General features: G+C 35.2%; 10 protein-coding genes and 1 long non-coding RNA gene across 16 annotated transcripts in view; 7 read left to right on the top strand and 4 right to left on the bottom strand.

The window, feature by feature from the left end:
* The first annotated feature begins 5931 nt into the window (after positions 1-5931).
* Positions 5932-18354, top strand: LOC138315760 (b(0,+)-type amino acid transporter 1-like). The gene is made up of 12 exons (XM_069257009.1): positions 5932-6264; positions 11375-11527; positions 12055-12156; positions 13312-13551; positions 13911-14036; positions 14256-14355; positions 15400-15444; positions 15806-15929; positions 16479-16582; positions 17031-17127; positions 17440-17589; positions 17948-18354. Exons 1-12 carry the CDS (start codon positions 6243-6245, stop codon positions 18164-18166), a joined length of 1482 nt encoding a protein of 493 aa, XP_069113110.1. The 5' UTR covers positions 5932-6242; the 3' UTR covers positions 18167-18354.
* A 4286-nt stretch (positions 18355-22640) lies between these two features.
* On the top strand, positions 22641-29419 carry LOC138315761 (DNA ligase-like). Its single transcript, XM_069257010.1, has 11 exons — positions 22641-22791; positions 23904-24030; positions 24316-24724; positions 24898-25092; positions 25352-25420; positions 25730-25784; positions 26080-26199; positions 26544-26623; positions 26904-27084; positions 27432-27535; positions 27723-29419. Exons 2-11 carry the CDS (start codon positions 23931-23933, stop codon positions 27892-27894), a joined length of 1485 nt encoding a protein of 494 aa, XP_069113111.1. The 5' UTR covers positions 22641-22791; positions 23904-23930; the 3' UTR covers positions 27895-29419.
* A 1311-nt stretch (positions 29420-30730) lies between these two features.
* LOC138315766 (guanine nucleotide exchange factor MSS4-like) lies at positions 30731-35123 on the bottom strand. Its single transcript, XM_069257015.1, has 2 exons — positions 34915-35123; positions 30731-32346 (listed from the first exon to the last, which is right to left on the bottom strand). Exons 1-2 carry the CDS (start codon positions 35059-35061, stop codon positions 32107-32109), a joined length of 387 nt encoding a protein of 128 aa, XP_069113116.1. The 5' UTR covers positions 35062-35123; the 3' UTR covers positions 30731-32106.
* Positions 35124-35213: 90 nt separating this feature from the next.
* LOC138315763 (PSME3-interacting protein-like) lies at positions 35214-60047 on the top strand. Of its 3 annotated transcripts, XM_069257013.1 has the most exons (8): positions 35288-35369; positions 39578-39712; positions 41622-41776; positions 44396-44494; positions 53949-54070; positions 54608-54741; positions 55798-55847; positions 59782-60047. In XM_069257013.1, exons 3-8 carry the CDS (start codon positions 41641-41643, stop codon positions 59964-59966), a joined length of 726 nt encoding a protein of 241 aa, XP_069113114.1. In that variant the 5' UTR covers positions 35288-35369; positions 39578-39712; positions 41622-41640; the 3' UTR covers positions 59967-60047. The 3 variants fall into 3 exon arrangements, with proteins under 3 accessions (XP_069113113.1, XP_069113114.1, XP_069113112.1); XM_069257012.1 differs by lacking the exon at positions 39578-39712 and having other exon boundaries at positions 35214-35369; XM_069257011.1 differs by lacking the exons at positions 35288-35369; positions 39578-39712 and adding an exon at positions 38163-38270.
* Positions 46855-50092, top strand: LOC138315762 (uncharacterized). The gene is made up of 5 exons (XR_011207522.1): positions 46855-47015; positions 48012-48103; positions 48318-48410; positions 49503-49897; positions 50078-50092. It is a non-coding gene; the product is annotated as an uncharacterized lncRNA (long non-coding RNA).
* Positions 60048-62765: 2718 nt separating the features above from the next.
* On the bottom strand, positions 62766-69381 carry LOC138315765 (NADH dehydrogenase [ubiquinone] 1 beta subcomplex subunit 9-like). The gene is made up of 4 exons (XM_069257014.1): positions 69222-69381; positions 64695-64834; positions 63928-63983; positions 62766-63123 (listed from the first exon to the last, which is right to left on the bottom strand). Exons 1-4 carry the CDS (start codon positions 69317-69319, stop codon positions 62989-62991), a joined length of 429 nt encoding a protein of 142 aa, XP_069113115.1. The 5' UTR covers positions 69320-69381; the 3' UTR covers positions 62766-62988.
* Positions 69382-69548: 167 nt separating this feature from the next.
* Positions 69549-103082, top strand: LOC138315767 (Fanconi anemia group A protein-like). 2 transcript variants are annotated; one of them, XM_069257016.1, is made up of 41 exons: positions 69549-69672; positions 72739-72854; positions 74411-74453; positions 75147-75292; positions 75853-75945; positions 76356-76429; positions 76859-76947; positions 77492-77565; positions 78092-78125; positions 78510-78650; positions 78883-78959; positions 79282-79420; positions 79760-79893; positions 80392-80502; positions 84065-84160; positions 84686-84733; positions 85701-85789; positions 87170-87230; positions 87604-87653; positions 87974-88050; positions 88355-88489; positions 88790-88920; positions 89250-89414; positions 89803-89993; positions 91012-91111; positions 91358-91489; positions 91732-91805; positions 92116-92265; positions 92444-92540; positions 95502-95635; positions 96545-96647; positions 97143-97202; positions 97893-97970; positions 98828-98922; positions 99073-99159; positions 99590-99653; positions 100066-100137; positions 100415-100554; positions 100876-101014; positions 101259-101354; positions 102936-103082. In XM_069257016.1, the coding sequence occupies exons 1-41, from the start codon at positions 69615-69617 to the stop codon at positions 103002-103004; spliced, it is 4062 nt and encodes a 1353-aa protein (XP_069113117.1). In that variant the 5' UTR covers positions 69549-69614; the 3' UTR covers positions 103005-103082. The 2 variants fall into 2 exon arrangements, with proteins under 2 accessions (XP_069113117.1, XP_069113118.1); XM_069257017.1 differs by lacking the exons at positions 69549-69672; positions 72739-72854; positions 74411-74453; ... (1 more) ...; positions 75853-75945; positions 77492-77565 and having other exon boundaries at positions 76359-76429.
* Positions 81764-83105, bottom strand: LOC138315769 (uncharacterized). The gene is made up of 2 exons (XM_069257020.1): positions 82628-83105; positions 81764-82071 (listed from the first exon to the last, which is right to left on the bottom strand). Exons 1-2 carry the CDS (start codon positions 82716-82718, stop codon positions 81764-81766), a joined length of 399 nt encoding a protein of 132 aa, XP_069113121.1. The 5' UTR covers positions 82719-83105.
* A 5580-nt stretch (positions 103083-108662) lies between the features above and the next one.
* On the top strand, positions 108663-111145 carry LOC138315768 (uncharacterized). Its single transcript, XM_069257019.1, has one exon. The coding sequence runs from the start codon at positions 108810-108812 to the stop codon at positions 110430-110432; it is 1623 nt and encodes a 540-aa protein (XP_069113120.1). The 5' UTR covers positions 108663-108809; the 3' UTR covers positions 110433-111145.
* Positions 111146-118804: 7659 nt separating this feature from the next.
* Positions 118805-119437, bottom strand: LOC138316679 (putative uncharacterized protein DDB_G0294196). Its single transcript, XM_069258346.1, has one exon. The coding sequence runs from the start codon at positions 119435-119437 to the stop codon at positions 118805-118807; it is 633 nt and encodes a 210-aa protein (XP_069114447.1).
* Positions 119438-137551: 18114 nt separating this feature from the next.
* Positions 137552-144179, top strand: part of LOC138315770 (A disintegrin and metalloproteinase with thrombospondin motifs 18-like) — an 82114-nt gene continuing 75486 nt past the window's right edge. For 2 of the 3 annotated variants that reach the window (XR_011207523.1, XM_069257021.1), the window contains exon 1: positions 137552-138514. Coding sequence is in view for 1 of the 3 variants with exons in the window: in XM_069257021.1 (XP_069113122.1) it covers positions 138464-138514 (51 nt within the window). In the remaining 2 variants the exon portion in view is untranslated. Of the gene's footprint in view, positions 138515-141280; positions 141399-144179 lie in introns of those variants that run through there. The other variant, XM_069257022.1, reaches the window with a different exon arrangement.

Consider the following 144179-nt stretch of genomic DNA (forward strand, 5'->3'; position numbering starts at 1 on the left):
GGGTGGCATTCTTATTATATATAAAGAAGAGCTGAAAACTCATTTACAATTCCACCAAACTCCATCTGATTTTATACAGTGGATGAGATTGCCTAAAACATTAACTAATAAGGATTTTGATATACTTTTAGGTTGTGTTTACATTCCTCCTGAAAACTCGAAATATTCATCAGCCGATTGTTTTGAAGAAATTGAAAACGAAATTATTGATATTGCTGACGGTAATTGTAAATTTGCTTTTGTTGGTAACTTTAATGCCAAAACACAATGTAATAATGATTATATACAGCCTGATGATACTCTTATTGATGTTTTAGATATCAATTCTAATGATGAACTCTATAAATACTTTTATGATCTACAAAAGCTAAGTGATGCTGGTATTTCGTTACAGAGAACAAGTCAGTGTAAAGGAAGAATTAATAGTTTTGGATATAAACTTCTAGAGTTTTGTAAAAATAATAATATATTCATTGCTAATGGTCGGATTGGGAAAGACAGATTTATTGGAAAAGTTACATGTAACGAAACTAGCGTGATTGACTATCTACTACTTTCATCTGATTGTTTCAAGCACATATCTAACTTCGAAGTATTTGATTTTGACCCCTTATTTTCGGATGTTCACTGTAGACTTGAATTTTGCGTCTCAAAAAAATGGATATAGCTAGAACAAACAGAGAAGATATAGAGAACACTTCAGCAAATAATTATATAAAATGGAATAATGAAAAATTAATGGCTTATGTTAACCATATCGAAGAAGATGCGTTTGGTAGTCTTCAAGATATTATGGGAAAATTGGACAGGTTAGTAGTTAAGCCGAATGAGCTAGTCACCGCTTCTGAAATAGACAATGTTGTAAATGATTTAGGTATATTATTCAAAAATTCGGCGAAGCATATTTTTGGCGAAAAGAAAAGATCCCACCATTCATTTAGATGTAAAAAAAAGAAATAAACCTTGGTTCACTAATGAATGTCATCTTAAAAGAATTTTATTTCACCAGGCTAAAAGATGTTATAATCAAGATAAAACTTCTACAAACAAGACTACCCTTAAGAATACTTGTAAAGAATACAGAAAAACTCTGAATAAATTTTATAGAATTCACCAAGAAAAAATGGAGAGGGAATTACGAAACGTATCCAGATCAGAGCCCAGAACATTTTGGAATATCCTCAATAAAATTGACGGAAACTAGTAAACAAAATATTATTGATAAATCCATAGAAGATTTGTATGATTATTTCAAAAATTTAAACAAGGGAGATAACTCTAATAATAGCTTTGATGGCGAAATTGTTGATGGGGTATTTGATGATTTATTAAATAACGAAATTACTGAGGATGAAATAACTTGTTCTATTGCTGGTTTAAGTAATAATAAGGCTCCAGGTCATGATGGAATTCTAAATGAATACTTAAAACCACCGCAGAAATTCTTATGCCATTATATTGTAAGATATTTAATGTCATATTTGATACGGGCTTCATTCCAAGCTCATGGAAAGTAGGGGTTATAAAACCTGTATATAAACGTAAAGGGGATCCTAACAATTTAGATAATTATAGAGCAATAAGTCTTGTTTCTTGTCTCGGTAAAGTTTTTACATCCATATTAAATTGTAGACTAAACAAAATGGCTGATGAAATCAACTTGATAACTTCTGCCCAGGCAGGATTCAGGAAAAACCATTCTACAACTGATAATATTTTTATTCTACATGTTCTAACTTCTATCTATTTCTCACTTGGTAAAAAACTGTTCTGTTCGTTTGTTGATTTTAGAAAAGCTTTTGATTCAGTTTGGAGACTCGGTTTATGGCAAAAAGTTCAAAGAAGCAATATAACTGGGAAAATGTTTAAAGCAATAATTAATCTATATGAAAATACAAAATCCTGTGTCAAAAATGGAAATGATGTATCTGATATGTTTACTTGCAACGTCGGTGTAAAGCAAGGAGAAAATTTGTCACCCTTCTTATTTGCTATTTTTCTTAATGATATTGAAAGTTTTTTTGAAGAGCATGGTGTCAATTGTTTGAAGAATATAAAAGATTTAGGTAATACTATTGGAATGTATATAAAACTATTTGTAATTCTTTATGCAGATGATACAGTTATAATGGCTGAATCAGCTAACGATCTACAGTCAGCCTTAAATAAATTTGAAATTTATTGTGAAAATTGGAAACTTGAAGTAAACACAAATAAGACAAAAATTGTTATTTTTTCAAAGAGGAAGTCTCGAACCCGTCCTCATTTCACATTATTTAACAAAGAGATTGAAATTGTAGATTCGTTTTCTTATTTAGGAATATTGATGAATTATAATGGGAGTTTTCAGAAAACGAAATTGAAACTGTTGGAACAGTCAAGAAAGGCTATGTTTGCTGTTTACAAGAAAATAAGAAACATCCCTCTTCCTATTGATCTCCAGTTAAAAGTATATGATTCCCTTGTTTTACCAATATTGATGTACTCAGTAGAAGTATGGGGCCACGAAAATATTACAGCTATAGAAAAGCTTCATTTACAGTTTTGTAAACGTATACTTGGCGTTAGGAAAAGTACGTGTAATTACATGGTATATGGTGAATTAGGGAGATTCCCTCACTATATAGAGGTTAAAAACAGAATTATTATGTTCTGGCACAAATTGATTACTACTGATAATCTTTCAAGTAATATATATAAGTTGATGTTAAACTTGCAAACAAATAATATCATGGAATTCAAATGGATGCATAATGTTAAAAATATTTTTGAAGAAACTGGTTTGAATTATATATGGGACTTCCAGAATGTATGTACATATAATAGAGAATATTTAAAATCTATCGTAAAACAAAGATTACAAGATCAATTTGTACAAAAATGGTTTAATGACATAGAGAATTCATCAAGAGGTCGTACTTATTCTATTTTTAAAAGTAATTTTGAATTTGAAAAGTATCTTGTGAAACTAAAGCCAATAGATAGACAAATCATCATAAAATTCAGAACCTCGAACATGCACTTACCTATAGAAACTGGAAGATGGACTGGGACCCCTGAAGTAAATATAGAAACTTGTAATCTATGTTTTACTGATATTGGAAACGAATATCATTACTTGTTTCAATGCAGTAATGAAATGGTGAAACGTTTACGAGAAATGTATATACCAAGTTACTATTATAGAAACCATAGTGTTATCAAAATGAAAGGCCTGTTTACTATATGTAACATTACTGTTCTGACAAATATATGTAAGTTTTTGAAAAAATTTGAAAAACTATTGATTGAGCATGTACATCACTAATACATATTGTAATAGTTGCACTGTTGCGCTATGGGCCCAATATACTTGTATGTTTATATTATGTATAGTGACCTCCTGTTACATACTTGTATGTCTGAGAGTGAAATAAAATCTGAATCTGAAATCTGAATCTGTTGACATGAAGCTTAAAAATACTAGTTAAAACCGTTAGGTATTCAACAATATTTAATATTTTGCTTATAGAGCTACTGGAATCCTGGATAATGGTTCGTGTGTCTAACATACTATCAGACGTCCCTTATATCTTAATTGCAGATTTGTGTAGACTATGTCTAAAAATGTATTTGATATCAGAAGTGTAATAAAATTAATTTCATTTGCATTAATATGCATTTGCAAAAAAACTAAATTATCTAACTTGTTCAACTCGAGTATCTATATTGATTCTTTAGGCCCAACAGCTATGCTGATATTCCGCGTAAAAATTTAATTACACGGCTGCTGGCGAGAATAGAATAATGAAATCAATGAAAATTTGGCCCTAAATGAACTAGGTGTCGTTGACTCAACCAGACAAACAATGTATGTAGAACCAACGCAGTGTTTTGAACCGATTCCACGGTAAACAACATGCTCATATTCATGATTTACTATATTTATCATAACTTACTTAACAATAAAAGAAAATAAATGTTAATTTACGTAATACGGGTTGTCTTATGTATACCGACGTCATCCTAATTACTTATCGCGCAGTAGTTGACTGTAAATGCGTTATTCAGTAAACAGTAAAACGAACTTTCATTATTTACATAGATTCATACAGATAGTTTATTTGGTGTTGTCAGGTCATAGATATAGATGTCGTTAAAATTCCGTTTTACCTTTTTTTTTTTTTTTTTAAATTCTGGAACAAATAGTGAAATATCAGAAGGAAAGGAATGAACAAAGTGAAGGAAAACCATGGAAGGAGATATGATGAACATTGATAAGCCGAAATTTGTGCGTAGTGGATTGTGTACTTGTGCCATCTGGGTCGAGAAAGATCATTCACGCAGTCTTAAACAATGCTTCTTTTTTAGTGAAAATGTCTTAACTATAATTTATGATAATATAAACGAAGGCCTTTCACATTCTTTTCATATACCTGCACCTTCTTACATCCTATCTTTACCCTTCCCTTATCCACACTTCCACAAAAATACTATTTTATTGTTAATGTCATCTTGTATAATTTTGTGTGTGTTACCTAATATTGTATGGCAAGGGCTTAATATAAGTTGGAAAACTTGTGCCCAATCCTATAGTACATATTTGATACAATAAAATATGTTTAAACTAATAGTAGACCTTTAATTAAAGACTCTAAAATTACACTAAAACCCACCATCTTTGTATGGTAAGTCCGAAAAAAAAGCTAGAAATCGTTGCCTCGTCGCCTACGTGACAGAAAACAACTTACACCCGTTACAAGACCTTTAACAAGTTTTGTTTTAATGTTTATCATGTCTTCGCATATTTTGATAATTTATAGATGTACGGAATTGACTAGAACTTACGTATTATTCTACTACATCAATAAATAATCTGTTACCGGTGAGAATTCCTAATTAGCATTTATACAACATTATGTTCTTGTTCAATTGATTTAAGTGATACACCAGGTTACAAACGAGACTGATTACGGCCCAATATTTACACTTACTATATACAATGTTTACAAATTGGGGATTTGAAGTAGGTTTGTACTTGCAGTTTACCTACTGCTGATTTAACATAGATGCATAATAAACTAAAATTATGTATAATTGATATATCTTTCACCATGTGCCGATAATGTCATTTTTACGTCTAAAGTTTAAAAACAAATACATAATACGTGTGTTTGACTTTTCGACTATTACCAGAGATTTACTATATAAATCTCTGCTATTACTCAATAGAAATTATCGTATCAATTAAAATCTTTCTAATGAATGAAAGATAAAGTTCGGAATAATTCAGGTAAAAATGGCAGTAATCTGAAGTGAATTCTGGTATTTTGTTGTGATCGTGATTTTATATAAGAGTTTTTCATTTCAACTGATATAATGGTCTCTATATTATAAATCTTCTTCAGTTATCAAGTTGATGGTTCACTTTGCTATTATTTATTTATGTGTTGATATGTTTCGTTTTATCAATTACGTAACAAGTGATTTGGAAATATAGGATAAGATATGTTTACATTTTAAATCTACAATAATTGTCAAGTTGGTGGTTCAAATCGCTATTTGTTTTTACATGTTTGGTTTTATTAATTACATTGCAAGTGGAAATTTGTTTCTATGTAATAAGATATGATTATGTATTTGATAAGCTGGTACAATTTTGTCGTGGGTTATCATACCTGTATCGGAGTCCCCTGTGATAAATCTATGTTATCATCTATCAACATGTTTGTATCACGACTAGATCAGCATTTTGCACCAATATTTCAGATGCAAATCAATAATTGATGATACAGAAATGAACCAAATTTTTGCCATGTGCAAAGACTAAGCACGTGTGCAATCCCATTGCAAAATCTTCTATTTGTCATGCACGTGAGGAATTTACTCATCAGTTGATAAGGTCACAGAGGTGAATAGATTTTGATTGGCACACGCCACATTATTATTAGGCTATCTACCTGCATAGTTCGCTTCAGGTAAGAGGTGACTGACAAATGGAATCATACGAATACCGCGGTAACCACATTCTCTTTGTACTGAAAAGACATTCGCCTCATCTGACCCACTTCGAGCTAGTTAAGTCTGTTTGATTCGTCCTAGACAAAATAGCAATATCATGTCAATGACAACAGCCGGATAGCTACACAGTATAATGCAGTGGACGTAAAGGAGGGCTTTGACTTCGGCGGCATATACCTTGTTGAAGATTTTACACTTTCCTGTGGGCAGAACTTGGATAAGGATTTAAAGTGTGGCTCAAAATGGAGAATCCTGTTTTTGTTGGTAAGTTTATAAAATGTTTGAAATAAGTACAATGCGTATCATGGTTGACATGATCATGTATCTATCGCTACTGTATATATTGACATTGTGTGTCCATTTACAATAATACCCCACGGCATTTCAGACTTTAAACTCTCTTACCACATGTTTGCTCACCATGCTAGTTATCACATGAAGTATTTTCTTGATTTATGCTTTATACATGCAGGTATGTAATCTGTTAAGATACATGTGTGTTACAAGGTGTATTTACGCTTTAAATGAAGACCATTGTGACTTAAGCCTTGACATATCACCAAGTATAAACCATTTATGGATTATTGCATTAGATAAGACAGTGGATAATTAATACATAAACAAAACAAAATTAAACCACTAGGGTTCTAAAAGTATCATTCTTGCTGCTCGCGTGAAGAAATTTGTATTTTATTTATTTTATGAAGTTAAGACGTATACAAGGACGGCATTGTGACTGATTGAATGTTTACGTTGTTAACTTAAAATGCATCATTTCGTCATAAAACAACAGGCATCATTTTTGTTTTGTTTGATTCTACATTTATTTAACGCCTGATTATAAAACTTGATCTCCTCAAATGTGCGAGATGTATAAATATGTATATGAATTAGGAGTTTACAGCTTTTGTTTGTTTATATATTGATATACTTTGGTACATAATTTCAATATTGAAGAAGACACAAAACATGATATCCTACTTGGTTACACGGTACTTTGAAAGGCCAAACTAGTCATCCCACTCTTATAGTGATATGGCCGTTGTCAAGCAGGAAACGCAACCACAATATGTATCAATGGTAGTCTCTAGAAGAGTCCACGTTATCAAACTGGAGTGGACTTATCTGCGGATGAATGACAAAATAAACAAAATGAAATGATGTACATATATATAATCAGGCTTGCGATCTTATGACACCTCTTTTGAACGCTGATTACATGATTTGACCGTATTCACCATCTCTTATCCGGAGACAAAAGACCCGTTACATCACTGTCTGAACTTCTTTGTTTGTACCGTCTGTCCTTTATATGTATCTTATCCTTCCCAATTTTCGACGGCTATTAAATTCTGGCTGATAAAGCTTTATGGAGGAACACTATCCAGTACTATATGATAGTATATTGATTTTGTCAATAACATAGTAAAATACCGTGTTGACGTTCCCAGTAAACGATGACAACAATTACACCGAACCAAGCAGTAGGTCTCCCATATCTAATTATAGAAAAGGACTCGATGTGCTTTAGACACTAGAAAACGTAATTTGGTTTCCGAACCTTGTATAATTTATTCCGGATATATACAATTTTCCGCAAATATTATAAGCTATACAACTAACGGGTCAACAGTTACCTATGGTTGGTCATGATACATACGCAATTTAGATCACCTTAGGCATGTTCAAGTGCATCATATCGACATTAGGGGATAATCTTTTAAAGATTTTATGAGTAGCAACAATAAGTAAATGTTTAATTTATTCTTATCAAATACTTTATTGCTAAATATGCTATATACATCGTTCTCTCGGTTGCCAATATCTAAAAGATACGTTGACCAATATTCTAGCCATTCGTGGAATTCAGAAATCAAGGGACACAGGAAACAGTTAAGTCATATACTCAAATAATTTGACTTAAATCTATACTAACAAATTTGTTTTATAAAATGGGTTAGAAAACACAACATGAACCGTACATCAGTCTCCCGAACGATAATCACAATCATCATACACAAAACATTGCATATAATTATACAGCCGTCCTTAAATGACCATTTGATAGGACTTTAAACATGATCATCCAATGACTTTTGGTATTAAATGTATTGATATCAATTAGTGACCCGGTTCATAATGAAATCACGTGCTTAATTGAGAAATGATTGCAATCGTCCAAGACTAGCATCATATGATGTTGTCCGAAATTTTCTGAAATGAAATTAATTCACCCAGGTTAAGTCACAAACTTAAGTAAGAAGAGGAAATTGTGTTGATTTGTATTGCTCTGTCAGTAGCTTCATCTGTTGAAGAATTATGTATAGAATTTAGTTGTAGAACATCAAACACAATTCTAATTGCCAAGCGTTAGAGATACGGATGTTACTGTTAAGAAATCATTATTTCCAAAACATATAGCAGTGCAAAATAATCTGGTTATAACTTGGTACACATGACTTCCCATGGGGGTTGCTACATCATTCAACAGATTGAAAATTACAGACATCAGTTTGCTTATAAAGCACCATTCGTTACACCGAGATTCAAATCTAATTACGCTTTATCATACTCGAGTAAACAATAGTCTGTAGATAAGGCCTTATCGCTCGACATTCTTTCTTTTATAGACCACAACATTATAGTATACCCACTAGTATAAAGTCGGGGTTAAAACGACAAGACTTCGACTAGAATTGGTATATGTTGTGAAATAACACTTGTACAACGTTTCTATATCAAACTGATCCTATACTAATGCTATGTAGGGGATACACGGTACTAAACGTAGGTTGGTGTTTTTATGGGTAAACCAATTCCTCTAAGTGATATCGTCCCATATCCAAAATGGAATTGACTGGAGAACAAAAGTTAGCAAAAGACAACTTGCAAACACATATCATTAAAGATATTTCAAATATTGCTAAGCACAAAATAATAGCCATGATGTTTTAATTTCTATACTGTATTAATTAGAGATATTCCAAGTCGTATCGAAAATCATTAGGCTACCATATACCTGGAGAATTACCCACTTTACAACCGGTGCACATAATACCTCCTACCTAAAAAGTTATTAGAAAAAACAAGTCGTATTTTATGTAATTTTATATGACCAGATGTATGCTAGTTGTAGATGTCGTAACAACGTTATGGTATCAACACAATCAATATTCTTACTAAACTTTGACTTGGATTATATAACAAGTGATAAAAGCTAAACCTAGAGGAGTCTATATCCACGTATCTATGCACACCGGCAATATTTCTTCACGTGAATTTTACGTGAGCTGGGGCGAATAGAAAAGTGAATTTCACATGAAAGGGCGTTCAAATGAAATTCACGTTAAGAAATATTGCCTGTGTATAGCTCTATATTGGAGTTATGCATTTTGCACATTACACTGATTTAGACGAATTCATGGTCATTTCACGCAACAAATGTATAATTACCGTGCTTGATTTTGTGGGAAAGGTTTAGTCTGGCCGGAGTTTTTCTCAAGGAGACCAAACACTATGTCAATATTTCACGCACGGGATAGTTCGTTAAGAAATTTAGGCATATATACTTTTATGTCGTGAGGGAAATCCTAGTAATTATTTTCTTGTTATCCCCCGCCCAACGAAGTTGGCGGGGGATATACAAATGGGTTCCGTCCGTCCGTCCGTCTGTCCGTCCGTCCGTACGAATGGTTTCCGGAGCATAGCTCTAAAACCAGTAGAGATATTTCCACGAAACTTCATACACACATTGGTCTTATGGTCTAGTAGTGCCTTTTGCTATTTTTAGGTTTTCATTTTTTTTCATTTTTTCCGGAACCATGGAAACATTGCTGAAAATATCATATTTTTGTACCAGGTTCGTTTCCAGAGAATAACTCTAAAAACAAAAGAGATATTTCCACGAAACTTCATAGACAAATTGGTCTTATGGTCTAGTGGTGCCTTTTGCTATTTTAAGGTTTTCACTTTTTGTACTTTTTTCTGTAACCATGGAAACATTGCTAAAAATGACAGATTTTTGTGTAAGAATCGTTTCCGGAGCACAACTCTAAAACCAGCAGAGATATTTCCATGAAACTTCATACACACATTGTTCTTATGGTCTAGTAGTGCCTTTTGCTATTTTTAGGTTTTCACTTTTTGTGCTTTTTTCTGTAACCATAGAAACATTGCTGAAAATATCATATTTTTGTAGCAGGTTCATTTCCGGAGTATAACTCTAAAACCAGCAGAGATATTTCCACTTCATAGACACATTCATTTTATGGTCTAGTAGTACCTTTTGCTATTTTTTTGGTTTTCATTTTTTGCACTTGTTCCTAGTTTTTTTCATACACATAAGTCTCCACAATCAAACTTACTTCAGCTTTGATATCTCCATTGGCGGGGGATCTGAATGACTATGTCCTTGTTTGATATATATTATGTATGTGTTGCTGGTATTGTAATTGTCATAATCTATGATATCATATCGGAAGTGTATTAAAATTTGAGGGACGTGGATTGCGAAACATATACTTTTAACAAATTGTTTTTTCCGGAAAATCCTTAACACTGACTATGCAGCTTAAGCTTATTACAGTTAAGGCTAAAACTATTTGTTCTATATATTAACCTGTTTAATACGACGTCCTTTATTTCACATCTAAATAGAGTCATAAACAGAACTCTGCGACACACATCAATCCAAAGCAGTTTTGAGCAAAGGTTTATCGTCAATGTTGCTTTTGTTCATTAATGCTGTCCTTCGCGAATATATCGAAACAAAGGCCTTACAAATACTGATATTTTTTAATGCACTAACATAAATATATTTAGTCTGTAGCATGCTGTGAAGAACGAGTACAAAACCATTGTCATTTGGAAAGTTGATTATATGTACTGTCTTAAGTAATTCACGGTAATCGACTTCTTTATTCTGCCATGTGTTGGTATAAGATTCTATTGAATTGTTTTTAAAGTTGATCACCTCTATATCGATATGTGAATGTTACATGTGTCAAATATGCTTAAACCTTTAAAAGATAACATTTTTAGTTGAACTTCGCATTTCTTTGGAAGCTCGTGTTTTCTTGTATAGTACATTTATTTAACTGTAGACCTACACACACGTGTTTTTTGTGTTTTTTTTGAGGTGATGTGTTTTGTACATTGTAAATATTTTCTTTTAAGAAAATATTTATATACGATTGTATGTGAGGATTAAAGATACATAATCGATTCTGATTTATTTTGTTAAGCCTTTTTTCTAATGCTAAATTATAATGAAGCTTTAAACACGTACATACTAATAGAATTAACAACTGTGGTAGAAATGGATAATTAACCAATATATTAACGATATACCATAGTTAATGGATATCTGTTTCAGATGACTCGGACGGCAAAAATAACGATATCCGAAAGAGAATAAAAGAGTTCCCGGAAGATGAAAAAGATGGAACTACCAAACCTACCACCGTGAAGCTCAAAAAGCAGGTTGGGCTCATCAGCGGGACTTCATTTATTGTCGGGACAGTCATTGGTAAGACTATATTAGCTCAGGACGACACTCCGTATGTTGGCTGTTAACATCACGTTTACATACAATCTTAAACTTTAATTAAGAAATATGTAAATGCAATAGCAACAGCAGTAGCTACATTAAGCATACGATTCCGTTTTATGTTTTGATCATAATTCCTGCAGCAGACACCATCGTCTTGATCTAAAATGGCAATAACGGTTAATGAATTTCATTAGTTCCCTTAATTGTTTTCATTTTTATAATATATCTTTTAACATTAACTCTCTGGTGTGTTGGTCTACGTTGGCTCTGTTGAAACCTTCTTATCTAGCTTTACGGCGTTAAACATAACAACGCAAGTCTGATGATTATAAAGTTATTTATTTATACGATTTTTTTCTCTATCAATGGTCCTTTTTGTCGTTGATCGAATTAAGAAAGAGAAAACAAATTGTATGATATAAACTCACTTCTTTTTTTCCAATGAGGTAGATATACAAAATGAAAAACAAACAACATTTGAATTAAATATTTTATCGTTGCAGGGTCCGGGATCTTTATCTCTCCGAAAGGTGTACTTGAAGAGACCGGGTCGGTAGCGCTGAGTCTAATCGTCTGGGCAGGAGCTGGTCTATTGGCACTGATGGGTATGTATATGTGGATGATTTTTGGTGTTACTTAAGAGGTTATTCCATTGTATACATCTAATTGCTACCGTTCGGTTTATTAAATTTAATGTCATATAAACAATCTGGGTCATATTAACGGTGGAAGAGGGGGTTCCATTCGAAGACACAGTTTAATCTTCAACTTGAAAAATAGTACAAAATAAAAAAATCAAACGATTGTACGAATTTGCACGCAAAATCTTTCAGAAGAGCCAGGTGTTTCAATAGAGAAGGAGATCTATGCTCCATCAGTGGCACCAGACTAAAAAACTATCCTTTCACATTATAACGAGATTTGGGTGATATTTCACTAATTCCGAAAGTAGATATATTTAAGTCCATACTGTATTCAAGGGAAAGCAATAGATTGCCTATACAATTATTATGTCGAACTTGAAATTCCCTTAGTATTTAATGATCACATGTAGCGAGTCTATGTACATAATTTATAACAAGATACGACTGCAATAAAACACGTCTTTCACGTCGTCAGAACCAAAATATATGTGGATTATTGTAATAAATCGTGTCATGATTTCTAGTGTTATAGTATAAAATGGACCTCTTGACTCACTTACCTTGTCCGAGGAGTGTTTACTAAGCAGTTAATCAAATCATGTGAAGAGTCTAAAACTTTGTTTCATAACAATCGAACACCGGTTTTGCATCTGTAAAACAGTTTCTATCGAGTGTTTTATTACTCCTAATATCAACAAGGACGCTTTAAAGACGCATAAACACGGAACTATAGCAATATTAGACACGTTTGTATGTACATAAGTCGGATTAAGTGAAATATTTTTTCATGGAAATATTTGCTGATATTTTTTATTCTTTGTTAATTTCGGCTTCCAAAACTAAAATTCTACCTATATGTTTCTCATAAATACAGTCATATATTAAATACATCTAAAATAGATAAAATGCCAACTCCTGAAATACTGCGATCTTTAATCTGAATTGTGCTATCAAGTAAGCATAGTTATTATCTGTTAGCAAATTAATACCGAGGTACATCTGTAATATATGGATAGGAACTGTTTACAATTCAAACTTCAGGTAATATATCGGGACCATGGATGGTGTTTAATTGTGTTACATTTTTAAATTGTGTTACACTTTCTTTTCACAAAGGGTCTTTATGTTATGCGGAACTAGGAACACTAATCAGAAAATCTGGGGGAGAGTATCAGTACATCAAACAAGCGTACGGAAACATCCCCGCGTTCTTGTACGCATGGACGTCCGTCATTGTCATCCGAACATCCTCTATGGCCATCATATGCCTGACGTTCGGGGAATATGTTGCCACATTCTTCCCCTATTGCGGCAGTCCGGAACTCCCGACGAAATTGGTGGCAGCACTAGCCATTTGTAAGTTTTCATATTTAGGGTGGTACAACCGATAACACTTATTTCAAAAAATAACTAAAGAAAGTGCTAAACAAAGCCAAGTTATCTGTGTATATGTAACCTATTCATTAACTCTATAGTTAGATCATGGGATGATTTGAACTGGGTAAAAAACGGACAACAGAGATTTAATTTGCCGTCATTTAAAAACTTTTAACCTTAACATAATGGGAAAATCACATGAACGTCAATCTGAACATCTACTCTTCATTCTATAGATGTTCCTGTCATTTTACATATATCTTTATATTGTTACACATAGAATTATCCTGATAAGAGTATGGTGATACATGAAGTAACTATATTTAAATTAATTTCAGTGACACTGGCCATCATCAATTGTATCGACACTCGCCTAGCTACTCAGGTCCAAGTGTTCTTCACCATCGCCAAGCTGGTGGCTCTGCTCATCATCTCCGTTGGAGGCGTAGTCCGTATGGCACAAGGTTGGGTTTAGTATTGCTCATCGTCCTGATACAAATGTTATATTTTTGTTTTTAAAATGTCTTCTCTAAATAAGTACCTATGTAAGCATATGTTCTGTAAAATATTTTAACGTTCGCTTTGCCATTGTTGAGTAGAAGCGTTGTTAACGTAGGCCTTTGCATAGCAGTGTGCCAATGCAAAGCGAACTGTTTAGGGTAAAACTTATTATCTCTGTTTAGGAAATATAAAAGAATTACAGCGTGGATTTGAGGGGACAACAAATTCGCCGTCTACAATAGCGCTGGCTTTCTACGATGCTTTGTGGTCATATGACGGATGGTGAGTACGGTTGGTCTGTCACATACCATCTGGATGGTGAGTACAATTGGTCTGTCACATATCGTCCGGATGGTGAGTACGATTTGTATGTCACATATCGTACGGATGGTGAGTACGATTTGTATGTCACATACCGTACGGATGGTGAGTACGATTTGTATGTCACATATCGTGCAGATGGTGTGTACGATTTGTATGTCACATACCGTGCGGATGGTGAGTACGATAGTTATGTCACATACAGTACGGATGGTGAGTACGATAGTTATGTCACATACCGTACGGATGGTGAGTACGATTGGTTTGTCACATATCGTACGGATGGTGAGTACGATTTGTATGTCACATATCGTGCAGATGGTGAGTACGATTTGTATGTCACATACCGTGCGGATGGTGAGTACGATAGTTATGTCACATACCGTACGGATGGTGAGTACGATGGGTGTATCACAAACCTTAATCTTTGACAAGAAAAAACTTATTAAAAGACATGTTTGATGATACTACTTGTAAGGAGATTTGGTAGCTTATATGAACGTGTTTTCCATTCCAATTTCAACAAGATGTTCAGACATATTTTGCACTTTATTGATTACGACCAATCTATCTCAGTGAACTCAAATCTGTATTATTGAACTATTGTATCATGTCGTTATATGTATGTTTTCTCTCTTTTGTAAATGTTTGTGGATATGAGCATTTTCCCTGTACAATTTAGTAATCAGCCTTTTGTGGGGGGGTTTTCAGACAAACTGTTCTGTTATGTACTCTTTCTTAAAGTGCTAGTTTCTGCTTATGTTGTTTAGCGCTCGGCATAAAGAGCGCTTGCGTTGCCTTATCGTTTTGCACATTCGTTACCGCAAAAACAGTGTTGACATACGCCAGTGTATTTTGTAACCTAGGCCAGCTACTGTACTATGCAGTTGAAACGCCCATATCCATGAACCTTCACATTTTGGCTGACAGTTTTTTTCTGATTATTGATATTGAACATGATGTTTTAAATATGATAATGAAAATTCTCTTCCAATATTTTTATAGGAACAATCTGAACTATTTAACAGAAGAAATGAAAAATCCTAAAAAGTAAGTATTTCATTACTATGGCACATCAAATATTGGATTTTATTAAACTTTTAAAGTCTTTTCCATTTCATTCATTCAAGCTTTGTCAAGCAAAAGTTAACAGTTATTTGTATGAAATAAATACATGTTTTAATCATTTAACTATATGAGCTTTATTTAGATAAATTTAAAAGTAAAAATGCTGGCCAACAATCAAGCGATGTCTCCTTTCATTACACCAATTTTTCATGTAAATGCTTTCGGTTTCGCACAAATCAGTTTACACGAATGCGTATCTTGAATCTGGTGGTGTTCACATGAAAAGAAATTAATAGGATATGAAAATCTATTTACGCAAGCCTTCCTTTCTCATATCATACAGGAATCTGCCTCGTGCTAATGTATTCGGCATCCTCCTCGTGACCTTTATATACCTGTTGACCAACGTATCTTACTTGACCGCCATGACGTCAGCAGAACTTTTAGCCTCAAATGCAGTGGCAGTGGTAGGTATAGTACTGTGATTTCAGACTAAGAGTATATATGCTGTAATAGTGATATGATTGCGTGTTTTACTAAAGGTCCAATAGCTTAGACACAAGACAAATCAAGATGAGAGATGAGTCAACTCAATTCAGAGATATTTATATTTTCTATTTAATCAATAATTAAACGTGTAGTAACAGGTTTACTTAGCTGATAATAGGACGTTAAGCAAATATCAACCAACCAAAATCATTATTAAAGTTATTTATATGATATCGACTTGGTTCCCCTTTTCAAAAAACAACTATTTGTTTCTATTGAACTGATATTTCGAATTTTTAATTCACTATCACGATAGAGGCCGCGGTGGATGTGTAGTTAAGGTGTCTCAATATATTACCACAAGCCCTCCACCTCTGGATCGCGAGTTCGAATCCCATGTTAGGCAGTTGCCGGGTAGTCCAGTTTTCCTCCGCCATCAAACCTGGCACATTTTTTCATGACCTTGGCTGTTAATAGGACGTAAGACTTACCAACCCAAACTATGAGGGTGTTGCTTTCTTTGCTAGACTTGGGGTGACCGTATCCTAGGCGGGGCAGCCATCTTAATGCCGCTTTCTGTCCTCTTTTCTACATTCGGAGCAGCTAATGGAACACTGTTCTCGGGTGGCAGGTATACATCATGTGTTATTGGTATCAATTGCTTAGCAGTGTCTGTTTTATTAATTATAAATCATTATAAAGTGAACCAGATAGTGTTGATTAATTATAATTTGTATTGAAATTGAAATGATGTAACTAACGTTATCGCTACTCGTTTCTCAGGATTTGATTTTAAAAAGGACTGTGCCACCCTTTCCTGTTTTCATGTACAATTTGGTCTTGGCTGGCACATTACAAATGAGGTTTTTGATGAAACATTTGTTTTCATTTCCGCGATATACTAGTATCTGATGTACCCATGTTATAGATATTCATAAACATTGAGTTTGTGTGTCAGTTCCTTTACTGTCGCCTTTTTAAAATCCATTTTGAGTATGTTTTCTGTATATCCAATGAGTTTAGCTGCACATATTCATGGATAATCGGCTGTTCAGTTAGTATCCACATCTGTTCTGTAGGGTTGTCTATGTAGCTGGTAGGGATGGAATGCTTCCTGAACTGTTGTCATATGTAAACTGTAAACGCTCAACACCAGTGCCATCAATTATATTCACAGTGAGTATGTTTCATAATCTTTAATATTCAAACAATATATTAAAGAAATAACATTAATAAGTACATTGTGTTGGTCATTCAACAATCTGGCATAACGTTGGATGTATCGATTTGATACCAATTATTACAAGACTCGATACGTTGGTGTATCTTCTTTTTAAACATTCGTCTCATGACTGTGACTTTGGAGCTGCGGATTTCCCCACATATGACCATAACATAATGAAGGAACGTGTGAGCTCGTAAAGCATATGAAAAACATTGAGAAGAAAAATACGACTACGTTAAACCTGAATTTGAATCTATCTTCAGACGATCATTTCCATCGCCATGGTTATTCCCGGTAACCTGTCGGAGCTGATAGACTTCTTTAGCTTTACCGCTTGGATCTTCTATGGCGTGACAGTCAGTACCCTGATAGTGTGTCGATACACCATGAAGGACGTGGAGAGGCCGTTCAAGGTAAAGTAGTCTTCTAACTGGACAATGGTAGTTAGTAATTCTATAATGGCTATGAAAATCTAGTAATTTAATCACTTGCTACCTGCTCACTAAATGTGAAGACTTTTAAAGAGTCACAACAAAAACATACCGCAGGCTCCCATTCACTCACGCACTCACACATGCAATGCACCGCATATACATAAGAACATCTTTAAATGTCTCTGGCTGTTATTGAATATGACATTAATCTAACCAACCAAACAAAAGTGAAAACCTATCGGATTAAATTGAAATCGATATTTTTTGCCAAAAAATCATTTTTTTTCTCTTTTGATCAATTTTGTACATTCTATTATGTTTGTTTTCATTTGTTAAGGTGGCCTTACCGATTCCCATCCTATTTGTACTTATGTCGATCTATCTGGTGATCGGCCCCATCATCCAGAGTCCCCAGATAGAATTCCTGTACGCCTTCTTGTTCATCGTAGGGGGACTCATATTCTACATCCCCCTCGTCCACTTCAAACTCACCATCCCTTTAAGTAGCTGGGGTAAGTATGTGTTAAAGGTAGGATTATTGCCGGATGTCTATTGAGATCAGATTATTGGAGTTGATTGTTTTCTGACATCTTTTTGAAATAACATGTTTTAATACATGAATGTTATTTTTATTTTAACAAATTGCTATTTGCCATAAATAAATAAATGAACCATTGAAATGCACTACAGTAATTTCTGTAATGATATCCGTGGATAACAGGGGTCAATATAGGTCAATAATCATTAGTGCATCAAATGGTTAATTAACTCATCGTTAACGATGAACTACTAATATTCATGTGTATTCTTCTGGTTGAAAACCTTGATTAACATGCTGAATCAAGGTTCCTGTAATAGAGTTTGGTTAAGTTTATAATGTGTCAACAAACCTTGTAAGGTGCATAATTGCTGCGTGAATTGACACCAGAATAAAAAGATAATCATCTACAAAGTTATTTTAAAATTGTTTATTAATTTTCATATTTCTCTTTCAGGAAAAATATCTACATTTTCTCAGCTGTTTTTCGAGGCTGTACCGAGTCCGTTTATCCCTGACGAGTAACTAGTGTAGTTAGTATCAATAATAAGGTATAGGAGTTAGTTTATTATGTATTTAAAGCTATTGAAAATGTAGCCCAAACATTGCTAAATCAAAACGGTATCAAAGACCATGCCAGCAAGCATTACCGGTACTACCGCGAGTATTTATCTGAAATCCGAATGTCTATTTTAGGAAAAGTAGACGATTTTTAGATAAGTTATCAAGTATTTGGTGGTAAAACTGTTTCAGTGTCAAGATTTGCACAAAGGCACTTGTTGAGAATAGTAAACTGCATGTTGCTTTTTTTTAATTCCATAAACATTAAACAAAATTGAATATCTTATAAAGCTGTTTATCCAAGCAAGTGTGATTCAATATTATGTCATATTGATATGCAATATTCTAAGAGGAGTTCCAGACGACAACTCTGGCGCATGATTTCTCTGTTTAAATGTGGACGTCGTGTCACGTTAACCCAGTCTGGTTCTTGTGTGGCATGCTTCAATATTATTGACTTCACATCTAATTCAGATTAGACTTGTAAATTTGCTCCATTGTGATTCTCCTCTCTACATGCGCATCGCAGTGAAGCAGAATTACAATATAAACTTATTTAGATTGAATCATATTTTGTTTTGCTTTTCCAGACCTTTGGTTGCATTCATATGTTAAACAAGAAAACATTATTCACAATCTCGGTGTAGTTGATTGAGTTTATCTGCCACAATTTCTTAACACGCAATATTGTACGTGTGCAATTCCCTAGGCATAAATTGTGTAAAACTTTATCATATCATTTTTCTTTTCATTTTAAATTATTATTTCCACATAGTGGGTATTAAGCATTTCATATTCATTATAGAAATTAAGATATGTAACACAACCAATATCATAGTAATACCAAAGATTGACGTGCATTCAATGCATATGTATAAAATCCCGGTCATAAAACTACGTTTCTTTGTATTGTTTTTCGTTATTACACCCTTTATTCGTTAGTGTGGGTGACAATGATGGTATGTTGCATTTCGTACATTGATGCTTATAACAGTATTTGTGCACGGTCTGTAGTTATGGTTGGGCTCTCACGAGTTGGATATCCCATGTTGGGCTCTCACGAGTTGGATCTCCCATGTTGGGCTCTCACGAGTTGGATATCCCATGTTGGGCTCTCACGAGTTGGATATCCCATGTTGGGCTCTCACGAGTTGGATATCCCATGTTGGGCTCTCACGAGTTGGATATCCCATCCTCTGTGGATTGTTCCTTCTAACATCTACAAAATCGGCCATTATAACCATGAATTTCATTCGCTCAAAATTGCAACTAACAAAGGAAGAATGACGTCTGAGACTCGTGTTATAACGTAATCATGGGTCCCCGACGATTAGGAAGGGTGTGGTATATGCACGAATATCTCCGAAGTAGTTGCTGGACTTTTTCCCGAACGGGACTTCTACAGACTTACCGCAGACATGTCTCTGTATAAATTCATGTAAGCTTTAGGAGATACATTCCTACTATGTGCTGGCTGCTATGTTTTAAATATGATCAAAAACTATTTCCCACTTGGCACATACAAAATTATATTGTTGAAAATGTTATCGAAAGAGTTTCATATCATGTTTACTCATTTACTTATAATGATAAACAAATGATGAGCTGGGAATCACAATCATCATCAATTAAAGATGCTCCACCGCCTACAGAGCATAAATGATATTCCTCATTTGAACAATAATTGGTGTTTAATCGTATATATATATTCGTTTATATATATATGTCTAATTAACAAAAAAATGATATTAAATAATTTATTTCGCCATTGGTGCATGTGCAATCAGTACTTCATTCCATATAGGATATAGTGACACGGAATTTTTTCGGGAAGCAATTAATTATTTTTCATATTTTTAACTCAAAGTAAAATTAGAAGCTCAAATTTTTCAATGGTGGTAATGGTGTAAAGTAAGTAACTTTTGCAACTGAAGAAAATACTTAATCGTCTGCTCCTGTTTTTGATAGCGAAAAAATACCATTTGACAGCGGTGGAGCATCTTTAATGATATGTTTATTAGACACATCATTCAGTAATTTCCAAATAAAATGGTCAGCCTATTACTATAAATAAACTTATTTTATAATACTATATCTAAATATTACTGTGAATTGAGCTAAGTTTTACAACTTGTAATTAGAGCATTACCTACAATACATAAAGTTACATTTTCCTAGGTAATTATTGTTTTGTCAATTATCTGATGGTCTATGATGTTACAATGATGAGTTGTAACGTTGTTTTATGAGTACTGTAAATGCTATTTCAGCCTTCGAGTATGTTGTAACAGTTGGATTGTTTTGTTTTCCTTTGTTCAATGTTCAATAGCTTAGACACGAGGCAGAACCAGATGAAAGTCAACAAAATAAAACGCGTAGATATTTCTATATCCCATTTAACCAGTAATAATAGTATTATGTAATAGACCATAGATTGAATAACTTTATTTCGTTTATTCAATTGTGGAATGGCACCTGGCATAAACAGTGCCGTTTTCTAATATCAATGCAAGGTAAAAAATGAATAACTCTTTAAATATGGCAACATTATATAACGTCAATATGTAACAACGGGTTTGTGAATCCAGAATAAAGATGTTGAAGTACATTGTTATAACAATATATTTTGTAAAGGATTATAATAGTACTAATTATCACTGTGATATATATGTATACATATGTATTCTGTAAACCAACTTATTTTCGTGACGATTTCATTTCATGATTTACAATTAAAGCTAATTTCCCGCTAATTCTAATGGCTCTCTAGTTTCGCGAATTTAAATGACCAACGAGTTTCGCGAATTTAAATGGCCTACTAGTTTCGCGAATTTCAATGGCCTACGAGTTTCCCGAATTTTAATGGCCAATGAGTTTCGCGAATTTTAATGGCCAACGAGTTTCGCGAATTATATATATCTCGCGCGATAATACGTTGGATTACTGTAGAATGTTTGTTTTTGTTTGATAAAGCATACTAGTTAATTGGTTGGAAAATAAAATTGATACAAGGAAAATCTATGTGTCTATTATAAATGTCTGAACGACAGACACTGCATCATAACAGACAATACATGCTTATCAAGTTATTATATTTACAAAGTCTCATTCAGTTCGGTAATTCCTCATCTTTCTTTCATATTTAGTAAATTAAGTCATGAATCATCACATGCACATGTTGGAGATGATATTTTACAAATGAAAATATAGCTTTAAATTTGCATCTGTTTTCCCGGGAATTTATTAATTGCTTTTGAAGGGCCACATTGGACTCGACTTACGCAGGAGAATGTTTTTTGGACATGGTGATGCTTGATAGCCTTTTTGTTCAAAACAATAGAGGAAATGTTCGTCGTCTCAATCTTATAACATTATACATTGTATATATATATATATCTACAGGCATCCAATACATGTAATACTTTTCAAGTTAAAAGTATCATTTAGACGCACTCTTCATGTGCATGTAAATATACCGGTACTAAAAATACGATACAATGCACTTATTTCTGAGGTTGCCCGATTTCATTCCTTTCTTTTATACATATATCATAACCAATTAATATTTTATCATCTAATGCCAAGGAATGTATACAAATGATTTACACATTAAAACTTCCAAAATTGATTTTATATCATTTGTTGATATTCGTTGAAAACTCAAATTACCGTGAACCATTCCACGAACTGCAAATTCATCAAGTTAGACATGTTATTTATTTATATTTAGAGCTCTAATCATTATTGATACACATTATTAATAGAATCGCATACTCCGTCTATTTTTAGAACATTACGACAATAATGCCACTGATTGGCTCACATTGTGTGACGTACAAAGTTAGATCATAAGACCAGTATATTCCTGTCTAGGTAAAAATAGAAATGCTGTCATATGCCATTCGTGACTCCTCGGATTTAACCCTTATCACAATATGAAACCGAAACTAGAGGGGGCGTGGCATGTTTGTAAACCAGGCAGAAAGCAAGTATGAACACGTCAAACCCGACATATATAAGGCCAGTGGATTGCCAGTACGGGTAGATCTCTAGATCAATCACCGACCTGACAGCCACAAACAGTAAGTCAGTAAAATAGCAATAAAATGTAGTTAATTCAGATGATAGTACATGTATGAACTACATATATACCAAAACGAAACGTCTTACTTGTCGTCAGATGGTTAATATGATCTAATTTACAACAATTAAATGTTTTAACTGATTTGCTGACTATGCATATTATATTAGTAGATCGGAAACTTGTATGATATATATTGCTATGTAAAAATTATGACAATGTAAATGATTGCTGCAGTTTAATAGTTTGCTGTCATGCAGTTACTGCATGGATACTGAGTAATAAAGATCGAGCAACCAAATTAATTAGTGGTGGCCATAGGGTATTTAGCAACCAAATACTGCAACCCAATAAGTGGTGACTGGATAGTGGGTCAACCCAATTAGTGGTGACTGGATAGTGGGACAACCAGATGAGTGGTGACTTAATAGTGGGGCAACCAGGTTAGTGGTGACTGGATAGTGGGGCAACCAGATTAGTGGTGACTGGATATTGGGCAACCCAATTAGTGATGACTGGATAGTGGGGCCACCCAATTAGTGATGACTGGATAGTGGGGCCACCCAATTAGTGATGACTGGATAGTGGGGCCACCCATTTAGTGATGACTGGATAGTGGGGCAACCAGATTAGTGGTGACTGGATAGTGGGGCAACCCAATTAGTGATGACTGGATAGTGGGGCCACCCATTTAGTGGTGACTGGATAGTGGGGCAACCAGATTATTGGTGACTGGATAGTGGGGCAACCCAATTAGTGATGAATGGATAGTGGGGCCAGCCAATTAGTGGTGACTGGATAGTGGGGCAACCAGATTAGTGTTGGCTGGATAGTGGGGCAACCCAATCAGTGATGAATGGATAGTGGGGCCACCCAATTAGTGGTGACTGGATAGTGGGGCCACCCAATTAGTGGTGACTGGATAGTGGGGCAACCAAAATTGTGGTGACTGGACAGTGGGACAATCCAATTAATGGTGACTAGATAGTATAGGGCAATCATGACAAATAGATCAGATCACACCAAAAAACCAACATAAACATGTGTATACTGGATGATTATGATTTACACAGGTGCTGTGATTATTAGATGTTTGTTGACATCCTTTTCTAGGTAAACAATACAACCAGTGTCATCAGCATGGTCAAAGATAAGTGTAAATTCTGGGAGACATGTTACAGGAAGGACCCAACACACAAGAAAAACTTTCTCCATCCTGGAGACAAAGTAGAAAAGGATGGTATGTATATAAATCAATTATCATACATGATATTATTTCATATCAGGTCACTCTTAACTATCAGTATAGAAATGCAAATCTGAAGTAAAAATTTCAAATGATCCGGTTTTAGTTTCAAAGATTCAGCAAAGTTCTATAATACTCCTAGATTATCTAGCCCTATCAATAAGGGAATACTGTTGCTTTTATGGCATAAATTTCATATTCAACCACAGATAGCTAATGAAATTATGTTCTTATTTATGTAAACACCTGATTATATTTAACTGTTGTGTTTTGATACAGAGGAGGAAGATATGGAAGTAGAAGATACTATCTCCAAACCTGTTCCTCTGAGGAGGAGAAAAACACATGAGCTTAGCCAGAGTGATGGTGAAGATGATGAAGATGTAACACCACAAAAGACTCTAAAGAAATCTGACTCTAAAAAAGCTAAAAGCTCAGAGGACGAAGAAAAGCCTGGCCCATCAGGGGGAAGCAACTCTAGTGATGAGGACACTAGTAAACCTAAACCAAAGTGTGAATATTGGATAAAGTGTTATAGGAAAGATCCTAAACACCTCAAAGACTATCGTCATCCAAAACAAAGAATAAGTTCGCGGCCAAAACCTACGCGGAAGTTAGAAGATGGAGATATTGTGAGTGTGGAGGGAGGATTTAAACTGAAGAGGATCGGGAGTGATTTCACCTGCACGTAAGTTAATCTCATTGTCTATTTTTCAAGAGGCTTTGATCATTTTTACTGTTATCATTGAAAGAAAAAGTCAGAAAAAGTGTTTAATTGTAGGATTTTCAAACTAGCAGTGGCATAATTTTAAATGAATGATCTGATTAATTTTAACACATGTTTTACTGTTGTCATTTCAGTTGTATTGGATGGAAGACACAAAAGAATGCTACAAACAAGCGTACTTGTAAGCACCTGAGAGAACACTTGGGCGATGTTTATGAATCAGCAAGAATCGGACAACTTCCTGTTGCCAAGAGGAAGGCCCCAGAACCAACGCAACATTTCAAACATCTTAATGTCAGCCTGTTACTGGCTCACAAGTATGACGAAAAGTAAGTTACAACATCACATGGTATTTTACTAAACATCACAATACCTTGTTTACATGTATAACTTGCCCAAACCAGTCCATGTCTAATCCAGAAACCTGTCCATCCCGACATAATTGAATGGCATTTTCCTACATAATCCAGACTATATTGTTACATAAAAATTACATTCTTTTCTTATGATGTAAATTTCCTGGTCCATACAAACTAACATTTGAGGAATATTTTGGTATCTAACACAGTATTCCTTTTTCTATTGAAGAGCTACAAATCCGGTTGGGTGGTGGGTGAGCGAGAAGTTGGATGGTGTTCGGGCGTTCTGGAATGGAAAGTAAGTTACAGTAATCAGATTGGTGTTTGGTATGAAATATTTACTTCTGGTGTACTAGTATTTATTAAGCATTAAAGATGTCTAGTATACATTAAACAGTAATACATTGATGTTGATGTCCACTATCCTGTGCCAGGAGGATTACTTAAACAAATCAATATAAACAAGCTGAGTGTCATTTACCTTGTCATGGGCCCAGTTTAATAATATTATGCTATTTATTTTTTTATTTTATTGAATTTATGTTATATAAAAATACTTGATAAACAATAAAGAGAAACATTTTAACAATATACGCTTGATTTACAGGTGTTTCTACTCTCGACTGGGAAATCCTTTCTACGCTCCTAAGTGGTTTACCAAAGTAAGCCTTTCTTTGTTAACTAAAGACTAGACATCATTTCACTGATTTCATTTGATATTTACTCATATAAAATTTAGTATGAACATGTGTCAATCATTTTGGATAGCCAACTGAATTATAATGTTTTTAAAGCTTGGAAAAAACCTAGAAACATACATCATTACGATAATACTTTAACATTACAAGTCTTAGGTTGATAAAGATAAACTTCCTAATAAAAATATTAACTAAAACTAAATGTAGTTACCAAAAACGTTTCATACTATTTCAGTAATTTTAAATGTTTGTGTCCTAGGATCTGCCAAAAGACATGCATCTAGATGGTGAATTGTTTGGAGGAAGAAAGAAGTTTCAGTCCACTGTCAGCATTGTTAAGACTCCAGAGTGTGACAACTGGAAAAAGATTATATACTCTGTAAGTTAAGTGGTCAAATTAGCAGAGATAAAATCGCTTGAAAATATCTTATGTCTGTTGATACCAATGCATTTAATAATTATTTTCATAATTTAGCCTTTATCATGATAAAAGTAATTGAGGTGATTCAAAATTTTGATTATTTTGCAATATCAATTTTTTATAGTCAATATCTGTACACTTCCAAAAAATTTAAAATTTGAAAAAAATGTTCAAAACAAGTGAATATTCTCTACCTAAGATTACATTAAATAGAACGCCCAAAATTTTGTTCTGAATCTTCATTGTATGATTCCCCAGGATACACAAACCTAATCATCTTTTGTTATTTCTTGTGTATTTAGGTGTTTGATGCTCCACACATGGAGAAGGAAACATTTGAAAAGCGACAGGAAGCACTTCAAGAGTACTTTGATGAGAATGAGTAAGTACATTTACCAGGCACCACATTTAAAACCAAAATATTGATATCACACTAGGAAAAGGGCATCCAGATACTTTTTTTTTATATATTCATTGCATAGACATTCCAGAATAAATTGGGCGTTTATTTTATATTGGAATAATTAAGTTTTTGCACCCTACCTGCCCCACCTCAGAAAAATCTTGTGAGCTTACAGAGGCTTTTTGAAAACATCCTGTTATTGATTCATTTAATAGTGCTGAAATAAAATTCATAATGTATTGTAAATGTATTATTACAGACCCCAGTATGCAGAACTTGTGAAACAGTCCAAATGTACAAGTAAACAACAGTTGGATGAAGATCTGAAAAAAATCATCGCCCTTGGTGGGGAGGGACTCATGATTCGGGAACCAAAATCTAAATATGAAAGACGGAGGTCAAAAACACTGCTCAAGTTAAAGAAGTTCTATGATGCTGAGGTGAGTCAGAGAACATACCTGTATATGGTGCCATAATTTAGGACAAATGCTTTTCCAGATTAATAAGCAGGGTTCAGGTTGTTTCGACAATTGACTGAAGTCTTGAAACAGCTTCTTTTCAATAAATAAGAGGCCCAGAGATGTAATATTGAAATAGAATATCATTCTAGTAGCTGGTGGCTACCTCATTTGATGACACTCTGAGGTCAGTTAATCTGATACAACGTTTCTCATGACAGATTACTGGACAAAACTATTGTAATCAAATCAAAAGGATAATGAAATTAAACTAAATTATTAAGATTTTATCTGAGAAGGCTTCACATTATTGATTTTGTTTTCTTTAGGCTGTTGTCATTGGTTACGACCCTGGCAAAGGTCGTTTTACTGGAGCTGTGGGAGCCTTAAGGTGCAAGATGGAGTGTGGCAAAATCTTTTCTGTTGGGTCTGGGTAAGTACATTAAATCCAGATATCTATTTAGATATTTAAATTGTAACAAATTGTCCATAAATATCACCTTTTAGTTATTTACAATATTTTTTCGTTAAAATTGTTGAAATGTTCATTTTTCGTATACTTCATAGATTGTTTTTAAATTATTAGAAATTGAAAAAGACTTTTTTTCCCTTTCTTACAGACTGACAGACAAAGACCACAGAAGACCACCTAAGATCGGGTCTATAATAACATACAAATTCCAGGAGTATACTAACTCGGGTAGTCCACGTTTCCCCACGTTTTTGGGTGTAAGAATTGACGCCACAAAACCAAAGGATGCAGAGGTACCAGTGACTGCGGCTGATGAATGAAATGTTTTACTCAGTGACAGAGAATTTAATACGATGTACCTATGATTGACTACCAGGCTTTAAAAAGGCATAAACTTTTAAAGGCAGCTCGTTTTCATGACCATGACAGTTCTGTGATATCATTTCCATTTTTAGTAGAGATTTTCATTTTACCATTTAAAATTGTGTTAATAATTTATATTTTATTATTTTACTGATATACATTAAAACATAATTTTATTAGAATTCTTCATATATCATAAATATGTTTTAACCGTGTACATTGATATACATTTTGAAATTTAATTTATTTAATTTGTCCTTGATAGGTAGGATTTATTTATTCGTATTAGTCATTTAAACACGGACACTAATTATTCATCTTCAAAATGGAGTACCCGGTATATTGTATAATACTATTTACTTTATTTATTCCTTTGCTAATTACAATAGTCTAATTTCAGAAACACTAATTTATTATGACTCCTTATATTCAAATACTGTGATACAATTTTAATTTAAATATCAAATATTGTTGATGGTAAATGTTTTTGTTTTGATAAATTCTTCAACATTTTGTAATGTTATGTATCTTCAACAGAATTAGGATATTATCACAGTCGGCAAAGGGACGTAAATACCTATGTGGTAATTCAGTTGTGATATTCACGAAAAAGTCTACAAAAAAACATCCCATTGATCTTATGTTTCATTGGGCAGAGTTCTATTGGTTCTCTTCTTATTAGTAATAATTTCAATGCAGGTTTTTCATTATTCATGTGAAATTTATATTATTCTTAAACAGTTTTTTTATATAATATCATTTAATTTTCTTTTAATGTACAATCATTAAAAATCTAAAATAGAGAAAAAATACTTTTACTTCATTGCGATGAAAAGTTTTGAAACCATGTTGTGCAATGTTTTGTAAATCAGTCTGTGATAAAAGAGTAAGACATATTATATTTCACAGTTGACTGAATGATTGTGATGAATCTATTAGTGATCTGCTGTGTATGTAGACAAAGCGATGTTATATCTTTATATTTACAGTATGTGTATAGAGCGATGTTATATCTTTATATTTACAGTATGTGTATAGAGCGATGTTATATCTTTATATTTACAGTATGTGTATAGAGTGATGTTATATCTTTATATTTACTGTATGTGTATAGAGTGATGTTATATCTTTATATTTACGGTATGTGTATAGAGAGTGATGTTATATCTTTATATTTACTGTATGTGTATAGAGTTGTTATATTCTTTATATTTACGGTATGTGTATAGAGTGATGTTATATCTTTATATTTACGGTATGTGTATAGAGTGATGTTATATCTTTATATTTACGTATGTGTATAGAGTTGTTATATCTTTATATTTACAGTATGTGTATAGAGATGTTATATCTTTATATTTACAGTATGTGTATAGAGATGTTATATCTTTATATTTACAGTATGTGTATAGAGTGATGTTATATCTTTATATTTACAGTATGTGTATAGAGTGATGTTATATCTTTATATTTACTGTATGTGTAGATGTTATTTTTATTTAGTATGTGTATGATGTTATATCTTTATATTTACAGTATTGTATAGAGATGTTATATCTTTATATTTACAGTATGTGTATAGAGTGATGTTATATCTTTATATTTACTGTATGTGTATAGAGTGATGTTATTCTTTATATTTACAGTATGTGTATAGAGATGTTATATCTTTATATTTACAGTATGTGTATAGAGTGATGTTATATCTTTATATTTACTGTATGTGTATAGAGTGATGTTATATTCTTTATATTTACGTATGTGTATAGAGAGATGTTATATCTTTATATTTACTGTATGTGTATAGAGGTGTTATATCTTTATATTTACTGTATGTGTATAGAGTTGTTATATCTTTATATTTACTGTATGTGTATAGAGTTGTTATATTCTTTATATTTACGGTATGTGCCATCAATGTGTATTGGTGGTTCATTAAGTGATATATAAATTATTGATATACTCTGTATATGCAGCTGTATGTTATCCGTGTGATTTCTGTCGTGGTGAATAGCTAGTTTCTTGGAGAAAATTATTTATTTCCAGAGACATGTTTTATATTGCTTTACATTAAACTGCTTTACGCCTCTTTAATCACTTTTAAATGTTTAATAGTTTTAGGACTGGGAGTTGATAACTGAAAATCAAAGTTATTTGTTGAAATTGTCTTAACTAGAATTTTTATATTATAGTATATCTATCTGCATCACATGTAAAATCAATTGTTTTGAGAGTTATAGATGATGAGCGTGATAAAATAAATGTGTGTGATCTACATTTTGTCTGAGTTAATATGTTACCTTCATTACAATTACTACATCATCCATATAAAGAGCTAGTGAGTGTTACTTTACATATTGTCGTAGTAGTCACTCCATGGACAGAAAAAATATTACAGTTTGGATTGTAGAACTCCAGCTGGATAGGAATACATTGATTCTAATTCTCATTCAAGCAGTTTCTCAAGATTTTAAAATACAACAGGTAGAGAATAAAACCATCTGTCATGGACCTACAAATGTTGTTAGTTATAGCCAGAGATAAACAGCTGGCGACAAAACATGATAGGCACAATACTGTAGTTAGTTCTCTAGGCTTTTTATAAGTAAATGCATAAAGGCAAATAAACCAGTATTAAAAATTTAATCTTGAAGAATCTTTCTTATATATATACCGATACATTGAAAGAAACTGGGTACCTCAAAAGTTCCTTGTGTTTTTCCATTTAACGTTTGTTGAATGTCACAGAGGTCATGAAGTGAGATCGTATCAAAATAATGAAAATGAGAAATCTTTATAATAATTACTACAATTTATTTCACTTAAGAAACATTACATACAACGATTGCTGGTTACTTCATGGTCAATATACACACAATATCAACATCCATACAATTACGCCATTTACATTTACAATTATTCTGTTTAAATATATTATCATGTAACAATGATTATGTCCATCAATTGTATCATGCAAACTGATAGATAATTAATCTAATAAAAATTTGATGTTGCTTACAATGTTGCTTACAAAGTGAAAATGAACATCATTTTTTTTTAGATTTTAAGACTAGTTGAGCTGAAGTCAAAGGATGAATTTATGAATACATGTGTTTTTCTTTTTTTAATGGCAGTAGATTAGCTGGATAAGGGTCCATGCAGAAATGTCCCTAATGATCTAATTATTGTTGGTCCCAAATAGTTCTCACCTAAACATGACATTTAAGTTCGGTATTAACAATCAGTGTGAAATAAAGGGAGATAACTTTTATTGCAATTGATTATATGTATATTGATAGCTGAAAATTATAAGGATCTTTTATAGGCTTGTGAGCAGCTGTGTTCATACAGCAAGGAATTTGGTACTGTTCACACCATATCATCACATGAACTGTGTACATCAAACATGAAAAAAAACAACCACTTACTTATTCATCCACCCTAAAATATCACATGAGTAGCATTACCAGATTTCTATATTTGCCATAATTAGTAGGTTTCTAAAAAAATGAGTTCGAGAGAGATACATTTACAGGAATATAAGATGTTATATGGAAAGAAATGCATTGAAGAAATCTCTTAACAGAGTATCACTACTTTGTGCTGAAAACCATTCCAAAACAGCTACATACAGAGCACAATGTGTAAAATCATTGTAAATAGAGGACACCCCCCATCTCTGAAGTAAAACATATTTATGCTAAATCATTTGCTTTTAATCAACTTATTTAAGTGTGCAATAAAATTTTGCATATTTCACAAGTGATCATGATACTCAAATATTTATCACACTCGCCCCATTACAAGATGTGTAGAGTGTTAAACTCTGAATTACAAAATTAAACTGCTGTTGAAAAATTTTAGGGGCATGAAAACGCACAATTTAGTCATTGGGAAAATAAGTTGGTTTACAGAATATTTAACATCAATCATACCATAACTTTACTAATGTAAACCCATATGTCTCTGAATTCAAGACAGCCATTTTAACACTGATACTATAAAAAACTTATTTTCTTGGTCATTTATGAAAATCTACATCACAAGTCAACTGCAATCTCTCTGAACAGGTTCAATGGCTACGAACAGGTGGCCAGGATGTAGTTTTAGGTAAACCTTGGATACTTCATTATTTTCAGCTTCGACTGAATGTTCTATTTAGTAGAATTCTAGTCTGCATGTCTAACACGATCTAGTGCAATGTAGAACTGTTTGTTTTGTCGTGTGTCATGCACTCCAATTGGTCCAACTTCACAATCTGCACATATAAGGTATTTAATGTTGTCAACAGTGTTTGTGAAGCCAAGATTTTCGAAGGTGAACATGTCTTCTACCAGCCAGAAATCGTTCAGTGTTTCTCCATCCTCTGGTGCTGCATTTGGCTTCTTTTTCATATGTGGCAGAAACAACTGTAAACAAAAATAAGAATTAAATAGAAGGTGGAGGTTTCCAACGTCCTGTAAGTATATCATAATGGTAAGATGTAATGGCAGAGGGATCAAAGGTGGATACCGGAGTGTTCTAACAGCGCTCCATAGACGGTGTAGAAATATAAGTATGAAGAACGATGGAGCATCAACACCAAAGATTAAGAAGTTCCATCATCAGAACTGATGGTTCTTATGACGGTTTGCCTAGCCATCCGAAACATGTAAACTAATAAATACCCACAAATTCACGGAATCTTTGGTGTTGATGCTCCATCCTTCTTCATTAAGATAAGAATTGATATTCACATTTTTCCTCTACCTAGTATTTATATAGAAGCTTCTTTTTTAAACGATTAATGTGTGGTGCCTACTAATTATGACGGTCCATTCCTATGAATAAAGTCACTGTTATAAAACATACTATAGCATCATTTGGACAACGATCCAGGCACATTATTTATGAAATCAAAATAAAGGCCCAGTATTTGATATCTATACATCTATTTCAAATAACATTATAAAAAAACCTCAATGCAAATATTTTATGTTTTGTTAGTTGAGTAAGTTGAGGTCTACAATTGTATTTCTTAAAGTTTCAAATTGGCTTTTTGCAGAGTCTGGCTAGCTGCACACTATGCTTTTGTTCTGTTTCATCTGGTGCCATAGACCATTCCAAACTTGCAAGCTACATAATGAGACTAAGATGCATCAATGGGAGATACAACCTTAGTTGGTTTGTGTTCAAGATCAAACATATTTGAAAGTGGGAATCAGTAGTGAAGCAAGTTTTTGGTGCCTTGTGCTAGAGAGAATTTCCCTTTAGCTCAGTTGGTTTTATCATCATTTAAGTCTGGAATCATAGGTTTGAGCCCGCCTGGACGCATAAACACTACTCTTGCACTGTTACACTTGGTGTCTTACACCATAGAGTCTAAGTGCAAGCTATAGCTATGATATTGTGAGAGGCTTTGTAGGAGATATTTAGTGACTGTTGGGGGCGGACCACGTTTGTAAGTAAGAGGGAATTTTCCTTTAACTTATATGGTAGAGTGGTGGACACTTGTCACCAGTAAGTCTTCTCTCATAACATGAGAGTGGACTGGTCAGCAGTTTATAATCGGACATTATTTTGCTGTTAGACACAAAGTTATGTTTCAAAAGTATCTTGTTGTGCTATACCTCTAACATTGTTGGAGTACAGTAAGTCCAGGGTTCGAGTCTGACACTTGTCCTTTTTTTACACTATTATTTCAGAAACTTATATACATAGAGATTGGAAACTCCTTTTTTTGTCTTTGTTGACAGGCAGAGGGGCCTTCAGTTTATAGGCATTTCCCCTTTGAATTGGCTAACTTCTTTTAAGTGTATTCTTTTAAACATGATATTTTTGCATCAACACAAATATTATTTTTTTCTGTTTAAAATCATACTCAAACCATCTGAAAATTACTGAACTTTTAAAACATATCAAAGTTATTCTGCTGTATTTAACTATTTAAGAGTTTATCTAAAAACCCCTTAGCACATACAGAGGTACATCTGACGATCGTAAAAATGGCAGAGTTGCCAATCTCTATGTATAGATGACTGGGTACATGATAATGTAGCTCAATAGGTAGAGCTTCTGGCTAATGTTTGCAGCTCCCAATTTGAACCCTGGTCTGGCCACTACTTTTTTCCTCTACTGCGACAAAATTGACAAGCTTGCCAACACCTGTTTCAAGCTATGGGAGTATGCTTATCAGGAAATCTTTGAGGGTGATGATGTGTGGAAAGGAGATGGAATTGGACTGGGTCAATCATAGGAGACCAGGTAGCTCAATCGATAGATCACCAAGCAAGTGTTCGGAGGTCCTGAGTTCGAACCCCGGTAATTGGATGCCGGTTGCACTCATTAGACCCAAACTAGAGTACTGCTCCTCTATCTGGGACCCACACAACTCTGGCCAAATTCAACAAACAGAAAAAATTCAATGCAGAGCAGCACGATATGTACACAACAGATATCATAACACTTCTTCAGTTACAGATTTGTTAAACACAATCTAATGGCCAACACTACAGACACCATTTATAATCAGGAATCATTCTCTTATATAAAATCACACATCACCTCGTCGCCATCAACCCAGATTATCTAACACCTGTTGAAATCCGCACTAAACACACATGCATACAGACACATCGCAGCCACAGAGGCCACATGTATTCAACTGTTCAAGTATCAGCCAATCTCCTCTCTGTGGCAACAGTAAAAAGCACTACACTGGAGGGCTTCAATGCAAATATAAACAACGTAGCCACTGAAGCCCCCATTCACACGTAAACACTTCATTTTTATCCTGTTTTTACCTTTATCTATTTCAGCACCAGTAACAAACAAAAATGCACTGTATATAACCGCCACTATTAACCCCCTCCCCACGCCTCCAAATATGCCAATAATCGTCATCATTGACGGATGGCGTAACCACTAACAAGAAGAAGAAGCGCTGTTGAACAGTTGAACAAAAACACTATCATGTGGGTAGATCAAGATTTGATTACCTCTTTCTCCTTCTTGCTGGCTTTCTGCGATAGCAGTATAAGCGATGAACATCGTTGGCAATATATCTTCGTTTTATTCTTCCCTCCCACTACCATCCCGCCGAATTTGTTTTGGGACACGTCGTCTGCAGTCGCCTCACTCATCATGTTGTTTTGCGTCCAAAGTGTTTATGGTGTTCTCGTAATCCTCATCTTACTAACGCTTATGCATTGAGTTCAATCTCATGACATCAAACGTTCAGGCGACGAGATAATTAATTAACTAATGCGCATGCGTACTGAAATTAAAACTTATTCTTGGTTATTTGTGCGTTTGTAATAGACACGATATGTCCAGTACAAGTAAAGCTTAAAAATTACGTAGAGAAAAAAATAGAAGGGGCATCTGCATGTAATATTTTTAACTCGCATAACACCATTGCAGTTGTTAGCTGATGGTATTTTACTTGAAAAAGGTATGCAGTTAAGTTGTTTTTGTTACGGTCATCCTATTTACTTATCTCGGACACATCGATAATGAATAGTAGTAGATCTCTGTAATACACATCCCTATGGTTGGGCTATAATATAAGAGGTATCAGGACATCTCGGCACTTGGAGACCTCGGCACTTGGGCTTGGAGTCACTTCGGCACTTTTCCGAGGTCACCTCGGCACTTTTGGTCAGATATCTCGGCACTTGTCGACAGTATATAAAGTTTCACTTATAAGTCCTTGATATATAAAATATCCCATCTTTGTATATGCTTCTGTAGTTATACATGTTGACAGAATACGAACATAAATTGAAAAAAAATAAGATTGATTACAATTTGCGGCACATGTTTATTTTGAGTTACACAAATATATGTAAATACATGTACAAGAATATTGAATAATTCTTAATTTTTTTATTCTAAGCAACGTTGTTTCATAAACACATACGTACCGTAGACTGGTACAATAATAATGTAGTTAAGGGTAAATAATTCACTGCGTTTTATGTTTATATAAAGATCGTCAGTTGTCTCTCATATCATACAATAATTACGGCAATAAAATCTTTATAAACTAGCTGCCAGTGTTTAATAGTAAAAGATGCATGGAATGTATTATGCTGTCGACAGACTTTTGAAGCGTGTAGGAACTAAAAAATATTTGCCAAATGCCAAATGCTTGAATTTCTTAATTTCAGCGTTTTTAAAATAAATAGAGTAGACTATTCATAACTGGAATATTTGCAGCATATTGATCATCGTATCGCTATACGATTATCATGCTTATACCAACAACAAGATTAAAGCGCAGTGTATTTGACACGGACACATGCAATTTTATGTAATAAATCTTTCACTGAAGTATGGCTTTTGCGAGACGGTCACCGTGACCAGGTATAATTGACAAGCACGTGACTACAGAGGCCCCGCCCCTACCATATCATTGGCTACTAGCCTCGATGTTCATGTGTCAGTCAATTATAATTACCAACTGATTGACGAGGCGTGTTCCTTATATTGGTTACTGAATCTGTGCTCCAGACGAAATACGCTCAGATTTATTTCTATAACCAAAAGGAAGCATATGATATGCAATATGTTGCTATAAAGAAATCTTTAGTTATGTTTTGCAATCATGTTCATTTACGTTGGACTGTCCTTGTATTTTGGCATACCGGTAACCAGAAATAAATACCATCTACTTAAATTTGATATATATTTTTTCGTTAAAAAATTTCCAATTATTAGTTCACAATAAAATTTGTTACAGGGAAAGAAAATCATATTTAAATAAGGTTGTACAACCGTCTATATCTTCAATATGTTGTATCCAGTATTTTCAGTTATAAATAAATTATTAGGTAACTGTACATGTGAATTACCCGTAATATATTACGATGTTGAATTGACCAAATTACTAAAAATACATGTAACAGCGATTAAATGGCACTGGAAAATTATACTCTAGCAGAAATTTAAATCTCTGACTCTAGTAATAAGCATGATTATCAGAAGAGTAAGCAAACGATAAATTAGAAAGTTGTAGGTAAAATTCAAGTTTAATCCAAGACAAACCTATCAGCACAAAATAGCCGAGAATGAAAACAGAGCAAGATTCAGTACGAAAAAATCTGACACGTACTTTATTCATTGCACTGTTTTCTTGTCCAGACCGTGTCTTGATACAACTTAGTCAAAAGATGTTGTAAAATCAATCAATCGTTGACGTTTAATTGGGTTTTTTTTCTCCAAAACTTCACAGTTGGTCTCGGTGACAACTTATCTGGCTTTAGTCATCATTTTATACAGAGAGAGCATGGTAAGTTTCTTGTTAATGTTTGTGATAACAAAAAAAACAAAAACACAAAAACAAAACCTGAAAAGTTACGTAAATTGGGCCTTTAACACGGTTGAAATCAATTCTTTACATTTGCTTTTAATTGTAAAATCGAATTTCCCAACATTTTACAATATTTCATGCATTTTAACATATTTTAGTTGATTGTCACCTGTTCGTTTTTTAACCAAATTACTTGTGATCGTAGAAATAACATTAGCAGATTCCGTAATAATTGAATGTATAATTTTCCGTGGCCTTATTTAAGATATATTTATGTTACATGCATTTTTATCGCCAGCGGAACTTGATATTGACGTCAAAGTTCTGTTACACTGTATTTTGATCGTCTATTCACATATGAAAGGGCACTTATATTACCGCGGAATTTATGGAAAATTCTTGAAAAACGAAGCGTGAAATTCGATCGAAAAATAGTCAAAATGCATTAAATATTATATATAAGTAAAATATCAATAATATATTAAAACGTTTAAATGCTAATAAATTAGAAATATGTTTGTTCCACAATTATTGTATCATGACTGAAATATAAATATAACAACTTTTTAACAACTTTAATCGGTCGTCACTGCTGTGCATCTGACACAAACAGTTTCATAAATTCGGAGAAAATTATAGGAAGGAAAGTAAATATTTCTCGTACAGCGATAGACTTTATAATATTTCAAAAAACTAAGTGCCGAATTCTCTTCAAAAAGTGCCGAACATTCCAAATGCCGAAAATAAAAGTGCCGAGATTACCAAGTGCCGAATATCAAAGTGCCGAGGTGACCAAGTGCCGAGGTCTCCAAGTGCCGAGACTTCTATGATTCATATTAGATCTCGATATTGAGAAACTTCTGATGTGCAATACCGAGATCTAATGGCCGACCCCTATATCAGTCTTCGCAAGTTACGCCCTCGAATTAGAGCGGAACTTTGACGCTTAATATTACTAAGTGAAAAACTTGCCAGAATGTCAAAAAACATGTATAGCGTGAATCACAAGTTATCCATGAACACATCCTGGTATAAGAATAGGTATGACATAACATTAATCCACGGAATAATCACACATTTAAGAGCTGACCCATAGCAATTATGTGCATCGCTGTATAATCTAGGGCCGTTTTCGATTATACGGTTTGACTGGTTGGACCTAGTTGTTCGTTTATTAATTAAAGACGGACCTGTGGATTTTACATTGTTTTCAGACGAGCCTAAGCAAAGCCCTCAAAGGCCAGTATCAAAAACTGCAGGTCCATCAAGATTTCTACTTGATATAATGACTTTAGCCAATGGTCGAACCTGTTGTTCCGAATAAACGAAAACGGCCTAAGTTAATTCCTATTCAAATTTTCGTCACTTCTGGTTTATCAAATTATAGTACAGTGTATCAAGTGGAAATATAATATTAATAGTGATAACCAAGGTTGTTTATATGCATGGAAACAAGTATTTTTTATCAGTTCTGATTGATTCTGGAAATATTTAAATAAATTAATGCATTAATATTTTAGTCGAAATGCTGCAAGATATTTTATAGATAACGATACTTTTACTTTCCGTCACCATTCCGTAATTTGTAACAACCGAGTAAAAATGGCGACCGGGTAGACTTACAAATAGTGGTGGGGGTAAAAAAATGTCTAAATTCGGTATAAAAGTGCAAAAGTGAGGTTTTGAATTTTGGATTTAACATGATTTGGGATTATTCTTTCAGGATATACAAAGGTTAGTGAATACGTAAACACAACTTGTAATTTTGAATTTATATCGAGCCCATTTCTGCGCCATGTGAATCCTGTCTCGATAGAGATTAGACACGACGTAATGATCAAAAGTGTCTCGTCGTGCTAAACCTCTAACATTGTTGGAGTAAGGTTTAGCATACTCCAACAATGTTAGAGGTATAGCACGACGAGACACTTTTGGAACATTACGTCGTGTCTAACCTCTAACTTCTGATAGGCCATTTACCCGATGCTGAGGGTAACATTTTCAAAGTTTGGATTGTGACAATATAAAACGTTTAAATCATATTTAAATCGTCATCAATGTCAAATACCTACCTCTTTTTCATAAATCAACAAGTATTTTGACAAAATCAGCCGTAAAATCCATCTAAAACAAATATTTACATCTCCTAACTTAAATTTTCATGACCCAGACAAAACTTCATGATGAAAGTGATCCGGCCGGTAAATAGAAAAAACGAATTGCAAAGTCCCCAAAACGCTTGATCTTTCTTTACTTTTACCAGAGACTTAGATATGATATATATTATATCTAAGTCTCTGCTTTCACTTGCATTCTGCCTGCTTGAATTCACGTTCCGTTTTTTGTAGTAACCAGCCGCCATATTTAAAACTAGGTCAAAATGTTACGGAAGGGATTCATCATATCTAATCCACTAAAATACTATTTTATGAGGCCTCAAGTTATGGTTTTCCTAGATAAATGGGATAATTAATACCTAAACTGTAAGTACATATCAATGTTATCACTGTTAGAACAAGAAATATTGATATTATTGCACTTTTCCTTCCGCTTTCATCTGACGTCGGAAGCTGCATCAAAGAAATAGGCCTTCGGAAATGAGAGTCGACAGTGAGCAAAATAACGTCCGATAATAAAATGGCTGACCAGTCGACTCTCATGTTATGGGAGTAAGGTTGGGCATAACCCTGCATACGGGTAACAGTTACCCATCTGAGTAACAGTTACCTGTTTGAGTAATCAGTAAGTTACTCAAATGAGGAATTCTGTGAAAGAAAAATGCATGAAGTTGAAACCCAAACCCTTTAAACTTGTTTATCAAAAAAGGGCGTAATAATTTTGACATGGCATTACTAACCTAATCCTTCTATTATAGTTTGGTTAGTGTAATTCCACTCTGCTTTCCGAAGTTGCCACTTGCATTCTTTTTTAACATGCCTGTAGTTGTCCCACTTACTAGTTTTTCTGGCCTTGGTGTATAATCGGTGTTTACATTTTAGCCATTTTTTGTGCTGTGATTTATCCAGGGGTTACTGTTTTTTTCCAAATAGCCTTCGATAGTATGACTTTGTTGATCTTATCGTTTAGCTCTGTTTTAAAATTGTCCCATAGTTCTTACGTTTTGGTCCATTTTAGAATTGGTCTTGGATTTTCCGCGATAGGTCTTCTAGAGCTTTACGTAAGTTTGTCCAGTCTGTTTTCCCATACAGGTACCTTTTGCGTGGTTTTTGGTGTTGATAATGAGGTTTAGTGTCCGAGTCGGTGACAATCATTGCATTGTCTGATATTCGTGGAATGTTCATTGCATTGTCTGATATTCCTGGAATGTTTGTTGATGATTTGATTAAGGTTGGAATGGTGGTGAAGATAAGGTCTAGAAGGTTGTTTTCCCTAGTTGGTTCTGCATGCACTTGTGTTAAATGTGTGACAGTGTCATTTGCAAGTGGCCATTTATTATCATCTAGTGTGATGAGGTGATGTAGATCAGTGCGTGAGTGTCTGATCAGCCTTCAGTGCTGTATCGCTGTTCTGCTCAATTTAAAAACAAGTCAATTAAATAAGATACATGAAAGGGAGTAAGTAAGCAACAAAATTAAGATGAATGGCCCCATACACATGTATTGTATGTGATTTCTAATAGTGTATATTATACAATATTTGACAGTGATATTCTGATCTAGATTTTGGATCTTTATCCTATTTTTTTTTCAAATATTAGTAAGTGTCTCAGTGTACATGTATGTGGTAAAACTGGGGCGTGTCGTAAATTAAATGTAAATCTGTAATATCGTTATCATAAAATGATTTCTAAAGTTTTATATTAACAATAAACCAAATATGTAAAAGTAATATAATGTAGGAATAATAAATAATTGCTGAAAAATGCATACAATAACTGTTTAAAGTATCAAGTAAAAAAAAATACTTTGAGACATAGTACACAGAACATTATTATTAAATTACAAGTAATATTTTTTGATAGTCATGAAAACATCTTGTTTTTGATTAAATGTTCCTTTTATGTTATTTATATGTAACACATATCATTTGAGATTTGAATTGTGGACCAAATTTTTTCACATGCAATTTAACCCAACAAATTGGACCAGTCAATTTCACTGTGGGCCAATTTGACTCTAAATCTACTGTGCATATTATATTCACATGCACAATGTATATGTATTGAATCTATAAATTAGTTATAAAAGCAAATAAAGACAACCACTGAGGAAGCTTTTATGGTTCTGAAATAAAATACAACAGGTATCAACAATGACAATAGGTCTATGTACGTATATCATATGTAATATAATTTAAGCTGATAATTAATTATAACATATTGTGCAGTATAATACAAAATGAATTTGTGGCCATGAGATATTTTGTTTTTAGAGAACACAGAAAAAAGAAGATGAGTACGGGAGGTGAATCAAAAAATGTTCCTGGAATGTCGATGATGTCCTTTGTCTCTCAGGATGAAATTGATAGCATCCGGAAGAAACGACAAGAGGAATGGGAGAAGACAAGGACAGAGGACCAACCTTTAGGTGAAATTTACAAATTAAATATCATTATGATCAAAGAGCAATGATAATGATATATGTTTCTCCCTGGGGAAGGCAGTATACTGAATTCAGTTACTCTGTCTGTAGATGTTTGTCTGTAGACCAGGGTTGAAATTCTTTCTCTTTTCAGAGGATTTCCTCTGATTGAAGAATATCTTTTAGAAACAATTAAGTTATGTTAGATGTGATCTGAAACCTCAGAAAATGACCTTTACAAATGCTAGAGGAGGATGTCCTCTGATTATTTGAGAGATTTCCTCCCTTTGCAGATAGGATGAATCACATCTCTGGTAAACAAAATGATCAACCGACTACTTCTCCTGGGGTGGTCATATACCTTAAATCGTGTAGATGTGCATAATCTTTATAAAAACCAGATACCTCTCCTTTTTTAGCTGACCTGGTCCGAAGGACCAAGGTGAGCTTATGGGATACCGCAGCATCCGTCGTCCGGCGTCCGGCGTCCGGCGTCCGTCAACAATCGACTTCTTCTCCATAACCGCTGGTCAGATTGCAACAAAATTTGACTGGTAGCATCCTAATGGGCTACTAATATAACTATAAATTGTACAAATGATGGGGCTGACCCCCTGAAAACAAGCATGGGATAGCACCCATAATGCGATGGTAGCATCCTTATAGGGTGGGGATTCAAAATTGTACAAATGATGGGGCTGACCCCCCGGGGGCCTGAGGGGCGGGGTCAAAAGGGGTCAATTTGGCTATTTCCATATAAACGACTTCTTCTCTGAAACCAAGCATGGGATAGCACCCATAATGCTATTTTGTATCGTTATAGGGTGGGGATTCAAAATTGTACAAATGATGGGGCTGACCCCCGGGGGGCCTGAGGGGCGTGGTCAAAAGGGGTCAATTTGGCTATTTCCATATAAAGGACTTCTTCTCTGAAACCAAGCATGGGATAGCACCCATAATGCAATGGTAGCATCCTTATAGAGTGGGGATTCAAAATTGTACAAATGATGGGGCTGACCCCCTGGGGGCCTGAGGGGCGGGGTCAAAATGGGCCAATTTGGCTATTTCCATATAAACGACTTCTTCTCTGAAACTAAGCATGGTATAGCACCCATAATGCAATGGTAGCATCCTTATAGGGTGGGGATTCAAAATTGTACAAATGATGGGGCTGACCCCCCGGGGGCCTGAGGGGCGGGGTCAAAAGGGGTCAATTTGGCTATTTCAATATAAATGACTTCTTCTCTGCAACTAAGCATGGCATAGCACCCATTATGCAATGGTAGCATCCTTATAGTGTGGGGATTCAAAATTGTGCAAATGATAGGGCTGACCCCCCGGGGGGCCTGAGGGGCGGGGTCAAAAGGGGTCAATTTGGCTATTTCCATATAAATGACTTCTCTGCAACTAAGCATGGTATAGCACCCATAATGCAATGGTAGCATCCTTGTAGGCTGGGGATTCCAAATTGAGCAAATGATAGGGCTGACCCCCGGGGGCCTGAGGGGCGGGGTCAAAAGTGGTCAATTTCCATATAAATGACTTTTTCTCTGCAACTTAACATGGGATTGCGCTCATAATGCAATGGTTACATCCTTATAGGGTTTGGATTCAAAATTTTGCAAATGATGGGGCTGACCCCCCGGGAGCCTGAAGGGTGGGGTAAAAAGGGATCAATTTAGCTATTTCCATATAAACGACTTCTGCTCTGCAACTAAAAATGGAAGAGCACTCCTAATGCAATGGTAGCATCCTTATAGGGTTGGGATTTGAAATTGTACAAATGATAGGGCTGACCCCCGGGGCCTTAAACGGCAATAGATGCGAGGTCAAAAAGGTCAATTAGGCTACTATTTTCATATAAATTACTTTGTCTCTGAACCTATGTATTGGATAGCATATTTGTATGGTATCAATAGCATCATTGTATGGTTGTGATTCAAAATTAAATTTTGGGAGTCAATTTTGCTTATTTTTCTAATTGTCAGATTCTTGTGATAATTACTAACAAAAAACCAGGTGAGCGATACAGGCCCTCTGGGCCTCTTGTTTTTCTAATTGTCAGAGTCTTGTGATAATTACTGAAAAAAACCAGATGAGCGATACAGGCCCTCTGGGCCTCTTGTCTTTTTAGTTATACCCCTTTGTTTTGATATGATAAAATGGCTCCCTCCTCCTTAACAACTGAAAGGATTTCAACGAAATTTGGAGACAATAATCCTTATACAGTATGGATGTGTGTAACCTTATCTGAACAATATAACTCCACCTTTTTTTAGATCTTTACCCTCATATCAAAAAAGGGGATGGGGGTATAAGTTGGCCTCCAGTTCTAGTTTGTTATGTATTTTAAACATTTTACATTCATTTGTATAATCAAGATAATAAGTTTTGATAAAAATTTAACTATGTATCAAATATTTTGTTGTTTAAAAGATAAGAATTTACATTATTGTAAGTGATGAAGCACCAGGCTGTTTTCTTTTATTTAACCTTTACACATTTAAAAAAAGCAAAGTCTTTACCCATTCTTTCTTGGCAAGAACAGTTGCATGTATTTAATTACAGTAATTACAATGACTAATTTTGCTACTGTTTATTGTATATGTTTTATTCGACAACCAGAGTGTCCAGATGAAGTTGTGGATAACCGATCATTGTTTGAGAAACTACAAGAACAGAAGATGAGACAGCAAGAGGAGTATGAGGAAACACATAAATTGAGTAAGTTCTATGGAATTGATTTGGCAGCTGTGGCCAATAAAACCATTTCTTATATAGATATCTGTGGTAAGCTTATACAAACGGAGAAAGGAAATTATTATTATTTTTAGAATTTTCTTCTGTACAAAAAACCCCAAAATATTTGAAATTTATCTTTATATCAACTTTGCTGGACAAAGGTATTCAGTACGATACTCTACCTGCAACCCTTGGACGATGTCGCATCAAAATTGAAGTTCTCGCTTGTAAATTAAAGCATACCATGACTGTCAACAACAGCTCCTAGCAAAGAAATATTTACTATTTAGTCAATTATTAAATGTTTTAGACAAGCTAAATGAAGTACATGGATACGTTGCTCTTCAAACCAATTGGGAAATTAAATATTTGCGTGGTTTCTGTTTCTCAAAGTTAAACAAATTATGCAAAATAAACTGTGATCTCCTGACAAAATTTCATTGGTTGCTTGTTACATAAATGGAAGGGGTGCAACTGCGGTGATCCAGCAGGTGCGGCAGTCCGAAACTTTAGTTTTGACGTGGCATCTGCCAAGGGTTCATTATCGTAGACTACTTTACCCTTGGCTAGTGAAGTTGTCTTTATATCAACTTTGTTATTTATTGAGTGAGTATATGCACCAGGTTGAGGTATATGTTTAGTTTGATTTTTCTAATTGACAAATATGTTATAATTATAGAGTTATCTCCTCTTGGTGTTTTTGAATAGAAGATAATACATGTACATTTTTGCACACAAACTAATGATTTGGCAACAGAAATTTCATAAAGTATTTACATAGAATCAGGTCTGTCTGTCTGTCTGTCTGTCTGTAGACACAACATTGTCTGGTGAATTCCTCCTAAACTACTTGACTTGATTTTTTTTTTATAAAAGTTGGATACAGAACCCTGCCATAAAAGGGAATTGACCCAATTTGGACTTTGAAATTCTCAAATGTAATTCTCAAAGTACCTAAATTGTGCCTATGGTGGACTTTGAATATTTTAGAAATACCTATAATGTACCTAGTTTCAACTTAGTTTTTTTTTTTTTTAGACTACCTAAAATGTGCCTCATATTGACTTCATTTCTGAATGTTACAAAGTACCTAAAATGTACCTATTTTTGACTTAGGATTTTTCCATGCCAGGTCCAAGTATCTGAAATATGTTAGGATGGAGTAATATGTGACTATGATAAATTGATTCATGTACATATTAAGACTTGAATATATTCTACATTCTCAAATGTACTTCTTTCCTGTGTTTTCTGTGAATTAAATTACATGTAGTCTTGCAATTGGATGTGTCAAATTTCCTCAGAAATTTTCGTTTAATTATCTTCAAATATATAATCATTATTTAAACACAATAATACTATAAATTCATTATTTTTCCTTTTCAACATTTGTATAATCTTCTGTTCATCATTTAATCACAGTTATTTGAAAATTATAAGAAACAAATATGCTTGGTTTATGACGGTAATCAAAATCACAGGGCATTTCTAAACATGTAAATTTTCACACCTGCATTGGCATTAACTTAAATCTTAAACCCCAAACATGGCCAATTTAAAATGTGTTTCAATTCAACATCTTACAGGATGTAATAAACCATGTTTTAGAACATTATTGAAATAATTTTGATGATTTCAACGAACAGATTTACGTCAAAATACCTGTAATATTGGTGTGTTAAAATTCCAGATTGAGATCGATGTACATGCAAAATAAATCCTTTAAATTTTATCATGCAATTAAACAAACTATCCATACAATTCCATTAAAAGGGGTCTGGGGTCCCCATTATCCAGCTTGGATTAAACAAACACTCTACTTTATAGGTATGGAAATTATCGTTCAAATTAGTGATAAACACACGTGTAGTGAACATGTTCTCCAAGCTGCATGCCGTAAACCGATATGTATACAGTAAACAATTTTGTCGTAAATAGCTAGTCAGACTGATACTTGTGAGTAAATATTCTTTCCATTACAATAATACCAGGAATACTTTATTTATTTACTTTCATCAATTATCAACATCAAAATTGGTCGAAATATTTGTGCTGAAAGCTTCACTGACTGACTGAGGCACAGTCTGCATGCCGGAAACCAACAGTAAACACCGTTGTAGTAAATACGCTGTCGCTGATTAAATTATCTTCTTTCTACTAGAATAACACCAGAAACCACTTCAGTTATACAATTAAATCAATTAACAACTTCACCAGTTGAAATATTTGCCGAAAGTCTCGCGGAGACAAGGATTTGTTTATGATGTACAGGGGAATCCCGGCCGGGGAATCCCCTTTGTTAATCACGTGACTTTTCGCGGGAAAATAGAGGAAATGTGTTTACGGAAGTATTTGAAAATGTAAACAACCCAGGCTCTCCTTTGCCGTGCCTACAGACGATGTTTTTGTCCTGTATACCACAGAAAATCAACTTGATGGGGGTTTATTTCATGCCTGTTAGCTGATTCATCAATCACGGCAAGTTTAATATGTCAGAATTCAGGTACGTATTTCAATTTTCACGTAGCTCAAATTACGCCTATGAACCCGATTAAAAACCGTTACTAAATAGCAGTCAAACAGGTTGTAAAATTTTAAAAATATCACAGAACCAAAATTTAGGAGACATGTCTTGTCTTCGGTAAATAAATAAGTCAGTATAACTAACTGAAAGCAATGCGCCGGCTTAGATTATTAGTCACGGTCATACGTTGTACTCCCCCAAGTATTTCATCACAGAACCAAAATTTTGGTAAATACATAATTTAGCATGAGTTTGAACGATTTTGATTGTTTACGAATCTTTGATTGTTTATTATTATTATTTTTGAATTCACGGTTTGAGAAGAAAATATGTAGGCCTACTGTCTATTTGTTATTTAGCTCAAAAAGTGTCTTTTATGGGTTTTGGTATGCAAGTTGTGATGTTTTGCACACCATATACTATTATTGAATTAAAAAATGTAACTTGTAATATTAATATATATCTGGACGTTGTCTTCATGCTGGCAACAGAAAAGTAGGTCTCATCAATAATCGTCACCGACATTGAAAAGAAAGAGAGTGTCCGGGTAATTTTCCTTAATATTCTGTTAAACAAAGCTGCAAAACTTTGATGATTGAAAGCTGTTACAAATATGCATGGAATATTTTGAAATACAAAGCATTTTATGGGTCCATATTTGCATGTAATTGGCTGGATTTTGATTAATTAAAATTATAATTCAAATATAAATTTGTGAAATTTATTTTTAAATTGGATACATAGTCTTATATGAATAAAGAAATCAAGCTATAGAAAGTAGAAGATATATATTTATCTTCAATTTGTACATAAATATGAAATTAAAATTTATTTGTTTATATTTTGGAATTTTATATACAGTATATTTCATATTTATGGTTCTAATGATTTAGTATTTATCTTGGTGAAATTTACTTCTTGATGTATATATGATGCTTCCAATTAACTTGTAATGATTCATATAATTTTTTCCAGGAATATCAGAATGGGCCATGGTGAGGAAAGAAGAAAACAATCACAAGTTAGACCAATTATTGGAGATTTGCACCAATCAGACACTTTCATTGGTAAAAATACTCATAAATATGGAAATGAATTGTGAATTATCAATGTTTGTGTGCAAAAGCAACTAATCAATTCATTCACAAATCTAGATGAATTAAAATATTAATTGAAATGATGATAATTCTAATTGAGAAACCACTAACATATTACATCATTCTTATAATTATTATAATTGGTCGCTATCCTTCATTCATTTTTTTTTTTTACTTTCATCAGGTAATACTGCTGTGTGCATTGGAGTTAAAAAGTGGAGAAGACACTTCCCCCGGCATATACACTACAAAAGATGATTATATTAGGCGTGGTAATGTATGTAAGGATTTTATTAAAATAGATTAATTTCATGTACATGTAGGGTAAACTTCATGTTTAGTTTATTTTCAGTGTTGTATGCAAAGCAAATGTGACTTAAAGGTATTTAATAGTTAAATGAGGGGAAACAATTTAAAAAAAAAAAAAACTAAAATATCCTTTTTGGTGATAAAATCAATTCTTTATTAGGTAATGTTCTTTTTCGAAAACTTTTCCAGGTCCTAAATGTAAAATCAAGACCTTGATTTCAAAGGGTTATATGATCACTTATAACCTTGATTTCGCTGGAACATATCATAGCAAAACTGAAGGCAGTTCAAGAGAAAAAACTGACCAATCACAGGCCTGCAGCAGATCTAGAGATTTAGTGATGCTCAACTTCAAAGCCATGCAATGTACAGTTAATTGAGTCTTTTGATGTATATCAAAGGACCAAACTATCTTCTCATCTGATGTCATACACAGAGCCTTCAGTTTCGCTATGACATATTCCCAGGGTGTAAAAGATTATAAGTGATCGTAACCCCTGGAAATCTAGGATGGGCCAAGTATTACTAGGCTCTTATACCTATACTTCAATTCACTGGAACTTCTTGGTTTATATCTGGTGGGTTATCATGACCTACATTGTGACCTTTGACATACATATACAACTAAGAATAGTCTAACATATTTACAGTAGGACTTTAGTTAATGGTGGAGATGTGGAATGGTAGTCTCATTGAAAGAAATTCTTGTTGACTGTTAAATCAAAATGTGTAAGCATTTGTTTCCCTAAGTTGAGTAAAACAATTTTTAATGAGCTTATTATAATAAAGCGTTTGATTTGTTAATATTAGCGGAAACTTCAATATGTCTGCATCCAATGATGTAAAGTGGCCTTGCTTCATATTTTGTTAACTCTTGTTAACTCCTTCTGAATGTTTGCATATCTAGAATGCCGTTGTTTAGATGGTGTAAACCATTCATCAAATCTTTCAAAAACTGTTTCAGTGTTGAATTGCATTAGTGATTACATATTTCGATAACTACTGGTGTTTAGATCTTTTGGATTCCTGCATGCTTTTAATATTACCATTATTCTTTCAGTAAACTCCAACAAGAATCACCAGAACAACATTATCCTGTGCAAATCCGTCCACATTGTGAAGAGATATATTCATCAGTTGCAATCGACATGGAAACACTGTACCCTTTCCCTAAGATTACATCGCCACATCCAGTGTCTTATGATGGATTAATTGATGTGAAAATGCTAAAAGGACATGGATAGTAAAGCTTTTGAAAATTACTGCATCGAACAGTGACTATGTATCTTGAATGATGTATTCAACTATCAATAATATTATGTTGATTATTTTTGTGACTTGCAATTGATCAGATTTGTTTTGTTTAAAAAGCAATTTTTAAAATTACAATAAACTTTTTAAATGTTTTCTATTTTCATATTTCTATATCATGTTTTTAATGAGTTGTGAGTTCATGTTAAAAAACATGGGACATGTTTTAGATAGCTTTCGGGTACGTTTTAGGTAGCTCTCGGGTATGTTTTAGGTAGCTTTCGGGTATGTTTTAGGTAGCTCTCGGGTACCTTTTAGGTAGCTTTCGGGTACCTTTTAGGTAGCTTTCGGGTATGTTTTAGGTAGCTTTCGGGTATGTTTTAGGTAGCTCTCGGGTACCTTTTAGGTAGCTTTCGGGTATGTTTTAGGTAGCTTTCGGGTATGTTTTAGGTAGCTTTCGGGTATGTTTTAGGTAGCTCTCGGGTACCTTTTAGGTAGCTTTCGGGTATGTTTTAGGTAGCTTTCGGGTATGTTTTAGGTAGCTTTCGGGTATGTTTTAGGTAGCTTTCGGGTATGTTTTAGGTAGCTTTCGGGTACTTTTAGGTAGTATAGCTTTCGGGTATGTTTTAGGTAGCTTTCGGGTATGTTTTAGGTAGCTTCGGTACCTTTTAGGTAGCTTTCGGGTATGTTTTAGGTAGCTTTCGGGTATGTTTTAGGTAGCTTTCGGGTACATTTTAGGTAGCTTTCGGGTATGTTTTAGGTAGCTCTCGGGTACCTTTTAGGTAGCTTTCGGGTATGTTTTAGGTAGCTTTCGGGTATGTTTTAGGTAGCTCTCGGGTACATTTTAGGTAGCTTTCGGGTATGTTTTAGGTACTTTGTATGTTTCGGGTATCTTTTAGGTATATTTCTCTGGGTATGTTTTAGGTAGCTTTCGGGTATGTTTTAGGTAGCTTTCGGGTACATTTTAGGTAGCTTTCGGGTATGTTTTAGGTACTTTGTATGTTTCGGGTATCTTTTAGGTATATTTCTCTGGGTATGTTTTAGGTAGCTTTCGGGTATGTTTTAGGCACATCATGCCACTAGGCACATATTAGGTATACCTAAACTGTGCCTAAAACATACCTAAAATGTACCTATATTGACTATATAAAACCCCTCATCATTCTCCCTCTTTTTCTTTCTTACCATAAAAGTACCTAAGGTATACCTTAGGTATACCTAAGGTATACCTTAGGTACACCTAAAAAAGTACCTAAAAGGTACCTATTTTTCCCCTGGGTTAATACCAAATTATGCAAAATAAACTGTGATCTCCTGACAAAATTTCATTGGTTGCTTGTTACATAAATGGAAGGGGTGCAACTGCGGTGATCCAGCAGGTGCGGGGCAGTCCGAAACTTTAGTTTTGACGTGGCATCTGCCAAGGGTTCATTATCGTAGACTACTTTACCCTTGGCTAGTGAGTTGTCTTTATATCAACTTTGTTATTTTATTTGAGTGAGTATAGGTACCAGGTTGAGGTATATGTTTAGTTTGATTTTTTTATAATTGACAAATATGTTATAATTATAGAGTTATCTCCTCTTGGTGTTTTTGAATAGAAGATAATACATGTACATTTTTGCACACACAAACTAATGATTTGGCAACAGTAATTTCATTAATTGTATTTACATAGAATCAGGTCTGTCTGTCTGTCTGTCTGTCTGTCTGTCTGTAGACACAACATTGTCTGGTGAACTCCTCCTAAACTACTTGACATTGATTTTTTAGCTCACCTGGCCAAGGGCCGGTGAGCTTATGTCATGGCGCGGCGTCCGTCGTCCGGTCCGTCCATTCCGTCAACATTTCCTTTAAAATCGCTAATAGTCATAGAGTTCTGCATGGATTGTAACCAAATTTGGCCACAAGCATCCTTGGGGGAGGAGGGGAACAGAACTTGTATAAATTTTGGCTCTGACCCCCCGGGGGCAGGAGGGACGGGGCCCAATAGGGGAAATAGAGGTAAATTCTTTAAATCGCTACTTGTCCTAGAGTTCTGCATTGATTGTAACCAAAATTAGCCACAAACATTCTTGGGGGAGGCGGAGAACAGAACTTGTATAAATTTTGGCTCTGACCCCCCGGGGGTCAGGAGGGGCGGGGCCCAATAGGGGAAATAGAGGTAAATTCTTTATATCGCTTACTTGTCCTAAGTTCTGCATGGATTGTAACCAACAATTAGCCACAAACATTTTTGGGGGTGGGGGAACAGAACTTGTATAAATTTTGGCTTGACCCCCTGGGGCAGGGAGGGGCGGGGGCCCAATAGGGAAATAGCAGGTAAATAGTTAATCTGGTAATTTCATTAAATCGCTTGGGGGAAGGGGAAACAGAACTGTAAAATTTTGGACTCTGTCCTAGAGCTTCTGCATAGATTGTATAATCTATAAATTAGCCACATCAATTGTAACATCCTTGGGGGAAGGGGAACAGAACTTGTATAAATTTTGGCTCTGATCCCCCTGGGGCAGGAGGGGCGGGGCCCAATAGGGGAAATTAGAGGTTAAATTCTTTAAATTGCTATATTGTCTGTAATCTAAATCGCTATTACTAGTGCCCAATAGAGTTCTACATGAATTGTAACCAAATTTGGCCACAAACATCCTTTTTGGAAGCAAACAGAACTTGTATAAATTTTGGCTCTGACCTTCCTGGGGGTAGGAGGGGCAGGGCCTAATAGGGGAAATAGAGGTAAATCCTTTAAATCGCTTTCAGTCATAGAGTTCTGCACGTATTGTAAGCAAATTTGACCACAAACATCCTTGGGGGAAGGGAAACAGAGAACTTGAATAATTTTTGGTTATGATCCCCCGGGGACAGGAGGGGCGGGGCCCAATAGGGGAAATAGAGGTAAATCCTTTAAATCGCTTACTTGTCATAGAGATCTGCACGTATTGTAACCAAAATTTTGGCCACAAAACACCCTGGGTGGAAGGGAAACAGAACTTTGTATTGATTTTGGCTCTGATCCCCCGGAGGAGGAGGGGCGGGCCCAATTAGGGGAAATAGAGGTAAATCCTATAAATCGCTACTAGTCATAGAGTTCTACATGAATTGTAACCAAATTTGGCCACAAACATCCTTTTTGGAAGCAAAACAGAACTTGTAATAAATTTTGGCTCTGACCCCCCGGGGGCAGGAGGAGGGGCGGGGCCCAATAGGGGGAAATAGAGGTAAATTCTTTAAATTGCTACTAGTCATAGAGTTCTGAATGAAATGTAACCAAATTTGACCACAAACATCCTTGGGGGAAGGGGATCAGAACTTGTATAAATTTTGCCTCTGGTCCCCCCGGGGGCAGGAGGGGCGGGGGGGCCCAATAGGGAAAATAGAGGTAAATTCTATTAATCGCTACTTTGTCCTAGAGTTCTGCATGGATTGTAACTAAATTTGGCCACAAACATCCTTTGGGGAAGGGGAACAGAAACTTGTATAAATTTTGGCTCTGACCCCCCGGGGGCAGGAGGGGCGGGGCCCAATAGGGGAAATAGAGGTAAATCCTTTAAATCGCTTCTAGTCATAGAGTTCTGCACGTATTGTAAGCAAATTTTGGCACAAACATCCTTGGGGGAAGGGAAACAGAACTTGAAAAAATTTTGGTTCTGATCCCCCGGGGACAGGAGGGGTGGGGCCCAATAGGGGAAATAGAGGTAAATCCTTTAAATCGCTACTTGTCATAGAGATCTGCACGTATTGTAACCAAATTTGGCCACAAACACCCTGGGTGGAAGGGAAACAGAACTTGAATAAATTTTGGCTCTGATCCCCCGGGGGCAGGACGGGTGTAGCCCAATAGGTGAAATAAAGGTAAATCCTATAAATCGCTACTTGTCCTAGAGTTTTGCTTGGATTGTGACCAAATTTGGCCATAAACATCCTTGGGGGAAGGCGAACAGAACTTTGGCTCTGACCCCCTGGGGGCAGGAGGGGTGGGGCCCAATAGGGGACTTAGAGGTTAATATTAAAATTCCTTCAGAAAAGAAACAATGAACCTGTATTCAGAACATTACTTGGCATTACAAACCAGGTGAGCGATACAGGCCCTCTGGGCCTCTTGTTTTTTATAAAAGTTGGTACACAGAACCCTGCCATAAAAGGGAATTGAGTAAACTTTATAGGGTCTGCAATGTTCCCAATTAATGGAGTAACCAGTGCAGTGGGAAGTACTAGTCGTCCACTCTGGCGACAGTTCTAGTTTATCTTGTTTTTGTAGAGAACAGTGTGAAAGGCTTGGATGAAGATGAGGCTGGGTTTCTTGAGTATGTATCAAAGAATCAGATGGATATGATGAAGGCAAGACACCAAGAGGAGAAGGATATACTCAACGAAATCAAAGTATCCTTTATCAATGGTTATTTCATTTTCTGAGGATTAAGCAAGAACAATATTGTCTCCACAAATGTGCATCTTTTTTAATTATGACAGACCCCCATTAATTAAAATCATAACAGTTTTGAGAGTTATTCTTGAAACTAAATGGTCTTTTAATTTTACTACCAAGCATATATGTTGAAATCAATCTAGAAATTTGGTTAACTTGTAAGAATGATACAATAAATACATCAGACATTAAATTGATGGTATGCACAGTTATTTACCATTGGAAGCAGATACAAATACTGTAAATATATTGATATTTTGTGTTCCACTCACATAACATATATACTATAATAATTTCTGCCTACTCAAAAAAAGTTACTCTGGATAATAAAAAGACTTGATTGATCCAGAATGAACTGTTTGATTCCTACCCCTTAGCAGTTATTTATGTGTATTACTGTGTCAGTCAGTTACATGTATCTGATACAAAGAAGGTGATTGTAAATTTTTGTGCAGTTTTATGATTTGTGTATAAGCCTTAACCTTGATCAGGATGCTTCAGTATCCAAAGTGATAGAGGCAAAGCTATCTGAAGAAAGAAAAGCTCCAGCCAAACCCCAAATTGGTGCTGCACAAAATAAAAAGTCTCAGATGTCACTTTTAGCTGGCGCTGTGAAACGGAAAGGGTTTGTAGAAGTTTATGTATTACACAGTTAGTTCTTCCTGTCTTACAAGTACAATATTTTTGTGACATCTCCAGTAATTAACTGTGATATACTTTATTGTGGTATAAAACACAAAGTACTCTGATGTACTGGTGTAAATATCAGTCATATATCGGTATTTACTCTGATGGTACTGGTGTAAATATCAGTCATATATCGGTATTTACTCTGATGGTACTGGTGTAAATATCAGTCATATATCAGTATTTACTCTGATGTACTGGTGTAAATATCAGTCATATATCAGTATTTACTCTGATGTACTGGTGTAAATATCAGTCATATATCGGTATTTACTCTGATGTACTGGTGTAAATATCAGTCATATATCAGTATTTACTCTGATGATACTGGTGTAAATATCAGTCATATATCAGTATTTACTCTGATGGTACTGGTGTAAATATCAGTCATATATCGGTATTTACTCTGATGTACTGGTGTAAATATCAGTCATATATCGGTATTTACTCTGATGGTACTGGTGTAAATATCAGTCATATATCGGTATTTACTCTGATGGTACTGGTGTAAATATCAGTCATATATCGGTATTTACTCTGATGGTACTGGTGTAAATATCAGTCATATATCGGTATTTACTCTGATGGTACTGGTATAAATATCATTCATATATCGGTATTTACTCTGATGGTACTGGTGTAAATATCAGTCATATATCGGTATTTACTCTGATGGTACTCGTGTAAATATCAGTCATATATCGGTATTTACTCTGATGGTACTGGTATAAATATCATTCATATATCAGTATTCATAATTTAGGAAGGAATCTGAATTTAACCTCTTTTTATTGTAAAATGAAATCTATATTTGATTGTTATTTGTATGATATTCAAGTAGCAGTAAGTTTCTTTTTAGTTTTAATGCTTTTCCTATGTTTTAACATGAACACCCATCCAGAGTATCTGAATGGAGATAATTTAGTCAAAAAGGTTAGTTCTAGATACAAATTAGTGTGTAATTATATTTAATTTATAACCCATGGTGTTATAGGTCTGATTCTGTAGAGGATGGTAAGAAGAGGAAACAATCTCCTGAAAAAGGTACAGTTATTTTTATAATCTCATTCTTAGAATACGTTTGTTTATGTGTGACAAAATTAAAAGGAGGCCACTTTTATCATGAATACAAAATTTGTTTCCATGCTTCAATCCACTTTCATGGTATTTTGTTTTCTGATTACTATGGCTTCTGTTTACAGCCATTTTCATAAACTTACTAGATTATCTCCCCTCTATTTTGAAATTTAGTCTAGAATCATTCATGTCTAAGAGACAGAAATCATCAAGTCAAAATTTGTTGAAAGTTGTAATATTTTAGAGACTGCATGTGGCAAGTCAATGAAACAGCATGAATCATTGAACTACATTATATAACCATTTGTCAGATGTAGAATTTCTCATTTCTGCAGTTTTATCATTTTCCATACTTATTTAAGCATTGATGTTACTATTTTTTAACTTCATAGGGGTATGAAAGAAACTTTGTTTGCAAACTGAGTGAATTTGCGTTGGGGATTCTCACAAAAGTTTGCAAACAAAATTTATTTCATAACCCTATGAAGTTAAACAAGAGGCCCATGGGCCTTAACGGTCATCTGACTAATAGTACAATACAACATAGTCGTTTAAAGATTTTAGCCTATTTGACCCCTATGACCTTGAATGAAGATCAAGGTCATTCATTTGAACAAAATTGGTAGCCCTTCATCCCAGCATGCGACAGGCCTAATATCAGGTCTCTAGGCCTCTTAGTTATTCACAAGAACTTGTTTAAAGGATTTTAGCCTATTTGACCCCTGTGACCTTGAATGGTGGTCATAGGTCATTTATTTGAACAGACTTGGTAGCCCTTCATCCATGCATCCTGCAGGCCCAATATCAGTACCCTAGGCCTTCTGGTTCTTAAGAAGAAATCGTTTAAAGATTTTAGCATATTTGACCCCTATGACCTTGAAAGAAGGTCAAGGTCATTTATTTGAACAAACTTGGTAGCCCTTCATCCCAGCATTCTTCAGGCCTAATATCAGGTCTCTAGGCCTCTTAGTTATTCACAAGAAGTTGTTTAAAGGATTTTAGCCTATTTGACCCCTTTGACCTTGAATGAAGGTCAAGGTCATTCATTTGAACAAACTTGGTAGCCCTTCATCCCAGCAAGTCACAGGCCCAATATCAGTACCCTGGGCTTTCTGGTTCTTGAGAAGAAGTCGTTTAAAGATTTTAGCCTTTTTGACCCCTTTGACCCTGAATGAAGGTCAAGGTCATTTATTTGAACAAACTTGGTAGCCCTTCATCCCAGCATGTCACAGGCCCAATATCAGTACCCTGGGCCTTCTGGTTCTCGAGAAGAAGTCGTTTAAAGATTTTAGCCTATTTGACCCCTTTGACCTTGAATGAAGGTCAAGGTCATTCATTTGAACAAACTTGGTAGCCCTTCATCCCAGCATGCCACAGGCCTAATATCCGGTCTCTAGGCCTATTAGTTATTCACAAGAAGTTGTGGCCTTCTGGTTCTTGAGAAGAAGTTAAGGATTTTAGCCTATTTGACCCCTTTGACCTTGAATGAAGGTCAAGGTCATTCATTTGAACAAACTTGGTAGCCCTTCATCCCAACATGTCACAGGCCGAATATCAGTACCCTGGGCCTTCTGGTTCTCGAGAAGAAGTCGTTTAAAGATTTTAGCCTATTTGACCCCTGTGACCTTGAACGGTGGTCATAGGTCATTTATTTGAACAAAATTGGTAGCCCTTCATCCATGCATCCTGCAGGCCCAATATCAGTACCCTAGGCCTTCTGGTTCTTAAGAAGAAATCGTTTAAAGATTTTAGCATATTTGACCCCTATGACCTTGAAAGAAGGTCAATGTCATTTATTTGAACAAACTTGGTAGCCCTTCATCCCAGCATTCTACAGGCCTAATATCAGGTCTCTAGGCTTCTTAGTTATTCACAAGAAGTTGTTTAAAGGATTTTAGCCTATTTGACCCCTTTGACCTTGAATGAAGGTCAAGGTCATTCATTTGAACAAACTTGGTAGCCCTTCATCCCAGCAAGTCACAGGCCCAATATCAGTACCCTGGGCTTTCTGGTTCTTGATAAGAAGTCGTTTAAAGATTTTAGCCTTTTTGACCCCTTTGACCCTGAATGAAGGTCAAGGTCATTTATTTGAACAAACTTGGTACCCCTTCATCCCAGCATGTCACAGGCCCAATATCAGTACCCTGGGCCTTCTGGTTCTCGAGAAGAAGTCGTTTAAAGATTTTAGCCTATTTGACCCCTTTGACCTTGAATGAAGGTCAAGGTCATTCATTTGAACAAACTTGGTAGCCCTTCATCCCAGCATGCCACAGGCCTAATATCCGGTCTCTAGGCCTCTTAGTTATTCACAAGAAGTTGTGGCCTTCTGGTTCTTGAGAAGAAGTTGTTTAAAGGATTTTAGCCTATTTGACCCCTTTGACCTTGAATGAAGGTCAAGGTCATTCATTTGAACAAACTTGGTAGCCCTTCATCCCAGCATGTCACAGGCCCAATATCAGTACCCTGGGCCTTCTGGTTCTCCAGAAGAAGTCGTTTAAAGATTTTAGCCTATTTGACCCCTTTGACCTTGAATGAAGGTCAAGGTCATTCATTTGAACAAACTTGGTAGCCCTTCATCCCAGCATGCCACAGGCCTAATATCAGGTCTCTAGGCCTCTTAGTTATTCACAAGAAGTTGTTTAAAAGATTTTAGCCTATTTGACCCCTGTGACCTTGAATGAAGGTCAATGTCATTTATTTGAACAAACTTGGTAGCCCTTCATCCCAGCATCCTACAGGCCCAATATCAGTACCCTGGGCCTTGTGGTTCTTGAGAAGAAGTCGTTTACAGATTTTAGCCTTTTTGACCCCTTTGACCTTGAATGAAGGTCAAGGTCATTCATTTGAACAAACTTCGTAGCCCTTCATCCCAGCATGCCACAGGCCTAATATCTGGTCTCTAGACCTCTTAGTTATTCACAAGAAGTTGTTTAAAGGATTTTAGCCTATTTGACCCCTGTGACCTTAAATGAAGGTCAAGGTCATTTATTTGAACAAACTTGGTAGCCCTTCATCCCAGCATCCTACAGGCTGAATATCAGAACCCTGGGCCTTCTGGTTTTTGAGAAGAAGTCGTTTAAAGATTTTAGCCTATTTGACCCCTGTGACCTTGAATGAAGGTCAAGGTCATTCATTTGAACAAACTTGGTAGCCCTTCATCCCAGCAACCTACAGGCCAAATATGAGTACCCTGGGCCTTCCGGTTATTGAGAGAAGAAGTCGTTTGAATGAAAAGTTTACGGACGGCGGACGGCGGACGGCGGACGACGACGGACGGTGCATGATGACAATAGGTCATCCTGACCCTTTGGGTCAGATGACCTAAAAATGGTTACAACAATGCTTATAATTATTTTTCTGACTACTTGATAGCATAAAGTACGCGTAAACATACAATTGTTTTTATTTTTCAATGGTTTTTTTTTCTTAATCAATATGCAACATCGACGTCTCTATTGTGACGACATGATTATGTCGGATTTTCGCACCATTCTCAGATTTTTTCTTCATAGAAAAAGAATCTGCCAATCAGAGAGTTGGATTTAGTATGAAACAAATAAAAATTAATAATTTGTCCTTGAATGCCAAATGTGTCCTTGTGTAGAATACAACAATATTTCCAACTATTATTTATAGTCAGACTGAAACATTTTATACCCCCTCCCTGTCTTGCAACAAAGTTAGGGAGGAGTATACACTGTAGATGTGCATAATCTATATAGAACAAGATTAGTACCGCCTTATCAGAGTTCTGTCCCTTTGTTACAAATCGAGGGTTGAAGTATAAGTTGGCATCCTGGATAACAGTCCTTCCTAGAGGTAGATGTCAGTCTGTTGTTGTGGCATTGTCATGAATTGTTATTGTTATATACAATGGCATATTATAATTCTTTAATTGCAGACTCTACGACAGATACTCCTGCCCCAGTGACAAATGGGTGTGGCACAGCGAGGATTATTGGCATACTGCCAGGAGTTGGTGCATATAATAATGACTCAAGTGACTCTTGTTCATCAAGTGATGATTCCGAAATAGACCTCAGACTTACATCACAGAAAAAATATGTGGTCGTGGAAAATGACTGATGGTGTTTTTTATACTGTAAGACTGAGCGAGATGAGCAGGGCATTCTTCACCATTAAATACATTGTTATGGAAAAACATAATTTTCTGATGTTTAGTTATTCATTTTGTTTACATGGTTTGGAAAACTTATCATTATGTCTCATTATTTTGCTAATGTAGATGCACATGTATACTGGTAATAAGATTCCAGGGGAATTTTGGTTTCTGTATTTGCATATTGCAGAGTTATCTGCCCTTGCGAAAGTAACCTCGCACTTTTCAGAGGAAACAATGTAAATTTTGTTCACAAAATAATGACCTCCAAATCAATACCTACCAGCAAGGGAGATGAGTCTATATATAAAGACTGAGTTAAACTATCTACAATATCGGTCAAATGAAAAGAAACATTTAACATTTAAAAATAGAAAGTAACATAATGCAAAAGCTAGCCAATTTTTTCAAAACAAAGGATGGGCATATGCTTTGTTCATAATTCAGGAGACCATGCGAAACCTATGTATGAATTTTAGGAAAAATGACCTAGTCTTTCTATTAAAGATGCCCCATCGCTGACAAATAGTATATTTCCTCAATAAAACAAGGACATAGTCATTCAGATCCCCCGCCAATGGAAATATCAAAGCTGAAGTAAGTTTGATTGTGGAGACTTATGTGTATGAAAAAAGAACAGGAAAAAGGAAGTTGAGCTAAAGAAAAATGGAGTATAATTCAAGTAGAGCGGGGCTGCAATTGTTGAATCAGGTATACAGCCTTGACATTTATATTAGACTATATACACAAAGATGGGTGGAGTTTTGCAAAGTAACATTTACCATTTACCATGATATTTTCAGCAATGTTTCCATGGTAACGGAAAAAGTGCAAAAACTGAAAACCTAAAAATAGCAAAAGGTACTACTAGACCATAAAAAGAATGTGTCTATGAAGTTTCGTGGAAATATCTCTGCTGGTTTTAGAGTTATGCTCCGGAAATGAACCTGCTACAAAAATATGATATTTTCAGCAATGTTTCCATGGTTACAGGAAAAAGCACAAAAAGTGAAAACCTAAAAATAGCAAAAGGCACTACTAGACCATAAGAACAATGTGTCTATGAAGTTTCTTGGAAATATCTCTGCTGGTTTTAGAGTTATGCTACGGAAACGAACCTGGTACAAAAGTATGATATTTTCAGCAATGTTTCCATGGTTACGGAAAAAGTGCAAAAAATGAAAACCTAGAAATAGCAAAAGGCACTACTAGACCATAAGAACAATGTGTCTATGAAGTTTCATGGAAATATCTCTGCTGGTTTTAGAGTTGTGCTCCGGAAACGATTCTTACATAAAAATCTGCCATTTTCAGCAATGTTTCCATGGTTACAGAAAAAAGTACAAAAAGTGAAAACCTTAAAATAGCAAAAGGCACTACTAGACCATAAGACCAATGTGTCTATGAAGTTTCTTGGAAATATCTCTTCTGGTTTTAGGGTTATGCTCCGGAAACGAACCTGGTACAAAAATATGATATTTTCAGCAATGTTTCCATGGTTACGGAAAAAATGCAATAAAATGAAAACCTAAAAATAGCAAAAGGCACTACTAGACCATAAGACCAATCTGTGTATGAAGTTTCGTGGAAATATCTCTACTGGTTTTAGAGTTATGCTCCGGAAACCATTCGTACGGACGGACGGACGGACGGACGGAACCCATTTGTATATCCCCCGCCAACTTTGTTGGGCGGGGGATAAAAACAAGAGCAGACAAGTTAGTAATTTTTTTCAGTTACAAAAGTTACTTTACACAATTACCACCCATGAAATGTTTGAGCTTGTAATTGTATTTCAAGATAAAAATATCGAAAACAATTAATTGCATCCCAAAAAAATTCTGTGGCACTTTGTTCTACCTATATGGAATGAAGTACTGATTGCGCCTGCACCAAATGCAAAACAATTTTTTTTTTTTTTTCTGTGTTAATTGGACGTATATATACATGATTAAACATCAATTATTGTACGCATGAAGAGTACGATTTTCGTCGGCGGTGGAGCATCTTTAAAAGAAATAACGATAACTAAAGATTTATTTTTCACAATGATATAAATCCCAAATGATACCCTGTTATCCATGTTGTTTTTAGATTGGTCTCAAAATACAAGCCGCACAACACAGATAACCTTATCATGAGCACCTTCAGTTTTATCTGAGAAATAGTGATCACAAATAAAACCTTTAAAAATCCATGATATATATACTGTAATGTACTGTCCTATCCTATTTTGATTTCATCTGTCGGCCATGTTATTGTCTATGTGAAAAATAATGGCCACAGCTTCAGACTTACAATTATTTCCTTGGTAATGCAAGGGTGGGGTAAACAGTAATATCCCTATAATCGCGCTGGTGACCTTGCCTGTGCCACAGATCAAACTATGGCTGGCTAGGTGACAGACAAATGACTTCAAAACCACGCCACCATATACATTGTATGGCTTAAAAACCAATGCCACAGTGTGGTTTTTATCACTTGGTTGAAGACTGAATTATATAGTGTGTATTTCAATACTTGACAAAATAATCTCTCAATGCCACTCATATTTTGGAAAATTCTTGTGAACACTGCTGCTTCATTCATGAAATCTGTAAAACTTGGGTTGTGCATGCTTAGAAAACAGAATTTTCTCTAATTTCTTTCCCATTAGGTCTATCACCTATGAATCATCAAAGCCATGATGCCACTCAATCACCACGTACTGAACAGAGGTTTATTCTACTTTGTCCAATGTTAACATATAAAATATCTAGCTCATATTGTAATCAATCATTTATTGGATAGCACATTTGTTTCATACACAAAAGAACAATACCGATGGAAAAGTTTAACAAGAATTAAAGTTGATATTCTACTCATGTCCATTGACTGGATTCCAATCTGACAAACTAATTGCCTCAACACAATTTGTTGTCAACTTTACTTTCCAGTTCCAACTTAAGAATCCAGAAAGCTACCATGAAAATTTCACAAAAAATGCAGTTAATTCTTTGCATGGCTCTCTGTGTTGCCGTATGTTTTCTCCCACCACAAAATGTGGTCACGCTTGGCTAACTCTCGCTTGGCAAAGTACTTCGGGTAGGCTGCCTTCTCCAAGGGATGATAAAAATCAAATACCTGTAAATACAAGATGAACATAAGTGTTCGACTGGTTTCCTTATTTTTACACATATTTAATTGATGGATTAATAAATACATCTCAAAGGCTATTGGTTACAAATAGTGGTAATTTCTGTTTAAAGGGGAGATAACTAATAGGTTTACTGATGTTCTTCATTAAATGTGTACCATGTACATTTAAGTTAAAACATGCAACGATTTCCATGCCTTGAGTATAGTAAATCAAAGAAAATTGATATATACCTATTAGCACTCATTAAAAGCTAAATCATTGGGCTACATCACCCTGGTCTTGTTGCAATAGATGGTAACCAGGGCTTTTTTCCACTTAATTGGGAAGGGGCCTTTTTACCTTATTTTGAGAAAGATATTGGCGAATAGGGAAGGAAGTTTCCAGGACTAACCTGTATTTTTGGGTATAAATTTGAAATAATTTCCATTGGGAATGGGGCCCATTATCGGCCCTAAAAAGCCCCTAGAAAAAGCTCTGGTAACTATCCCACAGGTAACTAACTATACAGGTCTACCGAACTACTGTGTAGGTTTGAAACACTTAATTATTCTAACAATTATCACAGTCAGCACCAGCTAAATGTAACTAGAAAATGTTACAGTTTATCTAAGTTGAACCTTATAAATCTAAATTTATAGAAATCAATTCATGATTAAAACATCAACTTGTTTGAAGTGTTTTGTACTATGCTGCTCTTTGACAAACTTACTAAAACATAAAATTTTGTGACTGCAGTCCCAGTCAACATTTAACTATAGCTACCGGCATAGTCTCTCGGATCCACTTACCATATCAGGACTAACGTCATATCTGCCATGTGCAATACCTCTAGGACAATGTTCAACTGTAAAGAATAAAGTTAATTATAAAACTGTACATGCCAATGTTGGACACTGAATTCATAATGACAAAATATCAATTGTAATTTTGATTCTAAAAAGCTCTATAAAATATCTAAGCAGTATATCAGAGTTAAGGTAAAAGTGGCCTACAAATGAAATTAAAAAGCCTTGTGACTTCCATGACTTGATAACAGGTGGATTATTGCACTAGATAGAAATGGGGCATCCTTGATGCACCATGGGTTACTATCACTGATGTTATATGTATCCCTGAACTATCTCATAGAAACATGAAGCAGCTATAGCTAGTTCAGGTCCTGTAAAGTGCAGAGACTTCCTTTGAATTTGATTTCTTTGTGTAACTTCAAAGGACCAAATTACTTGTGCATTCTGTTGTCTTAAGTTCTGGTGACATATTCAAGGGGTGGATATAATTAAGTGAAGGCTGGTTCTTTGATCCTGATTAAGATTTTTTATTTTATTTTACCTGCTTATTGTCGGTGCAGGATTACTAGGAATTTTCATATCCTTTAGGGTTGTTTACTGATCATAGAAATGTAATAATTTAATAGCAAGTTGTGAATTATGTATATATATCTTAATTATATATAAATTGACAATGATACTCCAATGGCTCCCAAATCCTGGATGTGGCATATGTCTTGAGGTAAACTTTACAAGACAATTGTATAACATAGAACTTGTTCACTTACACTGCTTAGTTTTTGGTACTGTCAGGAATATTTTTTCTTTTGTGTCCGCTATCAGTTTATCAATTTTCTCCATATCTCGTTCATCTTTGTGTTTATCAAATTCTGCTCTTATCTGTACTGCAGCAAATCTATAGTCAAGTCTACAAAAGATGGTAAAGCAAATTACTAAGACAATGAAGCAAACATATCCAATCAATGGGTATTGTCAAAGGTATGTATTATGTACACACAGTTGACATTATAATATGGGTGGAATAAAAAAATCAATGGTTAATGTAACAGTGTCAATTATTTGACATTTGCATTTGTATAAATTAGCATTAATTTATTTGGTATTTGTATTAACATTTGTATTAACAAATATGTACATAAGGTTACCGTATATGTTTACCTGTGTGTAGTACGTGAGTGTTTATACTACACTGTTATGTAACACCTGTGCAAACCTGTCTGCCAGGGTTCAGAGGTTATATTGAGAGTGACCATGGGTCATTGCGCACCCGCGTTTTTTAGGGTAGCGTCACTCCCGTACTGGCCGTTGTAGAGGAAGGACGTACATGTATATATGACTATATTGATCTAGAGCGTACTTTAGATAGATCAGCTCCATTACTATCGTTTTGTGCGCACGTTCCATACGACGTACGGGTGTTCCCGGGAGTCGGGCCCTCTTCATTCATGAAGAGGGTGTTTTTATGTAGTAAAGGAGATCTGGCACTCCTTCAAAACAACACTAAACAAATCCATAGACAAAAACATACCCACCAAGCACATCACACACAAATCCAAACTCCCTTGGATAACCCGCCCCATTCGCCAACTCATAAACAAATCCAAACGCTTACACAAACAGTATAAATCCAAACCAGAAATCAAACATAAATATAAAGCAATAAAATCAGAACTACAAAAACAAACCAGAAACGCATACCTCAACTACCTAGAAAAAATGATAACAGACATACCAATAGACGAACCTCGACCCTCACACCCTAACAAAAAACACAATCCCAAAAAACTTTTCTCGTACATAAAAACAACTAAGAAAGAAAACTCTGACATCACAGCCCTACGGAAAGACGGACATCTGTTGACGGACACAACTGACAAAGCCAACATCTTAAACCAACCATTCCAGTCTGCTTTCACACAAGAACAGAATACAACCATACCTGAATACAACCATACCTGACAAAGGAACTTCACCACACCCAATTATGCCAGACATCCACATAACACAACAGGGCATACACAAACTACTGAACAATATAAATCCACATAAAGCAACTGGCCCCGACAACATTCATGGCAGAATATTGAAAGAACTCAAAGACATCACAGCTCCAATCCTTACAAAAATATTTACATGCTCACTCACCACAGGAACACTTCCCCACGACTGGAAACACGCAAATGTCAATCCCATTTACAAAAAAGGCGACAAATACAATCCCCCAAACTACAGACCAATATCACTCACATGCATCACATGCAAATTAATGGAACATATAATCACCAGCGCCACCATGTCACATCTGGAAAACAACAACATACTTTACGACAAACAACACAGCTTTAGACCTTCCAGATCGTGCGAAACCCAACTGGCCACGTTCATACACGACCTCACACAAAACCACAACAACAACACACAGACAGACATCATAATCATGGACTTTGCAAAAGCCTTTGACAAAGTACCACACAAACGCCTTCAGTACAAACTCAAATACTACGGCATCACAGGTAACACACATGCATATGGATAACAGATTTTCTTTCACATCGCACCCAGACAGTAATACTTGAGGGCAAACACTCACACAAAATACCAGTAACATCCGGAGTCCCTCAAGGAACCTGTCTGGGCCCCATACTTTTCCTAATATATATCAACGACCTACATGAATACATGAAACACAGCACCCTTAGACTTTTCGCAGACGATAGTATCATTTACAAGACCATACACAAACAAGAAGACACACAGAAACTACAACACGACCTTGACAATGCAGGACAATGGGAACACGACTGGCTAATGCAATTTCACCCCGACAAGTGCAACGTCATCTCCACTACCACCAAACGCAACAAAATCCACCACAACTACACTCTCCATAACCACTCACTTGAACACGTCAAACACAGTAAATACTTAGGCCTCACACTGCAAAACAACCTCCAATGGGACAAACACATTAACAACATCACTGCAAATGCAAACAGAACACTAGGTTTCCTAAAACGAAACCTCACAATCAATTCACCACACATTAAAGAACACGCATATAAAGCACTTGTCAGACCCAAACTAGAGCATTGCTCCTCTATCTGGGACCCACACAATACTGGCCAAATACAACAGATAGAAAAAACTCAACGCAGAGCAGCAAGATATGTACAAAACAGATATCATAACACTTCTTCAGTCTCAGACATGTTATACACACTCCAATGGCCAACACTACAAACATGCCGTCTACAATCACGACTCATCCTCCTATATAAAATCACACACCATCTCGTTGCCATCAACCCAGAACAATACCTAACACCTGTAGACACCCGCACTAGACACACACATCCCTATGCATACAGACACATCGCAGCCACAAAGGATACATTTAACAGCAATTTTCAAAAAGGGCTCAAAATCTGACAGGAAACTACAGACCAGTCAGTCTTACAAGTATTATTGGGAAAACACTGGAAAAATTAGTAAGAAATAGCATTGTAAATCACATGGACAAAAATAAGTAATAAACAATTGGTTTTATAAATGGGAGATCTACGCAACTTCAGCTACTAATGGTTTTGGAAGAATGGACATTGACAACGGTGGTCAACTGGATGTAATTTACATGGACTTCATGAAAGCGTTTGATAAAGTCCCACACCGTCGTCTAATAAAGAAACTAAAGGATATGGAGTGAGTGATAGGGCTACTAACTGGATAACAAATTTTCTTAGCAATAGATGCCAAAAGGTCATTGTAAATGGAGAAACATCAAAGATATATCCTGTATTAAGCGGCATACCCCAGGGAAGCGTCCTTGGACCAATTTTATTTTTGTACTCTACATTAATGATTTACCAGAAAATACAGAATCCCAGTCGCCACTTTTTGCAGACGATACAAAATTATACAGAGAAATCAGAAGCATAGATGATAAAAACATTTTGCAAAGTGACTTGATAAATCTTGAAAAATGGTCTGAAAAGTGGTTACTTAAATTTCATCCAAATAAATGTAAAGTCCTTGCGATTAAATCCAAAGAAAAGAGAGTATATAGTATGTCTGGAACAACGAAAAATATTTATGATGAGCGCGTCACATCGTCTATTTTCCAAATGGATACCAACAGCAGGACAAGAGGACACTCCTTAAAAATATTCAAAAAACGATGTAACACTGATATTCGAAAACATTTTTTCAGTTTTCGAGTTGTAGATACCTGGAACAATTTACCCCAGCATGTTATAGATGCAACAGATGTCAAGAAATTTGAAATTCTTTTAGACAATCATTGGAGAAACTGTCAACAAATATTTTAACTTTAAACTTTTATATATGCTTATTAACTCAAATGAACACTAAATTACATGTATATATTATATGTATACTGTATACTCTACATAGAACGATTAGAAGAATATGGATACAAAGAACATTTATAATTACACTAGAAGTAGTAATCACTGTATCATTGAATTCATGTAATATTGATATGGATATAGAGGCTAAAAGCCTGCATCCATTATATGTCGTATTAAATCGTATTAAAAAAATTTAAGTACTCCTTTTTCCCACACACCATCACATACTGGAATCTCCTCCCTGTGGCAACAGTACAAAACACTACACTGGAGGGCTTCAAGGCAAACATAAACAACGTAGCCCTTGAAGCCCCCACTCACAAATAAACACCTCATTTTTATCGTGCTTTTAACTTATCAACTTTTATCTATTCCAGCACCAGAAGAAAAAAAAATGCACTGTATATAACCCCTTCCCCCACGCCACTGAGCCGATCACTCACCTAAAATCGTCACTATTGACGGATGGTGATACACCAAAGAAGAAGAATAAACTTCATCATTGGATTACTTTCTGCGTGGAGTGCTTCATTACTTTAAAACCACCAAGTAGACCCTGTTACATTAAGATTAATTATTTATTTGAAGCTAAATGAGTGGAACCACCTCACGTAAAAGTGGTATGCGCCGAGTCTCTTGGTGTTTTTAATTTAAGACTCCACAAAGAGCAGAAGAGAACACGGCCAATAACAGCCTGGCACTCTCTCGCCGTCGTAAAACATCGGTCATCGGGATCTACGACGAAAAACATACAGATACAGAACATTGAGAAAGTATCTTTGAGTCTATGCTCTAGCATTGGTTCAACTATTAGAATGCTCTTTTTAAATATTCTCAAGTCCCTGTGCTACAAGGTCAAAAGTGTTCAGAGGTATCGTAAACCCGTAAGCATTTTCATATTCGCGTTAACAGATTCTGCAAAATTACCTGAATAGTTTTGTTGTCTCGATTGCTCTTAAAGCCTCCTTATAAAGACTTTTAACTCTCTGGCCATGACTTACGGCTCGAGTTGTCATGTACGACATCTTGGCAAATTTTGTAAGCCACGGCTTATCTCCCTTGTTTACGGTGTGGCCTTAAAATCAGTCATAAGGAGTATAATTCCGTGTAAGTTTGTGGAATTATAACAAAGATGAAAAGGGATACTTGTATGATTTCTTCTTTTGGTGGAATTTAGTAAGAAACACTATATTTTTAAGCAATATTTATATAGATGTATTTTAAAATCACATTAATATGAGAGCACCAATATTGGTGGTGCTTATATGAGGGAACACCGGTAAACCGCGGGAGATCCGAAAATAAAGTTCACCTGAAGTTATGGATACAACAGCGAATACACTCTCTGGATGTGACGAAAACTTCTTTAGTTTGATTGGTAAACATTTAAATCGTTAATGGTGAATAATATCAACAGGTATTTCAGATATTTTCAGACACGCATGGATACAGTAGGCCTAGGCCTAGACTACTGTGTCACGTTGTAATCAGCCTAATCAGGTAGGCTAACATGCACACTGAGACTGTCACAGACTCAGTGAGAGAATAATTTTAGATACCTAACAATTGTTCTTACTAAACTTGATCTGTCAAGAATGCAAGCAGGCCCCACCCCATGTTGTTTTCATATCATAACAACAATTTTAAAGACCCTTTTCAACTTTCATTTGAAAATGAAGAGAAAGAGAATTGAGTTCAATGAAAGTGTTTCAATCTCTCAAATACCAGGTATGTATGGAACTGAAACGGCCTCTCACCTTGATTTACAGGAAATCTCTACAAGAAGGAACCCTCCCCAACCAATGGAAAAAGGCCAATGTTAGCCCTATATACAAAAAGGGGTCACGGAAAGATCCAGGAAACTACAGACCCATTAGCCTGACGTCTGTTCCCTCTAAAATTTTACAACGTATAATTCGTGACGCAATAATCAAACATATGGATACCAACAATTTTTTCACTAAAGAACAACATGGATTCAGACATGGGCGATCTTGTACAACTCCACTACTAGAGACACTAGAAGACTGGATAACTGCTTTAGATAACGGTTATAACATCGACGTCATTTACCTTGACTTCAAAAAGGCATTTGACAAAGTGTCTCACCGTCTGCTTCTCCATAAAGTTGAAAGCTACGGAATTAAAGGGAAGCTACTATCTAGGATAAAAGACTTTCTATCTGGAATGGAACAGAGAGTTATTATTAATGGCCGAAAATCTGATGTGCAAACAGTAAGCAGTGGAGTCCCACAGGGCAGCGTACTTGGACCAGTACTATTTTTAATATATGTTAACGACATACCAGAAGCTGCTACCTGTATCACAAAGCTTTTCGCAGACGATACCAAATTATACTCAGCATCAAGTACTATAACACATATTCATGAGCTCCAAAGCAGCATAAACAACATAACTAAGTGGACAAACACCTGGCTTATGGAACTCAATCTAGATAAGTGCAAACATATGGAAATCGGAAATGGAATCAAAAATTCAAAATTCACTATTGGAGATAGCAACTCGAAGATAACAATCAAGAAAACTACATCTGAAAAAGACCTGGGGGTGACTATAGACCACAAATTAACTTTTACTGAACATGTAAACAACGCAACAGCGAAAGCAAACAAAATCATGGGGGTAATCTTCAGAACATTCACCTACATGGACCCAGATGTATTCAATATATTGTTCAAGACACTTGTAAGACCCCACCTAGAGTATGGTTCAACTATATGGTCACCAATGTACCAGAAAGACAAAAGAGCTATTGAAAACGTCCAGAGAAGAGCAACTAAAAGGATACCCTCCCTAAAGGACATCCCATATGGTGAGAGACTAAGAAAACTTGGCCTCCCAACGCTGGAGTATAGGAGAAAAAGATCCGACTTGATTCAAACCTACAAAATTATCAATAAAATAGATTCTATAGACTCAAGAAGGATGTTTCAAAAACCAACATACACAGCTACTAGAGGAAATGCCAATAAAATCTTTAAGAAGTCCTTCAGACTAAACTCAAGCAGAAACTTCTTTTCGAACCGTGTGGTAAACCTATGGAATGGTCTTCCTACCGACGTATCGAGTGCACCAAATGTCAATATCTTCAAAAGCAGACTGAACAACCATTGGAAACATCATCCAAGCAAGTTCGCCTCCGACTGATTCTGTGTGTTAACCAAGGATCGTTTTCCAAATAATTAAGTATAAGGCCAAATCATTTAAGTGACAATCTAATACTGGCCTAAAATTTTAAGTATCTACCCAATTAATCTAGAATTTAAGTTAAAGTGTGTCCACTATCAAACTTTACTATACCAACTGGTGTCAATAGATGTCTGGGGAAAGCCCACTATTACCACCAATTTATATATTAATGCCAAATACTATATTTTAAAAAATATTAATTATGACATTATACCTCATGAGAAATCAAATCTATATCCTTCGGCTCCACTCAATATGCTATACTAGCATTTTTAACTTGTATTATATGAACTGTAAATACTACGTTTTAATTGCGCGCGCAACCGGAACTCAATTTCTAGTCGGTGTAGGGAGGGGTTAAAAAACCCCTATCAGTCACCGCAATCACGGAGCCCATCAATGCCTCTCCATAAGTCTCCTGACTTCCAATGAGGCCGAAAACCTGCGAATTACCTGCAAAAAAAATGTACATGTAGTATACAATCAGTTAGCTATATCGTGCTACTGGAAAGTCAGTCAGAAGGTGACAATTTTCTGCTACACTGCTACAACAGTAGCTAACAGTCTGTAAACTATAAAGGACATTATACAGCATATAATGTGACCTGTCTATAAAATTGTAGAAGAACAGGGAAAATACACATTCCTGTCGAGTGACCCGACCAGGAATCGAACCCAGGTCTCCGGCGTGGAAATCTACGGCTCTACCGACTGAGCCAAAGAAGCATGCTCCGTCAGCTGAGTGACAGAGACCGTATTTAACACTATTTACAAGTCACACCGACCCGCTCCTTTTACACTACTCCCCCTGTTTTTCTTGAGATTTCCTAAATCTCAACCCGAGACTCTTTAACCACCTACCATGGGTTATTTAGTTGGGCGCCAATGTAGAAGAACAGGGAAAATACACATTCCTGTCGAGTGACCCGACCAGGAATCGAACCCAGGTCTCCGGCGTGGAAATCTACGGCTCTACCGACTGAGCCAAAGAAGCATGCTCCGTCAGCTGAGTGACAGAGACCGTATTTAACACTATTTACAAGTCACACCGACCCGCTCCTTTTACAAAATTGTCACCCTCTGACATTTGTGCAATTTACTCATTATAATTGATCTGTGTATACAAGTCTTCGGACATTTTTAATATGACAAATATATATTTGGTGTCCTTTATAGAAATTAAAGGTTTGACTGTATGCATGGGTACATTTACATTAAATTATTTGAATTCCAGAATCACATAAAAGACAACAGACTGCAGACCTATCAGAAGGCAGCAGAGCCATGCTAAAGGAGGCAGTGATACAACTTATTTCCTACCATCAGGATCTAGACCAGGTCTTTAATGAGGTATTACATTGATTGTATGCGTTCCAACAAGGAGGAAATATTGGATTGGTGATAACAATTACCATTATTGTAAATATCACTATACATCTTTACAAGCGGTTTGTGGCTTCCCAATGATGTTGGACTGATGAGAAACTGATGAGAAAAATAACATAACAATATTTTGGTACTCCAGTCTTATAGATATAGTCAGAACCCTTTTGATTTAAACTACCGATAATAAAATGTTAGCTGTAATACTTGAGCAACTGGCAGAAGAGAATGTTTTCCCATGGCCAGGAAAGAAATAATATGCAGAAAACAAATACTTGTTTTAAGATTATTATCATAATATATATATATATTATAGTTATATAGATATTTGAAGAGTCAATCCATATAGACTGCATACACACAAATTTGATTCCATTAAAGGTAGGTTTCGCCCAATGAAATATAAAGACTACGAAATTGAAATTTATCCTATACATAGATATAATCTTCAGATCATTTTCAATGCATACAGTGAACAATATGGGTGGTCTGTTGCCTAGCTTGACCGTTAAAATACTCCTCTAAAAATAGAGCAAAGTCAAGCTTTACATAGAACATGACGTATTTTTTCCAAAACGAGGCCGCAGCAACAAACGGAAGCGTGCAACAAAATGTCAGATAGAAGTGACAGTCTTGCCACGGCATGTTAAGTTAAAAAAATAACAACAACAAATCGAAGTGCGAGGGACTGTTTATACATATCATATAATCTAAAACACTTCATGTTACTTACATACGCTCGCTAACTTTGTACACCAAATATACATGTAGTTAGTCTGCGGCTGTTTGTGCGCTGGCATATGTGTTGAAATTTAACTCACCACGTGCAATGCCATTACACGAGTCCCAACAGATCCCGGCAAGTTCCACTTGAGATGTGGCTTCTGTTTCTTCTATTGCTACATGTCATCTCTGAATTTAATTCCCTATAGATATCCTAGGGTGCTACCAAATCCATTATTATTTCCTCCACTTTGTTGCCGATTCAGATATATTTTTTTCATCGCACACACTTTTGTTCAGACATTTTGTTTACTTTTAGTGCGTGACAATGCGCATGCGCCAAACTTCGACAACACAATCCATCGCAGCTTCATTTGCATATTATTTTGTTTGACGGACACCGTAATAAATCAAGGATTTCCTTCAATTTTGTATTCAAGACACATTTGTTCAATCTCAAACACATAAAGAAATTAAATTGAGATATTTTAATATGTTTTTTCATCTTTTCTTCCGCTTATCGCATTTCACAAAAAATATTTATTTGGTTGGGCGAAACCTACCTTTAATATGATGATGCATGATTTTTGTTGGTCATTTATTGAAAAATGTTCACCATAAATTCTGTTCCTCCAATAGGCTTAAGGACCTTGTTTAAATATCATTATTATTGGATAAGTGACATTATGTCCATACATGTCACCTTTCTATGTACATTATTGATTTATAATTATACCCTTTAATATAAAATGAATACCTGTACTGTCTTTACATAACAGTAAGTCTGGTTTGCTTTGCAGACAACAAGCATGCTGAGCAAAGAAAATTGTCTGGACTCATCAGGTATTTGTTTGAGAAATTAACAAGTTTATAGGATATAGATGATTATCTCTTTCCCATGGTCAAGTGTGGTGTTTAACAAGTATCTTGATATAGATCCTCATATACAAATAGCAATAGATAATTTTCAATAAAACATGATTCATACAGTTGTATCCCCTTTTAATGTTGTTTTCATATGTCTATTGTAACACACAGACATTGCGAAAGTTGAAAAAAATGGCCGGATATTCGGACCGACAAGGACTGTGAGTAAGCCGGACCAAATCAGATTTTGCTGGCAAACATTAATGTGAATTTTTGGAGTAAACATAACTTCCTGCTATTAGTATCCAGGCAGCTGCTTACATAATTAACTTGAGCAGTTTAAATTCTACATTCCTTTTACCAGGTTTGGCACCTGCGTAATACTTTAGAGATGCCATTTCTACTGACTTCCAGTACTCAATAATGGCCGGACGGTCGGTCCGGACCGGATTTTAAATAGGTGGTCCGCTTCAATTTTCTTCGGACTTGGCTGTCGGACCAGCACATTTCGCGATGTCTGAACACAATATATGTATATGCTAGTAGGGTGTAAACTCATATTAATAGAAGTACTTACATTTTTTACATTTTCAAGGTTCAGTTGTAATTTTGATTATATTTTTAAATTTATAAATTTGAAGTCAACATGTTATTGCCTTTCTTTCACAGCTTCTGTTTTGAGTTCTACTATCCAAGGATTTACATCTTCTTCTCCAACAACTTCAGATCTACATACTACAGAAACATGTGCCAATAGAATTCTAGAGGTTGTGAGAAGAAGCAAGACAGAGCAGTGTTCCTCTCACACATTACGGGTAATTTATATGTATTCATGATGATTCACAGTCTCCTTGAATTTACATTTCTAAATATATATTCTATCAGAATGAGTCACTATTTATTAGTGCAATGTGCATGGTATAGTACTATTTTGGAAGTTATGATAACATAGAAGATTCTTAAAATTACATCTCATAGAAACTGTTCTTGTATCGAAAGGCAAATTGTTGAAATTTCTAGCTTAATTTTTTTTTTGAAAACATTGATCATTAAAGATGCCCCACCGCTGACAAATGGCATTTTTTCACTATTAAAAACAGGATCAGACTATTTAGTATTTTTCTTCAGTTACAAATATAAAAAATAATTAATTGCATCCCGAAAAAATTCCGTGGCACTAAATCATATATGGAATGAAATGCTGATTGCTCATGCAACAAAGGCAAAATAAATTAGATTGTATTATTTTTTGTGTTAATTAGACATATATATACACAATTAAACACCAATTATTGTTCAATTGATGAATATCATTTATGCTCTGTCGGCGGTGGAGCATCTTTAACATGAAAATTGGTGTTTAAATAATTCACAGGATAAGATTACTGGAGTGGTTACAGTAGCAAAGAACTTGATGGAAAGTCATAACCTGCAGAGACCAAGGTTTTACAACCTGATATGTAAAGAGGTTTGTCAAGTTAAAAGTTATAGTAGTTACGTACATTTAACCTCTGAATAACTTTTGAAAATCAGTTTTTAAATTAAAGTATTGTGGTAGCTGAAGTTCACTTTTCTAACTTGAAGTAATACAATGACCGTGTTTAAACTATGAGGTATAATTGTAGTAGGAAGAATTAGCAAACTTTTTTTTTAGTGAGAGCTAGATCTAGCTACCACTTGTAAGAAAATTCCTGTTTATATTGGAGTTGATGTTATACTCTTAGTTTTACACTTTTATTTTCGGGTGTAACTGTAGAATCATCAAAGGTCACTTTTTGTGTATTTTTTGTATTGATTTACCTATGTTATACAGTAGTTGCAGGTGAATTTATGTGGTCTGCTTTTGACTTCACATACCAACTATTTCTTTGTTTGTAGAGTTGTATCCCCTTGGAGGTTTTGTGGACGTTACATGAAACAGGCGTGATGACTGTGGAAGCCTACCTAACTTAGTAAAAAAAAATCTTCTGATATTACTTGTTGTTATAAAATTATTCAGTTAAAAAAATAATGGTAGATAATGTACCTAATATAAATGATGTTCATTTTAGATTTTATACAACAGAAATCCTTATAAAAAATAAGAATTCTATGCCCCACCAAGAAATGGATGCATAAACTTGTAGCGTTAAACATGTTCATCCCCGTCCTGTTATCGTACAGCCTAACAGACAAATCTAAATCTTATTCTTAGACCAATGAAAACCTTATATAAAAGATCTGAATGATGAAAACATACCAAAGTACATGTGGCTCAACTTAAAATTAGAAATGCATCGTTTTCTGTCACTATATCACTATCTTCTCATGACATTCCATTGATACATGATCACTGTTTTTTGATTTATTAAGATATATATATATTTTTATTTTAATTGCAGTAAACAAAATGAAGCATGCTTTGTGAATGAGTTAGTACAGCAGATCTGTGTCAGTCTTGAAGTGAAACCAGATGAAAAGTTTGGACTGGGTAAGGGTCTACATACACAATTAACTGTCGGGATAGGATACCATCATACATAATATGTAAAATGCTCACTGAGTGTTTCACAATTACACTAAAACCTGTCTCAACAACCACCTCTGTTTAAAGATTATCTGCCTATCAGGATAGGATACCATCATACATAATATGTAAAATGCTCACTGAGTGTTTCACAATTACACTAAAACCTGTCTCAACAACCACCTCTATTTAAAGATTATCTGCCTGTCAAGATAGGATATATACCATCATACATGTTAAATGCTGAACACTGATTATTTCATAATTACTGTAATTGCAGTCTTAAGTTAAGATTTTAAAAAGTGCTGTTTCAAGTCTTTCCATTACATTATCCCTATATTATTTCAATAGTAACTCAAATGTATATATGTTCCTCCAGTCATAATCAGCCTTTCAATATGCCAAAATCAATTAGTCAGAATATTGATTTTGAAAGTCTTGAAATTGGCTTGATAGAAAGAACATTATTGTAAAAGATATGAAGACTAAATTGCTAAATTATTTTCAGAGGGCTTTATTAATTACTTGTCTCAGCTAGCATTTCCTGAGAAATGTAATATTGACAAGGTACCACTGAAGAAGGTAATATTTTATCATAATAATTTATTTTGATACTAGTCAGATAATGAACTTTGATGTTCTGATTAATTATTACCTATTTGATAGTTCCATTGTGGAGCTAGTGATTATTGTCCTTTATCATTATAGAAACAAATTAACAAAATACAATTTTTAATAGTGTATCTCATTTAACTAGTTTGTTTAACTAGAAGAACCTGTTTGATATGAATGCTATGTTGATCCTGATCAAACTATTCCGTCCTTATATTACAGAGTTGTTGTTACTTGTTGGTAGGTACTGGTTGTGACGCCATTATTTCATGTGGAAAACTTGCATTGTTTCTCTGAAAAAAATGATGTTGTGTAACACATGACGTCAAAATCAATACCTACCCACAAGGACAGATACTTTTGTAACATGCAAGTATGGAAGACATGTATGTTCAAGTAAACACAACTTGAATACTTGGATTATTTGAAATGGTTCAATAGTCCTGTCAACTTCCATTTAACAATATCATTTACCTATACTATGTATTTGTTTCAGTTCATCAATGGTATATTGGATTCAGCTATTTTAAGTAAGTCATAATTGAATGAAGGATATAATAATAAATGTTATATTCATATAACATTTCATTTGTAACAAGATGTCTTATTTCAGCCAATCTTTATGATGCATTTGTGAAATAGACGCAAAGCAAATAACCTTTGTTAACTCAGAAGTAAAAAAAAATCTGAATTTTTCCAATGTGTAACAAAGTGTTGAAAATATTAAAATGTCATCAATACTTTATCTACAATGTATCCAAATTATTGTTTTAATTATTATATAATAAAGTATCTTTGAAAATCCTAAAGTACACTCACAGAAATGAAATATAATGATAAATCACTCTATTTTACCTGATGTTTCTAGATCTTTTCAGTACTATGATTTTGGTGTATGTATATTGTTATTTCAGAGCTTGTTGATACTTTGACACCAAACAGTAACCCAGTAAGACTACCTGTAGCCTCATTACAGCAGGCCAGCAGTATAGATTGGGTGAGGAGGCAGTACAGTCATGTCATAGTCCTCGTCCTTACACATCGCCCAACCAAAGGTACTACCTCTTAACTGGTCTGTAGTTCTTCATTTATTACATATTTCAATATGTGTTGTATAATCATCTGTATTAAGATTAGTTGATTCTTGTCACTTAAGTTACAAGTGTTACATGTGTTCCATAAACTATTAAAATTTTAGTGAAATGTTGTATTCTTGTCAAGAAATTATTGTAAGTTGTAGAGTTGTTGAATCTGACAGTTCACAAACACCTATTGTGTCTTTTACAGCGATTTCAGCCTTTAATATCCAAGCAGACTTCACTTACGCTAGATCTTCTCCGCTCCTCATTTCAATGTTCAAACAGGTAAACAAATTCAATATCAAACCAGAATCGTTTGATCAATAAAATAATACTGTGGTCAGTTACCATCTGTCAACAATTTCCTAATAGCCATGGACCTTAGAGGAATACTTAAACTTACTTTGAATACTTTCAAAGTTATAAAGGTCAAATGTGAAAAATGTTAAAATATTTTCTGAATAAAGAGAAAGCCAAAGGTACAAAACCAACAGAAACCTATCCTGACATATAATGTAAATAAAATTTCCTAAAACAATTGACATTGCATTTCTTTTTCAAACCTGTAGGAGTAAAATGCTATTTCTACTTTATGTGGGTTTAACAGCTGCTGTTAGTGCTTGATAATGAAGAGGTAGTGGACATGCTCAGACAAGTACAGGATCGACCAATCAACTGGCCTCATCTACTGACACTGATCTCAACATTAGTTGTGTGTCTGCCTGCAGCTACAGATTGTCTGTTTGGTAAACCATCAAGTCTGTGATGTATATAAGTTTTTGTATAATCCATCTCTGTATCACAACATTGACATGTTTTATACATTAACTTGTTGCTATTACTTAATTATAACTTTAACCTTAAATGTCCAAGGCTATTGACAAATGTCAAACAAAAACTGCCTATATTGGCGCTTTATTACTGTGTCTTTATCATATTAAACATTGACCATGATATATACTTTCATCTCCGGAGACCCATGGCTGATTGTATTGTGTCTGATGATGCTTATAACCTTGTACCTGTGGGTTTTTATAATCATTCACCAAACTTTCACCTTTTGATTTGATATCCTGACCTTACAGAGTTTGTGCACAGCCTGCTGGGGACTGGACTGGATAAATCTGACACTGACCAGGTGACTGCAGCTTTTCTGTTAGCCCGTCAAGTCTGTATGGAGGGTACACATGTAGCCATGCCTTACCAAGACTGGTTTCAGGTACTGTCCGAGACTCAGCATTATCTAGTGCAAGATAGGTAGTTTACTTTGATACTGTTAATGATAGTCATTTGTATTGTATCACATTACCCATACAACTGTACTACTATACCCAATTAGATTTACACTGATTTAAAAAAGAATAATTGGTTTGATTTTACTTTTTACTGTTCAACCAGTTTTGCATTGAATTAAAATACATTGTAGTTAAAATCTGCATGGGTCTACAATTTTGTGATATGTTTCATTTTTGGGGTTTTATTATCCTACAAATGTATCACAAAATAATTTTTATTTATGTTTTTTACACATATCCATCTGCTGTTAATTTTATTTTGCTATACCTACATTTTTATTTAGAATTTGTTGCAGGAGAAAAAGATGAGAGTTTTAATGAGCTTTTTGTATCATTACTATAACTATGAGTTGTCAGACTAGTTTCAGGTATATTGTGATAACTAAACTGAAAATCTATGTATAAATTCCTTGCCCCAACAGAGAATGTTTGGAGATGGGTCCAGGTCACTAACCACTACACGGAAGACTTTCACTGTGTTGATGAGGTTTCTAACTGATCTGGTTCCTTATGAATCAACAACACACCTTAAGGTAATCAAATATTTACATCAGAGCAATGTACAGCTAGGTTAGTAGTGATATGATACTGATCAGAAATCTTTTATAATCTGAGGACATGGCTCATAGAAAATATTCCGTTGCTAAAAAGATAGTTTCGGTTTACTTTTGTGTGAACTTTTGCCTAAAGACATTCAGTATAATCAATCAAGCCTTCAAACAGCCTATAAATACATCTAAAAGGGCTGTGGTGAAAAGTTAATTACTGATTTACATTCGTCCTTCTTCATTTGTGTTAGAGAACTACAGTAAAACCTGTCTTAGACTATCTCTGTTTAAATACCACCTGCTTAATAAGATCACTTTATTAGGATACCAAATTTTAGGCAATTTAACCGGTATAAAAGATCTCTTGACCTTAAAGATTTTTTTTGTCCCTTCTGTGGTCTTTATAGAAAGGTTTTACTTTATACTCATAAGACCACGAACAATGATGTGCTTTGTACATTGTTTTCAGGGATGAAAGTTTGTGCCTACATGTTTTGTCATTAAATGGCAAGAATTGTTTTGAAAAAAAAAAAAAAAAAAATATGAAACAGATTTCAATGTTTTATAAACAGTTTCAACAAAAACAAGTTTAGTACACAGGATACTTGACAGAGTGTTACTGCAACAACATTTGTTATGAGCACTAGACTAAACATCGAGGATATAGCATCTATACAACTACCAGAACTAAAGTGCACAGCAAGTTCCAGTCAATTATTTTCTGGAATCGTATGATATGGATACAAATGAAAGTCTCCACCACAACACTACATATATCACAAGGTCCTGTATTGTTCTTTGATTATCCAGTAAGTAAATTCTATATATATCTAGTAATACAGAACTGACCTTTACATTGTTCTTCTATAGTAACTGGTAAGTAAGTCACTGTTCTGGGGTGTTCTAATACAGAACTGACCTTTACATTGTTCTTCTATAGTAACTGGTAAGTAAGTCACTGTTCTGAGGTGTTAACCAACTACCTATGATGAATTAGAGTTCTTCACCATTCAGAAGAGTCTAATGAAACACATAGTCCTGATATAAATAAATCACATGGTCCTTGATTGTATCATCTTTTAACTGTAACACAGGGTTCTGTAGCATTCAGAACTACCTAATAACACACATAGTCCTGATGTAAGTAAATCATAGGGTCCTTGAGTGTATTATCTAGTAACTGTAACACAGGGTTCTGTAGCATTCAGAACTACCTAATAACAGACATAGTCCTGATGTAAGTAAATCACAGGGTCCTGGAGCACACAGAGTAAGCCAGGGTCAGTGTCATGGCGAGGTCATCCTGCTCAGTGGGTTGGTGAGGTTGATCAGGTTGTGGAGGGAGAGGTAGTCTCGACTCGTCTACAGCAAATGTCTCGATAATCAGGGCAGACAAAGCTCGGATCTTGTTCCACTTGGCAACACGGTATTGATGATAGGTGTGTCTCACTCCCTCGACAACTGACTTCCTGTTGAGAAGGTGTAGTCTGAGACCATCATGTCCCTCATCATCGGCAGAAAGTATCTTAGCTGTCAAGTCGCTGAGTTTAATATCTGAAAGGAAAACAAAAATTAAATAACTGTTTCAAAAACAACATACATTGTGTAAAAGATGTAACAACTGGCAAACTTTAGTGAAAAAAACCCATAAATGGACAGTGTAAAATTCATTTGCAGAATCAGTTAGTTATCATTTTGCCTTTAACTGTAAATATTTTTATATAATGTACAAATTAATGGATTTAATTAGCCTTTAAGATCATATTATCACTGCAATGCATATACTTTTATTTTCGTTATTTTTCTGTAGTATATATGTATCTTATAATCATCATAATTCATCATTTTGATGTAAATAATTATAATTTTGTTTTTTTATTATCCAATTTCAATATCTGAATATTAACTGCAGCTCAATGAGACATAAGGTTAAAAATTATCCTATTAAAGATTCAATAAATAATTCGGGAAATGTTATAAAAATATTTTAGATAATAATCAAAATTAATCAAAAATGCAAGTATGATATAACGAGAAAACAAAAAGATATAAATTGTATAAATTTAATGCAATCTTAACTTCTAAGAAAAATCTGTTCTTAATAACTTACCTATAAGCTGAATCTGTGTGAATGCCTTATCGTGTGCGATCAGTAGTGACTGAAGTTCTAGGGCGAGACTAGCAATCTGCTGGTGGTCCATGGTCAATGATTAGGATTGAAGAATTATAGTGATACTAGTTTGAGATATCAGAAGTGATTTGGTGACTTCCATGAAATCCTCCCAGTTTTATCATGATATTTAATTTGAGTACCTTAAAAGTTGAGCAACTCTGACCCCCCAGACTTCCACATCTTTCCCTTTGAGGATGTTTACAATGAGAGAGATCAAAGACATTTAAGTGATCATAATTAATTAGCACAGAGCACAAAGAGGAAGCCACAGTCTAATTATCTGTTAATCCCATTGTCCTAGTACAGGTAGATCAAAGTCTGTTGTTGAGAAGAGTAATTAGGGAAAGCCTAATACCTGGTGTAATTAATGTGTTTATCCAAGCAATAATTATCAACCTGTGACAACAAAGCTTCTAAATCCTGTATTACATTGCAAAATACATTATTTTCAATACTTAATAATATTATTTAAAATAAAAAAAACATTCAATTATATAAAAAAAAAATGTTTTGTTATAATAAAGGAATTAGACAACAGGATAGTTTGATACTAGTCCTTCCCTTGAGATCCATTAATTAAATAATAAAAAAAAACAAATGAATGTTGTTTAACTTTTGGAAGCTTTATTTAGATATTTGTAATTTCAAAATTAGAAATGGAAGAAATGAAAAAAGAAATATAAATATTGTGACATAAAAATACAAATTGGAGTAGAAAGGAGACTGAGTAATAAATGAAAACTAAATATATTAATTCAAGACATGGATAAATCAGAAATGCAATGATAAAAGGTTGTCATTTTTTCATTATCCAATTGCATTATCTAGATAGGATGAAGAATGTTAATTAATTAGACTACTGAAATAAAAGGAGAATATAGAAAAAACTAAATAAGGAAAACGGAATTGTATACATTGTGGAGAGGGGAGAAACTAGAAATAACAAACTATATATAATATATATATACATCTCACTCACTTATCACATATACACACAATTACTTACAGGCCTTTAAATGCAACTTATATTAAAAACAGAATAGATTGTAGCTTATGCAAAATAAAGTATAATGTATAGTTTTGTTGATATAATTACTACTACTTATTACATATAGGAATTTCTAGGTTTACCACCATGTTATTTGGATACACCAAGAATTATTGAACTCGCTGCAATCAGTTAAAAATCAACTGATTTATTACCCATCTTGTTCAAATTATGAAAAGAATAAAATGATGGCAACATTGAATAAAAGTATTGATGGAATAAATAATTATAATTCTTGTGGTAATGAGTATTATTACAACTCTGTATATGTTGACATCAAATGTTTTGACTGGTTGAAATCTAGTGTTTGGCTTGCATCTTTTTAGGTACATATCCTTCGGCCACCATTTGTACCTCCAAAGTGTAGAGAACTCCTGACAGATTATATTATGCTGGCAAAGACTCGACTGGCTGATCTGAAGGTAGGAGGTTAAACAAGGGCATTCTATGGGATCAAATGGGTTTTATTACTAGTAAACGTAATACAGAGAAATTACTGAATGGATATATTTGATCTGAAAAGTCCAAATTTTATGGGATTAAAAGAACATTTTTTTTTTCTATTTGAAAATCTCAGTATAATTGATATACAATTTGAATGAATTTGATGAAGATATTGGTGCATTGTATTTTGTTGTGTGCTATTCACTCTTTGCATATTACAGATCAATTGTTACGTCATTATTTTGTGTGTGCAATTCATGTTGTTTCTCCAAAAAGTATGACGATACGCTTGCAAACATGACGTTACAATCAATACCTACATTTCAAAATATTTTTATTAAATTGTTTGATTTAATAGCCCCCTCCCTGTGGATACATACATGTACATCTCAAAATCATATATATAATATATGTAATTTTACAGACAATATTGAAATCAAATATATATTTAGACATTGATTATTTAATTGACTATGGTTGATTTTTGGCTTCTTTCATAACAGGATCCTATAGACCTAACCTGTGATAGACAGGAGGAAGATAAGGGGAAGGTAAGGGCATTCCTTTGAATCTCAACACATATAACTATGAAGAGATAGAACAACAGTCAATATATTTACGGTAATTAATGTATGTATTTAAACCACTATGGAAAATATTTCTTGATAGATTTAGCCTGTTATCTAATCCATTTATATGTTTTCATTTATAAGAAAAAAATTTGAAAAACAAGAACAGGGAATGCCTATGTAAGTTCTCTTTTAGTGGATTCCTTACACACCTTATACATATGTATTTTTATATTAAAAAGGCAGCATGGGACAAATGCTCTATGTTATTCTACTATTATAGAATACTAATGCCACACACCAGATGTGTGACATTCTACCTCTAGGCTCTAATTGGTGTCCTAGTATTATAATACTACCGGTTTATAAGTGATTAAGATATCTTCTTGGGGGATTTATGGTCCTATAATTCTCCTAGCATTGCAGACAAATTGAATATCACATGTTGTGATTGAAGCCAACCAGTAATGAACATTCTCGTCACTATTACCAAATCAAATTCCCTGCTACTCCTGTCAGTGGAGCCTCTTCTTGTGAAGTCATAAGTACCTCCGATGTCATTCGTAGTAAAAAAATAATTTCATGGAAATAAACATAAAATCATCATTACACTTTCAAAATTTCAATCAATATGTCACATCTTTAGGATATTCAACATTTTAAAATCATAGCTAAAAATTTTGTTGCGAATAACATAAAACAATTGGGGGTTTTTCATTCCAGTAGCATATCACTACACGAAGAGGAGTTATAGGAGAATTATGAGCTCATAATTCCGTTTTTGGTTGGTAAAGTTATATGTAGTTTCAGTCCCAAGCAAATGGAAATTCAACACCTAGTTGCCTCCTCCCCATCCCCAATTCCAGTTTGCTTATGCACACAATACCTTTGACCATAAATAAGTAAGAATAATTTTTGTGACCTATGATATACCTTTGATATTAAACAGATCTTGGAACAGACTGAGAAGGATGTACAGCTAGCACTGTCTGCTTTTGAAGGGACGAACAAAATCCCTTCATCTGTTATGGAGGCCAGGTAATTGTAATGTAATATGATTGCCATTTTCCAATTATGACTTGAATCAAATTTGTTTTTTCATAATTGTACACATTAAATGTCAATTATGTTTATGATATTATATTTTAAAGTATAGATTGGGAACTACAAGTGTGTTAAATGGTGTAATTTAAAGAGAGTTTTCTTTGAACTCTGAATGTAAAATGTGTGAGTAAATGACAAAACAGGCATTCAGTCTCAATAAAATTATTTCCTGAGGTGTTTGGAAGTTATTTTCTATTTTGTAAGACAGTTTTAGAACAGTTTTTCTCTCATACCTACACACGTAATACTGGCTAGTCCAGGGCAATACACTCATATCGACTGAAGCTGTATTGCATGACTACCCATTCAATAAAGCCTCGTGACGTTATAGCGTCAACAAAATTACTATTTTCTCAGTGCAATTTTTTTTCTGAAAGTAGGCTGGATTTACTTTAAAAGATACGAACATGGGATTTGCATTGAAAGTTATACGCATATTTTCATGCATGGAGAATTGACTTTCAGTGGCGGTTTTTTTCTTCCGAATTTATTTCAAAATGGCAGAAAATTATAGTAGTAAAATTGCAATAAAACGTCGAGGTATGAGAGAAAAATACTCTTTCATACGTTGATATGAAGGATAGGGATATTCTACCCTTTGGATCACAAAATGTTACAAAACCCTCGGCAAGCCTCGGGTTTTACTACATTTTGTGACCCTCGGGTAGAATATCCCTATCATTTTATTTCAACATATTTTATTAATAACAAATATTAAAGGGATCTGACAACAGGCAAGCCTATATAAGTCTTCTCCCGTCCCGGAGGTTACATTGAATACATATTTATATACATAGATGGACAATATTACAGGATTATTGTAAGTGAATATATACATATAAACAATCACATACATACCCCTCTCTCACACACATACACACACTTACACACATATTGTAGCTTTACTCAGATTGAATAAAGATATAAGATTAAAATTACATCAAGAAGATTAGCATATGATATTCATAAATAAGTATATTTATAGTAAATATATAACTAAATAACAAATTTAACAGGATAGCTAGGATTAATTGAATCTGTTAGTGGCAGAGATATAATTATTCGCATTAGAAAGGATGAATTGATTCTCTTCAATAGATAATTGGATATCACCAGATGTCAATAGTTTAGAAGAGATATGATTGAAATGATTAGCAATGTCAGCAATAAAGTGTCTGGAGTCAGTAAAAAGAGGACAGAAGAAAAAATAGTGATCAGCATTTATCCCTATCCTTCATATCCACATATGAAAGAGTCCTATAGTATATGTTTTCATGTTTGAATACCACTTTATGTTTGGACTTTTTCTCGTAGTATTTTCCGAAAGCCTTACTTCATTGGAAGATTCATGCCAGCTTTGCTCAAACCAAGACCGGTAAGTTAAAGTAATATGCCATGAATTGAAAACTGTATCATAAATATTAAACTCTTGTTGTGTAACTTTTATGAGGTCATCTGACGTCGTCGTGCGGCGAGCATAAACTTTTCATTCAAACAACTTCTTCTCATAACCATTTTGTCTTTGGGTGTGACAGAATGATGATCCCCTGTTGGTAGGCATTGATTGTGACGTCATCCTTTGGCAAAAATTACGCTGTTTTCACAGACAAATGTGATATTTCGCTCACAAAAACATGACGAAACAATCAATACCTACTTGCAAGGGTATCCAACTCTAATATGCTAATACAGGATACATTGTATATATATGTAACTGCTGTATAATTCAGTGATTTCTTTTCGTTTAGCTTCCAGATATACCCGATGTGAGAATGAGATTTATTGACATGCTCAAAAGGTCAGTCACCAACCGATGTAACTAATCTTCTCTTTGTATTGGATGAATTGACGGTATTTTTCAAAGATATTTTTAGAACTTATTCTTTGTCAATTATTTCAAAGGATAAAGTTTGGGTAAATTGGCTTCTTGGATGGCAGTTTTAGTTTTGCTTGTAACACTTTTATGTGTAAATGATTTGTGTAGACCTATTATAGACACATTATGGTGTGTCTTTTTTTCCTTCCAAATACATTTTCCCTCATCATAAAAGCACTCAGACAGAAAAAAATTACTTTTATTTTGATATTTGTGACCACTAAGATAATACTTTGTTGTAGAATAGAAAAGATTCCTGTCAATATGTACTCTGCCTATATGACAGCTTGTCGTCAGGAGGCTAATAAACTATTACAAGGTAAAAGGCTTTCATCAGCAGGATGTCAACTTCCAAAGTTGGCTGATATAAATTTACAATATGAATTGCATTATGACAGTGAGAGAAATTTTATTTCCTACAATTTGCCATACCTGGTAATACACATTCATTCTTTTGATTGGCGTTTTCATGACTGGAAATTCTCATAGGCTGTAAGATTTATCAAGTTTAAAGTAATTTGCTTAGCTGAAGATCCTCAGGAGTGGGATATTTCATGTTATTGGACAACATGTGTTTTTCGTTAACTGAGTATTATAAATCCAGTTGTTTACCTACAATACAGATGTTTTTCCGGAGGATGAAGAGGATGATATCACTGAAATGGTAATGGATCCATTAGAACAACTTGACCACAGACTTGATCAGTTGATAGATAAAGTAACTCTTGGACCTGCTTCTCAACACCACAGTCTCAAAGGTATTAACATATGGTGCAAGGTTATGACGGGTTTATATGTGACTATATTAGGGCTGTAACTGTAATTTTAGCAGAGGCCTGGTTATCAAGTAATAAATGAAATGAAACAGGTATTTTTTGTGATATGAAACAGGTATTTTCTGTGAAATGAAACAGGTATTTTTTTGTGGTAATAAGATATGAAACAGGTATTTTCTGTGAAATGAAATAAAACAGGTATTTTATTTGATATGGAGAAACAAAACTTTCGCTGTCACTTCTAGTTTTGTATCTTATGCTGTAATATCCTTTACTATACAGAGCCAGAACTAATGGCCATCCTAAGAGAAAAGTTGTCTGTTGTACTAAACGAGGAATGTAATCAGTCTCCACTCAGGGATGTGGTCACCATCAACATCCATTCACCACATCTGTCTTTAACTCATGTCAAGGTAAGAAAGCTTCTTGGTCAGAAAAACATATTTTGTTTGTATTGCTGGTTTACCCACCATGTGAACTATCTCTAGTGCTGTTTTGTGGTATTTGATAACAGTACGTCTTCGTCAATATCTGATACCCTGCAAGGAATCCAAGGCTTAATTTCAAGACTGGCTTTTTTCAATTCAGGCTTATTATCAAGATTTCAGGGTATGGTTTGTTCATACTGTATTGTACTTGATTTTTAGTCCGATAGAAAGAGTTACTTGTTTTACCTGGAAACTACAGTTAGTTGCTTTACTGACAGTGAAGAGATAACTTATTTTCATTTGTTTCATTGTAGGTGGTAGATATGTTACTGAATGCTGTATGTAGACTGACCAGTCACAGTTTTCAGACAGACCAGCCAGACCTGAACTGGGGTACACAGCTGGTCAGTGTGGCTGGAGAGTTCCCGACCCTACACAAAGCTCTGTACACCCGTATATGGAAGCTCACCATGGAGACTGTGAGTTCATTCATCTAGTCATCAGTTTTTTCTTTTACAGTCATTTTTGGCAGAAACATTTGTTAGGATTATGAGATAATCTAATGTCATAATCAGTGTTTTGTTTCTGTTTGAAAGGATTCTAAATAAAGAATCATTCATTCTCTTACATTCATTCTTTTTATCTCCCAGTTCTGTTTCTGTTATCTAGGGTTCTGAGAAACCTTCATTCATTCAGTCAGACCTTCTTTTTATTGTCTGCTTGATTAAAAAAAAAAAAAGAATAAAAGCCAATCGTTTGTTCATTAATTCATTCATTCACTCAGACTTTCTTATTGTTTTGTTTTATAGATAAAAAATGAAGAGTCATTGGCCATTGATGATGTATTTATTTATTTCTATTTGCCAGGGTTCTAAGCTAGAAGATCACCACATTGGGGGTATTGCTATGATGATGTGTCAGATGTGTGTCCTGTCTGATTTGTTTGGTGAGGCATGTGTTCAGATTTGCGGAACTGTCAGTCTGACCGGAGTCTTCTCACACCTTGTATGGTCACAGGGGTCAGTATGGTCAGCAGATTGTATGCAGTTCATGCTAAGGTAAGCTGTTGAAACATTTGTTAAGACTGTGGGATTTTAATTGTGTTGCCTGCAACGCAAGGGCGACACACAGATATCACTATGCCGGCGTCGGCGTTCAGGGAAAGGTTTCCATGTGATAACTTAAGTATTTATTGTCCAATTTCTACCAGTATATTGCTTTATATCAATAGGATCTTTGCAAGAGTTAAAGGACTTTGAAATTGTCCAAACAAATAAATCCATAGTTTCCGCTCGATACCATAAATTTTAATTGCCTGATTTCAACCAAACTTGGTGTGTTGCTTTGTATTAATGAGATCTCAGATTGGTTCAATACTGGTAAAAATCCATTAATATTTGCAATTGTTACGGGACCGTAAAAATTGTCAAAACAGATAATTTCTTGGTTTCCGTGTTATAACTTAAATATTTATTATCTGATATTAGCCAAATTTTTAAGAGTTACAGGATTTAGAATAGTAAAAACCGATAATTCCTTGGTTTCGGCTCAATAACTTTTGTATTAATGATCCGATTTCAACCAAAGTATGTCTATTGCTTTATATCAATGAGATCTCAGATGGGTTTGATACTGGTCAAAATCTGTCAATATTTGCAAGAGTTACCGGACTTGATACCATCACCTAATTATTAACAATCTTTTCAACTGCAAATAACTATAATTTGTGGTGTTTTTAAAAAAAGTGCTGTGCAGGCAAACCATCCAATTCCGTGGAATTCTTGTGAATTGAAAATTTTACCATGGAGAGGATTCAACACATCTAAATCAAATGTACTAAAATTCTCCAGCTTATTTGTTATTTATGAACTCAAATGCTAATCACAAATCCGTAATGTTGTTTGCCTATATAGAGCTTGTTTGTGCCAATAATGCAGCTAGTCTATACAAAAATAATTCAGTTCTACTTATTAAAATGATTAATTGCAAACAGAAATTATATGAAATAATATCTTTTACTCCAAAAGTACTTTATTTGAACCCGAGATAGGTGAAATGTAAACTTGTACCCCACAGATTGAGCACTGCCTACTTGCAGTGTGTATTTAGCTGTCTGGATGGTACACAACTGGTCAGTTTGAAGGAGAATGTCATACCAAGGTCACTGGTGTCTCTGGTTGGTATTGTCTCTTGTAACTAATTTCCTTCAAAACCTTATAACATTGAGAACTGTTAGTTGTGACTTAAGACTGAATTTCAATCCATCAAATTTGCTATATTGCTGTAAAAGGATAAAGAGTAATCAAATCACTGATGTCTGCTACCTTGTCATCCTGCCATATCATAGATACTGTAAGATAACTGTTATAACAAGTGATTATGGTTTGTACGACCGTTTATGTCTGTTGTACTCCCTTTGTAGTTTATGTTTTTGTGCTGCCGTCTGATGCCGGAGACCAGAAATCATCACAATCCCAGAGGATCCGGAGAATTTAGACTGACCCATATTATCTACCGCTCTAAGAAGTTCACAGAGTGTTGTCAGGACATACAGGTAGGGCAAGGCAAAGATTTTATATTGAGGAACAGATCTGGTCATTAGTGCTGGTTATGCTTATTAGGTTATATGTGATCAGCATTAACATTCAGGAGCAAACTGTGATCATGTTGTTGAATGTACAGTTGACGTTGTGATGTTATTTCAGCAAAGCAATAAAACACTTCTTGAAATATAATGATAAGATATGTGCTATGAAATTTGCTGGTTCTTAAATATCTTGATATTTTTATGATCAGTTGTCCTTCAAGGATTGGGTTACCATGGAGATGACTGTATGCCCTAATTTTGACATCCTCAGTTTTTATGAAAGGTAAATGATAATTATAGTTTTCCTTTAAAAGTTATAATTTTACCATATTGTGAAAAAAAATAACTGAGATTAGAACTCAACAGATAAATCATATCTATTGAGTTAATAATAAATTCAGAGCAAAAGATAGAAACCTTAAATAAGATCAAGGACATTCTCTAGAAAATCATATCTTGAACATGCTCATCTGTATTGGTGAATCAAGAATTTTGTCAAAGGAATGTATTTACTGGTTTATAATTATACTATATTGAAGGTTTCCAGTTTCCATATTTCAGAACAATTTACCAGTAATGTTTAATATTCACAGGAGAGAGTACCATTGCTGGTGTATATATCAGAAGTTCCTTGTCACAATAGCAAAGTGCGAGAGGATGGATACTGGATCTAGAAGTGAACAACTGAGTGGTAGAGAGGCCTGCTCAGTACTAATGGAGAGTTTGCTGTCACATAACATTAGGTAAAAATATTATAAGGTAGAGAACACAAAAGGTAAACTTTTAATGAAGTTTCACCACTAAAAATGGTAGGGATAATTTTGAATAGAATATTTTGAAATTAAAGCAACATCACTTATAATTATCACCATTTGATATCTATTAAAGCATTAATGAACTACTTGTTTTTTTCATTTATAGCAGGGTACGTGAGGCTACACCAACCTGTGGTCAGTGTGAGCTGAGAGACAGGAGGACAGGTTACGGGGGACAAGCAGATTTAATGTATCTACTTCAGGTTAGTTGTAATACCCAGCAATAAAGTTAGAAGGATATACTAGAGTCAAGTTGTCTGTCCATTCATCTGTTTATCCTTCTGTAGACACAAGGATTCACCAACTACTCCTCTTAAACTGCTTGATGGATTTTAATGAAACTTGGTGGCAGTAATCCTTTGCATAGTGTTCATAATTTAGATTGGAATAATAGAATCTTTTACTCTATTTCGGGTGAGACAGAAGATCTCAACCCTCAGAATACCGTGTATTTGGATATTTTGGCGTTGGAAAAATTTGACGTTTTCGTATCAAAATAGAGTGGTTAAATTTGGTGCATTTAAATTTGGCCTTTCCCTATATCATGTAAATTTTTGGCACATAACTTGATTTGATAAAAGAAAACAATTATGAAGATTTACTTTGTCTATACATATAGATCCCGCAACAATGAAAAACTGATTAGTGTTTAGTTTTGAAGCCTTGTCGATACAAAGACAACCCTTTGAAATATTGGTCTTCAATAGAAGTGATTAATAGTCACACATCTAATTATATAAGCATGTTTACACAAAAGAAAGAATCACGAAGGTAGCATTATTTTAATGTTTGTTTTTGTAAAGTGATAGAGTAATTTACCAGTTTGTAGGTGTTCACATACCTAGAAGATGGCATGTAGATGTATTTATAGTGTTTCCCACAGCCCCGCATGGCGCCGCGCCGTGCCCTTTTTACCTGACGCCATGCCCCTATGACCTAACGCCGTGCCCTGTTTGTCCCCAGTACACTTCTACTAAACTACCAAATACCAGGTAATGGCTTCATAATTAAGTAAACAAAAGAAGTGTGACCACTCCCTGACCCCCTGACCAACACCCCAGTGGCTCTAATTAACAGCCTTGGGCTATTTCAACCTTGGCTTGTGGTGTCACTTTCAGGTCTGTGTATTACGTAAGCTGAAGTCAAGCAGCCGATCGGCAGCCTAGAAAACAATCAGCTGGCCTTTCAATAAGTTTTATGACTACAGCTAGTGAGCATTACTTCAAAAACAAATACTGCTTACAACTGTAAATGATTTACTCACGTTTTTAATGTTTAATAGGCCTATCTATATCGGATGGATGTCACAAGATTTGCAATCGTAATGGCCGCCATTTTGGGTGTATTGTAATAGTAGATCCGGAGGTATTGAATTTCAGGATTTTACTAATATTCACGTTTTTAAAAATGAAAATGGTATTATTTTTTTAGAATTTATAGAATTAAATTATTCAAATCAATACAGTATTTTTAATATTTAAATAAAGATATATATTAAAATAAAGGTAATATGATAGAAATAAAGGAATACATTTTGAATTTTCCCATTCTTTTAATTAATATAAATGAAATTTAGATCTTTCTTGTGAATCAATTATAGTCATGATCATATGATCTGCAGATTACAATTTTCAAAATCATTTTTTTCACTCAGAATAATTAAATAGATGTCCTGATATTACTTAGCAACTCAGAGAGTTTAAAGCATTTAAATGATATTAAGTTGAACCAGAATTAAATAAACAACAAGACAGTTTTAAAGATTTCCCCATGTATTGGAAGTTGTCGATATAACCTTTGTGCCCCTCTGATGGTTATTTATCGCGGTCAAGGTGCCCTTTTCAAAACCCAGCACCATGCCCTTTTTTTTCTGTGGGAAACACTAATTTAGCGTTATATATAAACAAATAAATACGTAGCCAAATTTTGGTGTTAAATTTTGGCACTTTCATGTCAAAAGCCAAAATATGACCACATCCAAAATATCCCAATTATGGTAAGAATCTTCAGCTGTCAAACACTTGGCACAGCCAGAATCTTATCCCGAAGGTTAAGATCTCCCGTTTCACCCAAAAGAGGGTGGGGGATTGATTCTTTTTCTTTTACCCTATGCAAAGATCTTGTGTAGTTTGTCTTTACTGTAGGTTGAGATAGATTTTGGATTTGGTCATATTTTGGCTTATTTGGCTCCAGAGCACCAAGATTTAACACACCAAAATTTCACTACATTGGTATCGGGAGCTAAAATTCCGGATCTAACATTTCCCGACTTCATATTTAGGTTGTGTAATTCTTTATCTTTATACAGCCGACTGCATGGTGATGATTGTGAACAGAGGAGCTGCAAATAATCATATATTGTACACATATAATAAAAGTATTGATATGGCTTCGATGGTGATCATGTCGTTTTGTTAACACAAATTAGCGAGGATTGTAATTCCATGGCATCGATCTTCAGCATGTCGATTTGTGATCATCCGTCATTATGATAGTATGCGCCAAAATTTGACACAGAGTACATAGATACGCCAAATTTAAACACACCAAGATTTAACAGCCCTATTTTGACGCAAAAATATCCCAATTTACGGAATTCCTGTCAGGGGTAAGAGAATAAGATACCTCCTCCTTTTTCAGAGATATTTGAAATTTTGAAAAATGTAAAAACATTGCATAGACCAACTTAATAAACTATCTTTTTGTGATATCTACATTGACAAAAATGGGGCCGCGGTGGCCGAGTGGTTAAGATGTCCCGACATATTACCACAAGCCCTCCACCTCTGGGATGCGGGTTCGAATCCCATGTGGGGCAGTTGCCAGGTACTGACCGCTGGTCGGTGGTTTTTCTCCGGGTACTCCGGCTTTCCTCCACCAACAAACCTGGCACGTCCTTACATGACCCTGGCTGTTAATAGGACGTAAAAATAAATAAACCAAACATTGACAATAGATACCAAAAAGATAGCTAAATACTTATATTTACCGGTAGTTACATGGTGGTCCATGCTTTAAAACTAAGTTGTTTATTAAAGATGATTTAATTTATAAGATAGAACAACCATCAATGTATATCCAGGTCCAAATGACCTTAAACTTCCTGAGAATGTGGATAAAGGTATATGCTATAATTTTGATTTTTTTTGGATTTTTTTTTGTAGGAAATGGTGACATTGCTTTCAGGAAATGAACAGAATAGTGACAGTCCCTGGCTACTACAGGAACTTACTAAGTCACTACAGCAGCATAGTAATGACAGTTTAGGAACAGAGGCAGTCCTGCATCAGTTTTTACGGTAGGATTTGATACAATCCTTCATCGTATTTTGTACAATATGATTTTGTCTGCATATTAAAATGCAATTATATTAGTCGTTGAATTCATAATGTTTATTTCTATTATAACATCTAATATTGTAGAATCCAGTAGAATGCAGACATTTCAAAAGCTAACATCATTCCTATGTCTCAGACAGCATTTATTGTTTTTCCTTCATAGCCAGCAGATAAATGTTTCCCTGTATTACCAAAATGTTCCTTTCTGTATATCTTAGGATGACTACATATACAATAGAAGTCATGTAAACTCATCACATTGAAAAACACGATATTCTACCTGATAATCAGGACACTTTGGAATTTAAAGAAAAACAATATTGCTGTTATATTAGGACTCACTGTCAAAAAATATACTGGTATACTGGAAACAAAATGCAGCGGTTCATGTGCAAACTAAGTTAACATAAATTAGGTTAGATGTTTTCACAGCAATTGTGTAGATTGTCAAACTTAGGAATGTGTTAATTAAGATAGGTAGTAATGTATATTGTCCCGGGCATTGATCAGGGCATCTTACTGCATATTGTCGATATTCCAAGGGTTACTATTACTGCCATTATATCCTCTACCACTGGAATATGTCATAGCAAAACTGAAGGTCTGTGTACAGATGAGACAGGTAGTTTGGTCCTTTGCTGTGCATCAAAACAATCAAATGATGTTGTATGTTGCTCGTTGTAATCTTCAGAGAAAGTTTTTACAGGCCTGTAATATTTGAACTGCCTTCAGTTTTATAATGATATAGTCTGGGGCTGAATATAATGATAATTATAGTAACTCCTGGAATATCAAAGATACTTAATTATATAATTACTCCATCAAATAAAGTAACAACTTTTACATGATTTTATACGTTCATGTTACAGTATAGCTATGTGTTTACCTGCCCATCTGTTCTATTGTGATAATGTCCACAAGCTGAACAATGCAGGACTAAGTGTGAGCTGTGACGTCATCAACAATTACCTGGTATGTCATTAAACTTAATGCTCTGGAATGCTTAATAATCAAAAGCTTGGTATATCTGCAAATTACTGCAGGTATTCTTGTCAAAACTAGAAAAGATTATAAAGAATTCTCTCTTGAAACTCTCAATTTTGGTATATGAACAAATTCAATCCATGCAGTGATTCAATAGTAGTTGAATTTATTTCATTTTTCGGTTGACTAGCTGTTACATTTATATAAGTAAGAAAATATATTGTCTTTTGTAGCACTGCGATTATTTCTGTTGACAGAAAACATTTTAGTGTCTAGCTAGACAACTAAGAACTGATTACAATTGTTATATTTTACAAAGGTTGTGACTTTCATGGCTATTCTTTAACATTTATTACTGGTTTTGTCTACAAAATACCTTTAAATTTAATAGTGTCAAGTATAGTTGAAAATAAGTTGATTTTCAGTGTAGGCTCATTATGTTTTAATCTAAAAAGACATATTTATAACATTGATTTTTCGTAGAAACATGGACTCTGTTCTGGTGGCCATTTCCCTCTCAGTGTGACTCAGTTCCTCATTAAGGTAAATTTAATTGACTGCATACAGGTAAGTATAATCTTTTACAGATAAATATAACCTCATACAGGTAAATATTATAGAAATGTTAATATGATGATCTTATGTAAAATAATCTTGAACTTAAAATGTTGTGATCACTACCTTCTGTTCATTTTGGATTATAATTGTTGTGATGGGTGTGGAAAATCATTTAAAGGAGCCAAATGCTGGATTTTGAGAATTTCAAGAGGTCCAATGGGCTGAAAAGTTAAGTTTTGTAATGACATTACAATATTTTATAATACTGGTAAATTACAAGGAACCTGATTTAAATTAACGAAATTCCAGAGGGAAGCTTTGCTGTTGTTCTCAAACAGCTCTTGTGAATGTTTTTATCTTGAAGTAAAATTAGAAGCTCAAACTTTTCAATGGTGGTAATGATGTAAAGTAAGTAACTTTTGTAACTGAAGAAAAATACTTATTCGGCTGCCCCCTTTTGTGATAGAGAAAAAATACCATTTGTCAACGGTGGAGCATCTTTAAATATTTTTATCCTGATGATTGAATATCTCATCACACAGTATATGTTACATACATTACATGGGGCATGACGAGGTACAATACCACTGTGTTTCCTGCCATATAGTACTGATCAAAACTGTCTTTTTAAGACGATATGGTGCAGTTTTAACAGTTTTCCCCTCTATTTACCAGGGTTTGTCTGACTGTGCACAGTATACAGATGTTAGCCAAGTCTTTATACAGGCTCCTATACTGGCTATATCAGCATTGGTAAGTTCGTTCAACAATTAACAAAAACTGAGAACAAATTGTTTGGAATTAACCATTAATAAACAAAGAATTCAGTAACTGCTGCGTCATTTGACTACCCTAACCAGTGCTCGAACAAAAACACAGATAATGGCTGTTAAAATTAAAATAGTAAGCAATGGTTGAAGTTTGTGTCATTTTAACTAAGGAAAGACTTCTGGCGAATATTTTCAACAAAATTAAAAATAAGTTCACGTTTTTGTTTGTTTATGACAGCGAGTCAAAGATCACTATCAAAATGGCGGAAATTGCGTAAGAAGGGATCAGTCCTTGAACACCCCAATAATAAAATCAAACATTGTATTTATGACAAGTTTTCTACTTATTCTAGTCTCTTTAGATATCAATTTCTCAAAATGACAAAAAATACTTTCTTGATCCACAACCTGTTCATATTCGACAAAAAACAAAATCCACTATTTTTTGGGTAATACACCGGAAATCATGGATTAACATGCGTTTTAACGGGGTGGGAAATAATCAAAATTGAAAAATTAACATTTTTTTGTTACTTAGACCAAAAACATATTGCAAGTACTATTTTTCTTTAAGAAGAGATGTTTTGCTATGATTTTAACATGATTAAATATTTTTAGAATGTTTCTAACTTTTCGAGCACTGTCCTATTCGAGCACTGGTCAGGTGAGTCTAGCTATTGATTGGTATGATATGTGTTTTTGAGTGTAACATCCTATTTTTCAGAGAAAACAACATTTCTCTCTTTTACAAATACTGATGCAATAATCGATTCTTGTTTCAAGAGAAGATAACTGTACTATGCAGAGACCTCAAATTTATGTGTACATGATTATTACTAGGTTCATCTCCCGCACATCCCGGGTGTGATAAAAGCAACACAGACTGACCATACACAGGACATCTCATTCCTATTAGTTGTTGAATGGCTCCAAAGGTATGGAATTGATAAGAGATATCGTTAACCTATTTTCTTTAGCGTGCGATTCACTTTTCTTATATCTGCAAAAAATAATCTTAATTGGGAAATTAATTAGCCATGAAAGAAAGTTGGTCACACGGTCTTCACACAGTGCTTTTTATACAGGTATTTAGATGGACAGAGAGAACCAATTCCAGAAGAAAGTACCTCATGGATGATTGCAGCAGCCATTTACTCTCTCACTTTGACAAGGTAATCATGTAAGAAGTTAATTATTCCACTGAAAATTGTGTTGATGTAATTAATGTGGAAGTGTTGTCTTCAAAATATGTTTGTAGTTTTTGAAGTTTGCTTGGAGGAACATTTCATGATTTTCTCTGTAAAATTATAGAAGAATAGGAGAATTTTTATGCATTGTCACTTTCTAACAATAACAAGCCACACATGTTTTCTCACTTGTCCATTAAATTCTGGAGGTGGCTCACTCTTTAGTAATGGTGTCTCTTATGAAAATAAGACACCTAGACATATTACCAAAACAAAAACACTACTGACCCTTGCCTAACCAATTGATTCACATTAAACTTGCATTACTACTAGCCCTCCACCTCTTGGTTGATAGTTATAGAAATCCATATGGGCAGTATACCTGATACTGACCATAAGTTATAATTGTTTTTAGTGAGGAGATTCCACAAGACCTTCTGAGGGATATCTGTTCTACTGGGGAGGATTCTAGGGTAGAGGTAAGTATCCAGTACTTATTACATATAAAACATCTTGTTAAAACAAGAGTGTACACATAGACAGGAACACCATTTTGGTATATATTTATTGCAGAGATCAACTCCACCCCAGGAGTGCAGGTTTTGTTTTGCGATGCACTGTGGAGTTCTGGGGTCATGTGTATATTTTAGTGGAATATCATTAGATTAATTTAGTAAAGAAAAATATCATATACTAGGACACAGTGAGAGAGAGAACAATAATCAAATTTTGTCCATATTAAAGTTGATGTGAGTATGTTGGTCTTAGCTTATAAATAGGTTAAGATAGTACAAAAAGCCGCTGTAATGGGTATCATATCTGAGGAAGATTGTACTTTCATAAAATAATCCATTTTTATTCTAAATTTAATAGAGTTTTAATATTTTACAGATTTTAGCGGTATACTGTCATCTGGTTTTAGCTGAACTGATGAATACACACCTGTGTGGATATGAGGGGAAGGTATTAATATGAATCAATTTCTATTATCATCAATAATAGGATTTTAAATAATATTTTATCATTTGATTGATTTGAGATAGTCTTATCACCCATTACTATATGATGGCAGGAACATAAATGTCATGTTAACTTTTCAACAAGTCATATTTGTAAAATGAAAAAGGGTAAACGCTGTTAGAGTAAAACTGCAAGACTTTCAAGTTCTTAATTTTTTAAAAATCTTTCACTGATGAATCTAAAATTGTACAGTCCACACCTTTAATTTTCCTATTTGTAGGTCGAGCTTCTCCAGGAGTCATGTGGCCATGTCTTACAACTGTGTCCATGGTTACTTCCCATGATTGTCCAGCCTACCACAGATCAACTTCTGTATACCTCAGGACCGGTACAGAGGCTGGAACACTTCACACTGCTTAGGTATGTCACTGTCAACATCAGGCCATAACATTACACATTGACTTCAGTAATGAACTGTGGTAGGACAGTCGATTGTACATTATTAAACACAATGATTTGACAAATATTACCAGCAATTCTGTAACATCAACATGTGAACATGTAAAATATCTGAGTATATTTTTGGATTAATATAGTTGATTTCATCAAAACGGCTGTCACAGTTTGATCACAAAATCAGCTTATTTTTATTCTCGTCATGAAATGCAGTATCTATATGGAGGCTGATTTATATATTGAAGACAATTTTAGTTTGAGTAAAATGTACTTTTCCCTTTACAGACTTTTGTGCAAACTTGAGACAACTGATATCCTTGAGACACATCATGGCCTGGTCTGTGTCATCACCATGTTTGGAAATGTAGTTCAGATGTTTGATCAAGGTCAAGAACTTCAAAGATTTGCATTTGAAACACCAAAGGTATTTTATTATTCAAATTTATCTGCATTTTGTAAACTGTTATCGTTCGGTTTTTCTTGTTTTATTTATTAAAAGACATCTTAATTTACACACTTAAATTTTTTAGTATGAGGCTATATACTAGTAATGAAAGAACTCTAAAAAAGCAACGACATGTGAATGATTATAAAGATTATTATTCCAACCCATTTTGGTTGGAATAGTTTATTATGAAATCTAAGTCTTTACACACATTTACTCACAGGTACTCTCTATACAAGAAATTCTGGAATTAGCAGAATTTGTGAAAAAGCGTATCAAGCTATCCACTGAAGAGCAGATAAATCAGATCAAAAGTAAGGTAGGTTGGAATAATGTAACACATGTCGGGAAGTCCAGAAAGCCAAAAAATACCTCTACCGGTATGCTGTTTCTCTAAGTAAAATTTGTTTCCGCCCTCTCAAAGAAATTTGAGCGGTAGATGTAGCTAGGGATATTTGAGGCAGAGTTTACTTATAAACCCGATCCTTGCGTGTAAAATCTGTGAATGATCATGAAAACGAAAATATGGTCAGTAGATGTGTTATTGGAAACTTAAGGCACAGTTTGGTAATTACTGACAGTATGTAGATGTGCAAAAGGTATTTGAATGTTTCCTGAGAGATCCAAATTGGCCGCCACGATCTTTAGAGGCCCACTACATTTCGGGAGCAAAACATAAAGGTTTCTTAAAAACATTAATAACACATTAAAGAAAATATATACCGATGGCCTAAGATGAGTTTACAACACCAAACATATGCGAGATTTCCTGCATAATATATGATAACAGTGGAGAGTAATTTCGCTGTTTTGCAGTCTGACGTAGTGATAATCAACTACCGCGTGGTATTTAGGACGACGGCAGGAAACATAAGACGACCCGCGTTATGAAAATTGAAATTTTATTTATTTTAATCAAATTGTTCAGAAGGTGATGATACGTGTAGTATTAACGGTAAGTTAATAACTTTTGCGACTCTACAAAATTACCGATCTCGTTATATTCCCATTTTAAAAATTAAAAGCCGTTTCGGAAGGTAGTGGGCCTATAAGGACCTAAAATTGTCTGATTTCAATGAAAATGTGAGGTTCTTGAGAATACTGATGTCATGGTAATTTTGAAAAGGTCTGAGAATCCAAAATGTCTGTGGTGGCTCCTAAATGGAACAAGAATAAAACAATCATTCTGTACATACAAAGTTTTTAGGTCACCTGAGACGAAGTCTCAAGTGACCCATTCTAATTGCCTTTTGTCCGTGTCATTCATCATATGTTGTATGTCCTGAAACAATTTACATTTTCGACTTCTTCTCCAAAACTTATAAAGCAATTTTAGGCTAAAATTTCAAAAAATTAACTAAAATTCTGGAAAGGGTACAATCAAATACTTTTTGTAGATGGAAAGGTCTTAAGGTGTTTTATAAAAATTGTGAATTAAATTACCTTGGGGTCTCACGTTTCCCCCTGGAGAGGGGGTCAAGTTTACATTAGTTTATATAGGAAAAACACATTTATGAACATTTTTTGCTCAATTTTCATAGGAAATGAGTCAAACTTTATTAGAATTTTAAGGCAGAGATATAGCATTTTTAACATCCATATCGGTCCTCGCTGACTCCTGGGGGACCAGAGAGGCGGGGCCAAACAGGATCAAAATGACTAAAATTTGAAAAAAATCTTCTTTTGGGTTCAAATGTTTGATGGAAGCATACTTTTCATAGATTAAAAAGTCAAATTTGTAAAATCACTGACAGACTTCAAAGGCCAGTATATAGTGTTTATAAATGTCATCATTCTATATCTGAACTCAGGGGACCGTTAAGGCCTATGTGCCTCTTATATCAAAGTGCATTGGACCTCATTTCTCCATTTAATTGTGAGATAATTTTGTCTTTTCCAGGACACCATAAAAATGTGTGGACCCGACATCAGCCTTGCATTCAAACAAAGACTTTCTATGACCAGATAATTAAATGATTTCAGTCATCAGATGAAAATATTCACTTGTTAATCATGCACCTCAACATAAATTAAAATTAAACCTTAATATTTTGTTGTCTTCTGTGTGACATGATTTGATGAGTAAACTACTCACTCACACCTACAGAGACCGGACGACGTCATATTTTACTATATATAATATTCTATGAATTGTGACATACATGTATACGTATCGTCCATCAATTTTCACGGGCTCATTTTTCAACGAATTTTCCTTAAATGTGGTGTGGATGTAGAAAAACTATTTACAGATTCTGTAGATTATTATTGTTTAATTTTCTGTAGCTTATTTCAAGAGATATTTGTATGTTCATAGTTTTTCTTAAAGGAGGTGTTGCATAGAAGATAAAAATCCAAATTTTTTATTGAATTTTAGCACATGCGTCTATAATGCTTAAAACCTGATTAGAATATTATTTTGACTAAAGCGCCTCATACCTTGACACTGGTAAATATAAAGCCCATTGGGCCTTTAAACTGGCATAATTCAAAGTCAAATCATTTCAATCACGTTTTTGTTGTTACCGAAAATACCACAATACTTGGCTGTACCCGATATCATTCTATCACAAATAGATGCTAAATACCAAGTTTGACAGCAAAAGCGACTTTTTCAATTTTTCGTCTGAGCAACAGAATTAGAAAGACATCACTGGAGTCTACCCTAAAATGTTCATGTTTAAAATTTACATTTCCACCAAAAATTTAAAAATCGATCATGGGCGGTCATGCAACTCCTTTTGCCAACGGAATTATCAAGCAAGTACAATCGCCTATATCACTGTTGTTTTCTGTCCAGTGTAATAGAAGTTCTCATAGCTTTAGCTAAAACACCGCTACGGTATAACGAAAACACACGCTTCAATCCAAGTGACTGATGTCTATTTGTATACTTACTGAAAATATCCCAATGATCAGGCTCCAAGGTCATGGCACAATCTTAAGTGTAACATCAGAATCAGGAATAAATGCACTGAAACATGGATAGGAAACATTTGGTGTTAAATAACAAATAAGCATTCTTTATTGTGAGAAGATTCACTCATTTTCAATTTTGATGCCAGTCTCTTTATCGGTTTGACAGAGGTAAACTTTTGAAAAAAATGAATTGGTGGTTCCAGTCTCATACTCCGATGTTTTAGCGAATATTGAGGATTAGTGTTAATCAATTCCGAATACAAGTAATTTACATCCATCACTAGACAAAGATTGAAGATACTACTTACCTGGTTCTGGTACATTTGATATTCAACAATATTAGAGGCAATGTCGACACGTTACTGGTCAGCGACCAGTTCTCACCAAGTACCTGTTCTCGCCATCACATACATGTGCTTTTGTATGGTTACATTCTAATTTTCGTAAATAAAGTCATCTTCTGATTGAAGACGCTAGCATGCAGGTTTGCACAAAATGTTGCTTAAAATGAAACCAGAGGGATCTTGGCGCCCACCAAAGATTGATCTATGTCTGACAAATGAAAGAGGGATCTTTTCTCTGCTTTTCAAACTTACACTTCTTTTTTCTGCTTTTCAAACTTTAAACTATCAAAATCCAAGATGGTGGTCGCAAAATGCAATAGGCAGAACTAGGGTCCTAGGGGAACCTACATATGAAATTTGAGAACAATCCCTTCAATACTTTCTGAGAAATAGCGGTAACAAACTTTAACTATCAAAATCCAAGATGGCTGCTGGTCGGCCATCTTGTTGACCGATCAGTCCCAAAATGTAATATGCAGAACTAGGGTCATAGAGGAACCTACATATGAAATTTGAGAACAATCCCTTCAATACTTTCTGAGAAATAGCGGTAACAAACTTTATCTATCAAAATCCAAGATGGCCACCGGTCGGCCATCTTGTTGACCGATCAGTCCCAAAATGCAATATGCACAACTGGGGTCCTAGGGGAACCTACATATGAAATTTGAGAAAGATCCCTTCAGTGCTTTCTGAGAAATAGCGGTAACAAACTTTAACTATCAAAATCCAAGATGGCTACCTGGCGGCCATCTTGTTGACCGATCAGTCCCAAAATGCAATATGCACTACTAGGGTCCTAGGGGAACCTACATATGAAATTTGAGAACAATCCCTTCAGTACTTTCTGAGAATTAGCCGTAACAAACTTTAACTATCAAAATCCAAGATGGCGGCTGGTCGGCCATCTTGTTGACCGATCAGTCCCAAAATGCAATATGCACAACTAGGGTCCTAGGGGAACCTACATATGAAATTTGAGAAAGATCCCTTCAGTACTTTCTGAGAAATAGCGGTAACAAACTTTATCTATCAAAATCCAAGATGGCCACCGGTCGGCCATCTTGTTGACCGATCAGTCCCAAAATGCAATATGCACAACTGGGGTCCTAGGGGAACCTACATATGAAATTTGAGAAAGATCCCTTCAGTGCTTTCTGAGAAATAGCGGTAACAAACTTTAACTATCAAAATCCAAGATGGCTACCTGGCGGCCATCTTGTTGACCGATCAGTCCCAAAATACAATATGCACAACTAGGGTCCTAGGGGAACCTACACATGAAATTTGAGAAAGATCCCTTCCGTGCTTTCTGAGAAATAGCGGTAACAAACTTTAACTATCAAAATCCAAGATGGCTACCTGGCGGCCATCTTGTTGACCGATCAGTCCCAAAATGCAATATGCACTACTAGGGTCCTAGGGGAACCTACATATGAAATTTGAGAACAATCCCTTCAGTACTTTCTGAGAATTAGCCGTAACAAACTTTAACTATCAAAATCCAAGATGGCGGCTGGTCGGCCATCTTGTTGACCGATCAGTCCCAAAATGCAATATGCACAACTAGGGTCCTAGGGGAACCTACATATGAAATTTGAGAAAGATCCCTTCAGTACTTTCTGAGAAATAGCGGTAACAAACTTTAACTATCAAAATCCAAGATGGCTGCCTGGCGGCCATCTTGTTGACCGATCAGTCCCAAAATACAATATGCACAACTAGGGTCCTAGGGGAACCTACATATGAAATTTGAGAAAGATCCCTTCAGTACTTTCTGAGAAATAGCGGTAACAAACTTTATCTATCAAAATCCAAGATGGCCACCGGTCGGCCATCTTGTTGACCGATCAGTCCCAAAATGCAATATGCACAACAACTGGGGTCCTAGGGGAACCTACATATGAAATTTGAGAAAGATCCCTTCAGTGCTTTCTGAGAAATAGCGGTAACAAACTTTAACTATCAAAATCCAAGATGGCTACCTGGCGGCCATCTTGTTGACCGATCAGTCCCAAAATGCAATATGCACAACTGGGGTCCTAGGGGAACCTACATGTGAAATTTGAGAAAGATCCCTTCTGTGCTTTCTGAGAAATAGCCGTAACAAACTTTAACTATCAAAATCCAAGATGGCGGCTGGTCGGCCATCTTGTTGACCGATCAGTCCCAAAATGCAATATGCACTACTAGGGTCCTAGGGGAACCTACATATGAAATTTGAGAACAATCCCTTCAGTACTTTCTGAGAATTAGCTGAACAAACTTTAACTATCAAAATCCAAGATGGCGGCTGGTCGGCCATCTTGTTGACCGATCAGTCCCAAAATGCAATATGCACAACTAGGGTCCTAGGGGAACCTACATATGAAATTTGAGAAAGATCCCTTCAGTGCTTTCTGAGAAATAGCGGTAACAAACTTTATCTATCAAAATCCAAGATGGCCACCGGTCGGCCATCTTGTTGACCGATCAGTCCCAAAATGCAATATGCACAACTGGGGTCCTAGGGGAACCTACATATGAAATTTGAGAAAGATCCCTTCAGTGCTTTCTGAGAAATAGCGGTAACAAACTTTAACTATCAAAATCCAAGATGGCTACCTGGCGGCCATCTTGTTGACCGATCAGTCCCAAAATGCAATATGCACTACTAGGGTCCTAGGGGAACCTACATATGAAATTTGAGAACAATCCCTTCAGTACTTTCTGAGAATTAGCCGTAACAAACTTTAACTATCAAAATCCAAGATGGCGGCTGGTCGGCCATCTTGTTGACCGATCAGTCCCAAAATGCAATATGCACAACTAGGGTCCTAGGGGAACCTACATATGAAATTTGAGAAAGATCCCTTCAGTACTTTCTGAGAATTAGCCGTAACAAACTTTAACTATCAAAATCCAAGATGGCGGCTGGTCGGCCATCTTGTTGACCGATCAGTCCCAAAATGCAATATGCACAACTAGGGTCCTAGGGTAACCTACATATGAAATTTGAGAAAGATCCCTTCAGTACTTTCTGAGAAATAGCGGTAACAAACTTTAACTATCAAAATCCAAGATGGCTACCTGGCGGCCATCTTGTTGACCGATCAGTCCCAAAATGCAATATGCACTACTAGGGTCCTAGGGGAACCTACATATGAAATTTGAGAAAGATCCCTTCAGTACTTTCTGAGAATTAGCCGTAACAAACTTTAACTATCAAAATCCAAGATGGCGGCTGGTCGGCCATCTTGTTGACCGATCAGTCCCAAAATGCAATATGCACTACTAGGGTCCTAGGGTAACCTACATATGAAATTTGAGAAAGATCCCTTCAGCACTTTCTGAGAAATAGCGGTAACAAACTTTAACTATCAAAATCCAAGATGGCTGCCTGGCGGCCATCTTGTTGACCGATCAGTCCCAAAATACAATATGCACAACTAGGGTCCTAGGGGAACCTACATATGAAATTTGAGAAAGATCCCTTCAGTACTTTTAGAGAAATAGCGGTAACAAGAATTGTTAACGGACGGACGGAAGGACGGAAGGACGGACGGACCACGGACGAAAGGCGATTTGAATAGCCCACCATCTGATGATGGTGGGCTAGAAATACGCATGTGATGGCGATAACTAGTACTTGGGGAGAATTCATCGCTGACCAGTAGACGTGACGTAATGATTCAAACGTGTCTTCGTGCTATACCTAAAGCGAATGAGTTTTGTAACTGTTGAGAATTTGTGTAAAAATATTTTGGTCTAAGTTGGTCTAAATCTGACTAATGAGACTTGGTCAAGTTCTTACTTCATAAGCACTATCATTACGTACATGAGTTGAACTGAATAGGGAGAAATATTTACAATAACTACTTTAACTCACTTACAAAAATATTTATACTATTATGCATCGCTTTGATCATTTTTTAATTTTTCGTGTGAAAAATGTAATACAGCATGTACTATTAGTGTTTTAAACAGCTATCAGTTATAAGGCACTCTGAATAGTAAAATTGATCAAATCGTGTTTCAAAAAATATGATATTAACCTTCCTTTTGAATATCTTTACTTGTTATAATCGTAATCATCTCTTGCTTTTTGTTTTTGGATTGTGAAAAGCTTATTAGCGTCTAAACACACATTCATGACCATTGTAGTACAATCCATGGAGGTTTAAACTGCAACACGAACGAACATGAAATGGTAGTACACATACAGTTTACCTTGCGTCATGGTCGACTGATGTTAAATCACAGGCACTAGTTGGGCAGTGCTGCCTGATATTGTAATTATTGCATATTTTACTTTAGTCCTAATACACAATGTCTACAGATTGTCTCTGGGTTCCTGTGTATATGTCTATAAATAGACGCATGTTCTTTATTCAATACCGTATAGACCTGTTTACACTTACGTAGACAGTATGGGATATTCCAATGAGTACGCCATATTGAATAGGTAACGGTGCTGTTTCGGGGTGGATATGAAAAGAATAACAATACAGACCAAGTAATATCGTTAGAAGATGGCTTCCAACGACCCCCTGCCGGCCGACCAGTGTGGTCAGATACCTGTCCGTGTAAAAGGTAACTCTCAATGTACCGCCCACAAGAACAAGGAAGTGATTTTACAATGCTTGGATTGTAACATATTGATATGTATTACGTGCAGTATTACAACACATAATGGCCACCAACTGGCTGAAATGAACGACATCATTCCGCGGAAGAGAGACATATTGAGGGATTTTGTGAATGATGCTGAAAATAATAAGCTTATTCAGATACGAGAGGAAATTAAGTCAATTGATGACAAAATCACCGAAATCGACACCAAATTCGTGGACCTGGCCAAGCAAATGAAACAACAATCGGAGATCTGTAAAAAGAAGCTGGATGATCTGACTGATGAATTCGTCATTCTCTGTGATAAAATGGAAAAAGAAAATCGTGAATTACTGTTCAAATACAAACGAGAGCTTAAACAACGATACAAACTGCTTGTTAGACAAGTGAAAGAATGCAAAGAGGTTTTACAATCGGGGACCTCTGTGGATTTATTTGATACAGCTTCTGGCTTGTCCATGGCTAGTCTAACACTCCCAAATGAGCCTAAACTCAATGATGTAGAGTTTCGTCCATGCGCATCCCCATCCAAAAAGCTCAGGAATGCTCTAGGGTCTCTTCATAAGCATCGGCATGAACCGCGTTCTGACAATGTCGACACAGCGGACACAGCAACATCAGACGAATTTCTGGAACAGCCCACAGTTCTGACAGAGTTCAAAAGCCCAATGGAGTGTGCCCAACTCTGCCCGAATCCGTTTGGTACTTGGCTCAGTGAGGCTGAATCCAAAGTGTTGATGCTCGTCGACTTTCACGGCCAAATCATCGAAAAGGTAAAACACTCATGTGAAATCACCGACATCAGCGTCTCGCCAAAAACACACAACGTGTGGTTTTGCTGTGCCGAAAATAAAACTATCTACGAATACTCTTCATCCAATGCAAACGGTCCTATGTTTGAAACAGAAAGCTGCCCAGCTTGTCTTTGTGTCACGAAGGATGAGCAGATCGTCGTGTGGACAAAGGATCCAGATTTCCTGCACGAGCGAGTTCTCATCCTCACAACTGAAGGCAAAGTGATATTTTCAACATGTCTGCCGGAACAAGAGACTTGGGCTGTTAGAACGCCATTCACAGTGACTCAGTGTCGAGTTACGGGTAACCTGGCCTTTCTGTGTAGGGGCAGTACACACGACGACGATCCGTGTGGCAAAATCTCAGTCTATAACCAGGACGCAATCTTCCTGTTCGCTTATGATGGAACTACCGACGCCAGTGGACAACAGTCATTTGTCCCTTGGTCAGTCGTGTATGACAGCAAAGGGTACATGGTTGTAGGCGACGAACAGGGCAACAAAATCCAACTCATTAGTGGCACTGGGCTCCATCTGAGAACCATTAGGTTTGGTGTCCAAACGGATAATTTAGCTTTGGGCATTCATCCGGATGACGTATTGTGGTTGTGTTTTTTTTCCTCCAAAGCTGAAAAAGTGGGGATATTTGGAAAAGTTGTACGGAAACTTTCAGAGTCATCATCGGATATACCAAAACCAGAAATAAAAACAATGAAGTATTACAAGTAATTGGATTTGCTGAGCTTTGGTCGTCCCCATGGAAGCTTTTTATTCGAGATCATTTGCTGCCAAACTAGACATTTGTTTCCGTGCAATACATAAATGCCGTTCAAGCTAAAACTTTATTCAGGTCGTCCTTAGGCCAATGGCATCGTCAAACTTGTCATTCAGTTTCTTTACTTGTCATAAGCGCATGCATGCGGTTGTTTTACTTGCTTCAAAACCAAGCTTATTTTTATCATAAATCTAAAAGATGTTCCATGCAACTTTTCCCGTTCCCTTAAGTCAATTACTCTATAGTATTAAACCTAATGAATAGTCTATTTACCAGAAGCATCTTCTCTGTATTGCTGAATACTAAGCCTACTCGAGTGACGCTCGTCTTTCGTGGACGGTCACAATGGGCGGTTACAGTATTGTTTTATTCTTTATAAATCTTCACATTGAAGAAAATAAAGAAACGTCAATAAAATCCATTTCCAGAGGGATTCCATTGAAGTCTTAATCAACTGACTTACAAAACCGAAAAAAATGAAATGTCAAAAAATAGTAATAAGAGGAGCATTTCTTCGAAGGTGAGAAAGACCAGAGCGTATCAATGTAGCATTAATAAGATTAGCCTAATGGTGTTTGTTATCACATTAATGTGAATTACACTATGTAAGTATACACTGAGCTTTATGTATCAAATTTAATTGATGCAAATAAAATTATTTGATAGATTTGATGTTTATTTTTTTCTATCACTAATCTCAAACATGATAATTTTTATTATACGAATTTTGAGCACTTTTTACATGGTTGGCATTGGTAAGCTATGGTCGTCAGGCTTGCCTGATTCTGCTATTGAATTAGAACCAGGACTTTGATGAAAAGTGGCTGTAAAGACCACCCGCTGGGGGACTATTGCCAGCTATAGTTACGTATATAGGTCAAAAAGCTGGGAGTCTATTGGTAGCTATAGTTACTTATATAGGTCAAAAAGCTGGGGGTCTATTGGTAGCTATAGGTAAAAAAGCTGGGGACTAATTGGTAGCCTATAGTTACGTATATAGGTAAAAAAACTGGGGACTATTGCCAGCTCGAGTTAAATATATAGGTCAAAAAGCTGGGGGACTATTGGTAGCATAAAGTTACGTATACAGGTCAAATTTTCTGGGGGAATTTTTGTAACTATAGTTACGTATATAGGTAAAAAAGCTGGGGGACTATTGCCAGCTATAGTTAAATATGTAGGTCAAAAAGCTGGGGGACTATTGGTAGCATAAAGTTACGTATACAGGTCAAATAGCTGGGGGAATTTTTGTAACTATAGTTACGTATATAGGTAAAAAAGCTGGGGGACTATTGCCAGCTATAGTTAAATATGTAGGTCAAAAAGCTGGGGGACTATTGGTAGCTATAGTTACGTATATAGGTCAAAAAACTGGGGGACTATCGCCAGCTATAGTTAAATATATAGGTAAAAAAGCTGGGGGACTATTGGTAGCATAAAGATACGTATACAGATCAAAAAGCTGCGGGTATATTGGTAGCTATAGTTACGTATATAGGTAAAAAACCTGGGGACTAATTGGTAGCCTATCGTTACGTATATATGTCAAAAAGCTATTGGTAGTTATAGTTACGTATATAGGTCAAATCCACCCGCCAAACTAATCTCGGACACATCCAGCCAGCATACAAATTAAACCTACATCCAGGTCAAACAAAGCTCGAATATAGTGACCTTATTACTAGTCTGTTTACATTTGTTGGTCAAAACCAGTCACAATACTAATCCAGGTCGCATCCATGTTTCAGACAAGTGACAATCTCTGAATGACTAGCATTGGTTGGCCACACACACGGAAGATAGTGATAATGTACATTGTATAATTAATAAAGGATCTGACGATATTTAGTGAAATTGAATGTGTATGTATTATTTTCGGATTCTGGTCGATTGAATTCTTGGTAATGTTTCTTTTACTGAAATTATTTTTTATATTATATTTGTTTTTTTTATTACTCCATTTCGTGTTCACACTTCACAAAATTTATATATATATATAAGTTTAAAATAGCAATGGAAATGTGACGAGCAAAACAAACTTTCCGCATTCTATGTTTGAGTTACCTCCCTTTACATGAAGTATGGTGCTTTCTACTTCTATTGGTAATATGAGGGTTGGGAAACAAACTCATTTTAGAGTGCAAACTGAGGATAAATAACTCAATTTATCTCAATCTTCTGTTGGAATGTTGGACCAGAAAACTGACCGGGTCCTAGTGAGCATCATCTTATAATCACCCAGCACTGTTACATACTCCATAGAGCATAAGCCATATCTCCTCAATTTGCTGTTTTGTAAAATCGTGAAAAAGTACAGAAATTGTTTACTATACCGTGTACTTGAAGCGATTCATGGCCGTGATGTACTTGTCCTAATATGTAACAACAAATATTAGCAAAGTTGGTGTATACAAAATGAAAAGGAATAAATGTTTCCAATATTGGATGGTGTAAGTCAAGGTGACGTTCACCGTCACCTACATTTAATCGAAATCGGTAATTTTTGTCTTGATTGTTTTTTATACTCTCTAACTTCCATAACGCAAAGACCTTGTAACTTATAAAGTTCGCAAAAGACAATTAAAAGAGAAGCTTGAATTCCGAAGCTGAATGTGTATCATTATCGTTTAACGATGTTGATCTTTCAGTATATTAAGTTTTTTTAGGATTTTTTTTCATTATTCGTGGAAAAGCGAATTTCGACTTTTAATTCCAGTAGTTTATTCAGCGTCTTATGAAACATAAGCCAGAGCTGTAGTTACGACTTAGCCATGGAGGTATCACCTATACCGCTAGGCAACGCTCTATCCAGCTATTATAGTATAAAGTATCTGAAAAAATGGCATCGCCCCTCCCTCATTACCGACCTTTATAAATAAATATAGGTATTTTCCACGTGTATGCCGTTCGCTACACGTAGGCCTAACACCAGTAAATCACACGGCACCTATACAGCTACTTACGGGCTATAAACGTCTACAGAAACAAAACATCGGTTGACATTATTTAAAGAAGAGTTCCCCACTGAACAGCTAAAGACCTACTGTACAAGCACTTTAAGACAGAAAAGTACTAACCTTAAATAAACGCGAATGCTTCCATGACAATTTAATTATACAGCAAGGACTAAAAAATCTTAACGATATATCAATAAAATTTAGTGTTAAACTACGGAATGTGCTGGACGGCCCTGACGAATACCTTATAGAGTCCAATAAATACCAGGAGACTCAACACAAAAATACCGCAGCCTCCCATATCATGCAGACATCATGCAGTCATCATGTTCGACACATTGAATACATAGGTGACCTTAGCTGTTAATCGAACGGTAGAACAACCAACCAACCTTCTAAAACAATGGATCATGTATCAGAGAGCCTTGGCGAATTCCAGTATCTAAAATGAACTTGTTTTCTTCATAAAGCATAATGTGTAGGAGCGCCTTGTCGATTTCAACATTTAAAGCAAAGGCCGATGTAAGATTTCTCACAAATGATTACCAGTATACCATATAATATAACACTTTAAGACTATACGATTAGTTTTCTACTCTCATGTTTCTCCTGTCGAGGTCAGTGAAACACAATGCTTCTTGTGTCGCGGTCATAACTTCCAAACCAAAAAAGATATATACAGCTGAAGTGTTGGAGATGTTTTACCAATGAAAATGAGTAATTTCTATCCTGCGAAGAAGGCTTCGAGGTCACAGGGATCTGATAATTAGTTACAGATTATATAATCATGGACCCACCAGATTGCCCAGAGATCAATCATACTAATCATACTCTACATGGTACTATATACAATGTACGTATATACTATATAGTACCATGTAGAGTATGATTTTTATCGTTTTTTAATCTAGACCTCTTAAAGGTCTAAAATGGTCTTAGGGCACTCTGGTGGGTCCATTATTATATAATCTGTAACTAATTCTCAGATCCCTGTGTTTGAGGTATGTCCCCTACATGACTAGATTACATTTGTATATTCGGTGATAATACTCCCCATAGGAGTCTGAAATGTTCCATCGACACTGGAATAGTCTATATAATATATATAGATATAGAAATGCCATTACTTATTCCTAAGTCCACTTAATTTCACGTGTACTGCTTAAACTTAAAGGAATTGAGACGATTATTTGGAGCTGAAACTGTTTGTTCTTAATTTCCCGCCATTTCAGTTGTCTGGTGCGTTCGTGCGAAGTCACTTGCTAGGTCACGTTCCAAGAGACAAGTCATTTTCATAAACGGAACACCACACACAGGTGAGTTTTTAATTTCTTAACATTTCATATAGCTTATATATCGCTTTTGAAAGCTAAGTGTTATATATTCCCAATGTTCTGAATTGAATGTTCGGCAGTAGGCCTACATGTATATCAGCAGGGGCGTAGGAAGCCGGGGGGGGGGGGGGGGGGGGGGCAAACATGTCTTTTTGCCCCCCCCCCCCCCCATTTTCGCCCAGTGAAATGTTCTAAAAATGCACATTTGAATGTAAAAAGGGTCCTCCTGTTCATTTTTGTACTTCATTTTAGAAAATTTCCCGCTGCGCGGCGCGTTTCCTTAAACGTTCAAGCACTATTCATACTTTGATAATGAAAAATTAATACACACGAACTAGACTAAAAATGTCCATCAAGGGATTATACTATTTCAAAAAATGCTTCTTAAAAGATTAAATTGTTTATATGTCTTAGCAAGACAATCAATTCGTTATTATTTTGAGTTACACAACGATGTGCCGATGGTGTGAATCCGGTATGTTCAGTTGCATAGTGGTATGAGAACACTCACAATTATCATTTCTAAATGCAGGTAACTTTAAATCGAAAATTTACTGTGTTAAGAACGCTTTAAAATCATCAAAATACATTATAAAACTAATCTCGGCCATTCAAAATCGTAATATATTTTTCTCGGGGGAGATCCACGGACCACCATACAACCAAAAATTGTGCCTTAATCGCTCGCAAATTCATCAAAATACATCGTTAAATTCTAAATCGTAATTATTTTTCCTCCCTCCCCCCCCCTCCCCCAAACACCAAAATCACGTGCCTGCGGCCCTCGCAAATTCAACAAATGCATTGTAAAACTCATCTCTCCCATTCAAAATCGTACATTTTATTCCCGGGGGTAGACCCCCGCACCCCCCACCCCCAAACACCAAAATCTCGCGCCTTCGGCGCATGCAAAATCATCAAAATTCTAAATCGTAATATTTTTCCAGGGGATACCGCGGACCCCCCCAAAATCCCAGGCTAATTTGCGTATTCATTAATTTCCTGTTAGCGATGCCACTTTCTATATATACAACTGATGTGTACAAGGATTATATGTAATGATATATGAAAAAATCAAGTATCTCCTGTGGCGCGCGAAGGTGGGGGGATTACTAAATATTGGGGACCTTTGCCCCCCCGTTACGTTTCATCTTCCTACGCCACTGATCAGTATACTCCAGTGAGACAAAACTTTAATGTCACATCATTGGCAGACCAGTTGACGCCGTCACAAACAAGTTCCACTCTTGGTGGTTAAAATTGGGTTAAACAATGTCTAGTCTACTAGACAATAGGGAAACAAAACAGCAATTAGAGGCAGACGAGGGGTGAGTTGGGAGGTTCAGCATTGTGTAAATTTCCAATGCAATTTGGAGGTGGGGAGGGCATCCATGATATTGACTTTTAAAATCATTATTTCATAAGGTAGGAAAAAGGAGCTTGGTGGAATTTTCAAATTCTGTAAAGACTAATTAAGTTAATTGAAGAAAAAATGAAACCCCAGAAAATTGGTCTGTAAGTTTGATATTAAATCATGTTAACCTTTGTTGTCTATTGTGTATGTATTACTGACAGTAAACCAGTCATTATATTCTGACCTAATTTTATGTGAGCAAACAGTATACAGGTATTTAGAACAAATGGATTAAATGTTTCGAACTTTTATTATTTATGTGTTCATATGACATCTATTACCAAAAAAACAGCCATTTTTTACACAAAACAACCGTAACAAAAATAATACACAAAAGGAAGCTGAACAAAAAGACATTTGTGTTATTTTCACTAATGTTAATTGGTGCAGATGACAAATATTAATGTTTTGGTATGACACTGTTAGGTTCAGGGAGTGCAGGAAGAGATACAGAACATCTAGGTGATCCTAGTAATAATGGCATTGTCAACAGGTTACAATTCATAAAAGCTATTATAAATTAAATGGATTTTAATGACAGTATAATAAATAAGGACATGTACTTTATGCAGATTTCACAAACAATGTTTTACCATCAGTGCACCTTTTAGAGCTTTAGAAATTCCTATGAATATTTTACCAATTTAATTAAGATAGTTTTTTTTTTTAAGGAAGGTAAAATGGATTATTTTGCTAAATCAAAAGTTACATACCCCTCAGGCTATGAAATTATAGAGTTTGAAAATAACTGACCATCATTAATTGAAGTTACAAGTTTTGGTTCTTTTAACAGATTTGAATTACATATTGCAATGACAGCCTATTAGGTACTAAGACCCAGGAGCCTGCATTTAAGGATTAACTTGAATAGATTTTATATGTTATGGAGATATAACACAAAAATTTTAGAGTACTCTAAATAAACTGCTTCGCGGTTTATCATGAGAGTACACTCAGATTTTTGTGTTCTATCTCCATAACATGAAACATTTATTCAAATTAATCCTTATAATTCAATTTACTAAATATAATCTCTTCAATACTCAAAATTCATTTTGGAACTTTTTTGTCTATGAAATCATTACGCCGCCATCTCAGCCAATCAGAAGTAACGTCACAAACGGCGACGCCATTTTTTCCTTTATGGGCTGATAAAGTAACTTTTTAAACCAATGAAAATGCTCGTAACAAGCAAAATTGAATTATTAGTTTCTTAGACCCCTAAAATTTTTGTTTCTATAACAAACTCCTTTATTTTATGTTTTTTCATATTTGCTCAGCGTTAGAAACTTGCTGTGAGATTTGAATATAGAAATCCAAATTATTTATGGGGGGTAAGGTCCCTAATAACACAGAAAAAGAGAAAATTGTAGGCTTTATAAAAATATGTGGGATGGTCTGGAGAATCTTCTCATTATAACTGTCGTCAAAGAAAAACGTCGTTTTTTATTGACTTGAGTTGTCTGTATATTCCAACTTCTGTACCAGCCTGATCTGTCGGCCATTGTGCCTCCAAACGAAAATGACATTAACCACTGTATAATGTTGTGGTTTTATTTACAAGCGATATTTTTATTTCTGCTCATTAAATATGGTGTTAAATTACAGACGATCGTGATTGACCAGACTTCATGAATGAAAGTCATGAGCCATCACGATGCCACCATCGGAGAATACATCCCCGGATCCCTTGCTGGGTGTTGGTCTTTTGCCACGCCTCAGCTCCCTAAGGTTTCTTTCCCTTCAATAGATGGGCACACGATGAGTGTTGCTTTCTTTGATCAGAAGTCACTGGATGACATAAAATGGCCATTAAGTGGGATCGGAAACTATATCCTGTCTAATGGCTAGGCAACAAGTGTAAGAGTGCTTTACTGTTGTTCGGCTTGAATGCATAGTCTGAATATCCTTACCGCAGGGAGCAGAGCAATTGGGAGGTTGAGAACGAGAGTAAAAGTCTTATATTTCCTGTATTTCTTCCTTCCTATCTCCCTCTCTTCCCATTTTGTTTCAGTATGTATGGGTCTGTCATTTGGTATATTTACATGTAGATATACAGAAGACTCTGAACATTCATAAATTCCCTTTTCTAATTTTTGGCTAGTTTGCAGTTCATAGTTGGCAAAGAATATCTGATTAAATATATACAATATGTATTTATATACCAGATTGTAGACATGCACAATCCTTTATTTATTTGGAGTACTATGTTTGTATGTAATATGTTTTTTGAAGTATTTCAATTGTTACATGTGTTATCCATGAAACAATAATATTTTTTGAGACATATGAATCTAAACTTACAAAATTTATATATATTACATTGATGACATATTTACATTTTCATGTATAAATATCAAGCTTTGAATTTAACTGGTGAATTTTAACAAATTTTACGGTTAATGGCCAAGTTTTGGTTCTCTAGTTCCTTAAGTTGCCTTTGTGACTCCCTGGGTTGACTTTTTGGTTCCTTAGTTCCTTGAGTTGTCTTTGTGATTCCCTGGGTTGACTTTTTGGTTCCTTAGTTCCTTGAGTTGTCTTTGTGACCCCCTGGATTGACTCTTTGGTTTCTTGGTTCCTTGAGTTGTCTTTGTGACTCCCTGGGTTGACTTTTTGGTTCCTTAGTTCCTTGAGTTGTCTTTGTGACCCCCTGGATTGACTCTTTGGTTTCTTGGTTCCTTGAGTTGTCTTTGTGACTCCCTGGGTTGAGGTTTTGGTTTCTTGGTTCCTTGAGTTGTCTTTGTGACTCCCTGGGTTGACTTTTTGGTTTCTTGGTTCCTTGAGTTGTCTTTGTGACCCCCTGGATTGACTCTTTGGTTTCTTGGTTCCTTGAGTTGTCTTTGTGACTCCCTGGGTTGAGGTTTTGGTTCCTTAGTTCCTTGAGTTGTCTTTGTGACTCCCGGGGTTGACTTTTTGGTTTCTTGGTTCCTTGAGTTGTCTTTGTGACTCCCTGGGTTGACTTTTTGGTTTCTTGGTTCCTTGAGTTGTCTTTGTGACTCCCTGGGTTGAGGTTTTGGTTTCTTGGTTCCTTGAGTTTGTTGTCTTTTGTCTTTCTTGAGTGACTCCCTGGGTTGAGGTTTTGGTTCCTTAGTTCCTTGAGTTGTCTTTGTGACTCCCGGGGTTGACTCTTTGGTTTCTTGGTTCCTTGAGTTGTCTTTGTGACTCCCTGGGTTGACTTTTTGGTTTCTTGGTTCCTTGAGTTGTCTCTGTGACTCCCTGGGTTGACTTTTTGGTTTCTTGATTTGCCTTGACATGACTCCTTGGCTCCATTAGTTGCCTTAGTGTATTTGGTTCCTTACCTAATGGTCACATTGGTGCTGTTTATTGTCTCTGTGTCTGCTTGGTCCTCTTTGTTATTCTTATCTGTCCTTCCCCTGGTTGCAGTTTTGCCTGCTTGATCCCCATTGTTGTTTTTGTCTGTCTGTTGGACTCCTTTATTGGACTTGCTTTAATTGTTCGTTCCTTTAGTGAACCTTTTATCTCCTTGGTTCCTATACTTAAATTTTCGGTTTTGTATTTCTTGATTTCCTTTAGCTTCTTTTCTTATCATTCTTTCGGGTTCCTTAAATTTATTGTCCATTTTTTTGTCTCCTTGGTTTCTGTAATTATGATAAACCTACCTTATTTTCTTATTTCTTGTTCCTTGTTTTTGGTACTTTTGAATTGAGAGTATTTTCCTTTTGGTTTTTAAGTCCAATTCACAAAACATCCAACAAAGCTTCCACATATTTTCTTAGATTTTTGTCTCCATTTCTTTATCAGTTTAATTCTGTTATCCTAAGGAACCAAGTTGTTTTTCCTTGGTGGACAATGAATTTGTAGCCACCAACTTTCAATTATTTCCAATTATTATTATGTTAAAAGCCATGATTACAATATCTCTGTTAGTCAGTGGCGTAGCTACCATTGATGCAAAAACGCAACTGCGTGCACATCAATCAATTTTCAAAAAAAAAAAAGTCATAACTACACGTAACCGAGACTAACATTATACATTTTAATTTGTTATCCGAATCACCTTTTATTTTCACTTTTTAGGTTTACTTTTTCCGGAAAATTATGTTTCCGTTCCTTTTCCAGGGTTTACAATATTATACTCACTAAAAGTTGGTGCGAGGTCGTTTCAGAAAATGGACGTTTTTAAGCCGAAAACCCGACAGGAACAAGACAGTAGGTAACTAACAAGGAGTTATATCCCAATATACACAAGATTTTTCAGATCTTAAGAACCACATCACTAACAACACCAACAGCAGAAAGAAGCTTACTAGGGTGTTATGAAACGCCTTAAAACCTGCGAGCATGGGTTCTGGCTCTGTTACATATGCACCACGACATGCCCATAGACGTGGATACCGTTATTGACATTTCCGATGGGCAAAAAAACAGGAGGATGTTATTACAATGAACTTTGATATGTGACTAGTCTTCGTCGCTATCACAATAAAATAAGTGCACAAATAAAGAGTATATTTGTATTCAATTTTCATTTAGTCCCCTTTGTTCATTTTTACTATGCGTTTATATGTGTAGAAATGATCCAATGAGAGTAACAGGACTTACACACATAAAGAAATTGACTGACTATTTAAATTGACTTTGTTTTCCTACAAAATTATCAAAATTGCTCTAGGCCTACCATTTAATTGCAGTGTAGTAAGAAAGTCACCAAAGACACAGCCGTGTTTGGCAAAAATACAGTACATGTTAGCATAAAGATACAACATTTACAATTATAATTTCTAAATGTAGGTAACTTTCAATCTGCAATATGAATTAATCTGTTTTCAATGTTATTTTTTCGAAAAATTACCACGTAAAGAATGCTTTAAAATCATAAAAAATACACCGTACAATTCATCTCAGTCATTCGAAATCATAATTTTTTTTCCAGGGGGGGGGGGGGGGGGGGGACCCCCCTGACCCCCCCAAACACCAAAATTTATTCTCAAGCCTTTGGCGCTCGGACTACAATTTGCATGCACATTCATTTCCTGCTAGCGACGCCACTGTTAGTTGAGAACGAAGTGTTATAGATACTCTCAGATCACCAAGTTATCAATCAAATAAAACAATGCCCTCTTTTTTAATTAAAAAACAAATGATTCATGTCAATAGCCTAAAGACAATCTTTTAAATTGGATTCTTCTTGAATGCATTGAAATGCATTCTAAACTTACAGACAGATTGGTGTTAAAGGCCTTGCAGCAAGTTTTGCATTGAAATCTTACTAGAAAAGTAATTCTGAACATGTAGCTTAATCAACTTGTTTAGTATAATACCAAAACTGGCATCATTCTGTTACAATCAAGTTGATATTTCAGTGTTAAGATAATGGCAAATCAAGCTAACAAATCATTTCTCCTTGGAAAAGTAATTAGGTAATGTAATTCAATGAAATGTGTATAAAACTCTGAATGGACTTGTTCGATTTCAGTGTAATCTATTTTGATTTCAATCCATTTCTTTTTTGTTGTTGTAAAGTATACACCTGATTTCCTGAGAGAGTTCAGATCGACTAGCTAATTGTATATGTCACTTCATCAAGAACCACATGCCCATCCAAACCTACTCATCCATTTTCTCTTTTAGGATTTTTTTGTTCTTTTTGACTTTCAATGTTGGTATGATTTATCAGGCACTCAAGAAATTATTTGCTAGTTTATTTTAATCTGCTACATCATAAAAGCCTTAACAAATTAAAGGTTATGGATTAAATAGTTCCAACAATAAATTCATTTTACTGCATTTGTGTCAGAATTGTTAGGTGTGTGTAATTTGATATGCACTTGTCATGCTTTTTGTAATACAAATGTTTATCTTATAAAGCTTGAATCAGTTACAATATATGTGAGAAATTTCATGGATGGATTCATATCAATTAACATTACAATTTTAAAACAAAATCTTTTATAACAAATAGAGTAAAAGATATCTGTATTTTGCATTAATCTATTGAAATATACATAGAATGAATACAATTTTTAATAAGATAGGGAACTTTTTTTGTTTTGCCATTTATTAAGATTTTCACATCCAGCACGGAAAGTGAGCATTTGTCAACGGCCAAGATTCAATTTCTATTACCAAGAATGTTATATCATTCTGAAGGTTTATGGTAGCGTATGTAGGGCTGCAACAATATACATTCTCTATCCGATAACATCCATGTTGTGATGCATACGAACCCCCTGATTTGATTTGAGTGTTTTTATGTAATTTATCTGTTTTAGCATATCTTCTATGTCCAACAGTACTTATAGATTTAGAATTTTACATGAACTCTCCATGGATGTTAAGCATTGTAAAGTTTAGGCTGTTTCTTTATTGAAGCTTTAGCAACTGTCTGGTGCTGTTTATTTTGTTTTGAGGTCATGGTTGTCCGTACTTTTTAGCAAATTTCTGTCTTGATTGTTCTGTTATTTTTTTTAAAGTTCTATTAGTGCAATTTAGCTGAAACTTGCCTGAAATGATTATGATATTGTCGAAATGGAGTGATATCATTTTCGGGTTGATCCTAAATCTAAAGTAGGCACCACAGCTGCCATCTTGAAAACATATTTTTACCTTCTTCATAGTTCTACCAGTACAATTGAGCTGATATTTGCCTAAAATGACATGGTCCCAAACAAGTATTTATGGTACTTAAATACATTGTAATATGAATTTATATCAAAAATCCAAGATGGACACCACATCATCTTGAAAAACCATATATAATTCTTTTCCTATTCAACTGTTTAACTGGTACCAATGTTGTCAGATGACCATTACAAAGGCCCTAAATTGGCCACTTATTCTTTTACTTATGTCTATATAAAACAGACTAATTTGAACTCCTGAGAAAAAGTTCTGGCTCAGTGAACTGACGACTTAAGACATTTTAGGCATTTTGAAATTAATTTCTACCATCTTCAAAGACCCATCATGTAAAATTAATTTTTAATTTCTTGATGCATCACAAAGCCAAATGTATGTTTAAACACCTTTTGGATGGTTACCACTTCACAAGTTAGTGGAATATCATTTAAAAGTAAATAAATGTAGATTTGATAAGCAGATGACTTTTTGAAGTGAGTTGTCTGGGTTTTAAAGTAAAGAGAGATCTTCAAAAATGCTATCTTTTACATGGGGTCAGATGTCAAATGCGAAAAAAAATATATGAAAAAATATCCCTCAGTTTAAGTGCCTCTGACTGATCGAAAGATAATATATTCGTTTGCACTTGACTTTGAAGGGTTTGAAGTGGTTTGAGTGAGGGGAGATAATCTGAACAGTATCGTTCCTTACTCTATTGTTTTAAAGTGTATTGTTATATGTTTTTACTGAAAAGTCGTTCTTAATAGGAACAAACCAAAATGAACCATAATGATGAGATATGAACTTTTTTGTTTTTAGGTCACCTGAGACGAAGTCTCAAGTGACCTATTCTAATCGCCTTTTGTCCGTCGTCGTGCGTCGTGCGTCGTGCGTCGTGTGTCGTGCGTCGTCCGTCGTATGTCCGTAAACAATTTACTTTTTCGACTTCTTCTCCAAAACTGCTGAAGCAATTTCAATGAAATTTTGCACAAACCTTCTAAGGCATAAGGCCAATCAAAATTGTGAATTATATGGTCCCCACCCCCCAGGGGGCTGTGGGAGGGGCCAAAAGGGGTAAAATTGAGTAAAATTTCAAAAATCTCACAGATGTGGTAGAATCAAATACTCTTCATAGATAGAAAGGTCTTAAGGTCCTTTACAAAAATTGTGAATTATATGACCCTGGGGTCTCTAGTTTCCCCCTGGGGAGGGGGTTAAGTTTACTATACTTTATATTGAGAAAACACATTTTTGCGCATTATTTGGTCATTTGTAATAGGAAATGAGTCAAATGTTGTCAGAATTATCAGTATGAGATGGCCATTTAATCCTATTAACAAATTTTCTATGACTGACCCCCAGGGGCCTTAGGGGCGGGGTCAAAAGGGGTCAAATAGGCTAAAACTTCAAAAATCTTCTTCTGAAATTCTGGAAATGGTAGAATCAAATACTTTTCATAAATAGAATGGTCTTAAGGTCCTTTACAAAAATTGTGAATTATATGACCCTGGGGTCTCACGTTTCCCCCTGGGGAGGGGGTCAATTTTACTATAGTTTATATAGGGAAAACACATTTATGAGCATTTTTTGCTCAATTTTCATTGGAAACGAGTTAAACTTGGTTAGAATTATTAGCCTGAGATAGCATTTTAATATTATATCCACATTGGTTCTGGCCGACCGCCTGGGGGCAGAGGGGCGGGGCTAAAAAAGGGTCAAATGGGCTAAAACTTCAAAAATCTTCTTCTGAAATTCTGGAAATGGTAGAAACAAATACTTTTCATAAATAGAAAGGTCTTAAGGTCGTTTACAAAAATTGTGAATTATATGACCCTAGGGTCTCACGTTTCCCCCTGGGGAGGGGGTCAAGTTTACCATAGTTTATATAGGGAAAACACATTTATGAGCATTTTTTGCTCAATTTTCATTGGAAACGAGTCAAACTTGGTTAGTATTATTAGCCTGAGATAGCATTTTAATATCATATCCATATTGGTCCAGGCCGACCCCCTGGGGGCAGAGGGGCGGGGCCAAAAAAGGTCAAATGGGCTAAAACTTCAAAAATATTCGTTTAAAAGTCTGGAAATGGTATAATCAAATACACTTTATAGATGAAAAGGTCTTAAAGTTTCTTTATAAAAATTGTAAATTATATGACCCTGGGGTCTCCTGTTTCCCCTTGGGGAGGGGGTCAAGTTTACTATAGTTTATATAGGAAAAACACATTAATGAGCAAATTTTGCTCAATTTTCATAGGAAATGAGTCAAACTTGGTTAGAATTATTAGCCAGAGATAGCATTTTAATATCATATCCACATTGGTCCTGGCCAACCCCCTGGGGGCAGAGGGGCGGGACTAAAAAAGGGTCAAATAGGCTAAAACTTCAAAAATATTCTTTTAAAAGTCTGGAAATGGTATAATCAAATACACTTTATAGATGAAAAGGTCTTAAAGTTTCTTTATAAAAATTGTAAATTATATGACCCTGGGGTCTCCTGTTTCCCCTTGGGGAGGGGGTCAAGTTTACTATAGTTTATATAGGAAAAACACATTAATGAGCATATTTTGCTCAATTTTCATAGGAAATGAGTCAAACTTGGTTAGAATTATTAGCCTGGTTAGAATTATTAGCCTGATCATATCCACATTGGTCCTGGCCGACCCCCTGGGGGCAGAGGGGCGGGACTAAAAAAGGGTCAAATAGGCTAAAACTTCAAACATCTTCTAAAATTGTGGATATAGTAGAATCAAATAATTATGGATGGAAAGGTCTTCAGATGTTTTATAAAAATTGTGAATTATATGACCTTGGGGTCTCACGTTACCCTCTGGGGAGGGGTCAAGTTTACTATAGTTTATATAGGAAAAACATATTTGTGAACATTATTTGCCCAATTTTCGTAGGAAATTAGTCAAACTTGATTAGAATTATAAGCCTAAGATATAGCATTTTAACATCCATATCCGCCCACGATGACCCCCTGGGGGACCAGAGGGGCAGGACCAAACAGGGTCAAATTGATTAAAATTTCAAAAAATACCTTGAAGTTCACAGGTTTGATGGAAGCAAATACTCTTCATAGTCTAAAAAGTCAAATTTATAAATCACTGACCAACTTCAAGGCCCAGCATATAGTGTTTATATGTCTTTAATTTTTTTCATTATTTGTTTCATTATATATTCTAACTCAGGTGACCGTTAAGGCCCATGGGCCTCTTGTTAATGTATGTGGGCACTGCTTCTATCTCATATCACACAGAACATGTACTAAAAAATACAACAGAGCAACAGATATTAGTAAAAATCATATCAAATGGAATTTTATAAGGTTTAGAAGATAGAAGATGGATAAGCTATGTAAATTTATGTTTTCTTCAGTACAAAACTCTCTATAATTTCCAATGATAAATCAACCACATAGGTGTATTAATCATTGTAATTAAAAAGAGCCATGTAGTTATAAAGAAACCCTGACATACACCTTGTCAATCCTATATAAGACTACTTTATCCTTAGAGCTCAATGTAGACTTTGAAATAAACTGAAGGGATTTACCCAGGCGGTTGATAAATGCACACCTGTGGCTTTTTGAAAAAAAGTAAGGATTTTTAAAAATATGGTTTGATGCTAATGAAATGAAAGGATTTAAAGGTGTTATAACCTTAAAATTAATTATTTTACAAAACCATGAGGTGTAAAATCATGATATTGGATCTGCATTTTATTTGGATAATGAACTATGAAAGTTGTTAAATGAATCATAATTATGTCACCAAAAATATGTGCATAGCTAAACTGAATAAGTCTTTATATTTAAAAAAAAAAAAAAATCAGATTAGATGATGAGCGTAGCAATGAATCACTTCCCTGGGCTGATCTGTGATGTGTCTATATATGAGATGGTGAAATGTTACAAGGTGTCTGTTCACACTTGTCCGTGAAAATGATCTCATACCCTAGAACAAGTGTGAAGGCTGGCAATCTGACATTAATGAAACATGTCACTTTAATACCCCAGGAAGGATATAAATGCTCAGGAGGATGGGAAAGATTTGTAAGTACAAATTCAAGCTGTTTGATTCTGTGTGGAATTGAAGTCAGGTCAAATACACTTTAGACAATAAACTTAAAACTGCTGATGTCTATGTGGAGGGCATATAGCATGCTTTAATAGTGTACAACAAATAACAACTAATGGTGTTCTGTGACAAATCAGGTGTTCTGTGAAAAATCAGGTGTTCTGTAACAAATCAGGTGTTCTGTAACAAATCAGGTGTTCTGTGACAAATCAGGTGTTCTGTGACAAATCAGGTGTTATGTAACAAATCAGGTGTTATGTAACAAATCAGGTGTTCTGTGACAAATCAGGTGTTCTGTGACAAATCAGGTGTTCTTTGACAAATCAGGTGTTCTGTAACAAATCAGGTGTTCTGTGACAAATCAGGTGTTCTGTGACAAATCAGATGTTCTGTAACAATACTGGTGTTTTGTAAATGTTGAATACTTCATCAACAAGTCTCAGGTATATAAAAAAACATTTTGACTAATAAGTATCACAGTTTTTCATTTCTAATATAAATAGTCCAGTATTATACATACTAATATAAGAAACAGAAACCAGTGTTTGTATGTATGCTTTGACCTTTGAATTATGAGGTGCTGTTTTTGTTTTCAGTAATTTTCTTAAGATACCAAAATACATATTAGGCCAACCTACAGAAATTCTTGTTTTAGTAAATACTCAGAGGTCATATTAGGTCCATAAATACTTAGAGGTCACATTAGGTCCATAAATACTCAGAGGTCATATTAGGTCCATAAATACTCTGAGGTCATATTAGGTTCATAAATACTCAAAGGTCATATTAGGTCCTTTTAAAGTTTAGTCACCACCTGAGTGACCTCAGTTCCTTTTTGTTCTGGTTTCATCCCCTTTTGTGAATTACAAAGGTCATTAGGTCAGCTTTAGGTCGGGTCAACCTCCTAGTACTTTAATGTGAGTTATCTCCCCTTCAATGAGACCTACCAGCATTACATCTGATTAAGTGTATGTATTGTGAAACAGAACATATGTGTCAATTGCCACCTGGTATTTTTCTCTTTGCATTTTTTCCTTTGCTTTAAAAGTCTAGCGTTTGAATTGAAATCAGAAATGAGATTAAACCGTTTTAGAGTTGGAGAATGGTCGAGAAGCGGTTGGCTTTTAGTTGGTGTGATATCTTCATGGTTCGTATGGTGAGTTATCAGAAATTACTTTGGGTAATGGCTGATATCAATTGGGGTATCAATGAAGCTATAGGAGACTAAAAGGCAGATTAACCTGAACTCTGTGGAGATTTATCAACTTAAGGCTTAATGTATACATACTATATTCTCAGACTTTTAATTATCACATGATCACATAATGTCAGATACTTAACTATATATAACACAGTGAAACCTATCTAATCTGACCACCTGTGGAATCTGAGGTATTGTCTGGAATAGACATGGTGTCGGAATACAACACTGTTGTTTAGTAGTATTGGAATATAGTCTATAGAAAATACTGTTGATTATTTGAGTTTCAATATGGAATAACTTAATATGTAGGAAAGCATATATTTTCCTAATCATGTGAATGGTTCTGTTGTTGTAAGTCATTGTTCTTTCGTTGTAAGACATCGTTCTGTTGTTGTAAGCCATTGTTCTGTTGTTGTAAGCCATTGTTCTGATGCTGTAAGCCATTGTTCTGTTGTAGTAAACCATTGTTCTGTTGGTATAAGCCATGATTCTAATCTAATGATGTAAGCAATTGTTTTGTTGTTGTAAACTATCGTTGTGTTGTTGTAAACTATCGTTGTGTTGTTGTAAACTATCGTTGTGTTGTTGTAAACCTTTGTTATTGTTGTAAGCCATTGTTCTCTTGTTGTAAACCATTGTTCTTGTAGAAGCCATTCATTGTTCTGTAATTGTAAGCCATTATTATAACCCCTCCAGCCCCCACGTAACGAAGTTAGGGGGTAGGGGGATATACTTGAATTAGCTTGTCCGTCCATCCGTCCGTCCATCCGTTGGTAGAATCATTTTGTCTGGACATCTCCTCCTTATCTACTGGACCGGTTTGAATTAAACTTGGCAGTATTGTTTGGGACCATGTGTAGATGTGCATACAGGTTTTTGTTTGTCGAAATTTTAGTTACCATGGTAACCAGGTCACTATATATAGGTTAGTGTAGAAACATTTTGTTTGAACAACTCCTCCTAAACTACTGGACTGATTTCAATGAAACTAGGCAGTATTGTTAGGGACCATGTGTAGATGTGCTTTCAGGCTTTTTTTGTCGAAATTTTGGTTGCCATGGTAACAAGGTCACAAACACAGGTTAATGTAGAAAAAACCTTTAGTTTGGACAATTGCTCCTAAACTACTAGACTGATTTCAATGAAACTAGGCAGTATTGTTGGGGACCATTTGAAGATGTGCATGCAATTTTTTTTTGTTTGACAACATTTTGATTACCATGGAAACCAGGTTGTTATACAAAGGTTTATGTAGAAAAAATTTGTCCAGACAACTCCTCCTAAACTACCGGACTGATTTCAATGAAACTAGGCAGTATTGTCGGGGACCATGTGTAGATGTGCATGCAGGTTTTTGTTAGTCAAGATTTTGGTAACCATGGTACACAGGTTGATTTTTTACAGACAACTCTTACACTACTGGTTCATTTTCAATGAAACCTGGCAGTATTGTTTGGGACCATGTGTAGATGTGCATGCAGGTTTTTGTTTGTAAAAAGTTTGGTTACCACGGGAACTAGGTCACTATACACAGGTTTCAAAATTTGTCTTGACACTTCATCTAAACTACTGGATCAAATTCTATGAAACTTGGCAATATTGTTGAGAACCATGCCAGGATGTGCATGCAATTTTCCATTTGTCAAAATTTTGGTTGCTATGATAACCAGGCCACTATAAACAGTTTCCAAATTTGCCCCAACACCTCCACCTAAACTACTAGATCAATTTCTATGAAACTTGTAAGTATTGTTTGGGGATAAGTGGGAACAGGCATGCAGGTTTTTGTTAGTCAAAAGTTTAGTTGGCATGGTAACCAAGTCAATATACACAGGTTAAAAACTTTTGAGCCATTATTCTGTTGTTTAAAGTCATTGTTCTGTTGTTTAAAGCCATTGATCTGTTGTTGTTAGTCAATGTTCTTGTTGGTGTAAGCCATTGTTCTTGCAGTTGTAAGCCATTGTTCTTCCAGTTGTAAGCCATTGTTCTGTTGTTGTAAGTCATTGTTCTGTTGTAGTAAGCCATTGTTATAAGTCATTGTTCGTTGTAAGTCATTGTTCTGTGGTACACCATCGTTCTGTTGTTGTAAGCCGTTGTTATATTGTTGTAAGCCATTGTTCTGTTGTTGTAAGTCATTGTTCTGTTGGTGTAAGTCATTGTTCTGTTGTTGTAAGTCATTGTTCTGTTGTTGTAAGTCATTGTTCTTTTGCAGTTGTAAGCCATTGTTATATTGTTGTAAGCCATTGCTATGTTGTTGTAAGCCATTGTTATATTGTTGTAAACTATTGCTATGTTGGTGTAAGCCATTGTTCTTGCAGTTGTAAGCCATTGTTCTGTTATTGTAAGTCATTGTTATATTGTTGTAAGTCATTGTTCTGTTGTTGTAAGTCATTGTTCTGTGGTACACCATCGTTCTGTTGTTGTAAGCCATTGTTATGTTGTTGTAAGTCATTGTTCTGTTGTTGTAAGTCATTGTTCTGTTGTTGTAAGTCATTGTTCTGTGGTACACCATCGTTCTGTTGTTGTAAGCCATTGCTATGTTGGTGTAAGTCATTGTTCTGTTGTTGTAAGTCATTGTTCTGTTGTTGTAAGTCATTGTTCTGTTGTTGTAAGTCATTGTTCTGTGGTACACCATCGTTCTGTTGTTGTAAGCCATTGTTATGTTGTTGTAAGTCATCGTTCTGTTGTTGTAAGCCATTGTTCTGTTGTTGTAAGTCATTGTTCTGTGGTACACCATTGTTCTGTTGTTGCAAGCCGTTGTTATGTTGTTGTAAGTCATCGTTCTGTTGTTGTAAGCCATTGTTCTGTTGTTGTAAGTCATTGTTCTGTGGTACACCATCGTTCTGTTGTTGTAAGCCATTGTTCTTGCAGTTGTAAGCCATTGTTCTGTTGTTGTAAGCCATTGTTATATTGTTGTAAGCCATTGTTATGTGGTACACCATCGTTCTGTTGTTGTAAGCCATTGCTATGTTGTTGTAAGCCATTGTTCTGTTGGAGTAAGCCATTGTTCTGTTGGTGTAAGTCATTGTTCTGTTGTTGTAAGCCAATGTTCTGTTGGTGTAAGCCATTGTTCTGTTGGTGTAAGTCATTGTCCTTCCAGTTGTTAGCCATTGTTCTTCCAGTTGTAAGCCATTGTTCTGTTGTTGTAAGCCATTGCTATGTTGTTGTAAGCCATTGTTCTGTTGGTGTAAGTCATTGTTCTGTTGTTGTAAGCCATTGCTATGTTGTTGTAAGCCAATGTGTTCTGTTGGTGTAAGCCATTGTTCTGTTGGTGTAAGTCATTGTCCTTCCAGTTGTTAGCCATTGTTCTTCCAGTTGTAAGCCATTGTTCTGTTGGTGTAAGCCATTGTTCTGTTGGTGTAAGTCATTGTTCTGTTGTTGTAAGCCATTGCTATGTTGTTGTAAGCCAATGCTCTGTTGGTGTAAGTCATTGTCCTTCCAGTTGTTAGCCATTGTTCTTTCAGTTGTAAGCCATTTTTCTGTTGTTGTAAGCCATTGTTCTGTTGGTGTAAGTCATTGTTATGTGGTACACCATCGTACTGTTGTTGTAAGCCATTGCTATGTTGTTGTAAGCCATTGTTCTGTTGGTGTAAGCCATTGTTCTGTTGTTGTAAGCCATTGTTCTGTTGGTGTAAGTCATTGTTCTGTTGGTGTAAGTCATTGTTCTGTTGGTGTAAGTCATTGTTCTGTTGGTGTAAGTCATTGTTCTGTTGTTGTAAGTCATTGTTATGTTGTTGTAAGCCATTGTTCTGTTGTTGTAAGCCATTGTTCTGTTGTGTTGGTGTAAGCCATTGTTCTGTTGGTGTAAGCCATTGTTCTGTTGGTGTAAGTCATTGTTCTGTTGTTGTAAGTCATTGTTATATTGTTGTAAGCCATCGTTCTGTTGCTGTAAGCCATTGCTATGTTGTTGTAAGCCATTGTTCTGTGGTACACCATCGTTCTGTTGTTGTAAGTCATTGTTCTGTTGGTGTAAGCCATTGTTATGTTGTTGTAAGCCATTGTTCTGTTTGTTGTAAGTCATTGTTCTGTTGGTGTAAGCCATTGTTATGTTGTTGTAAGCCATTGTTCTGTTTGTTTAAGTCATTGTCCTTCCAGTTGTTAGCCATTGTTCTTCCAGTTGTAAGCCATTGTTCTGTTGTTGTAAGTCATTTTTCTGTTCTTGTAAGTCATTGTTATGCTGTTGTTAGCCATTGTTATGTTATTGTAAGCTATTTTTATGTTTTTCTAAGCCGTTGTTATGTTATTGTAAGTCGTTGTTATGCTGTTGTAAGCCGTTGTTATGTTGTTGTAAGGCATTGTTCTTGCAGTTGTAAGCCATTGTTCTGTTGGTGTAAGCCATTGTTCTGTTGGTGTAAGTCATTGTTCTGTTGTTGTAAGTCATTGTTCTGTGGTACACCATCGTTCTGTTGTTGTAAGTCATTGTTCTGTTGTTGTTAGCCATTGTTATGTTATTGTAAGCTATTTTTATGTTTTTCTAAGCCGTTGTTATGTTATTGTAAGCCGTTGTTATGCTGTTGTAAGCCGTTGTTATGTTGTTGTAAGGCATTGTTCTTGCAGTTGTAAGCCATTGTTCTGTTGGTGTAAGTCATTGTTCTGTTGTTGTAAGTCATTGTTCTGTGGTACACCATCATTCTGTTGTTGTAAGTCATTGTTCTGTTGTTGTAAGTCATTATTCTGTTGGTGTAAGCCATTGTTCTGTTGTTGTAAGCCATTGTTCTGTTGTTGTAAGCCATTGTTCTATTGGTGTAAGCCATTGTTCTGTTGTTGTAAGTCATTGTTATGTTGGTGTAAGTCATTATTCTGTTGGTGTAAGCCATTGTTCTGTTGGTGTAAGTCATTGTTCTGTGGTACACCATCGTTCTGTTGTTGTAAGTCATTGTTCTGTTGTTGTAAGTCATTGTTCTGTTGGTGTAAGTCATTGTTCTGTTGTTGTAAGTCATTGTTATGTTGTTGTAAGTCATTGTTCTGTTGGTGTAAGTCATTGTTCTGTTGTTGTAAGTCATTGTTCTGTTGGTGTAAGTCATTGTTCTGTTGTTGTAAGTCATTGTTCTGTTGTTGTAAGCATTGTTATGTTGCTGTAGTAAGTCATTGTTGTATGTTTTGTAAGTCATTGTTTTGTTCTTGTTATCATTGTTTATTGTAAGCCATTATTCTGTTATTGTAAGTCATTGTTTTGTTATTGTAAGTCATTGTTCTGTTGTTGTAAGCCATTGTTCTGTTCTTGTAAGTCATTGTTCTTGTTGTTGTAAGCCATTGTTCTGTTGTTGTAAGTCATTGTTCTTGCAGTTGTAAGCCGTTGTTCTGTTGTTGTAAGTCATTATTCTGTTGTTTTAAGTCATTGTTATGCTGTTGTAAGCCGTTGTTATGTTGTTGTAAGTCATTGTTCTGTTGTTGTAAGCCATCATTATGCTGTTGTAAGCCGTTGTTCTGTTGTTGTAAGTCATTGTTATTTTGTTGTAAGCTATTGTTATGTTGTTGTTAGCTATTGTTATGTTGTTGTTAGCCATTGTTCTGTTGTTGTGTGTCATCTGTCCGAAGGACAACTGAGTTTATGCATTGATGTGGGATCTGTCGGCTGTTCAGTTTCAGCTATGTCCTTGAAAAAACCTCTCCAAAAGTAGGAAACCTAGATTCCCTAAATTTGGGTTATAGCATGCTGGGATGAAGGACTGCCTAGTTTATTCAAATGAATGAGCTTGACCTTTACTTCAGGTCATAGGACTCAACTAGGCTAAAATCTAAACAACCTATTGTTATTAACCAAGATGCCAAGAGATTTGATATTAGGCCTGTGACATGCTGGGATGAAGGGCTACCAAGTTTATTTAAATGAATAACCTTGACCTTCACTTAAGGTCATAGAACCCCACAAGGCTATAATCTAACAACTTCTTGTAATTAACGAAGAGAACAAGAGACCTGATATTAGGCTTATAGCATGCTGGATGAAGGGCTAACAAGTTTATTCAAATAACCTTCATTTAAGGTTATTTAAAATAAAAGGAGTCAAATAAGCTAAACAATTTAAACAACTTCTTGTTACTAACAAAGAGACCTAGAGATCTGATATTGGGCCTGTGATATGCTGGGATGTAGGGTTAGGATGTTTTGTTAAAATAAATGACCTTGACCTTCATTCAAGGTCATTTATTTTTAGATAGTTCAAAATCTTAAAATAACTTCTTGTCAAGAACCAAGATACACCCGATAGTATCATACATAGAAATTTTTATTGACATTTTTATGTCTTTCAAAGTATGCACCATCATTACGAGATAGCAAGTGAGTGATCTGGGGCCCAATTGGACCGTTGCTTGTTGTTGTAAGCCATTGTTCTCTTATTGTAAGCCTTTGTTCTGTTGTTGAAATAATTATTCTGTTATTGTCTGCAATGATTCTGTTTTGAATGTCATTATTCTGTTGTGTGCTATTGTTTATTTATGTTTGCCATGTTGCTGTTATTTTGTCCCATGGTTCTTTTATGTTGCATTGCACAAATGATTTTTCCAATTTGTGAGATTTGAGGAGCAGAGCATGCTACAGTTTAATTTTGACAGATTCCAAAGAGGGAAAAAATATTTACAACATAGTTATATTATCATACAGTATTATTGGGTATTTCCATATACAACATGAGCAATACATGCACTTTGTGCCTCTTGTAATTGTCTAGCAGTAGGGTCCAGTCTTCCACAACCTTTGTCTTCAAAGAAGAAGTGTACTGGGAACATTCCATGATGTTGATTCATAGCCCCTTTGTAGCTAGGGGTGTCCAGTTTTGTGTCATAGTATATCCAGGAATCCCTACATTATATGTGAAAGTTTTTAGGGACATAGGGACACACTTTTCACTATTCCAATTACTCCTATCAAAAAATGTTTTTTTTATTTGTGGCTATAACATCATACTTACAATACTTAGACTGTAAGGTCAAATTCACCCCACTTTTATTTTCTGTGGGAAGTATTTAGATATCAAATTTTCAGTTGTTAACATTTCTTTGGAGACAAAGTCAAATAGATATATTTAAGAGATTTCTTCATTAGTGAGGCCTATGTTGTACAGTATAAAATGTAGTCTGCTCCCACAGATAGACACACACAGGGGCCACCAGGCTGATACTCACTGAGAGGAACTGTACCAAAGGTACAGGGCGAGCACCACATCTCACGGTTATTGTTACTCATATAGTTTTTATTAGGTCAACTGACCATAGGTCATGGTGACCTATTGCGATAGTCTTTTGTCCCTGGTTGTCCTTCGTGCTTCATCAATCGTCTGTTGTGTGATTTCCAATAACATTTCTTTGTGAACACGATAACTTGAATAAATATAAATGAAACTTTGTATGTAGACTCACATTGCAAAGCTCTCAGACGAGGTAAAAAATTAGCGTGATTTGATGGTAATTTACGGAGTTATTGCCCTTTGCTCTAAGAATTATTATTGGACATTGTGAACACAATAACTTAGTAAATATGAACCGATTAAGCTTAATAAAACTTTTTATGTAGACCTACATTGGAAATATCTCGGACAAGTTCAAAAATCAGCTTGATTCGATTGCCACTTACAGAGTAATTGCTCCTTGCAATAATAACAATTGAACCTTTAGAACACGATAACTTAAAAAATATGAACCGAGCTTAATGAAACTTTGTATGTAGACTAACATTGGAAAGATCACGGACGAGTTTAAAAATCAGCATCATTCGACCCTTAACTTAATTAAAGAGTTATTGCCCTTTGGGATAATAACTATTGAACCTTATTAACATGATAATGTGACTTAATATGCACACTTTGTATGTAGACCTATTAAATCTATGTTCCTATTACATAAACAAAAGACCTCAGTTGGCTAGTAAATGACATAACTAATTTTGTTCAAATATCAGGTGACCATTAAGGCCCATGGGCCTCTTGATTTATACTTGAGCCAGTTAGGGGTGGCCTAGGTCATTAATCTATTGCCTAGTCGATTGAGTAGTCCAACCATCCAAAACTTCTGACCTTGCTCCTTTAGTGAAACCCCTGTGTTTCTTGTCTGATATTTTTTGTTAGTTGATTTAACTTATTTTGTAGCCATTGTGAAATAGGAAAGTATGTTGTGTATATTCTTGGTAAATATAAACCCCCACCCACCCCACACCCCACACACCCACCACATGCAATGAAGTTAAGGGGTGGGGTATACTGGAATCAGGTTGTCCGTCTGTTTGTCCATTTGTCTGTCTGTCTGTAGACACAACTTTGTCTGGATATCTCCTAAACTACTTGGCAGATTTTGATAAAATTTGGTGCTCAGAACTCTGAAATAAAGGGGAGTTGGGTAAAAGAGTTCTGCAATGTCTATTAATGGAGTTATTACTAAATTTGTGTACCGGGGTGGGCCGGAGGGGCTGTATTAATTGTGCACTCTGGCGTCAGTTCTAGTTGAAATAAACTTGTGTATAGATATTAGAGCTGTTATCATATATCGGCATCGCGATATATCACGATTGTAGAGAAGAGACGACGATATCGTTGAAAAAACTTATATCTACGATATCGTCGTCAGACGTAACCCATCATGTGTTAGTTGGAAAGGAAACAAAAACATTGCACTGTCGGACACGGACAGAATCTGATTGACTTGTAAACAAACATCTAATTAAAAGTATAACAAATAAATGTTTGTTTTGATGAATGTTTCACTTTATTTATTTACAAATTACACTCTATATTGTACTTTCATGATTGGTCCCCCAAACATGACTTATATTTCCATAAATTCCTTTTATATTTTACTTGGCAAAAATCGTGATATTATCGTGACGATATCGTCAAATTTTGACGATATCACGATGCACATTTTCTCTACGATAACAGCTCTAATAGATATAAACTTAAAGTGGAGAAAAATGTCTTCGCTAGACTGGTTGGTAGTGACTATTTTCACTCTAACATATGATTATCTCCCTTCTCCCCCATGCCTTTTCAAAAGAGTTTAGGACATTGCCATAACCATACAGAATGTTAAGCTGCAAGAGAAAACACTCACCCAATATACATGTACTTGTTCAGCATTTCTGAGGTTAATATATAAGCCTTGTGAGTGATGCAAGCCCACTGTGCCTTTTGATTAAAATTGAATTCTATTTTAGAGCACCATTTCATAATTAAAATTGAGATAGTATCTAAAAGTTAAGTTCATAAAAATAAGTGTGTCCTACTCGTGAAAAAACTCTTCCTGCATTTTAAACCACCTCAGTGATCTGATCTATTTATCTTCTTAAAGGGAGATACAGGTTTTCTTTGCCACCTGTTGTGGGCTGCAGATCTGCTCCCTTGAATAACATCTCTGCCCCTTTATGAGTCCAGCTGAAATAGATCAGTCTTGCTTTAAGAACATCACAGAATGAATCTGATTGGTCAATTTTTTTACTATCGCTGTGTGTAATAAGTCGGAAAGCTTGGGAGTTGAAATAGAGTTGAGTGAATAGTGTACTAGTTTTCATATGTATGAATGGGCTTACTACGACAGTAGTAGACAGGTGTGTGGAATAGTGATATGTACAATATCATGATTAATAATGAATGGATACCTGGAAAAAATGGATTTCAAATTGTGCAATGTACTAATTAAATATTATCATTTTTAATTTCAAGAAGAAAACAATCAAAATTTTGCGGACTTTTAATGACTTTGTGGACTACCAACCTGAGATTTTGAGTAACAATCCATCCTGACAGTGTTTGAATAGTTTGTGCAAAAGTGACAATATTTTATTGAAGCATTTCTATGAGCTTAAAGCAATTTTAGTTTCAGATTTTTATATTCTGGATGAAGCTCCACTTTTTAACATTTATTAATTGTGACATACTTTAAAGTTTTGATACCTTTATTTTTTTCACTTTTCTGATCATTTTTATATGTTTTTTTTTTCTTTTTAAGTTATTTTTTACTACAGAGCACATGCTTTGAGCATTTAAATAGTTTTGATGGCCATAAATACTGTCACACGTACAAGCTGATAGTATTAAATTTTGCAAGGCAGAGATGATTTATTTATCAAAACTTTGGAAAAAAACATATTAGATTGGCAGGCTGCAGCATTAAACATGTGGATTCATATTTGTGAGTGACAATTGTGTGGCATAAGAATAATAACTGATCGCCTCGGAGACCTGCACTAGAGAATCATACCTGATGCTGATTTAGGTCCAGATAAGTTTGGCTCGACTGGTTCGGAAGGATTTTTCATGGTTATGTATACAGAGGAAGCTATAACTTTGTCCTGAATTTTCACAGCTGTGTTATAATTATGTCACCCGTGGTGAATGTCGTTTCCTCATTCCTTGTGACCAGACTTTGTTGGATCGTGTGATTGTGACCTATTTTTCCTCCCCCTCGTTTTTACCTGTGAAACTTTATGGTAATTATGTGTGGACTAGGTGAAGCGGTGGCTGTATTCCTATGCATGGTAAGTACAATATACCTGTGTACATGTGTAACACATGTAGAAAGCTTGCACTAAAACAGTTCACTGAGTAGCTTACATATGTAGCTCTTGAGATGGCTCAGCAATTTTCATCTTTATGCTGAAAGGTGTATAATTTCATATTCATTACCGTAAATGTTATACAATTATATACTTCAAAATCAAGTAGTGCAAAATCACCTTGACCTAGGCTAGGGTGATCAGGATAGATCTTAATTACATGGTCAAAGTGAAAGGTCAATACAGTCAAGGGGTCAACACGAAAATTGTCCAATTTATCACCCTATCATATGGGTAGGACAAGTTTTGGATTTGAGAGATTTAAATTAATGAAGGGTAAGTAAGCCCAGAAATGTCCATGCACACAGGTAAAAGTAAGCTGGACTATACCCTAAATCCTGATTTGATTGAGACCTGATTACCACAGGTAACTTATCCTGATTGGAGCTCTCTTATGTAAAGAGTCTGAAAAGTATCCTAAAAGTAATTCTGTGGCTGTTAATTCCTTGGATGTTATGGTTATGATGAAGCAACTGGGATGTCCTAATTAGAAAGGGGGTGTGAAGGAAGGCAAAGAGAGGTAGGGGGTTAGTTACATGTATAAAGGAAGGGGTGGGATACATGTATATAGGAAGGGGGTAGGATACTTGTATAGGAAGGGGTGGGATACATGTATATAGGAAGGGGGTAGGATACTTGTATAGGAAGGGGTGGGATACATGTATATAGGAAGGGGGTAGGATACATGTATAGGAAGGGGTGGGATACATGTATATAGGAAGGGGGTAGGATACTTGTATAGGAAGGGGTGGGATACATGTATATAGGAAGGGGGTAGGATACTTGTATAGGAAGGGGTGGGATACATGTATATAGGAAGGGCGGTAGGATACATGTATAGGAAGGGGTGGGATACATGTATATAGAAGCTGTACGGGGTGGGGGCATGAGGTAGGCAAGGCACTTGGTTGACACAATGTGTTCTTGATAGCATGGTGATGGAAAATAGGTAACATATTGTAAGAGATGTATCATAGGTATGATACAGAAAGTTAGATCTCTGGGGATGACGTCCATATGATAAGTTATAAGGGTGGGCCATTGGGTTAGTTAAGATGGATGATATGACTTTGAGGGGTATACAATTAATATTGATTGGGGATGACCTTAATACCATCCTATTTGTTAGGGGTAAGTTTGATGATTATTGGGGGCAACTTTAATGATTTGTTGGGGGTATAATTACTGTTCACCTGGGGATGGTGATATTTTGGGGTGGGGTTCGACACTCCCGTGAGGGTAGTAATCCTACTTACTGCATAAATACCGTATAGTGGTATGTTTTATACATATTAAAATACTTGTTTTAAGGGTAGGGATGGGATTATTTGGGGGATTGGAGAAAAACCGATTTTGTGTTAGACATATCATAGTATTTATGTAGGGATACATGTAGCTGTCCGTCTGCAATGTTACGTACATATGGTGGGGATTATTACTGCAGACAGTTGTTTCATGTTTGTAAGGATTACAGAGAAATCTTGTCTGCTGTCTAGTCTCTGGAATGGTCTAGTGTACATTCTGATCAGGGATATATGTAGTTAGGCAGCAAAGTGCACTCTCTGCTATCCAGGGTATAAGTATGTATTGATAGACACCTAGAGACATGTAGGTCAGAACTAATTTAAATGCACGTTTACACTTAAGCTCTTATTCGTTTGTCAAATGCTGAGTGTGTGAATCAGATTTTTTTGAAAAGATGAAAGTTTTGTCAAAATCTTTGAAATTTAAACTGATAGAGGCATGACCTTGATTTTACGTTGACTTTACCACATTCTGTATTTGAATGAGTATGAATAGTTTCCTACAAGGATGTTAAGAAGTTAAGGAGATTGGACAGGTTTATTAGTATAGAACTCTCCAGTTAAAGGAGTCAATTTACTTTCAATAAGGTAACATACACCCTTAATTAAGTGGGTAAAGATGTATACAGGTGCTGAGAGTATGCGTTATAGACATGTGTTAGTTATAACCATGGCGACTCTACGGAGACTTAATAAGATACTTTAGAGTTTGGTAATAATTAAGATCTTGTCTTATGACCAGTGTACCTTGATGTTAATTCTGTAACTGTGGACAGGGTGAGAGAAACAGACATTTACTATCATTTTGACAATAGGGAGTTATGACTCTGGAAGGTCATGCATGCCAAGGTGACCCCAAGGTCATGACCCAATGATGTCATGTTGTTCTATCAACACCTCTGACTGCTTGGCTGAGGCCTGAATGTATAATATAGGTACATACAGCAAGATCATCATCACCTGGGGGGAAATAGAATAAAATGCTGATTTCTAAAAAGAAAGAAAAAATGTTTTGAAATCTATAGTTCATTATCAGTCAATATCTAAGTACGTTTGTTAGCACAGTTCAATATTACTGCAAAATTTCTAATAGGTTTGAGATAATAACTATCTTGTTCTGTACGACTTTGTCCAGTTGTATTCTACACTAGATACTTCTAATTTAATTTACTCCTGAATATTTGCATCAAGATTTTTGTGTTTGGTTATAAGGTAAACATCACTCGCTGATTTTGGAGTTTCTGTTTGAAAATTATACTTATAGCTTTGTATTACAAACAAACAAAATACTTGTTTACCAAGATGTGTTTTATAAACAGAGCAACTGTTTATTGTTTGTATTGAAATAAATACACAGATCGTTTTACACATATGACAGACCGATATTGTGATGACATTCTACCATGAAGTTCTCCTGCAAACATATATTCCCTAGGTATAGGTGCTGACGTTTTCATCACCAGAACTACTTACTAGGTATACGGTTTTATTGCCAACATTACGTAAGTACAGACCCTTGTTTAAATAATTGTTTACTTAATTACCAACAAGTGTTTCCAGTATCATCTAGCAATGCACATGTTTCCTGTGATATTTTAGATTTCAAAATTTTGATATCATTTGTAAATTCATTGAAACAGCATGTCAGGTAGCTAGCTAGATTTCCCATCATTTCATGGCCCTAATTGAGGAATGCATACTAAGCACTTGCATTAAAAGATTTTTTTCTGTCTGTGTAGCAGCAGACATAAAGAGCGCAGTATTTACATGCATCTTACACTTTACTGGTGTGCCACCTTATAATCGTTAGACCTTGAATAAGTGTCAATAGTTCTGTACCCTGTGACCTGTGTGTGCTACGATGACTGGATGGTGTCTGTTTCTATGGCAAAATGGGGAGGCAAATTTCCAAAAATCTGTTGAAACCTGTCCATAATGAGCGCTTATTAGTCCAACTTTGATGGCCTTCATCTATACTTACTGTTTAGTCTATAGTGACCATCCTCTATAGTAAAACTATAAACTGGTAAAGCATGACTTTGAGGATCACTCTGTATAAAGTGACCACTCTATATATTATGAACCCTGTCTATAGTGACCACCCTATATCGTATGAAACCTATATAGTATGAACCTTGTCTATAGTGACCACCTTATATAGTATGAACCCTGTATGTACTGACCACTCTATATAGGATTAACCCTGTATATAGTGACCACCCTATGTAGTAGAAAACTGTCTATAGTGACCACCCTATATCGTATGAAACCAATATAGTATGAACCATGTCTATAGTGACCACCTTATATAGTATGAACCTTGTATGTACTGACCACCCTATATAGGATTAACCCTGTATATAGTGACCACCCTATGTAGTAGGAACACTGTCTATAGTGACCACCCTATATTGTATGAAACCAATATAGTAGGAACCCTGTATATAGTGACCATCCTATAAAGGATAATTCCTGTCTATAATGACCATCCTATATAGTATGATTCCTGTCTATAGTGACCATCCTATATAGTTTGGTTTGTTTTAGTTTTACGTCCTATTAACAGCCAGGGTCATGTAAGGACGTGCCAGGTTTGTTGGTGGAGGAAAGCCGGAGTACCCGGAGAAAAACCACTGGCCAGCGGTCAGTACCTGGCAACTGCCCCACATGGGATTCGAACCCGCATCCCAGAGGTGGAGGGCTTGTGGTAATATGTCGGGACATCTTAACCACTCGGCCACCGCGGCCCCTCCCTATATAGTGTAAACCTGTTACTATATACAGGGTTTACCCTATATAGTATAAACCCTGTATATAGTAACCACCCTATGTAGTATAAATCCTGTATATAGTAACCACCCTATGTAGTATAAACCTGTATATAGTGACCATCCTATGTAGTATAAACCCTGTATATAGTGACCACCCTATATAGTATAAACCCTGTATATAGTAACCACCCTATGTAGTATAAACCCTGTATATAGTAACCACCCTGTGTGTTTAATAGATGCTGCAGATTTTGCCTGGTCAGACCACCTTGTTTTTAAAGTCTTGTAATAATAGAGTAAGCCTGTGGGATATAGAAACTGGTGTCTTAACACCATATAATGTGCTGGTAGATCAAAGAGGGATGTTATCCTGGTAGATTGTTAATGTGTAACAATGACATGTTTCCCCTCCATCACTAACCCATAGCTGTGCCTGGTATAGTGTTGGGTGGGACATCAGACCGGTGGAAATCGGAACACTTCAATGACGTACCAGGCAGGTTAATTATATCATATTGCCAAAATTTGCATGTTAACGACTTCATTTCCTTTACATCTACGTGTTTATCTTTTTTTGATTTGTAAATTTTTGGTTTTCGGAGATGAATGAGAGAAATATATAATACTGGATACACCTCAGTCTTCTTTCCTTTTGTGAATTTTTTTCTTGGAGACAAATTTTTCATTTGATTGTATGTGTCGGTGGTAAAGGTTGAGGATGGGAGACAGGTATGCTTTACAGGTAATATTTACAGGTAAAAGTACAGGTAGGAGTGCGAGGGGAGAGAGACTAGCAGTAGGTAAAGTGATACATCTGTCGGTCTCTCTGTATCCTCTACTTTGAACTTGAGAAGACACAAGGATATTCGATAACTGCATTAGGTTTTAAGGAGACTTGATTCACTATTTATAAAATCTGCACTAACAGGGGACCAGGAACTCTATCCTCTACTGCTTTAGGGACTTAGTTTTAAAATGTGAGGAGAACAACAGCATGGGGAAATCGAGTATTGGTCCACATAATGTGCTATCAAACAATTTGACACACCTGTTTTTTTAATGAATGTGATAAATGTTTTCATTTGCCAGATTATTTATCTTGTATACTGGGGGATCCATTTATTAAGGGGAGACAACTGCCTGATGTTTCCATTTGACAATAAGATCATATTCCTCCCAAAGCCGGTGTGATAAATAGATCTGAAGATTAAGGGGGATATTAATGATTTATTTACCCCTGGCTCTAGATATGTGGACCCTATTAAAGGTCATATGATATTAGTGTTTCCTGTTTATATATTTTTCAGGGCAATAGCCTACTACCTCATTAGCATACAACCTATATACTTAGGTTTTCTCAGTTTAAATCTACACACCGCAGGTCAGTCAGTTTAAATCTACACACCGCAGGTTAATGAACTGATAGCTTTAGTAACTGATGACGTTGGCAGTCCATAAGAAGAATTGATAAATGGATTGTATTGAAAGTCACACAAAGAAATCTGAAATAAA

Source organism: Argopecten irradians, chromosome 2 (assembly GCF_041381155.1).
Source record: "Argopecten irradians isolate NY chromosome 2, Ai_NY, whole genome shotgun sequence".
Taxonomy (NCBI): Eukaryota; Metazoa; Mollusca; class Bivalvia; order Pectinida; family Pectinidae; genus Argopecten; species Argopecten irradians.

What these genes read in the sequence shown, in the direction of transcription:
- LOC138315769 (XM_069257020.1), bottom strand. Translation starts at nt 82,718, where the DNA reads ATGGACCACCAGCAGATTGCTAGTCTCGCCCTAGAACTTCAGTCACTA. An exon ending in CACACAGATTCAGCTTATAG is followed by an intron (nt 82,072 to 82,627) that starts GTAAGTTATTAA and finishes TTTTCCTTTCAG; the next exon opens with ATATTAAACTCAGCGACTTG.
- LOC138315760 (XM_069257009.1), top strand. Translation starts at nt 6,243, where the DNA reads ATGGAGAATCCTGTTTTTGTTG. An exon ending in GGAGAATCCTGTTTTTGTTG is followed by an intron (nt 6,265 to 11,374) that starts GTAAGTTTATAA and finishes TATCTGTTTCAG; the next exon opens with ATGACTCGGACGGCAAAAAT. An exon ending in GGTGGCAGCACTAGCCATTT is followed by an intron (nt 13,552 to 13,910) that starts GTAAGTTTTCAT and finishes AATTAATTTCAG; the next exon opens with TGACACTGGCCATCATCAAT.
- LOC138315763 (XM_069257011.1), top strand. Translation starts at nt 38,206, where the DNA reads ATGTCAAAAAACATGTATAGCGTGAATCACAAGTTATCCATGAACACA. An exon ending in ACATCCTGGTATAAGAATAG is followed by an intron (nt 38,271 to 41,621) that starts GTATGACATAAC and finishes TTTTGTTTTTAG; the next exon opens with AGAACACAGAAAAAAGAAGA. An exon ending in GGCGCTGTGAAACGGAAAGG is followed by an intron (nt 54,742 to 55,797) that starts GTTTGTAGAAGT and finishes ATGGTGTTATAG; the next exon opens with GTCTGATTCTGTAGAGGATG.
- LOC138315767 (XM_069257016.1), top strand. Translation starts at nt 69,615, where the DNA reads ATGGATACAACAGCGAATACACTCTCTGGATGTGACGAAAACTTCTTT. An exon ending in CAAGGTCACTGGTGTCTCTG is followed by an intron (nt 91,112 to 91,357) that starts GTTGGTATTGTC and finishes CTCCCTTTGTAG; the next exon opens with TTTATGTTTTTGTGCTGCCG. An exon ending in TGTGTGGATATGAGGGGAAG is followed by an intron (nt 100,138 to 100,414) that starts GTATTAATATGA and finishes TCCTATTTGTAG; the next exon opens with GTCGAGCTTCTCCAGGAGTC.
- LOC138315766 (XM_069257015.1), bottom strand. Translation starts at nt 35,061, where the DNA reads ATGATGAGTGAGGCGACTGCAGACGACGTGTCCCAAAACAAATTCGGC. An exon ending in CCAGCAAGAAGGAGAAAGAG is followed by an intron (nt 32,347 to 34,914) that starts GTAATCAAATCT and finishes TTTTGTTTACAG; the next exon opens with TTGTTTCTGCCACATATGAA.
- LOC138315761 (XM_069257010.1), top strand. Translation starts at nt 23,931, where the DNA reads ATGGTCAAAGATAAGTGTAAATTCTGGGAGACATGTTACAGGAAGGAC. An exon ending in GGAAAAAGATTATATACTCT is followed by an intron (nt 26,200 to 26,543) that starts GTAAGTTAAGTG and finishes TTGTGTATTTAG; the next exon opens with GTGTTTGATGCTCCACACAT. An exon ending in ATCTTTTCTGTTGGGTCTGG is followed by an intron (nt 27,536 to 27,722) that starts GTAAGTACATTA and finishes CCTTTCTTACAG; the next exon opens with ACTGACAGACAAAGACCACA.
- LOC138315768 (XM_069257019.1), top strand. Translation starts at nt 108,810, where the DNA reads ATGGCTTCCAACGACCCCCTGCCGGCCGACCAGTGTGGTCAGATACCT.
- LOC138316679 (XM_069258346.1), bottom strand. Translation starts at nt 119,437, where the DNA reads ATGTCAAGGCAAATCAAGAAACCAAAAAGTCAACCCAGGGAGTCACAG.
- LOC138315765 (XM_069257014.1), bottom strand. Translation starts at nt 69,319, where the DNA reads ATGTCGTACATGACAACTCGAGCCGTAAGTCATGGCCAGAGAGTTAAA. An exon ending in GAGACAACAAAACTATTCAG is followed by an intron (nt 64,835 to 69,221) that starts GTAATTTTGCAG and finishes CATCTTTTGTAG; the next exon opens with ACTTGACTATAGATTTGCTG. An exon ending in AGTACCAAAAACTAAGCAGT is followed by an intron (nt 63,984 to 64,694) that starts GTAAGTGAACAA and finishes TATTCTTTACAG; the next exon opens with TTGAACATTGTCCTAGAGGT.